A 144179-nucleotide genomic window follows, 5' to 3' on the forward strand; every position below is an offset into this window, starting at 1 on the left:
TTCATGATAAACATTTTCTAGTTAAAAAATACAATTAAACTAAATAAATGTATTGAGTTGGCCCTCAAAAAAATCTCACTCGGGTTTTTCTGTAAGATGTTATGGGAAAACCTGAATGAACTTTTTGGCTAATCTATAGCAAACTGGGGATTACAAAGCCTTCAGGTTGTAGAAATAGACCAGTAGGAACAAATAAATAAATTCTTATTTTTATTTATGAAGTATTTATTTCCTTATAAGCTCAGTTGATCATTTTTGAACTATATCTTGTTGGTTGAAGAAAGGCTTTATTTAATACAATTATCTCTGGGGAAAAAATGCCCTAACTTTTTATTCTAGGTAGGATCCTGCCAGTTTGTACTTTCTTCCACACTGAATTTAGGAATGAAATGGTTCATTTTAAACTCTAATATTTTATTATGCTAAACAAGTAGACTTTTCAGGCCTCACAAATTCTTGCTAGATCAAATATAAATGGACTAGAACTGACCTGTACTAAATAAGGAAAGGTTTAGAATTTAACCAAAAATCTTAGACATGTCTATCAGTACAAATACAACTTAATATTTAGATGAATATGCAAAAAAATCTTATTTTATTTGCAACATATTAGTTATATCTTCTGGACTTTTGAATATGTTAGATACCTCCATTTAAGAATAAGGTATTTTAAGAGGGAGGGGATATATGTATACCTATGGCTGATTCATGTTGAAGTTTAACAGAAAAACAAAATTTTGTAAAGCAATTACCCTTCAATTAAAAAATAAATAAATTTTTTAAAAGAATAAAATATTTTAAACATAATAGATGTGCTGTGCTTAGCTGCTCAGTCGTTTCTGACTCTTTGTGACCCCATGGATTGTAGCTCTCAACTTTTCTGTCCATGAGGATTCTCTAGGCAAGAGTACTGGAGTGGGTTGCTATGCCCTTCTCCAGGGGATCTTCCCAACCCAGGGATTGAACCCAGGTCTCCTCCACTGCAGGCGGATTCTTTACCATCTGAGCCACCAGGGAAGCCCAAACATAATAGATACCAGTGCAAAAACTGTATAATTATGCTTTTTCTTTAAAAAAACAAACAAACAAACGTAGTTACAGTTTGAGAAATGGAAAGAAATGAGGAGTCTTTGTTTCCACAAAAGGATATATTTTTAAACAAAGCAGTGTATAAGAATTTGAGCTACCTGTGAATAGTTTTAGAAGTTTCATATTTGTTGTTTTCTTTTAGTAAATGATTTGTCCTAACTTTTTCATGGATATATCAATTATCAGACTTGCATCAGTAAATCATTGTTTTTATGAAAATCACAGCAGCCAAAATAACTTCACAGTCAAGTTAACTTCAAAGTGGAAAATATTCTCATATAGCACATAGTAACTCTGTTAAATAGATGGCTAAAAAAAATCAGCCATAATCATATTTTTTAGTTAATATGTATTGCATTAAAATTCTTTTCCTATCACTACCCATCTAAAATCTGTTATATGTAGGGTATGGTAAGCTTTCTTATGTATCTATAGTTAAATAAATGAAGATACGCATGTGATGAAAGTAGAAATATACAGAGTACTTATCCTCAGAGAATGCTAAATTGAAATTTATATTAAAAAATAAATATAATATGCAATAAAATTTCTGTGATTGACTGATAGGCATTCCTCAAGAGTTACATGAATAAATTTGAACCCCAGAGTCAAGGCAGTATTTTTGCACTGGCTTATTTCCTATGATAAAATAGGCTTCCTGAGATTAAACTTGAGAATAAATGAAATTTCTAGCAGCTTCATTACAGCAATAAGACAACTTTAAGACAGTGCTTCTTGAAATTATAATCATGATTGTGAATTTCAAACAAAGCTCAAGTTTGAAATGCCTCAAGGTCATGACTATATCTTTTCCTTTAAAATACTTTTTAAAAGAATGGATAAAAACCTGACAGTCTTGTTTTGGTGCCATAGTGTATATTTTAAAATATAGCATTGAGTAGGACCAATGTAAAGTTTTCAAATATTTTATAATATCAACTTATACTGTATCAATAGCTGTAAGAAATATACAGTTATTGGCCCCCTATTACTTGCTTGAAAAGTACAGAATAACTAATGATGTGAAGTGCTTATTACAGACTTGATAGCTGTACAGATTTATCTTAAGGTCTGGCACAAAAATGATAAACTGAACCATAGAAAAGAGATTTTGAAGCAATTACTAATCAGGAAAAGATTCTAATAAATCAATCAGCATCGAGGTTGCTCTTCATCAGCTAGATTCATGGTATTGCAAATTATTTACATTTTTAAATGGCTCACCTGACTTAGCAATGATATTCAAATAATTTCCATAATGTCACCTGACAAGGACATCTTAGAAAATTGCTTATTTAACTCTGAGAATCTATTGCAACAAGAGAGGTGGGGGAAGAGGGGATGGAATAAAGGAGGAGAGGGCAGGAAAAAAAAAACAAAACAGTAAACCAGATAGACAAAAATTTTTTAATGGAATACAATTTTAACAAACATCAACAAATATAGATTCAGCCTATTTACATACAGTGCATGTGTAAATGGAGAATTGTGTAACTCTATGATAGTATATTTATAACTAATTTGTATTATTGCAGAATAGTCACTGATTGTCTAAGCCCTTTTACATATGTTTGGTGAAAAACCATACAGTACATTGATCACTGAAGAAGGCTTTCTGCCCTTTATTGTACTCATCTTTCCATGAAATGCTCCCTTGGTATCTCTGATTTTCTTGAAGAGATCTCTAGTCTTTCTCATTCTATTGTTTTCCTCTATTTCTTTGCATTTATTAGAGGAAAACAGTAGAATGGGAAAGACTAGAGATCTCTTCAAGAAAATTAGAGATACCAAGGGAGCATTTCATGCAAAGATGGGCTCAATAAAGGACACAAATGGTATGGATCTAATGCAAGCAGAAGATATTAAGAAGAGGTGGCAAGAATACACAGAAGAACCATACAAAAAAGATCTTCAAGACCCAGATAACCATGATCGTGTGATCACTCACCTAGAGCCAGACATCCTGGAATGTGAAGTCAAGTGGGCCTTATGAAGCCTCACCACAAATAAAGCTAGTGGAGGTGATGGAATTCCTGTTGAGCTATTACAAATCCTAAAAGATGATGTTGTTGAAGTGCTGTGCTCAATAGCCAGCAAATATGGGAAACTTGGCAGTGGCCACAGGACTGGAAAAGGTCAGTTTTCATTCCAATCCCAAAGAAAGGCAATGCCAAAGAATGTTCAAATACTGTACAATTGCACTCATTTCACATGCAAGCAAAGTAATGTTCAAAATTCTCCAGGCTAGGCTTCAACAGTACCTGAACCATGACTTCCAGATGTTCAAGCTGGATTTAGAAAAGGCAGAGGAGCCAGAGATCAAATTGCCGACATCTGCTGGATCATACAAAAAGCAAGAGAATTCCAGAAAAACATCTACTTCTGCTTTATTGACTACGCTAAAGCCTTTGACTGTTGGATCACAGCAAACTGGAAAATTCTTAGACATGGGAATACCAGATCATCTTACCTCCTCCTGAGAAATCTGTATGTAGGTCAAGAAGCAACAGTTAGAACTGGACATGGAACAACAAACTGGTTCCAAATTGGGAAAGAAGTATGTCAAGGCTGTATCTTGTCAGCCTGCTCATTTAATTTATATGTAGAGTACATCATGCAAAATGCTGGGCTGGATGAAGCACAAGCTTGGAATCAAGAATGCAGGAAGAAATATCAATAACCTCAGATATGCAGATGACACCACCCTTATGGCAGAAAGCAAAGAACAAAGAGCCTCTTGGTGAAAATGAAAGAAGAGAGTGAAAAAACTGGCTTAAAACTCAACATTCAAAAATCTAAGACCATGGCTTCTGCTCCCATCACTTCCTGGCAGGTAGATGTGAAAACAGTGACAGACTATTTTCTTGGGTTCCAGAATCACTGCAGATGGTGATTGCAGCTATGAAATTAAAAGATGCTTGCTCCTTGGAAGAAAAGCTATGACCAACCTAGACAGCATATGAAAAAGCAGAGACCTTACTTTGCTGACAAAAGTCCAACTAGTCAAAGCTATGGTTTTTCCAACTGTCGTGTATGGATGTGAGAGTTGGACCATAAAGAAAGCTGAAGTGAAGTGAAGTCGCTCAGTCATGTCTGACTCTTTGGGACCCCATGGACTGTACCCTACCAAGCTCCTCTGTCCATGGGATTTTCCAGGCAATAGTACTGGAGTGGATTTCCATTTCCCTTCTCCAGGGGATCTTCCTGACCCAGGGATCGAACCCGGGTTTCCCGCATTGTAGACAGATGCTTTACCATCTGAACCACCAGGGAAAGAAAGCTGAACACTAAAGAATTGATGCTTTAAAAACTGTGGTGTTGGAGAAGACTCTTGAGAGTTCCTTGGTCTGCAAGGAGATCAAACTAGTCAATCCTAAAGGATATCAGTCCTGAATATTCATTGGAAGGGCTGATGCTGAAGCTGAAGCTCCAATGCTTTGAGTGCCTGCTGTGAAGAACTGACTCATTGGAAAAGACCCTATGCTGGGAAAGATTGAAGGCAGGAGGAGAAGGGGACGACAGAGTATGAGATGGTTGGATGGCATCACCAACTCGATGGACATGAGTTTGAGCAAGCTCCAGGAGTTAGTGATGGTCAGGGAAGCCTTGAGTGCTGCAGTCCGTGGAGTCACAAAGAGTGGGACATAACTGAGTGACTGAACTGACTGACTGACTGATACAGTGCATAGGCCTATTTGTATGTTATATCCTTTCTGATTATCATATATTTAAACTTCAACGGAGAACAATAGAAGTAACAATACATCATTAGCATTTCCAAAAACAATAACTTTTATATATTTTTGAAAAGTCTCTAAAGTGAAAGTGTGTCTGGAGATATATGGTAAGTTCCACCACTGAACAAGAACATTGAAAATTTTCCCTATAATGGTATTTCATAATTTTATATTCTTTGCCATAAATTACTTTCCAAATTACTCTCTGTGCTGAATTGAACAGACAGCATAAGCAAAGCTAAGTGCTTTAGAGAGAAAAAAGCAAAGAGGGGGAAAACTGTTCTTTAGCAAATACTCATTCCTCTTGGAAAGTATCATTTTCTTGTGCTGGGTTCTTAGAAGTATCTGAAATTTGAATCAATACTAGCCCTCAGAGAGCACACAATTTATTTGGGCAAGGTGGATTGATAGAATACGAAACAGATAAAAATAATCTTTGGTGGTGGTTTAGTCACTAAGTTGAGTAGCCTGCCAAGCTGCTCTGTCCATGGGATTTCCCAGCCAAGAATACTGGAATGGATTGCCATTTCCTCTTCCAGGGGATCTTCCCAACCGATGGGTAGAACTTGGTCTCCTGCATCACAGGCATCTCTACCCACTCCTACTGCTTAAACTATGATTTATATGTTATGGCCAAAATACTCCCTGGATATTATCTCCACTCCCATCTCTCTTACAACCTGATCAAGTGCTCTGACAAGTCCTTTCAGTTCAGTTCAGTTCAGTCGCTCAGTCGTGTCCGACTCTTTGCGACCCCATGAATCACGGCACACCAGGCCTCCCTGTCCATCACCAACTCCTGGAGTTCACTCAGACTCATGTCCATCGAGTCCATGATGCCATCCAGTCATCTCATCCTCTGTCGTCCCCTCCTCCTCCTGCCCCCAATCCCTCCCAGCATCAGAGTCTTTTCCAATGAGTCAACTCTTCACATCAGGTGGCCAAAGTACTGGAGTTTCAGCTTTAGCATCATTCCTTTCAAAGAAATCCCAGGGTTGATCTCCTTCAGAATGGACTGGTTGGATCTCCATGCAGTCCAAGGGACTCTCAAAAGTCTTCTCCAACACCACAGTTCAAAAGCATCAATTCTTTGGTGCTCAGCTTTCTTCATAGTCCAACTCTCACATCCATACATGACTACTGGAAAAACCATAGTCTTGACTAGACGGACCTTAGTCAGCAAAGTAATGTCTCTGCTTTTGAATATGCTATCTAGGTTGGTCATAATTTTTCTTCCAAGGAGTAAGCGTCTTTTAATTTCATGGCTGCAGTCACCATCTGCAGTGATTTTGGACCTCCAAAAAATAAAGTCTGACACTGTTTCCACTGTTTCCCCATCTATTTTTCATGAAGTGATGGGACCGGATGCCATGATCTTCGTTTTCTGAATGTTGAGCTGTAAGCCAACTTTTTCACTCTCCTCTTTCACTTTCATCAAGAGGCTTTTTAGTTCCTCTTCAATTTCTGTCCTTTACTGATGCTATAAAACTAAATTGCAAGAGCTACGTTTTTTTTCCTACCTTAAGAAGTTCATAGAACTCAATATCAGAAAAACAAACAGCCCAATCGAAAAATGGACAGAAGACCTAAACAGACATTTCTCCAAAGACAAACAGATGGCCAATAAACACATGAAAAGATGCTCAACATCACTAATTATCAGAGAAATGCAAATCAAAACTACAGTGAGGTATTACTTCACATCAGTCAGAATGGCCATCATCAAAAAATCTACAAACAATAAATGCTGGAGAGGATGTGGAGAAAAGGGAACCCTCCTGAACTGTTGGTGAGAATGTAAACTGATAGAGCCATTATGGAAAACAGTATGGAGATTCCTTTAAAAACTAGGAATAAAGCTACCATATGACCCAGTAATCCCACTATTGGGTATATATACTGAGAAAACCACAATTTTAAAAGACACATACCCCAGTGTTTATTGCAGCAATATTTACAATAGCCAGGACATGGAAACAACCTAGATGTCCTTCAACGGGTGAACTTTGGATAAAGACGATGTGGTGCATATATACAGTAGAATATTGCATAGCCATAAAAGGAATGAATGAGTTGTAATGAGGTGGATGGACCTAGATACAGAGTAAAATAAATCAGAAAGAGAAAGACAAGTATTATATATTAATGCATATATATGGAATCCAGAAAAATAGTGCTGATGCACCTAGTAGAGAATGAATGGACTTGTGGACACAGCGAGGGAAAGTGAGGATGGGATGAACTGAGGAAGTAACATTAACATAAATACTCAATCCTGTGCAAAATAGTTCGTGGAAAGTTGCTATATAACACAAGGAGCCCAGCCTGGTGCTCTGTGATGACCTAGAGGGGTGGGATGGGAATAAATGAAAAACAGCAGGGAGGGGAGGGAAGCTCATGAGGGAGGATATATATATATATACGTGTGTGTGTGTGTGTGTGTGTGTGTATGTATGCATGTGTGTATATATATACATATGTATACATACACATAATTATGACGGATTCACATTGTTGTATGGCAGAAACCAATACAACATTGTAAGGCAATTTTACACCAATTAAACAATTGAAATAATAGTGTAACCTTCTGGTCATTAATTCTTCCTTTTCCTTCACATCCTCTCATTGAATTAATTCCCCAGTCTGTCTCTGAAAAAGTTATTAAATTCTCTTCCTTTCTATTGCCTGAGTTCATATCATCATTCTTGGCTTGCACCATTTCCAAGAGCTATTCCAGGGTCTCTTCATGCAATCCATCCTCATCTTTCCTACTAGTTATCTAATATAAATCTGATTATATAGAGCCTTTATTTAAATACTCACAATTTCTATCTATAAAGAAGACTAAACTCCTGAGCATGACAGACAAGACTTACCTTTTCTAGTCTTATCTCCCTACTCCCATACTATATTCCATCAATATTGAACTATTCATATGAGTGGAAAATAATGGAAAGTCTTTCCCATTACTCTGAGCCTCTGCACACATATCTTTTATTGCATTAAGATGCCTTCCTTATCCCATTATTCCTTCTGGAAAATGCTTACTTACTTTTAGTACTCTAGTCAAATGTCACTTCCTTTGTAGCATTAGTTTATCCTTCCCACATGCTCTCACAGCACAGTTATAGATACATCTCAATTAGAACCATGGCAATATGGGTGGCCTATGTTTTCTTCACTAGATTGTTGGTCCTATTTGCAATTTTTGTTAGAATTGAACAGATTTGGCAAATGCAGTGACTCAGATAAACAGTTTGTTAGGAGACAATTTACCAAGTCTAGGCTGAGAAATCAGGGAAGGATTCCAGTAACACAATTCAGTCTCAAGAATAAGTAAAAACCAGCAGGCCAGGAAAGAGAAGTAAGAATATTATAGGAAGAAGGACAAACATGCACAAAAAGCAATGTTATGTACATTGATCCTTAAGTACTATTTACTAGTGGTAAAGTTGGAAATATGTATATATAGGCTAAGGGAAATACAAAAAGGGATTAAAAAAATAATTTTAAGATGTTGCAAAATACTTGAATGAGCTGAGCTATCTGTGAGGATGTATTAAGATTTTTTTCAACTGTGCTTACTAATTATAGCAAAAAAATACTGATCCGAGTTGGAATTTGCTGGTCAGATATGGCATTAGTAGACAGGTAAAAGGGAGGTGAATTTGAGTGAGAGTGGAACAGAAGACAGTTCTTAGTCCCAGACTATGTAGAAGAACTGACAAGAATCAAGGAACATAGGCTCTGTTTTCAGAAAACCACATAAACTGTGATTGAAAAATTGAAAGTAGTAATTCGTAGAATGACTACATCTTCATTAAGCACTTCAATTCTGTTCACTCAGTCAGTTGTATCTGACTCTTTGCAAACCCATGGACTGCAGCACGCCAGGCTTTCCCGCCTGTCCATCACCAACTCTCAGAGCTTGCTCAAACTTATGTCCATTGAATTGGTGATGTCATCCAACCATCTCATCCTCTGTTGTTCCCTTTTCCTCCTGCCTTCAATCTTTCCCTGCATCAGGGTTTTTTTTTTCCCAATGAATCAGTTCTTTGCATCAGGTGGCCAAATTAATGGAGCTTCAGCTTCACCATCAGCCATTCTAATGAATATGCAGGACTGATTTCCTTTAGGATTGACTGGTTTGATCTCCTTGCAGTCAAAGGCACTCTCAAGAGTCTTCTCCAACACACAGTTCAAAAGCATCAATTGTTCACTGTTCAGCATTTTTTATGGTCCAACTCTCACATCCATACACAACAGCTGGAAAAACCATAGCTTTGACTAGTTGGACTTTTGTCAGCAAAGTAATGTCTCTGCTTTTTCATATGCTGTCTAGGTTGGTCATAGCTTTTCTTCCAAGGAGCAAGCATCTTTTAATTTCATAGCTGCAATCACCATCTGCAGTGATTCTGGAACCCAAGAAAATAAAGTCTGTCACTGTTTTCACATCTACCTGCCAGGAAGTGATGGGACCGGAAGCCATGGTCTTAGATTTTTGAATGTTGAGTTTTAAGCCAGTTTTTTCACTCTCTTCTTTCACTTTCACCAAGAGGCTCTTTGTTCTTTGCTTTCTGCCATAAGGGTGGTGTCATCTGCATATCTGAGGTTATTGATATTTCTCCCTGCATTCTTGATTCCAAGCTTGTGCTTCATCCAGCCCAGCATTTTGCATGATGTACTCTACATATAAATTAAATGAGCAGGCTGACAAGGTACAGCCTTGACATACTTCCTTCCCAATTTGGAACCAGTTTGTTGTTCCATGTCCAGTTCTAACTGTTGCTTCTTGACCTACATACAGATTTCTCAGGAGGAGGTAAGATGGTCTGGTATTTCCATGTCTAAGAATTTTCCACAGTTTGCTGTGATCCACACAGTCAAAGGCTTTAGCGTAGTCAATAAAGCAGAAGTAGATGTTTTTCTGGAATTCTCTTGCTTTTTGTATGATCCAGCAGATGTCGGCAATTTGATATCTGGTTCCTCTGCCTTTTCTAAATCCAGCTTGAACATCTGGAAGTTATGGTTCAGGTACTGTTGAAGCCTAGCCTGGAGAATTTTGAACATTACTTTGCTTGCATGTGAAATGAGTGCAATTGTACAGTATTTGAACATTCTTTGGCATTGCCTTTCTTTGGGATTGGAATGAAAACTGACCTTTTCCAGTCCTGTGGCCACTGCCAAGTTTCCCATATTTGCTGGCTATTGAGCACAGCACTTCAACAGCATCATCTTTTAGGATTTGTAATAGTGCAACTGAAATTCCATCACCTCCACTAGCTTTATTTGTGGTGAGGCTTCATAAGGCCCACTTGACTTCACATTCCAGGATGTCTGGCTCTAGGTGAGTGACCACACCATCGTGGTTATCTGGGTCTTGAAGATCTTTTTTGTATGGTTCTTCTGTGTATTCTTGCCACCTCTTCTTAATATCTTCTGCTTGCATTAGATCCATACCATTTGTGTCCTTTATTGAGCCCATCTTTGCATGAAATATTCCCTTGGTATCTCTAATTTTCTTGAAGAGATCTCTAGTCTTTCCTATTCTATTGTTTTCCTCTATTTCTTTGTATTGATCACTAATGAAGCCTTTCTTATCTCTCCTTGTTATTCTTTGGAGCTCTGCATTCAGATGGATATATCTTTCCTTTTCTCCTTTGCCTTTAGTTTTTCTTCTTTTGGAACTTCTCTTCATTAAGCACTTGCTATGTGCCAAATACTGTCTTAAGCACTCGGGATAGACCAGAAAAAAAAAAAAAAAAAGACAAAAAAACCCCCATGATGTTTGTTGAAGTTCAAATTTTCAGAGGTAAAAGAAAGCGCATATATTGCCATGGGTATGGATGACTGAAGTATTGTGAAGATATGGGAGTTTAGGTAACATGAAACTGTAAGGAGAATGTATTCCTCAAGTCATAAACATGGGTAGGCAATTAGTCAAGGCATTTGTTACCGCTTGGGTGGTAAGACAAAAAGCCAGGTCCAAGTCTTCAATCAATGTGAAGGAGTGAATAGGAGGTTGGTATGTTGTAGAGATGAAAATGGGCAAAGGAAGGTGGGATCAGATGCAACCGTTTCACTGGAGTAGGAATGTTTTTTAGAGGTGGAGAGAAGCTGTAGCTGAGAGGGGAAAAAAAAACAGCATGCCCTACACTCTATCCCAGTGGGATATACATAAAATGAGAAGCATTAGGTTTCAGTTAAGGCAGTGGGAAAGGTATATGAATGCATTAAGGACTGTGTTTACCATGGAATGAGTGTTCCACAGTCCTGGTAAAAAGGGCAAGGAGGAAGATTAGCAGTTGGAAGTTGGCTCAGAAAAGAGAAAGCACAGAAAAGTATGAGGATGAATATATGATAAATGATAAATGATTTGAGGAAATTACATTTTGGGCAGCAATCAAGAAGTGGAGTTGGGTGACTCGATGTTACAAAAAAGTATAGGTGCATCAGGTTGAGTCCAGATTCTAGAGAGACCTCTTAAGTTAGAGGCTCTACGACTTTGGAATTTATATAAATTACTTCATGTAGAGCTTGCACATACCAGTTCTAAGCTGAGAGTCCCTTGGACTGCAAGGAGATCCAACCAGTCCATCCTAAAGGAACTCAGTCCTGAATATTCTTGGAAAGACTGATATTGAAGCTGAAACTCCAATACTTTGGCCACCTGATGCGGACAGCTGACTCATTTGAAAAGACCCTGATGCTGGGGAAGATTGAGGGCAGGAAGACAAGGGGATGACAGAGGATGAGATGGTTGGATGGCATCACCAATTCAATGGACATGCGTTTGGGTGGACTCTGGGAGTTGGTGATGGTCAGGGAGGCCTGTCGTGCTGTGGTTCATGGGGTCGCAAAGGGTTGGACATGACTGAGCGACTGAACTGAACTGAAAGTCCAGGGGAGTGCTGCCAAGTTGAATGGAGCCAGTTACCAATTATAGGCTGATGCCCTGGGAGATCTGATCTGTGGATATTGAAGCCAGGGCAAGAGTAGGTCCCTGGTGGAAATGGAGGCCAATGTACTGAGAAACTCAGAGTAGATTGAGGTCTCAGTGCATTAATGTCAATAAAAACAGAAACGCCCAACTTAAAAGACTCAGTAGCAAAGAATACCCTCATCTGGTGTCTGATAACACACCTCCAACAGAAAGTGAGGCTAGTTTTGTTTGTCTCATCACTTGGTTCTAAAGGCCAGAGTCTGAGGTAGGCAGGAAGACAGGATAAAGAACATTCCAGTCAAAAGAAAACTCTGCATATTTATGGAGGTATCTGATAAAATGTTATCTCTAAAGGTCTGTGGGCTGAAATGATAGTAGGATTAGTTTTTAAAACATGGGCTCAGGCTTTGCTGTGTACCATGCGACTTTGGTAGTAACACCTCCTGAGCCTCATTCTCTAGTATGGAAATAACATGTGCCTCACACTGTTGCTAGGCTTCCTGGGTAGTGCTAGTGATGAACAACCCACCTACAGATTCAGGAGACATAAAAGACAAGGTTTGATCCCTGGGTCAGGAAGATCCCCTGGAGGAAAGCATGGCAACCTACTCCAGTATTCTTGCCTGGAGAATTCCATGGACAGAGGAGCCTGGCAGGCTGTGGTCCATAAGGTCACAAAGAGTTGGATACAACTGAAGTGACTGAGTCTGCACGCACTCTGTTGCCAAAGGAATTAAATATGTAACTGTATACAAGATTCAGCATTGTGTTACTAGCAAATGCTCTTCAAGTTCTAGCTATTATAATACATAATACAGACAACTGTAACTCCAGACCCACAGGACATCAGATTTGTGTTTCCTGTTGTCATTGCTCCAACATGTGTTATTTCCTAAAGCTTTATTAAACCCACACCAGGCCAATATCACTGATGAACATAGATGCAAAAATCCTCAACAAAATTCTAGCAATCAGAATCCAACAACATATTAAAAAGATCATACACCATGACCAAGTGGGCTTTATCCCAGGGATGCAAGGATTCTTCAATATCCGCAAATCAATCAATGTAATTCACCACATTAACAAATTGAAAAATAAAAACCATATGATTATCTCAATAGATGCAGAGAAGGCCTTTGACAAAATTCAACATCCATTTATGATAAAAACTCTCCAGAAAGCAGGAATAGAAGGAACATACCTCAACATAATAAAAGCTATATATGACAAACCCACAGCAAACATTATCCTTAATGGTGAAAAATTGAAAGCATTTCCCCTAAAGTCAGGAACAAGACAAGGGTGTCCACTTTCACTGCTACTATTCAACATAGTTCTGGAAGTTTTGGCCACAGCAATCAGAGCAGAAAAAGAAATAAAAGGAATCCAAATTGGAAAAGAAGAAGTAAAACTCTCACTGTTTGCAGATGACATGATCCTCTACATGGAAAACCCTAAAGACTCCACCAGAAAATTACTAGAGCTCATCAATGAATATAGTAAAGTTGCAGGATATAAAATCAACACACAGAAATCCCTTGCATTCCTATACACTAATAATGAGAAAGTAGGAAAAGAAATTAAGGAAACAATTCCATTCACCATTGCAACAAAAAGAATAAAATACTTAGGAATATATCTACCCAAAGAAACTAAAGACCTATATATAGAAAACTATAAAACACTGATGAAAGAAATCAAAGAGGACACTAATAGATGGAGAAATATACCATGTTCATGGATTGGAAGAATCAATATAGTGAAAATGAGTATACTACCCAAAGCAATTTACAAATTCAACGCAATCCCTATCAAGCTACCAGCCATATGTTTCACAGAACTAGAACAAATAATTTCAAGATTTGTATGGAAATACAAAAAACCTCGAATAGCCAAAGCAATCTTGAGAAAGAAGAATGGAACTGGAGGAATCAACTTGCCTGACTTCAGGCTCTACTACAAAGCCACAGTCATCAAAACAGTATGGTACTGGCACAAAGACAGACATATAGATCAATGGAACAAAATAGAAAGCCCAGAGATAAATCCACACACATATGGACACCTTATCTTTGACAAAGGAGGCAAGAATATACAATGGAGTAAAGACAATCTCTTTAACAAGTGGTGCTGGGAAAACTGGTCAACCACTTGTAAGAGAATGAAACTAGATCACTTTCTAACACCGCACACGAAAATAAACTCAAAATGGATTAAAGATCTAAATGTAAGACCAGAAACTATAAAACTCCTAGAGGAGAATATAGGCAAAACACTCTCAGACATAAATCACAGCAGGATCCTCTATGATCCACCTCCCAGAATTCTGGAAATAAAAGCAAAAATAAACAAATGGGATCTAATTAAAATTAAAAGCTTCTGCACAACAAAGGAAAATATACGCAAGGTGAAAAGACAGCCTTCTGAATGGGAGAAAATAATAGCAAATGAAGCAACTGACAAACAACTAATCTCAAAAATATACAAGCAACTTATGCAGCTCAATTCCAGAAAAATAAACGACCCAATCAAAAAATGGGCCAAAGAACTAAATAGACATTTCTCCAAAGAAGACATACGGATGGCTAACAAACACATGAAAAGATGCTCAACATCACTCATTATCAGAGAAATGCAAATCAAAACCACAATGAGGTACCACTTCACACCAGTCAGAATGGCTGCGATCCAAAAATCTGCAAGCAATAAATGCTGGAGAGGGTGTGGAGAAAAGGGAACCCTCCTACACTGTTGGTGGGAATGCAAACTAGTACAGCCACTATGGAGAACAGTGTGGAGATTCCTTAAAAAATTGCAAATAGAACTACCTTATGACCCAGCAATCCCACTGCTGGGTATACACACCGAGGAAACCAGAATTGAAAGAGACACATGTACCCCAATGTTCATCGCAGCACTGTTTATAATAGCCAGGACATGGAAACAACCTAGATGTCCATCAGCAGATGAATGGATAAGAAAGCTTTGGTACATGTACACAATGGAGTATTACTCAGCCGTTAAAAAGAATTCATTTGAATCAGTTCTGATGAGATGGATGAAACTGGAGCCAATTATACAGAGTGAAGTAAGCCAGAAAGAAAAACACCAATACAGTATACTAACACATATATATGGAATTTAGAAAGATGGCAATGACGACCCTGTATGCAAGACAGGAAAAAAGACACAGCTGTGTATAACGGACTTTTGGACTCAGAGAGAGAGGGAGAGGGTGGGATGATTTGGGAGAATGGCATTCTATCATGTATACTATCATGTAAGAATTGAATCGCCAGTCTATGTCTGACGCAGGATACAGCATGCTTGGGGCTGGTGCATGGGGATCACCCACAGAGATGTTATGGGGAGGGAGGTGGGAGGGGGTTTCATGTTTGGGAACACATGTAAGAATTAAAGATTTTAAAATTTAATAAAAAAATAAATAAATTAAAAAAAATAAATAAATAAACCCACACCCCCCCCCACCCCACCCCCACTATATGAAAAAGGAGACAAGATGTTTTCACGATCATCCTTCCCTTAGGAGAAAGATGGAATACAGCAGAAAGTTCTGGCTCTCCTGTGTAAAAATGCACTAAAAAGATCTTATGATAAAAATGTACAAGATTTACATTGAAAGGACAGAAGAAATGTTACATATGTAAAATTGTCAGGGATAACAGGTATATAGAGAAGCAACCAGGACCAAGAATTAAAAAAAAAAAAAAGATCTTTTTTCCATCTTCCTTTGACTGAAGGGCATGGACAGTTTGCTTTTAGTACTGGTTGTATAGACAAATTAAAGGAATGTGTCTCCTTCAAGCACTACAAATCTAACAAAGCTAGATTAGGTCCATGATTGATTTTGATCATGTCTTTATCTGTCAGGAAGCATTTAACAGGAGGCTTCCTGTGTGCTGTTTTGGATTTGTCAGCAATCCTCTGTTCCTTATTAATTCCTGAATATTCAGGATTTAAGAGGAGAGGCAAGCCTCTCCCAGGGCTGAGGAATCCAGGCATTTCCTTTGTTAGTTTTTCAATACCATAAATACCCTCTTCCTTCTTGTGAACCATACCATAAAAGTGATTGTTTACAACTCTCTCTAACATGGATCGCCTATGTTTATAAGTCTGGAATTCTAATCTTTATTTTTGCTGAGAATATCTCTTGTAAGACAGTATATATGCCCACACCATGTTGATTAAAACACCTTTGTTCCATCAGAGGTTTGGTCCCCATGTCTTCTCTCTCTCTCTCTCTCTCTCTCTCTCAGGTTATTTCTTTGGAGCTCAGAGGCCCTCTGGGTTCACTTTCCTGCCCGGGCTTCTAAGACCCTCTCGAGAAGGTGTTCTGTGCCTTCACCCCATCGAGAGGGCACCTGAGGCCTTCGTGAACAGAGCAAGTCCCGTGTCAGGGACTTTATTGGTTTTCTGCATAAAACAAGGAATTTCAGCCTCTTCTCTCTCCTATACTTTCTTATCATTGACTCTGGACCACCAGGTTCTGGTCCATTAAAGGACCTCAACATTTATCATAGCAAATAAAACTATAAATTTACGTTCTTAGAGAACACATAATACTTTCCCCCCGCTCGGACAGGGAAAGAAAAGAGTACACCATGACTCCAGACTTCTATATTCAACAAGTGTTGAGTATAAATACAAAGAAGAAAAGGACGCACCTAACCTCGTGTTCTTTCAAAAATCCTGTTACAATATTGTATGACTGCTGCTTTCTGTGTCTTGTTCAAATCATCTGAATTGTCTCTTATCTCTTGCTTCAACAAATCTACAAGGAACCACATACTTAAGCTCTCCTTCCCTAATAGAAAAAAACTTTTTTTTACTGGTATACTAGTACTTGGGTACACATGTTCAGATTAAGAATTCAGTAAAAATAGATGGCAAATGGAAACAAAATTTGGATTAATTTTGCCAATTATTTTGCATTTATTACACCATGAGTTAGACCAAGATGGCATGGAGTTTATGAAGTAAATATATTAAATATAGATGAATAAGTCCTTTGATCTCCTTAGGCCAAACACTATTAAACTAATTAAAATGTGTCAACAAAATTGACAGCCTTTAGAATTTTTAAAGTGGGATTTGACCTAAAAACAAAGATGAGAGACACAGAAAGAAAATATAGAGGGAGACAATATATTGGTAAAGAACTTCTAGAGTTCTAGTGATTTAGTGATCAGACAGAAAGCAAATGCCCATAAATATTGTTGGCAATTCTATTTATTGTAAAAACTCAATATTCTCAAAGACATCTTATTTGACTTCGTGTCAGTAATTCTCATTAAAACTCAAATATATCTGGCTTTTGTGTACAGAATGATAAGCTGAGGTAAATTTAGAATCTCAGATGGTGAAGAAAACTATGTTGAATTTTCAGTCAAGCTGGTTTTGAGTGTGGCTGTAAACTCAAGAATACATTGCATGTGTAATTCTGCACATGAATCAAACTAAAAATATGGTTATTTCTTATTTGGCAGGTAACATTTAAACTTATGGTGGGACTTGAAGCTATTTTTAAAGGTTAAAACATTTTTATGGAGAGGGTCTTTGCTCTTTTACATTGATCTTTTGACTCAACAAAACTAGTTATTTCAGATTTAAAATTTCTGTGTTATGTAAGAACAGTGATTCTATTGTAGAATTCTCAGCCAAAAGAGCACCATGAACAGCTTAGGAGGGTGAACCAATATTCCTAGGGAAATCTGAGGCAGTCTAAAATGGTTCTAAAATACAGTGACTAAAATGGGTCTGAAATTTCTTTCTTTTTTTTTTTGTAATTGCTTTGTTTCCCATTCTTCTCATATGTCTATGTTTTAGTGGGAAAATATTCTTAAATTACAATATAAAAAGACAATCCAAAATCATGTATCATGTTTGTTTCATGAATTTCTCTAATCCTTTTCATATAATTAGAATAGGATGGCCATGGCATTTAAATCATCAGAGGATAATCCAGCCTTAGAGTAAGGGTCTTCCTTTTAATGACACCCAACATGGTATTTTTAGACATCTTAATTTTATTATGTTAAAAGAATTTAAAATCAAGTTTTATTTGAGTTTCTTGTAACGACAGGTTTAAATAAATTTAATATGTGTTTGATTTTTTACAATTAGGAACAAAGAGCTTTACATTTAAAAGAGATATTTTAATAACCAGGATAAATTGATCAGTTTTGTCACCCCAACTCAGACCCTTCTCTTAAACCCATTTTACTCATAATTGTTTGAAAACACTGATCTTGAGTCCAAATGCTTTAGCCTGGCCCATAATTTGAACTTTTCATACCAAAATACATTTCTCTTGTGTCATCGCTATATGACCTAGCAATGTTGAACTTCTAGTTGCTCCAGGGTGCCATAATCTTGACTCGGTACTATTTTTTTTTAAACAAACTATTCAGTCTTCAACACTTTCCTTCCTCACCCTTCCCTCTAACTCAGCTTTCAACTATAACTAGTTTACCCTTGGACAACACAGCTTTGGCCTACATGGGTCCACTTAAACATGGGCTTTTTCCAATAAATACATATTGTGGTACTACAGGATCCTCAGTTGAATCCCCACATGTGGAACCAAGGGTACAGAGGAAGGACTAGAAAACTTTATAAGCAGCTGACCACCACGTGGTTCAAGTTTCAAATGTACCTCCAGGAATCCTAACAGATAAAAGTTGAATGTATTCTAATAGCACCCCACTGTGGTTTAACTGTTAAGTTGTGTCCAACTACTTTGCAACCCCATAAACTGTAGCCCACCAGGCTCCTCTGCCCAGGATGTCCAAAAAGAATACTGGAGTAGACTGCCATCTCTCAGGGGATCTTCCCTACCCAGGGATCGAACCCAGGTCTCCTGCAGTGGCTGTCAGATTCTTTACCACAGAGCCACCTGGGAAGCCAATAGCACCCAGTAATTTCTCCATAAAACTTACACAACTGCTATTATTTCAAACCACACTGAAAGCCCCTTGATAAGAAGGAACTGTGTTTCATGCTTATTTACAGCATCTACTTACCATGTAGTATTAATAGTATTTGTCCAAGCAGATGTTAACAGGTCAGTATGGTTTATGTTTCTGGCTAGAAATTCAGGTTTAGAAGTTAGTGGTTCATCCATAATACTGGATGTTTTATACTGACAATGTTTTAAAACTGAATACTACTTCTTCAGGTGCTCTCCTATATTTTATAAATGTGGACAAATAATTAAACTCAATTACTATCTAACAAAACAAATAGAAAAGGAAAAAACTAACAATAAATAATTTATATCATTGTGGTGGACAGAGAAAACAGCCATGGACTTTGAGGTTAAAAGAAACCTCCATTTGTTCAGAAAAATATTACAACCATCTCACCCTAAAATAGATTCAAAAGGTGATTTTTAAAAATATTACTAGGTGTTTCCAAAGCTGTGTTTCTACAGCAGTTGATATTTTAAAAAAGTGCTTGTATGAATTATTTTGAAAATATTTTTAACATTTGCCATGTTTTATTGCTGGTGCTGTTAATCTATATATTGGTTTAGCAATAAATATACCACTGTTACATAGAGTGTAATATTTTTAGTATTCATGACTGGTTGAAATTAATGCTGCTATTATTTCAAGAAAGAGAAATACCATGCCAAAATTCAAAACTAATGCTCAAGAGAATATGATTAACAAAAACTATAAAATAAACTATTGGGCATTATCTTCTTAAGCATGATTCCTTTGAAACTCCATGGACTGTAGTTTGAAACTCCATGGACTGTAGTCTGCCAGGCTCCACTGCCCATGGGATTTCCCAGATAAGAATACTGGAGTGGGTTGCCATTTCCTTTTTCAGAGGATCTTTCTATATGAGGCAGATATTATCTCTATTTTACAGATGAGAAAATCAAGACTTTGAAAGGTCTCATAACTACTGGGTGGCAGAAAAAGGTCTTTGAATAGTTTAGTCTAATGTCAATGCCTATGCTTTTTCCAGAAGAAAAAAGTTATAATTTAGTGCATTTATAATTATAAAACGCCAAACTTAGGCAAGAGACAACTACTGCAATGTAACTATGCTCTTCAAGGGGCCGTTTACATCTTTAAGAAACAACAGTAATTATTCCTTTGAACATATGCACTTTTAATTCTATGAATCGTGATTGAGTGAATTGGAACCCTTTTAGAACTTCACAAGTGTCCTTATAGGGAGCTCTTTAACCCCAATTCTTTGACAAATTCTCCTCCACTAGCACTGAACACACTAGTGATAAATACATTAATACTTCAGATTTCTGGATAATTTGGTGGTTTCTATCACCTGGAATTGTTATAATACCACAAGTTAAAAAACAAAATTTTAAAAAGGGAAGGATTTTAAGCTGAACTAGACAAAAACAGAACCGAATATTACATATAATGCACTGTCATTTATCAGTTCATTAACCAGTTGAAAAGCCTTTATCTAATGGGTTATGGTTATAAAAACGTAAGTCACAGGAGCAAGAAATTAGCTGCAAGGAAGAGACAGATGAAAGGTGAAGAGAAAGATAAATATAAGTGATAGCTAAAGCCATAGCTGGGGTGGTGGCCGGGAAGAGCAACCCACGTCCAAGGAGCAGTGGCTGCGGTGGCGCAGGAGGGCCTAGAGGAGCTTTCCCAAGTTGAAGGTCAGGAAGGGCGGCGGTGAGGAGACACCCTTTGTCCAAGGTAAGGAGCAGCCGTGAAGAGATACCCCACGCCCCAGGTAAGAGAAACCCAGGTAAGATGGTAGATGTTGCAAGAGGGCATCAGAGAACACACACACTGAAACCATACTCACAGAAAACTAGTCAATCTAATCACACTAGGACCACAGCCTTGTCTAACTCAATGAAACCAAGCCATGCACACGGGGCAACCCAAGATGGGCGGGTCATGGTGGAGAAGTCTGACAGAATGTGGTCCACTGGAGAAGGGAATGGCAAACCACTTCAGTATTCTTGTCTTGAGAACCCCATGAACAGTATGAAAAGGCAAAATGATAGGACACTGAAAGAGGAACTCCCAGGTCAGTAGGTGCCCAACACATTACTGGAGATCAGTGGAGAAATAACTCCAGAACGAATGAAGGGATGGAGACAAAGCAAAAACAATACACAGCTGTGGATGTGACTGGTGATAGAAGGTCCGATGCTGTAAAGAGCAATATTGCATAGGAACCTGGAATGTCAGATCTATGAATCAAGGCAAATTGGAAGAGGTCAAACAAGAGATGGCAAGAGTGAACGTCGACATTCTAGGCATCAGTGAACTAAAATGGACTGGAATGGGTGAATTTAACTCAGATGATCATTATATTTACTACTGTGGGCAGGAATCCCTCAGAAAAAATGGAGTAGCCATCATGGTCAACAAGAGTCCAAAATGCAGTACTTGGATGCAATCTCAAAAATGACAGAATGATCTCTGTTCGTCTCCAAGACAAACCATTCAATATCACCGTAATCCAAGCCTATGCCACAACCAGTAATGCTGAAGAAGCTGAAGTTCAACGGTTTCATGAAGACCGACAAGACCTTGTAGAACTAACACCCAAAAAAGATGTTCTTTTCATTATAGGGGAATGGAATGCAAAAGTAGGAAGTCAAGAAACACCTGGAGTAACAGGCAAATTTGCCTTGGAATGCCAAATGAAGCAGGGCAAAGACTAATAGAGTTTTGCCAGAAAATGCACTGGTCATAGCAAACACCCTCTTCCAACAACACAAGAGAAGACTCTACACATGGACATCACCAGAGGGTCAACACCAAAATCAGACTGATTATATTCTTTGCAGCCAAAGATGGAGAAGCTCTATACAGTCAACAAAAACAAGACCAGGAGCTGACTGTGGCTCAGATCATGAACTCCGTATTGCCAAATTCAGACTGAAATTGAAGAAAGTAGGGAAAACCACTAGACCATTCAGGTATGACCTAAATCAAATCCCTTATGATTTTACAGTGGAAGTGAGAAATAGATTTAAGGACCTAGATCTAATAAATAAAGTGCCTGATGAACTATGGAATGAGGTTCGTGACACTGTACAGGAGACGGGGATCAAGATCATCCCCATGGAAAAGAAATGCAAGAAAGCAAAATGGCTGTGAAAAGAAGAGAAGTGAAAAGCAAAGGAGAAAAGGAAAGATATAAGCATCTGAATGCAGAGTTCCAAAGAATAGCAAGAAGAGATGAGAGCCTTCTTCAGCGATCAATGCAAAGAAATAGAGGAAAACAACAGAATGGGAAATACTAGAGATCTCTTCAAGAAAATTAGAGATACCAAGGGAACATTTCATGCAAAGATGGGCTCGATAAAGGACAGAAATGATCTGGACCTAACAGAAGCAGAAGTTATTAAGAAGAGGTGGCAAGAATACACAGAACTGTACAAAAAAGATCTTCACGACCTGGATAACCATGATAGTGTGATCACTCATCTAGAGCCACACATCCTGGAATGTGAAGTCCAGTAAGCTCTGGAAGGCATCACTACGAACAAAGCTAGTGGAGGTGATGGAATTCCAGTTGAGCTATTTCAAATCAGGAAAGATGATGCTGTGAAAGTGCTGCACTCATGCCAGCAAACTTGGAAAACTCAGCAGTGGCCACAGGACTGGAAAAGGTCAGTTTTCATTCCAATCCCAAAGAAAGGCAATGCCAAAGAATGCTCAAACTACCGCACAATCGCACTCATTTCACATGCTAGTAAAGTAATGCTCAAAATTCTCCAAGCCAGGCTTCAACAATACATGAACCATGAACTTCCTGATGTTCAAGCTGGTTTTGGGAATACCGGACCACCTAACCTGCCTCTTGAGAAATCTGTATGCAGGTCAAGAAGCAACAGTTATAACTGGACATTGAACAACAGACTGGTTCCAAACAGGAAAAGGAGTACGTCAAGGCAGTATATTGTCACCCTGTTTATTTAACTTATATGCAGAGTACATCATGAGAAACGCTGGACTGGAAGAAACACAAGCTGGAATCAAGATTACAAGGAGAAATATCAATAACCTCAGATTGCAGATGACACCACCCTTATGGCAGAAAGTGAAGAGCTAAAAAGCCTCTTGATGAAAGTGAAAGAGGAGAGTGAAAAACTTGGCTGAAAGCTCAACATTCAGAAAACGAAGATCATGGCATCTGGTCCCATCACTTCATGGGAAATAGATGGCAACAGTGGAAACAGTGTCAGACTTTATTATTGGGGACTCCAAAATCACTGCAGATGGTGACTGCAGCCATGAAATTAAAAGACGCTTACTCCTTGGAAGAAAAGTTTTGACCAACCTAGATAGTATATTCAAAAGCAGAGACATTACTTTGCAGACTAAGGTCCGTTTAGTCAAGGCTATGGTTTTTCCTGTGGTCATGTATGGATGTGACAGCTGGACTGTGAAGAAGGCTCTTGAGAGTCCCTTGGACTGCAAGGAGATCCAACCAGTCCATTCTGAAGGAGATCAGCCCTGGGATTTCTTTGGAAGGAATGATGCTAAAGCTGAAACTCCAGTACTTTGGCCACCTCATGCGAAGAATTGACTCATTGGAAAAGACTCTGATGCTGGGAGGGATTGGGGGCAGGAGAAGGGGACGACAGAGGATGAGACGGCTGGATGGCATCACGGACTTGATGGATGTGGGTCTGGGTGAACTCCGGGAGATGGTGATGGACAGGGAGGCCTGGCGTGCTGAGATTCATGGGGTCGCAAAGAGTAGGACACGACTGAGTGACTGACTGAACTGAAACTGGTTTTAGAAAAGGCAGAGGAACCAGAGATCAAATTGCCAACATCCGCTGGATCATGAAAAAAAGCAAGAGTTCCAGAAAAACATCTATTTCTGCTTTATTGACTATGCCAAAGCCTTTGACTGTGTGGATCAAAATAAACTGTGGAAAATTCTGAGATGGGAATACCAGACCACCTGACCTGCCTCTTGAGAAATCTGTATGCAGGCCAGGAAGCAACGGTTAGAACTGGACATGGAACAACAGACTGACTGGTTCCAAATAGGAAAAGGAGTACGTCAAGGCTGTATATTGTCACCCTGCTTATTTAACACATGCAGAGTACATCATGAGAAACACTGGACTGGAAGAAACACAAGCTGGAATCAAGATTGCCAGGAGAAATATCAATAACCTCAGATATGCAGATGACACCACCCTTATGGCAGAAAGTGAACAGGAACTAAAAAGCCTCTTGATGAAAGTGAAAGAGGAGAGAGAAAAAGTTGGCTTAAAGCTCAATATTCAGAAAACGAAGATCATGGCATCTGGTTCCATCACTTCGTGGGATATAGACAGGGAAACAGTGTAAACAGTGTCAAGACTTTTAATTTTTGGGCTCCAAAATCACTGCAGATGGTGATTGCAGCCATGAAATTAAAAGACGCTTATCCTTGGAAGAAAAGTTATGACCAACCTAATAGCATATTCAAAAGCAGAGACATTACTTTGCTGACTAAGGTCCGTCTAGTCAAGGCTATGGTTTTCCAGTGGTCATGTATGGATGTGACAGTTGGACTGTGAAGAAGGCTGAGCGCTGAAGAATTGATGCTTTTCAACTGTAGTGTTGGAGAAGACTCTTGAGAGTCCCTTGGACTCCAAGAAGATCCAACCAGTCCATCCTAAAGGAGATCAGTCCTGGGTGTTCATTGGAAGGACTGATGTTGAAGCTGAAACTCCAATACCTTGGCCACCTGATGCGAAGAGCTGACTCATTTGCAAAGACCCTCATGCTGAGAAAGAGTAAAGTCAGGAGAAGGGGACACTAGAGGATGAGATGGTTGGATGGCATCACCGACTCAGTGGGCATAGGTTTGCATAGACTCCAGCAGTTGGTGATGGACAGGAAGGCCTGGTGTGCTGCAGTTCATGGGGTCACAAAGAGTTGGACAAAGCTGAGTGACTGAACTGAACTCAATGAAGTAATAGGGGCTTTCCACATGGATCAGTGGTAAAGAATCTGCTGGCCCATGCAGGAGATAAAGACTCAGCTTGGATCCCTGGGTCAGGAAGATCCCCTGGAGAAGGAAATGGCAACCAGCTCCAGTACATTTGCCTGGGAAATCCCATGGATAGAGAAGCCTGGCAGGCTGTAGTCCACGGGGTCACACACATGACTGAGTGAGCACACACATATGCAAGCATGATGTAATACAGACAAGGCTTAAGAGTGTTAATTTCAATTCATTCAACAAAATCAATTCATGTGGAAGATCTTCCATGAACTTGGTATTTATTACTAAATAAAAAAGTCATTACTATTATTAGCTATTTACCTATTAACTTGCACACTTAATACCAGTAGTTTTAATTTATGAGTAACAGCAGGTCTCTATTTGCATTAATATAACACATTATAGGACTGAATTGGAAACCCAGGGACCTGTATTATAACTACAGATAAGTCAATACAAACGTGTTGCTAAACTAGTCATTTGACCTACCTCAACTACAGGTTAAAACCATATACCCTTTTAGCTCTACAGTTATTCCTTAGTGTTACTAACAGTACAGATCTTTGAAATAACTTGTTACATTTTCTTGGTAATTTTTTCACAAGAAGGAAAAAAGCTGGTTTTCACTGAACTGAAAAGAATGTTCTACTCAGTTCACTTCAGTCCAGTCGTGTCTCTTTGTGACCCCATGAATTGCAGCATGCCAGGCCTCCCTGTCCATCACCAACTGCTGGAGTCTACGCAAACCCATGTCCATTGAGTTGGTGATGCTATCCAACCATCTCATCCTCTGTAAATCGAGTCGGTGATGCCATCCAGCCATCTCATCCTCTGTCGACCCCTTCTCCTGCCCCCAATCCCTCCCAGCATCAGAGTCTTTTCCAATGAGTCAACTCCTTGCATGGGGTGGCCGAAGTACTGGAGTTTCAGCTTTAGTATCATTCCTTCCAAAGAACACCCAGGGCTGATCTCCTTTAGAATGGACTGGTTGGATCTCCTTGCAGTCCAAGGGACTCTCAAGAGTCTTCTCCAACACCACAGGTCAAAAGCATCAGTTCTTCTGCCCTCAGCTTTCTTCACAGTCCAACTCTCACATCCATACATGACTACTGGAAAAACCACAGCCTTGACTAGCATAGAACTTTATGTCCAGATGGGTCACACCTGCCAATCTTGCAAAAATGAAGATTTGAGTAAGTCACAGACAAGGCTAGAGAGTCTGAGTTTCTAATAAGCTCCCAGATGATACTAATTGCCCTCGGTACAGGGACAACATTTTGAGTAGCAAAGTTCTAATATCAGAAGAAATTGCAATGCTGACAAGCTTGGCTAGCCCTGATATTCTTACACAATTGCAACTATGAGCAGGAGTAAAACATGACATGGAAAATATCCCAGAAAGTCTGATGATGTAATATGTCTGGGATTTGTGCTAATATGGGTGGTGAGTGGACAGAAGAACAAGAAAGATTAAGTTGGTAACTGAAGCTGAATGATGGAGGTTTGTTACTATTTTCTAAGCATTAACACCTATTAAAGGGAATACTCTCTCAGTCCATTGAAATGAGAGGGAGGCATTAAGTTGCACCAAGGGCGGCTATAATCTAAAGCTAGAAAGGGTATATCTGTATTTGAGGATCTCCCACATAAAAATTTCTTGTTTACTTTTCACAACTTTGCCTTAGAAGAAAACTGAGACTCAAAAAACGTAAACAATATTTACTGAAAAGGAATTGATTTAAAAACCTTAAAACTGGTTAAATGTCATGAGATTTGGTAAGGAGCCATTAATGTTCAGACATCCTAATTTTAAAAAAATTATAAAGTGTGTTGAACAAAATACTGTACCATTTAAACAAATTTTGCAGTATTTTTTTTAAAGCCATAGACTACAGAACAAATTCCTGGTGTAAATAAACCAACTCAACCATGCTGAGTTTAAAACATACTAAATTCAAGGTAATGATTACCTATAGAAGGGGGTATATGGGGGTTCAGATTAGGGAGAGTACAAAAATGTCAGTTCAATCTGTTTTAAGTCATATATTAAAATTACAGAAAGTATGGAAAGTATTAGGCAGTGAGAATAAATGTGCACAGGTGTTTATTATATGCTCTTCATATTTTTCTGCATATTTGAATACTTCATTTTGTCTTTAATGTGGGGCAATCTCTTTTTGTAACATTTATACTTTATTTGTAAAATATAAAACAAAACAAAAAGATAAAGGGAACAAGTGTATTTAGGAAAATAAAGAGTAACTCCACAATTAAAGGTTTTGATAACTGGTACACATACTCTAATCCTGTGGCTTAAAATTGAGATTTTTCTCCTGAATATGTCTTGAAACAGATTTTAGCCAAAAGAGAAACCCATGTATGTTCAATTTCCCTAAACAGTTCCATATCCTTCTGTCTGAATGAAAAACATTTTCAGATTTATGCTATTTAAAAATATTAAGGCAGTGAGGAAATCTTGACATCCCAAGCTATTCATGAGGCAGTCTTTTCTTTTCATAGCATTCCAGGACTTTTAAGTGTTAGAATTATCTCCAAGTTGCACAGCAACCTTTAAAGGTATGTACACAGAAAATCGAATTTTTAATTAAGTTCATAATTATGTATCTGTTTTATTACTGGGCTATCAAATAATTCAAACAGAAAATATAAGGCTAAATCCAGTCTCCTTTCATTCGGCTTTGGGATGCATTATAGACTTGCTTTCTACATCTTTTTGCTTTACCAGATGCAATACTTTTTAAAAACATGAAAAGAAAATATTCCTCTGTGGCAAAAAGAAAGACATTAGGGTGTTATTTATTGCTGATAACTAAGATCTGGCAGACATGAAACTGGCATTGGAACTATTCCTCGTACACAGCAATTTATCAATTGCACAGCATTTCTTCATTCGTACTATTTGAGCTTCACAGTACCTTGTGAGGTGGAAGAGAATTTATTGCCTACATTTTGTATAAATACGTAAGGGATCCTGGGGCTTAGAAAAGTAACTTGTCCTTTCCCTTCAAACTGTATGGTGATCCAAAATAGAACTAACGAACCAATTAACCACCACATAATAAATAAGGTTAATATTAAAATTATATTTTGAAGTTAAAATACCTCTAAAATATTAATGTATCTCTAATGTTAACTAAATATGGTGATTTCTTATTATCCCTTGTTAAGCTAGGGTGTTCTTAGCTGCTTTCAAATACTAAATTAGATTTCTAACATTAAATATATGTGAATCCATTCCTTAAGTAGGTATTTTTAAAAATCTTGATGTAAAAAGAAATCAGTTTTTCTCTGTTGTAGAAAAAAAATCAAGTTATCTCTTAGTATTCAAGGTAAGGCCTCTAGGAACAAGCAGCTGTGTCTTAAGAACAGTGTTAGCTAGTTTACTCCTCTTAGAGATATCTAAGAGATAAGACAGAGGCATCTAGGTGGTAATAATGACAAGGACAAAGCTATTTTCACATTAACACTTAAAAACAATTTACTATATGCTAAGGACTGAGTTAATGTATGAAAATATTCTAGAATGTCAAAACTCCCACTTCAAGGGCTTGAAGTTTGGAAGGAAGGTTGCACTGGAGTGCACTGTAGAAAACTGAGGAATCTGTTACTCCTAGGCAGGAAAAACTTGGGTTTCTGGTCACTCCCCCATCAAAAACCCTGGGAACTCTTCCCAGCTTAGTAACGAAGCAACTCAGTTCCTACACACATTTCAGGACCTCTGTCTTCTTACAAGCCAATCCCTGCCGTAAGGGACTATCTGAAAAGGGATAGCACCTACTTGATTCCCTGGTGGCTCAGATGGTAGAGAATCTGTCTGCAATGCAGGAGACGGGGGTTTGACCCCTGGGTTGGGAAGATTCCCTAGAGAAGGCAATGGCAGCCTATTCCACTATTTTTTGCCTGGAAAATTCCATGGACAGAGAAGCCTGGAGAGGTACAGTCCAGGGGGTCACAAAGAGTTGGGCACAACAGATCGACTTTCACTTCACTTCAGATATTTCAACTACTGCCCAATCATCCTGAGAAAAACTTCACTTGAAGAAACTGCTCAATTACTAGTCATTCATGGTACAGGTTTTTTTGTTTTGTTTTTTTTTTTTAAGATATTAGGCACATCTGCTGTTGCTAGAGTTCTTCTGTACTACAATGACACTTGAAAAAAAAATTGAGATTACTTAGCTTTCAAATCATCCTCATGTTAATTCAAACGTACACAATTATTTTTATTTACTAGACTCTTTTTTTGGAGATGACTAATTATTGCATTAATATAGCACACTGAAAGGTATTGCATACTCCTTCATTTGTTTTTAATTTCCCTAATGTGTGAGTTCTGCATACTTGTCAGTTAGAACAAACTTAAGGAACTTGAGTAACTGCAAAGTTATCTGACACCAATATGCCTAACTGCTGACAAAAGTGAACCCCCAACAAAAAATATTTTAATACAAACAGTACCCTAACTGAAACCATTTAAAAAGTGAAAACTGTAATTACCCTTAAGTTTTTAAATACCCTAATGTGCATCTTCCCTCCCACCCAAAGCAAAAGCAGATGGTGTGATTCTGTTTCTTCCCAGTAACATCAAGTATCCTTTGTTAAAACTCACAAAGTAGGAAATCTTTAGCAGACACAAAAGATGAAAGATGAAACTGCAGCAAGAGAGCATGGCAAATCCAAAAGATCTATTAGTGCAGAAGTCTACTGGAAAAAAAACAACAACAACAAAAGAGATAGAAAGAATTAACAAGATACAATAAAAGTTATGTCTTTAAAGCAGTAGATTGTAACAGGGTGGGAAATGTTTAATATGTGTCCTCCTGAAAAGCAGTTACCATCTTTCAAATTAAAAAAAAAAAAAAACAGCTGGTATATTTTCACAGCATCTAGATTTATTTATGGTATAAAGTCATAGAATTGTATTATTATTATTCCTTTCCCACCCTGGCAGAGAATAAACATGAATTCAGAAGCACAGTGGAGTGAAAACAAAGAAGAGAGAGAAAAGGCAGCAGAGAAAGACAGAAAAGGTGAATACAGAGCTACAGAAGTGTTTATTGAGCATGCTACAGAGGTAAGCAGAGTACACACAAAAGGAAATTAAACAACCATCAAACCTCCCGACTTTGTTAGAAAATTAATTTTTAATTGTGCCGCTTTCAAACTATACTGAATTTTACATTTCTAAAGATGTAAAAACTCAACTAATAGAAAATATACATGACCATTCTGTCTACATAGATAACAGAATCTATGAATCTTGAAACTAAGTACATCAATTTCAAAAAAGTATTGGTCATTTAAACAGAATCAACAATTCAGATTGACAAGAACTGTTCAAATTAATTTGACCTGTAGATTCTGAGCCATGTTTTTATTAAAGTCAGATCTATTCCTAAATACAAAATATTTTGAAGATTTATTAAAACTGAATATTACAATGCAAGGTAAATTAAGACTAAAGGCACATAAACTTTGGTCCCACCTGGTTGTCAGTTTTAGAAAACTGCCACAAAATTAATCTTCCTGCATATTTTCGCAGTACACTTTCTTTTATCTTTGAAAAATACATGCACCAGTTCCTGAACTAGCTAGACCGGTCTGCACATGCTCAGAAATCCACAACCATATTCCAAATCTTAATTACAAACTAAGGATGGCAATATATATTTAAATGCACATAAGTCATGTCAACTTCAAAACATCTACGAAAAATATTCAGCCACAAACAAGACATTACTTAGTGCTGACATTTATATGATACGTCCCACAAGAGTGTGTACAAAAAGGTTAAGATTCCACAATGCTTTTCCACATAGGGCTCAAACTTACAGAAATCACTTTGTTGTCTTAAGAAAGTAATACTCTGCATCTTGTTAATTTTAACTAATGCCTACATTCATAACTGAATCTAGACCAGAATTGTGAGATACAAAAGGCCAATGTTTTTTTAAAGCAATAAAGCCTAAGGTAGTAAAAACTGAAAAAATAAAAAATGCTGCTTTATTCTTTCAATATCATGTATCTTATTTGATTAAATAAAGAAATATGACAAGCCGATAATTCAAAATAAGTTCCAAGCAGGAGGGAAAAAAAACTTAACCTTTTTACACACCCCTGCCTAAACATATTGTTAATTCCCATTTAACAATGTGCCCTAGACAACCAATTCCTTTTTTCTAGTAAATGCACAACAGCAACACTAGTTTCCTTTTTAAGGCACGTATGTCAACTAAGTTGAAAAAGGAAAGTAAAATTAAACTAAAATTTCAAACAGACAAAAATGGCTTCCCTACAGAACAGATGAAAGAGAGCAGTTAATAACTCTGCCTTTACATACGCCATTTCATTTTATAACCAAGGAATGATAACAGCATGGGAAAAAAAAAGAAAACAACAAAATCAAACTCTGGTCCCCACTTTTCTGAACAGTCAATAGGTGATGACACCAAACAATGTGATTCACCCTCAATCTTCATCTCCCCCCTTTTTTAAATTGTTGACTTGGAGAAAGACACTCTCAGATGATGGTTTTCACCAAGGTTATAATTATGAAGATCAATCAAGGCCTGAATAGCTTCTTCCACTGTTGCCATCTGAAGAAGAGCCATTTTGTGATCTCTTCTGAAACAAAATTATGAAATTAGATACTTCATAAAAATCAGAACGGCTTAAATACTTTTGCTCATTTCAGGATCAAAAGATATCTAGAAATGAAAACAACTACTTGAAGAAAACTTTTACTTCTATCAAGTCACTAATTTAAAGACAAGAAAGCTTGCTTACTGAAAAAACTTAAATGCTTTCACAGTGCCCCCAGTGTTAGCAAACAGTGTTCGGAGATCTTCTTCTGCTACTGAAGGACTGGGAAAATCAGATGGAAAAAAAAGAGTAAAAACATTATTAAAAAAATTTTACATTTTATTCCTAAAATGTATATCCTTAATAAACTACTCCGTCTTTAATACTTACGGGATATTGGATAGGTGAAGGGTTGCAGAAGGAGGGAAAATATTCTGAAAATTTTTGGATCCAGGTTTCTTAAAACGATGCAATGGGGAATTACCAAAATCTTTTGTTAGCCCTTGATCATCAAGTCCCTCTCGAGGTAGTTGTACAGTCTGATGTTTAGACAGAGTAACACGAATAATTTTTCCATACATCTTCTGTCCATTAAGATGATTCATGGCTATAAAGAGGAAGAATGCCTATTAATAAACAATATCAATATTCAAAGCAAAAATATTACAATAGTTCTTAGAATAGTTGAAATACCTAATTTTGCTATGGTTTTATTTTATTTATTTATTTATTTTGCTATGGTTTTAAAATAAATCATGAATTTACAATAGCCACTGGTGACAAAACAAATTCATTTGCACTCAACAAGGCACTGAGGCAAAGAAGCCAGCTTCTTTCATGGAATGAAAATCCAGAATGAGTATCTTTCTTGACAGTCCTGTTCATAATGCCCAAGAAACTTTAACTTTTTCTCCCTTCTGCTCCATATCCTAATTGCCAAGTCCTATGAAACCCTTTCTCCTACTTATCCCTCAAATTCATCTATTTCTACACTTTACACTGCCATTACTTTTTATCTTTATAACTCCAATCAGTCTTCCGATCTGTCTTGTTGGATTTTTCTCTATGTTCCTCCATTTTATACAAATCTATGTCACTACCTGCTTAAAATCCTTAGGGATGAAGCCTCAACTTATTCTTCAACATGTCTTCTCCATTTCTCAGTCTGACCCTAACATCTTTATTAAGCCTCCCTGAATAAATATTTTATTGATGATTTATAATACTAGTAACTTTGTTAGTGTTGAGAATCAAAGGATAAGATAAAAACCATCCTGACCCTCACGGAACTTACAGTATCTTAGTACTATCTTCCTTATACTTAAGTTTTCAGGTGTACAAAACATTTTTTTTAAACAAATACTAGTATTTTGCCTTTAGCCTGGTGCATGCTTTTCTATTTATAACAATTTCCTATCTCCTACACTAACTTTCCTAAGCTATTTGTCAGTGTTACTTCCTAGGACCCTTTCTTCACTCTTCAGAAAAGGTTCAGAACCTTACTAGATAGTTCCCATACAGTTCTATTTCTTTTTATAAATTCATCACGTTTTAATTATTATCCTCCTTCAGACTGTAAGATACATGAAAGCGGGAACAAGTGTCTCTACCCCAGCACACAGCACAGTGCCTAAACACAGAACACCACATGCCTACTTCTTGAGGCAGCAGTTGGGTTACTTTCGAACTAAATGAACTGGTCTGAGATTAGAGAACAGTTATACGTTTTATGTTTTATTCAAGTAGTCACAACTGAAGAAAACCATGTCATAAGTCATATAGTTTAGCTAAACTGAACGTCTATTTGACTACTCAAATCAAAGTATTAGCGTATTAACAACAGAGAGGTAAAGACAATATGGAAGAGCAGGGAACTGAGAACAAAATCCCTACTCTCAAATGTTTTTAATTTGATTAGTACACTACAGTACACAGTCTGACACAGGAGATACCCAGAACTTGTTAAATCCATGCATCTTGTCATACTTACTTGTATAGAATAAACCAGTTAAATATAAAACAGGTCTGAAAAGGAAAATGCTATAAAAGTATAAGGTACCATTCTGAAAAATCTTTTTCATTTATAGCATCCCTAATTTGTAAAGACAAATTTACTCTTCCAGTTACAAGATAAAGAGGTACTAAGGATGTAATGTACAACATGACAAATATATTTAACACTGCTGCATGTTATAAATACTCCCTCTAGAGCACATTTTGCTAGAGAGTAGGTAAAGATCTATTATGAAAAACGAAGTATACTTTAGAGATGGCAGCTACACATGAACTAAAAACAGTTGAGGCTCTTTTGTAAGTAGTTCTTGAAAATATGAATTGGAGAAATAAGATAATTATTTTAACAAAGAACTACTCTTTGATACTTTCTGAGAATTCATTTAATCACTGAAGATCAGTACACTATTTCAAACATAATTTACAAATTCTATTATTCCTAGACTACCTAATTTATAAAAATTCTAGTATATTAATTAAATAGGCTATCATAGAAATGGAAACACCTTTAATGTCTGCACATTTTAAAATTCTGGTCTAAAATGATTTAACATGGCCTCTAAGATTTGCAATAATTCCATTCACACTTGAATACTACTGACTATACCTTGCCATTTCTCCCTCCCATACTACTTTCTGAACATAAAAATATTTGCTTATATTATAAAACAACTGAGTATTTCCCAAATAGAGTCCCATGAAAACCAAAAAGAAAAGAGTCCATAAACAAAGTATATTATATTAAGAAAAGTTTCACTGATTTTTTTTTTTCAATAGCACATACTAGTTTTGCATAGGATTTGTGTGTGTTTTAAAGGCATTAATGGTGTGAGTCCATATTTTTATGGACATATACTTCAAGAAAGCAAAATCTAACCTAGCAGCAATGAGAAATTTGCCACTACATATAGTCCCAAAACTACATCATGCTATTAGTAAGCAAAGCTTTAGTGAAAAGATAAAAATTTTATCTTTTATAATTTATAAAAATTAGGGATAAAAGACTTTAAAATAAATACTGTTAGGCAGTGAATTGCATTATCCCAAACTTCATATACTGAAGCTTTAACCCCTCAATGTGACTATTTGGAGGCAGGGCCTTTACTGAGGGAATTTAGGTTAAAAGAGGTCATAAGGGTGAGGCCCTAATCCAGTAAGACTGATGTCCTTGTACAGGAAAAGATATCAGCACCTTAGAGGCTGAGGAAGGTTCCCAGGAAAGGCCATGTGAGGACATATGGAGAAGGGAGCTGGTCTGCAAGCCAGGAAGAAAGTCCTCTCCAGAAACCACATCTATTCTCATCTAACTACTAGTCTCCAGAACTTAAGAATAAATTTCTGTTGTTTTAGTCACTCAGTTTGTTGTATTTTGTTATGGCAGCCCAAGCAGACTAATACAAGTATAGTAAAAATTAAAGCATCACTTATTTAAACAGTCCTTATATAAGAAACCAAAAAGTATCCAGAAGAATTTGATTGAACAGGTACTTGTATCCCTTATTTATAAGGGTAATGTGGAAAGACTGAAAGCAAAAGGAGAAGGGGGTGGCAGATGATGAGATCGTTAGATAGCATTACTGATTTAAAGGACATGAATTTGACCAAACTCTGGTAGATAGTGGAAGACAGAGGAGCCTGGTGTGCAGAGAATCGAACACCACTTAGCGTATGAACAACCACCACCACCACCCACATCTCACACAATGAGAAAAAAGAAATCAAACATTTGAGAATGCTTTGTCAACTATGAAACACTGTAAAAGGCTTCTTATAAAGCACATAACAATAATGGCAATGACTATCCCTAACCAGAATACAGAAGTGTACATAAGCAGATAAAAAAGAAAGGAATAATGAGCATCTATGACATGATCAAGGAGCTTCCCTGGTGGCTCACATAGTAAAAAATCTGCCTGCAATGCAGGAGGAGACCTGCTCTTGATCCCCGGGTCAGAAATATCACTGGAGAAGGGAATGGCAACCCACTCTAGTATTCTTGCCTGGAACATTTCATGGACAGAGGAGCCTGGCAGGCTATAGTCCATGGAGTCGCAGAGAGTCATACAGGATTGAATAACTAACACACACACACACACAATGACACAATCAGCACATATAACTTCCACTAAAGACAGACATCTCCATTTTTTAAAATGGAAAGCCAGATATATAAAATTTTATACATTGCCTGCTGCTGCTAAGTCACTTCAGTCATGTCCGACTGTGCGACACCATAGACGGCAGCCCACCAGGCTCCTCCGTCCCTGGGATTCTCCAGGCAAGAATACTGGAGTGGGTTGCCATTTCCTTCTCTAATGCGTTAAAGTGAAAAGTGAAAATGAAGTCGCTCAGTCATGTCTGACTCTTAGCGACACCAAGGACTATAGCCTACCAGGTTCCTCCGTCCATGGGATTTCCCAGGCAAGAGTACTGGTGTGGGTTGCCAGCAATACATTGCCTGGGCTACCCTAATAGCTGGTAAGAAACTGAATTTCAAACTTCTATCTGATGCCAAAGGCTAAAAGGTCTGGTTTATCATGCTGTTAGTCTGTGAATCTCACTGGATATAATAGCAAAAATACACTAGTTTCTACACCAAAAATGGCCAATTTCAAAATTAATAATGTGAGTACACACGATCTGAAGTACCATCATCCCCGAATCTTAATGAACAGAATTATAAGCTAACATCATACTGACATTTACAGTCAATCACACTGTGAATATGCAACTACCTTCTGGATTTATCTGATTTGACTTTGTGCATGAAATTGAATGAGATGCTAATTAAGTGATCAATTATTTATCTAATAATATAAGTGCGACTTGTTGAAGTACATTTTAAGGTTCCAAAAAGGATTAAAGTGGGGCATCTGGTTTAAGTTTTTCATTTTATAGTAACCTACAATCTCTAAATTACACTTCATGTCACTCTTTACCAAGTTCTGTCAAATACTTTCAAATGACCTTAGAAGAATTAAATTAACATGGTGTTAATCAGGATTCCATGGACTGTATTAACAGTTAACTTCAATTATAGGGAGTAACCAGAAATGAAAAATGCTAAGAATCTTTTAATACGTATATCATAATTCTTAGGTGAAACTGTTATTTCAATCTTGAAACCAAAACCTTTTTCCATTAAACTCCAAGCAAGAAATGGTAAGAGAATAGCAAAAATACAAATATGTTCATCATATACAACTATTCATGTTAAAATATGAAAATTAACATGACACTGTGAACCCTGGCTATTAATAAATGGTTTCTTCCTGATATAAAGGAGTTTGTTTTTATTCACAGGTTTACATTATACATTTGAAATCAGACTGAAGCCGTATAGATGACACATAGTTTAATCTTACCCAGCTGTGACTGGTTTCCATCAGCCATCTGTATTAGAGCACTGTCTTTCTTATTGTACAAAATCTTCACACGCTGCACATCTCCATAAACACCTTTTTTGGAGCCACAGAGAGGTAATCCAAAAATGGAATTAATTTTTACATGCAAGTCAGCTAAAGATTATTTTTCTGACATATTAATGAAACATTCAGACATCAACATGATCACTCATTCAAACTCATCATTCTCACAAATGAATAAAGAAGATCAAGATTTTGAACAGTGAATTTTGAAAAGAATAATTTCTGATAAACCCTCAAAGCTATGTGAATGATATTAAATTAAAGACCATGCAAAATAAATCAGCATGCATTAAAACAAATTTTGTGTCTATGGAAAGTTTTAAATAGCAAAGAAAAATAGCAAAAGATTTACTATTCAACTTTAAGCCAAAGTGCTAGCTACAAATAAGAATTAAGGTGAAACAAAAATCAAATCAATAATAAAAGTATAGTGCTAACAATAACATACCGAAGAGGGTAAACAGACTTTGGGGCGTAACCATCTTTAGAAGGAGAGAAGAGCAAGCAGCGTAAGACAAGAAGAGAGAAGAGTCGAGGAAGAGCGGAGATGAACAGATCATCCATAACGAAGGGTGGTTCCCGCAGAATGGTGAGGTGGTCATGGATCATGGTTCAAGGCGGTTAATTGGGGCAAGTTGGTCCGAGGAACATTTGTTCAAGCACAGAAGCATGAACATAGGGAATGGAGACAGGGAATGAAGACAAGGACAAGGAAAATAAAGGATAAGACAGGGAAGGGAATGGGCATTTGGGAAAAGACAAGGAAAGGGAAGGTGAACACACAGGGAAAAGGATGAAATGGGGAAGGGAAACAGCAATGCAGAAGAAAAAAATAAGGAATTGGGGAACAAAAAAAAAAATAAAATATAGGTCAGTACATAGGAAATGCAGGATTTGGTCAGAAAATGGTTGGTTTATGTACTGTACAAGAAAAACTGAGTAAAATGTAGTCATCCAAGACAAATATGGGTAAAGTACATCTATATCAAAGAGTAAATTACAGCATTTCATCTCAACATAGGGAAGGAAAGCATGCATAGGAATTTTAAACTTTGAACTTTTAACTGCATAAGCATGGCTGGTTATGAAATGCAGGCAAAATTCTTAAAAAGAAAAACAAAGGCACTCTGATTCAAACATTTTAGCATGCACAACTGTGAATGACTATAGTATTAAATGATAAAATAGCTTAACGTTCATATTAACAGAGGCCAATTAAAAATGAAATATTCAAATTAAACATCATAAACTAATACATTGAGCTTCCCGCATTTCATACCAGCTTCCATAGCAATCAAAATAAAATATACCAGACATAAGATGTACAACTAAAGAAAATAACTCAGCAATACATTTTATTTAACAGGGTGGGAGGGGTTTGGGGAGAGGTAAAGTTGAAAAATATTTTTAGAAGACAATGACTAATAACTGCAAAGAAAAAATTACTAAGAAAGACTGGAAGAGTGCCTCGTCAAGATCTTTGGAAGAACCTTCAAAGAAAAATGTATTAGAGTAGTTCACATAAAATAAGATTTAAAAAAATGCAATGACACATAAGCATGAAATGAACAAGCAAATAATTAGAAAAGGCAAAGAGCAAAATTGTTTTACAGTTACATCTGCAAATTAGGTATTTGCCTTTGAGAACAACAAAAAGATAAAAAGCCAAACTACAGTACTTCACCATATTTTTCTTAGGAAAAATAGGTAGTTAGTTTAAAAAATATATATATATATAAAAAGAGATATGACTAGCTACAGAAATAAAGTATTACCTAAACAAGTACATAGATTTTATTTGGAAGTAGAAACACACAGAAAATACTTTGACTAATGAATGTACATAAAAAGAAAGGCAAGTGCAAAATGAAATAAACATGAAAAACTTTCACAAATGAAATGGAGTTAAAAAATAGACATTAGAAAATTATTTTACTAACCTCTTCATTTAAATTGCTAACCAACAGGACTGTATTGCCACCAGCTGAGACTCCAGGCATACCCACTCGGCCAGCAGCAGCTGCAGCAGCTGCTGCAGCAGCGTTTGGAATAGCCAAAGGACTCAGAGCTCCTGGAACAGCTGCAACAGGAAGCCCTAATTTTAAAATAAAGCATATTTTACGAAACACACACAAGTCGTTTACAAAAACCAATTTAAGCACGATGGCTGATGGCTTGGGGCTGACCGTTCCAAATGGTTCCTGAAAGTTAATTTTTATAACATTTAGAAAAATTGGTTGTTGTAAGTAGCAGAGAAAATTCACTGGTTTCAATGAAATCATTAAGTATTAGAACCAAGGTACATACCTGTATTATGTCACAAATTAAATATATAACATTCCATTTCCTATGGAAAAGCAAACAAAGCAAAAAGAATGTACTTCCAAGTCAGAGACTTGTAAAATTCACTTCCATGGTTCACAGAGTGAGGAGTCAAATCTAAAAAAAATAACAAGTGCTATCTTCTTCATAAACTTACTTGAAATCAGACAATTATAGCTCACAAAACATATACAGCAAATCCTTCATTCTTAGAAACAAATCACCCTGAACATACATTATATAATGAATTCAACTGACCTAAAGAAAATCTTAGCAAAATTTGTCTTCCTTAATTCCATACTCAGGTAGGTATAAGTTTTTTAAACACAACACTTGCCCCACAGAAAGAATAAGAAGTCAATATAGCGCACCAGCATTTTCCTATGCTTTACCTACCAGTGTGAACATTTCCTTATTTCTAGCGTTCTACTTTCCAGTCTTTCTTGCTCTGTCATCTTCAGGATTCTTCATTTATGCCAAAGAATTCCCTTTGTCTCAGCATCTTTAATCTACTTTTCAACAATTAATAAACTTTGATTCCTTTCATTCCTTACATTCTTACACACTAGCTTATTTCTTAATAAATATTAGTTCACTAAAGAAACAAATTACATGTTTTTTTTTCTTCCCATGATAAAGGAGATAAACATTCAACCTATATAAAATTAATTTATGACATACCTGGGTAGAACTGGCCCTTAGTACTGTTGTCCCATAAGTTCATGTTTTATTTCTTCTTTTCAGCTTTCTTGTACATGTCATAAGGATGTACTGTTAACTCTGGTGTCAGATCTTACTCTCTTAGCCAAGTTTGTTTATGTGTTTACTTTACAGAAACTACTAAGACCTTTTATTGGCAGGCTGAAGCTTCTTCAGGATTGACAATTCTTAGCCTCTTTCGTTTTCAACTTGGAAAAATTTTCTCTCTGATTTGCTTCGATCTTTACTGAGTACCTTTCATCAGTGGAATGGTGTTTCTCATATATATTCAAGCTTTGGGTGAGTTTACAGTTTTTCTTCCCCAATACAATATTTTGGGAGTCCCCCCTTTTTATTATTTCTTCACTTTTATTTTTTAGACTTTTCACTCTCTGTTTCGGAAAATTTCCAACATATACACAAGTACAGAGACTAGAATAATGAGCCCCATGTATCCATCATAACTGTTTAACAATTACTAACTCAAGGCCAATCTTGTTTCATTTACTCATCAATTTTATTTTTAAAGTAAATGCAGAAATAAGGATCTAATTTTAACACAGAAACTCCTCATGTCTAATAATTACTATACATACTAAGTAACCTTTAGCACCTTTTAGTATCTACCACTTATTCTATGGTATTACCAACCTCCATGTCAAATACCATAGATCCCATTATACTTCATAGGTTGTTTCCATTTAACATTCAATGGATATCTTAAAATGCTGCCAATGTAACGATACATTCCAAATTCCTATGTACTCACAGTCATTTAGTTCCTGCATACTCTGAGATATGTAGGTTCCCAAATTTATAGTTCTAAGTAAGTTTTCTTTGTTGTTAATTCAAGAAAAACTATTAATTAATGAAACACGTATAAAACATCAATACATTCGATATATCAGTCTACAGACAACAGTCCAGGTAAACAAACACTTCATTTCTATAGAAAATGGTTTCTTCTAAAATATATCTCTACCATGCCAACACACAATTAAACAATCATAAAACTTCACCAAAATATTCAAAGACAATGGAAATTTTGTTCAAAGAAACTTTTAAGTCTAGGATTTGTAATGGAGATACCTTGGTAGTAGAATATTACTTAAATCATCAAGCCTTATCATGAAAAATAATCAGAGAATTAAAAGAATAAGTAAAATTAATTTAAAATAGTAATTAAGAATTAAAGTCTAGGCTAAAGCCCCTTTTTAAGTGTGAAAAACCCGATTTAAAAAAAAGCCAGAATGCCAGATTTTAATAAATGTTACACTTTAGTAAAAACGAGACTATTAATTTCCTCATGAAATTTTGTGACTCAAAGCAGAAACAATTTACTTCCTTCTAGTAAAGTAGCAATGGAAAGCTTAGCAAAAAGTGGAATGTAAGCTGTGACGTCCCCAATGTTGTTGCTACTGCCCAAATGCTACTTCACAGTCTCCATATTTCTCCATTTATTCTTACCATGCTACTAAGCCAGATGATCTATCATCTTGCCAAATGATGTTCCTTCATTTTAGGCAGTCCAGAGCATGGTGCAAAATACTTTCAGAGATGAGGCGAGTCACTGTGCTCAGTGCCACTAGCGTTTACTTCTCCTTCACTATTCCTTCTCCCAGGCTGGTAACTTAGAAAAACTATTTCAGTCATCTTTTGCAGTTCTAAGTCACTAGAATAGTCTTGCAGTTTTTACTGGACCTTTAAAAGCCTCTGAATATAGATCCCACAATTTCTTTCAGTATATTCTTCTCTAAAAATTCTGTCAACCAGGTAAATCTCAACATCTGCTACATAAAAACAAAAACCTACAAAGTATTTCATGATGCACTATTTATACTGTAATAATAAACTCTGGAAACAAATTCTGTATTTTTCATAGTAATGTTAACTTCTAGCCGTGAGAGAAAACAATATACTTACTATCTTCCTTTTGTAAAAAAACACATAGAACATGTTATACACATTGCCTCTAATGGATTACTTTTAGCTGTAAAAATAATTTTAACGATTAACATCTTTAAGGTAGCAAATATGCTGTAAAAAACACTATCTATGCATACTGATGATGGGGGATTAAAAACACCTGTTTTACTTCTAGGACTGCTATTGTTTTAAGAATCAAGTAACATCAAAGAGCTTCATATACTGCCAGATGCTAAAGAAAAGGAAGGTGTCACAGGGATCCTTTCTATGTGAAATGATTTTCATTAGCTGGGCCACCCAGCATTTTGAGTGATTCAGCCATTTTATAAATTTCCTGTAATAGTTCTGACGTGTTACCAGCCATGCCTCCACTGAAACTGATGGCCACACTGCCGTATATCTATCTGATAGAGACTCAAAGTCCATGGGGATGAAGTGATTTTAAGTTATACATCTAGCCCTCTATCCCCTCAGGTCACATTCTGCTGAGGCACACAGACATTCCTTGTCCATCACAACAGAAGAAAGAATTAAACTGTTTTTGATAACTTCTCTTAAACCACTTGCCAATTTCATCTATAATTTTTAATAAGCTTATTTTAGAACAGTTAGATTTGTAGAAAAATTAAACATTCTCCAAAGTTCCTATAACCCGGGCACCCCTTTCCCCCCATTAACATCTTGCAGTAGTATGATATACTTGCTACAATTCATCAGCCAGTATTAATATGTTGTTATTAAAGTTCATAAAGTATTCAGACTTCCTTAATTTGTATCTAATGTCCTCTTTTCCTGGCTTCCCAGGTGGCGCAGTGGTAAAGAATCTGCCTGCCAAAGCAGGAGACACGGGTTTGATCTCTGGGTTGGGAAGATCCCCTGGAGAAAGAAATGGCAAACCCACTCCAGTATTCTTGCCTGGAAAACTCCATGGACAAAGGAGCTTGGTGGGCTACACTCCATGGGGTTGTAAAGAGTCGGACATGACTGAGCACAGAATGCATTCATATCTTTTATTTCAGGATGCTATGATTAAATTTAGTCATGTCTCCTTAAGGCTCCTCTTGACTATGGCAGTTTTGTCTATGCTTTTTAAAGATACATAATTTGTTTTATCCTTTCATTTCCTATTCTAAAACTTCCATCCAATGTCAATTATACCATCATCTTTTGATCTTATACTTCTTTGCCCTGTTCAAGATATCTATCTGTTGACTGTTATTCTCACATATGACTCAACAGAGGACTGGGTGGTAGGACCTTTGAGGTTTATCCTAATTCATATAGTATAGGGTCCTGGGTGGGGAGGGCAGTTTTTACAATATATTTCCTGATTTGAAAATAAAAATTTTACCTTTGACAAGAATGACAACTGCTATTCTTTCCTCAAACAACCCATTCCTCCTCTCCCACCAACTTTCCCTTCAATTTCTATTTTACCCTCTAGAACCCATTTTTCTTTTCTGTCATTAACAATTTCACTTTTATTCAATATGTTCCTCAGAGAAAACATTTAACTAAAAGTTTGCTTGATCCTAATGAAACTTCTCTTATAACCCTCATTTTTATCTCCCTAAACTCTTCTCCAAGGGAAATAAGGGATGCATTATTCATCCTACTATCCCACCATCCAATATTACTTTCCAGTGCTGTTCTACTACCACCAATTAGAATGCCTTTGATGTTAATATCATGTAAACATCTCTCATCAAAACAGTCAGTCACTGGGATATTGTTTCTCATGACATAAAGACTTTCACACCTTATTTCCTTCTCCTCGCTCAGCTCTTGTCATCCTGCAATCTGACATGCTGGTCCCATGATTCCTTCTACCTTGATTTTACTATATCAATCTATTTTATCAGCTTCTTCTGCTACATCTTTGACTTTCTTCTTTCACCATTCATTGCTAACATTTAAATCCTCTTTCCTGACTTCATTCTTCCATCTTCTTGATTCTACTTCTATACCAACCACTTAAGCCATTTTTAGACTATATGATAAATCCACTTCCCTTTCTATTCTCCCTTGATTAGACTTTACTATGTAGCTGGAGCATTTTGGCTTACTTGCTACTAATCTGTTAATGCTCTACTATGCCAGGCTTGGATAAATTAAATCTTATATTGTGGACATGCCTTCAGCCGGGTTTGTAAAATATTAAAGTGAAAACACACACACACTCAAAAAGCAACTGAGTCCACATTTTGTTATTCAACATTAGCTGATTTACTAGTCTGTTTTCAAGAATTCCCTAAAAATCCACTAGACTCCTGTACCTGACCCTCATTCTTATGTTCAGCAAATATCTTGGAAGACTGAGATGAGAATTCCCTCAAAATGTTCAACCAATTCACAACTTCTCCCTTCTTTCATCTGTTCCCCTTTCTTTATAAAGATACAAATGGTGAGAAGAAAGAATACAGACTGTAAAAAACTGACAACTTCAGTTCTGGCTCCAACTCTGCTCCTAAATTTCTATGTGAGCTTGACAGAAGTTCCTTTTAGTTCTTACAATGGTCCTAAAAATTTTCTATATATTTTGCCCCAACACTTCCACTATTCTCAATCCATTCTACTACCATCAATTCTAGGATTTAAGCTAGCCTTCAAAACAAATACTAGCTAATATGAAATTAGCACTCATTATATGTCAGGTATTGTGAAAAGTTCTCTGTATGCATTAACACATTTAATCCTCACAACACTAGCCTTAGAATATGATATTACTATCATATCCATGACTAATGCAAAATCTAAGACAGCAAAGCTGAGCCAGATTTTGAATCGAGGATGTCTGGATTTTGAGCCTACCCTCGAAATGATTATGCATACTTCCTTGCTTTTCAACTACCATCCCATTTCTCCTTCCTTCCAAGAGTGTGTTACTTCAAAGAGTAAATATTTTATCATATTTATATTCCTAATTCATTATAATTTGATTTATACCCATTCTTATGAATAAGAATAAACTTTATGGTCACTGCTAAACTGAAAAAGCACTTCTAATTTTAATCTTATTTTATCCTTTGATCTCTTGCTTCTTTACTTTTCCCACAACATAAATGTACCCTGCTTTAAGTTTTAAGACTTTAGCCCTCCTGCTCTTTTACACTTGGGAATCTTAGACTAAAGTTGTTTTCTTTTTTTTTTTTTTTTTTTCAGTTTTATCGAGAGATAATGGACACATAGCACTGTATAAATTTAAGGTGTACCGACAGCATAATGATTTGACTCATACACCATGAGATGATCACCACAGTTAAGTATAGTGAACATCATCATCTCACAAATAAAAACAACAGGAAAAAAATCTTTCTCCTGTAATGAGAACTCTTAGGATTTACTCTAACTTTCATATATAACATATAGCAATGTAAATTATATTTATCATGTAATACTTTATAACCCTAGTACTTATTTATCCTATAACCAGACGTTTGTATTGTTTGGTCCACCTTTATCCAATTTCTCCCCATCCTCAAGCCCTCTGTCTGATCCAATCTCTTTAAACCAAAGTTTCAAGTATCAATCCTCTGGCCTTTTAAATTCTCAACAGCAAAGAACTCTTTCCTAAGTCCTAGGAATGAATTTCCTACTGTCTAGGTACTTCTCAAGTTTAACTCCTAGTGAGCCATCATATCATAAATTCTAAGTCTTACTACTTTTATGTTTAATTTTCCTCATGTTTCTTTCTTTCCACTCTCATTTCTATCCCTAGTATAGATTCACAATTTTATCTTACTTAGACTAATAGTCTCCAGTATACTCCTTAGGATAGATCCTGTCCCAAACTTAATGCTTTTTCTCCTCACTGCCTTTCATGTTTTCCTATGCCTCTATGCCTCATTCACAAGTGAATACTTGTCACTTCCTAAATATGCAAGATATATTCTTCATCACATCTGCTCATGTAGTGTTTTCAAAATCCTTTCTTCTGGACTTCCCTGGTGGTCCAGTGGTTAAGAATCTGCCTGCCAATGCAGGGGACACGGGTTCAATATCTGGTCTGGGAAGATCCCACATGTTGCAGAGCAACTAAGTCTGTGAACCCCAACTACTGAGCCTGAACTTTAGAGCCCATGCGCCACAACAAGAGAAGCCACCCTAAGGAGAAGTCGCACACTACGATGAAGAGTAGCCCTCACTCACTGCAACTGGAGAAAGCCCTCACACAGCAATGAAGACTTGGCATAGCTGAGAAAAAAAAAAAAAACAAGTAAAAATAAATAAATCCTGTCTTTTTATCCCAATCAAATGGCTTTTGGCCTACAATGTGCTTCAACTCTCTCCTTTGGATGATAAAGTACCCATTTGATTATACTCTAATACTATAATAACTATTACATATTTCAGTTTGCCTCATAATAGATATATAGTCAGATACTTGCTGCCAGATTATAAGCACAGCAATTGTGCAATTTTTCTGAGACCCTATAGTACCCAGCACAGTGCTAAAACCATCAAAAATGCAACAAATGAATTAAGCAGGATGCTACTGAGTTGAGGCAGAATCCTTCTAGGAATGTGAAAAGCTCAGTGCAATTACTTAAGAAGGGTAAGAAAAATTCACAAGGGGGCAAAAAAGGAAAGGAAGACTAGGAGATAAAATACCATTTTAAAATTAACAGGAAAAAGAAATATTGACAAATGAAAAGAGAAATATGAAGCTAGGAAGAACTCACACAAAAAATCTAAATGAAATTTCCTATATATATCTATTGTTTTCTTGGTGCATCTTTAGAGAGTCAAAACCTTCTGCATAATATTTACCTCCTTCAGATAAGAGGCGCATTTCATACTTGGTCACAAATACATACTTTTTCTTCTACTAACTGCAGAGATAGCAGTAATATACTTCAGAAGGCTTTTCTTTTAGTCGTACCACATATACATAATTGTCAACTCTTAAAAGCAAAAATTTTTTAAGATTAAATTTACCATCTGATTTAATTTAGAATTATCTTCTACATCCAAAGGCCTTCGAAGTTGATTACCACTGAACTCAGGCTGTTTAGTTTTAAAAATATTGAGCCAGAATAAATAGGAAAAATGTTTTCAAATATGTGACAGGCTATCACGGAAAAGGAGAAGGTAAACACGGGATTAATAAAAGAAATTCCTTAAAGCTACAGCTGAGAACAACATAATCAATGACCATAACAAAATCAGTTAAGCAAAGACTATATTATCACCCATTAGGAACATGGGAATGAAAATTTGCATCCAAGATAGTTAAAAAGCAGCCTATGAATTAACATTTTAGTCCTATAGTTAGGAGTTTATTCCATTTGAGAGTGCTGGTGCATAAGTAAATGCCAACTGATGCATTAATGTTTTTCTCCTAATGTTTACAGCCCATTGTATCTTCAAAGTATGCTATTACCATTTCATTTGCTCAGAAGACAAAAAAAAAAAAAACTTCAAGATTTAAAACGTTAATTCAAGCATTATTTAAAATATACTAAAAGAATTAAACTCTTTAAAGGTCACTGCTTCAAGTTAATTTGTGATTCACAAGTGAAAATTTTATCCAAATTTAAAAATGAACAATTCAACTTCAGCTCTTGCAACTTCCTTTTTAGAAGAGGTATTTTAAAAACTGAAAAAACAAAAATTTTTTTTTAAATTCAGCCATAGAAAAATAGAGGATAGTTTAATAATCTAAAGAACTCAACGTTTTCTAAAAATGCACACATGAAAAAGTAGGCAAGCTCAACTACGGTTTCTAAACTCTTAGATGTTAAAACAGAAATAAAATGAGAAAATCAAAGTTATTGGATAGGTATTTTCATGAACTTTGGATGAAAAAATTCTGATTTATGTTGAAAATTATAAAATACTGGCTTTTAAATTATGTAGTTTCTAAAAACTTTTGTTAGTTTGAGATTCAGTGATATACTTTAAAATGGGTGTGGTTCAGTACTTCCAGGAAATATTTCTAGGATGTTTTATTTGTGAGTAATTATTTTGGTCTCTTGGAGCTTTCAAATGTGACTGCAGTAAATCAATTATTTGGTGTGATTTTCTGGCCATAACTGTCTTTGCTATAATTAGTCTTATAATGGAATATTATAGATTAGGATTTTGCTAAGTTTAAGATTTTGGTATGTAAATTTTAATGTATATTTTGTGAAAAAATGAAAATATAAATTCAGTTTACTATCATATAATATACACATGTATATGAATGACCATATATATAGGTTTACATATATCGTATGTATATGAATGATCCCATATATATAAATACACAGGCACACAGCTCCTATTCTGGATCCAATTATAGAGTAGGTATATGAGTAATACTCATATTTGGTTTTGTAATCATGAAATAACCAGGTTAAACACTGGATGGACTTGGCAACAAAAAATCTGTCATGGCAACAGAAAATATCTCACTATATATAAAAAGAAGGAAATTAAAACTACAGGCTTACCAATTTACTATATGCATGACATTATTCTACATGAACTCCATAGGGGGAAAAAAGGCAGGCTAAAAGGCTTAGCTAATCTGTAGCGCATTTCATTTAAATGTTTATTAGAAGTACAGATTGTTGGAGCCACACTGCCTGGCTGGCTCAGGCCCTCACTAATGATGGGAATTGGAGCAAACTGCTAATCAATTTGTGCTCCAGTCTCTAAATCTATAAAATGCGGGCAATAACGATAAATTCATTTAGGAATGGTGAGGATTAACTCACAAGAGGGTTAAGAATGATGCACTGGCGTATACTCAATAAATGATAGGCTATTATCAATATCCATATGCATCAACCTTTTGGTTCCTGAGATTGGGACAATTCCATTCTAAAGCACAATATTTTAAATGCTTTTGCCTCAAAACATATGAAATGAAGAATTGTAAGCAACAAAGGTGGAATTTAAATAATTACTTTTAAACTACTTTTCTGAAAAGATATTCCTGTGGTAGGAACTATCCCCAAAAGGATCTCCCTAAGGCACTTTGATAGTGGAGCCAAACTTTTATAGAGAGAGAAAACAGTGGTAGGAAAAAAGCTAACCCCTTCTTATCAATACCAATCATCCAAAAAACATCACTCCGTAGAAACTGGTATATGTGTATTTTTAAGACTCCTTTTTCACCAGCATTTCTTTCTAGAAAGTGTGAGTCCTTCAGTCGTGTCAGACTGTTTGAGACCCTGTGGGCTACAGCCCGCCAGGCTCCTCTGTCCATGGAATTCTCCAGGCAAGAATACTGGAGTGGATTGCCATTTCCTTCTCAAAAGTATTTATTTACCTATATCACAAAGATGAACTGTAAGTGGCCTTACAATATACCAAGTGGCAATTTTATTCTTTCTAAGCTCTGGTGCTATTGAATGGTTCGGTAAAAACACTGAAACAAACAAGAATTTCCAAATAACATTCACCTTTGGAGGATACTGAAACCATAAACAACTTAAATTTATTACAAAGTATCTACAAACAACACTAAATATATTTTATTTTGTAAAACACGTACACAAAAGGAAAATCACAGGCAGCACTTAAATATATTTGTTAAGACAATATTCAATTACTGCTCTATTAGCTCAATACTAATCTCCAATTTTGTAGTTCCCTGCCCCCATCACTCTATTGTAATGGGATACATGAGAGAGTAATGTTTTCACAGAAGATGTTTTTTACTGCATGTCTACGGAATCATATTACAAAAGGAATAAAAAGACACAGAGCAAACATACATATGGATACAAGGAAAAAGATGCTAACTTTTTGACTGAATTAGTAACACACTGGTGGAGGGCTCCCCCCCGCCCCTCCACCACCACAGTTAGTTTTAAGAGAGAAGTGATTTTAGTCCATTAGGTTTCACGAAAAAAGTTTTTATGCTTCCTGGTTATTTTATGGGATGAATTCTTGTTTGAGATAAATATACCTAAATTTGAATAGCTCTCTTTAGTCCTTTAACTCTTTAGTCCTCTTCCATTTTGGGGCCATTAAGACCAAATAATAATAATATAAATAAATTTAAAAACACTCACTTCTAGGGTAAGGTCACCATCTCAAACCACTCTAGGGCTATCAAAATCTGGAAGTAATCAAGAGTTTCAAGTTTAAAGCAGAAGTAGGGAAGAATCTAGTCTGTACCCACTCATACATAATAAACTAAAAACAAAAGCTGGACATAACTTCTTCCACTAAAAATTAGTAAATAAATTCAAGAACTTACTAACTGTCCTGCACAAACCATAAAGAGCCCTAAGTTGACAAAGGAACAATAAACACTTTCAACAAATTATTATAGAAGAAATGTTTAAATCAGAAGAAAAATCCAAAATTTGCAACCTCCAAATGAAATAAAGGCAGCAGCCATTAGTCGATACTAAAACCATTAGTAGAAAAATAAAATGGAATGAACAGAATGTCACCACCTGAAACCACAATCTTAAAGCATCACTAAAATCACTAAAAGTGACCCAACCATATATTTTATGCTTCCAACTGAGATCACAAGGAACATGTAAGTAACAGAATCTGAATCTCATCAAGCTTTTGGAGCTAGTTTCTTACTTATACAAAAGATGCAGTGGACTGAAGAACAAGCTAATGCTACTATAAAAGGGAATAACCCGACCAATCCAGACTGTGGCATTTTCTAAAAGGATATAACTAGGTTTCTATAATAAATAAGTCAATGAAACTGAGGGTTGGGTGGAAGGAGAGGACTTTAATTACCTCTATATAAAAATAATCTCTATATTAATAATCTTCAGAATAACAGACACTCAGGAGACATAGCTAACAAATGCCATATGTGGCTCTTGAAAAGATCCTATTCTGAACAAATCAACCCTTAAAAAACATTTTTGGAGACAATTGGGGAAATTCAAGATGAACTGGGTATTCAACATTAAGAGACCATTCTCAATTTTGGTAAGTTTTATGATCAGATTTTAATTGATTTCCATCCAGGTATGGTTGGTAAGAAAATGTCATTAATTTAGAGAAATTATGGAAATGTTTGAGATGACATAATGTTGAGGATTTGCTTTAAAATGTAACAGAAAAAATGAACAGATATAACAAGTGTGGAAACTAGTGAATTGAGATGATGAATATATAGGGTTTATTACATCAGTATATGATAAAACTTTAATAAAAGCTTTTTTAAAAAATCACCATGTAAATAACCCATTCAAAAAAAAGCATTCACAGGTCATTTAAAGTTTTAAAATATTAAGTTTCAAAAAAATACTTTAAAAACAAGTTCGCTTGTTAATTTTATATATCATAAACATGTAGAAAAGAAAAGAAAAGTAAATTCAATTTAACAGTTAAACTGAACATCTATCAGTGGAACTCTATCAAAGCAGAGTTACAAGGCATGAATAAAAGAAAAGTATTAAAATAGTGGGTCAATAGCTATGAAGAATGTTTTTATAAGAACACTAATAACTGTGCTAAAAAGCTAAAATAAAGCATCTAAAATATTACATACTTTCTCTATAGCAGTAATGCTCAACACCCACTACACAGAAAAACCATCTTGGAATCTTAAACAATTACAAATGCATGGAACCCCACTTGTAGTGATTTTCAGTCTAGGGTAGGGCCTGGTGACTTTGATGTGAAGGAAAACAGAGAAGCACAGATCTATAAGGGTTACAGATTTACCTAGATGGTTGTTATATCTATTCTCAATCATCAATTATCTTAACATCAAAATATCTTATACAAAGTTTGCTTTTCTTTTAAAACTATATGATGAGAATGGCTGCTCACAGAAGGCTCTAAAGTATTCTTGGAACGTATTAACTGCATTAATTTTTAAAATGTAGATAGCATGATCATGAAAAATTATTTTTAGCAATTTTCTAACAGTGATCCACCCCTTAATAAATTAACTACACTTCTTAAACATGACAAAATGATCATTATAACAACATCTCAATTTATAATCTCAAGGATTTTTGGTCACCTGGTTCTTTGATGTAGAATATGAATAACTAATAGTCTGCCAGGTTTGTGATTATGTATTTAAACATCAGATTTCTAACTAATTACAAAGCACTCATCTCCATTCTTAAACTGCGTTTGTGACGACACAGTGATTCCTAACTGAAAGAAAGAAGCAGAGAAGCCACACATAAATACTAGTTTTCAAAACTTACTGTGTAAAATAAACCAATTAAAATTTATAATATTGATTTCAAAATGACTAAACTCAGTCAACTGCTTAGATACAAAAATGATACAAAATAAAGTGAATCCCCTTAAATATTTAGCAGAAAAGAATTATCACCTACTTATCTGTTTCCCTGGTGGCTCAGGCGGTAAAGCAGCTGCCTACAATGTGAGAGACTCAGGTTCGATCTCTGGGTTGGGAAGATTCCCCTGGAGAAGGAAATGGCAACCCACTACAGTACTCTAGCCTGGAAAATCCTATGGACGGAGGAGCCTGGTGGGCTACAGTCCATGGGGTCGCAAAGAGTTGGATACGACTGAGTGACTTCACTCACTTTCTTTTCTATCTGTGTTCTTACAGAATTTTTTAAATATAGGGATACCTATAAATTATTTCACTTTGAACAAGTACTGCTTAAGAAAGACTCAAGCTGAAAATGGATCCTATCAATATTAGTTTGTTGTAATCTGAAGTCACCTGACTGATACCAATCAAAGCAAATAAACAGAGAAAAAAATTTAGTCACCATTCCAGAAGGTATGACCTTACTAAAGCAATATTGCATGTCACTAGTCACTACAGTGTCTGCTGACTACTTTACAAAGTAAAATAGTAAGTAATTCTTCATAAAGATTATGCTATCCACCAAAGGTGAGTGAAGGGGGCGGGGGTACAAAAAAAGTTACCTTAATGTCCTATAAATGGAAATGTTTGGATTATGATGAATTATTTTAAAACATCTTTTTCCATAACCGGCCAATCTACAGCAACAGAATAAAGCTGAATGCTTATCTCATAAAATATGATCAAAATATCCTTAATATACATTTAACATGTGTTGTATATTCCGAAAGAAAGAATCCACACAACCAATTCAGACTTGTAAATATCTCATGAACATTTAGAAATTATAAACTAGTTCATAAAATGGTAAAAATTAAAATAATCTGACATCCTTATTAATACCCTAGCAAATAAAAGTATTAATACTCAATGCTGAACAGGAAAAAGTCGAATAGCCAGCCTCATATACCATGTATGTTAAATTAATTATCACCATTCTGGAAAGAAATTTGACACAAGAATCACAAGGCTTTAACATTTCTTTGACACAATGATTCTAGTTCTATAATCTAGTCTAAGTAAATAAAGGACAAAAACGTTACATACAGGTATTGGTGGTCACAATGCCATTTATATTAATGAAAAGTATGAAGGGAAACTAAATGTCCAACATAAATCCAAAAGTATTATATATCCATTAGCAGGCTATCTTGCTATTGTAATTACTGTTTTTCAAAAAAAAAAAAAAAACAAACACCTCAATAAAATGACAAACACAAAACTGCAAATAGTGTGATTTTAGTTTTTTACAAATATGTATTTACATAACAAGAAAAAATATATCAAAATATATGTAGTTATCTCTTATGAATTATAAATAAATTCCTTTATTTGATTTTTAGAATTTATAACTCACCTTTCAAAAACTATTTGAGGATATTTAAAATTTAAAAAATCCCAGTGAAAACCATTAAAACATGTAAACAATGAAGTCATTTAATAAAGGAAGATGAATTCACATATTTTCACCCCAAAATATTTTTCTATGTTGACACTATATGGTAGTTTAAGTGTGCAAAAGGTATTATGTTTTAAAAAAGTATATACCATTATTACAAAATACTTTATTGCTAAAAAAATGCTATCATCTGACAATGCTGGGCTGCCACAAACCTTCAATCTGTAAAAGAACACAGTATCTGTGAAGCACACTGAAACAAGGTATGCCAGAATATTATATTGAAATCTTCAAGACAGAGCAGCAAGAAGACACCAAATTAATTTACTAAAAACTGAGCAACTTTACTCACATTCTTTTAATGCAAAAATGTAGAACACTTGAGAAATGATATAAGCACTGAATAAGACAAAAGTTAGTTATGCCAAGACTGTCTAATCTTTTATGAGAAAGATTTCTTATTTCTTATTACTTTAAAAAAGAATTCCATGAAGGTCATTACAAGAAAAATGATAAATTCCATAGACAAATCCATGACTCTACCCAGAATCCAAAAAACATACATGAATTCATCAACTACCCCTTCCAATGGGCAAATACACATAGCTCTTAGGGTCCAAGGAAGTATGTCTCAGAAAGTCCTATGTTTGAAACTAGCTGAAATTTCTCAGTCTTTTACCATTGTTTCTTTAATGAGTTGAACATAAAATTTTAAACTTCTTAGGAACACGATAATATCTTCACATCATCTTCTACTTTGGTTATTTTAAGAATTACATAATGTATCTGCCAAGTACCTTGCAGAACCCCTGGGATCTAGAAGCTATTCAATAAATGCTGATTTTTGTCTTTTCTATAAGTTCTATCAGTAAAAAAATTAAGAATTCATAGTAACAATTATAAGCAAAGGCCATGTATCATTCATTACTGTTTCATTCTAGACTTTAAAAAAATGGTACACCATAAAATAGTTAGTATTATTTACTTACAAGCCAAGTTGAGGAAATAAAGCTTTAAACTAAGCCCACATACTGATAGAGATTCTCTCAGGAAAGAATGTTATCAACCTAAAGAATTCATTATGATGATAAACTGCTATAACTTCTGCAAGTTGTATTAGACAATCAGAATAAGGGGTCAGTTTTGTCTAGTATTATCAGAATTAATTTCAAATAGCAAATGCTTCTCTTGTGCATTAGTGTCTCTCTGTTCATAGATGATGTATCACTTATATAACATATTTATAAATGGATAACACATGTTATATATCCACACTAAATAAGTATTTCTAAAAATTATTTTATTTTAATGCTTTTTCTTTTTAAATTAATGAATATAATCTCAGCTTATATTCATCAAACTCTGGGAGACAGTGGAGGACAGAGGAGCCTGGCATGCTACAGTCCATGGGATCACAAAGAGTTGGACAATACTTAGCAAATGAGTAACAGCAATAAGATAAACAGTAAGAACAAGTTTGCGATTCATCAATCTTAGGTTCCATATGTCCAGAAACATTCATTTAATGATAATCTTACAAACTTCAGAAACCAAGAATTTCCTGAATACATCAAAAAGAAACTAAAATTTCACCTGAAGTTATAAATCACTTATTTTACTTACAAAACATTTTCTGTTATTTTTTCTTCATCCTGACTCTGTCAACTATTAGTTGCAAATATTTGTGGTTTTTTATTAGGTGGGTCAAACCCATTGCTGAATGAGGTGAAATATAATAACTAAGACAAAATGGAAATAAACACCAAAATAAATTTTTTATAAAATTCTAGTTAAAACTGTGTTTTAAGACTACAATATGCTTTGAAAAATCCATACACCTACTCCCATTATATGCTTCCTCTGTTAACTTTCTGGGTTTTTTGTGCAGGGCTAAACTGAAACAATCAGACTGGTTTACCAATCTATCTGAAACAATTAAGACTGAATATGCACAATGGCCTCTAGATAGCATGACTTTAAAGTGTAAATGTTTTATTAAGAACTCAACAGTATTTTTTCATTAGAGCTTTTCCTCTTCTATTTTGGGAGAGAAGATAAGATAGGTGAAAGGAATGGTGACACAACTTTAATTATACTTATGAATTTATGTTTTTCTTCCAACAGTATTCATATACATTCTTACCTGAGGGGGGGGGGGGAAATCTAACATAATTTCTTAAATTTCAAAATGGGAGATTCATTATACTTACTGGAGTTTGGGGCACTTGCCCATTTGGCGGAAGTGGTACAGACAATAAAAATCATACCTAAGAGAGATGTCTCCTTGGCAAATGCTGCAGCTATAGCTGGGTCCAATGCAGGCTGTCCATCCCCAGATGGAAGATCAGGTCGAGTATAATCCCTACTTTTATCATTGTTGTATTTTACATTCAAATTCACAAGTTTGGAAAAATCAATCCTTAGAGTACAGCAAGCATTATAAATATTCTGACCATCTAGGGCCTGTAAAAGTGAATAAAGTGTATCAGCAATTTTAAGAGATAAAAATTAGAAAAAGTACAAACTCAACAATGAAAAGCTGCACATAATAAAAGTTGCCAGAAAAGGGATCAAATTAGATACTCTTCTTTGCTACACTAGCTGTATGTATATTGTTTCCCACAAATACTACTGTCTTTAAATAGAAAGTGCTACTTAAATATAAAATATAACCAGTTAAATATATATGCTAATATACTTTTAATTTCAAAAACCTGCAAATATTTTAATTAAAAAAAACGAAGTTCACAAATATAGTTCATCCTGCCAAAGTAGCACTGTAATATCAATACTTTGCACAATAGTTTAAAGTTTATTACACACATATTTGTTGCTGGATGGTAATACTTATGCTCTAGAATTGAAAGACCACTCAATTAGGTCACCTTGAACAAGTTATTTAATCTTTTCTAATCTCAGAATCTGGAAGACAGACGACAATGGCTGCCATGCTTCCTTGCAGGATTATTGTAAGGATTAGATAAAAGACCACATGTGTGCAAGTGTATCATGAATTATAAAGCATAGAAAAAGGCATATCAAGCATATTAAAAAAATATGCTGCTGTTATGTTTTTTTCTCTTCCTATATAATTGCCATTTATACTCCAGCTAGACAGAAGCCTGGAACAAACTAGAGAACAGGGGAATATATTGTTGATTTTTTATTAGAAAAATAAACATTTTCTGTATAAAGTAACAATTCAGAAATGAAGAACATGTTTAGCTCTAATTCACTTCAAAAATAAAACAAAAATTCTTCGGGTAACAATACATAAACAGATCAAGCCTGATACGATGTAGACCAAGACCTACTAGGTGTATAAATATAGAACTATATTAATAGTAGACAAACACATTTTTCACACTTGATGTTTGAAAGAGAATTTTTATATTACTTCAATATGACTATTGTAATGGCTGTATTATTGGAGAAGGAACGTAACTGAAACAGACTTAAGAATGGTCAAGAGTGTTCCGCTATGGAAAAAGGAAACCTCAATAGCTGCTTTGTATATAAAGTTTATAGTTAAAATATTATATTTAAAATATTCCCACTCAGTGAAAAGAGGAAAACCCTTTCCTTTAACATACAAAATTAAGATTTAAGTGAATATATTTACCAAGCTAAGAGCTAACTTAAAAACACAATTCAACACAAGTTTACCCATTTCTATATTCACATAAAGGAACTACATACACATCAGGATTTGAATTCTATTTGAATCAGGGAAAGCACCTATCATCACGTGAGAATGGGAAGTATCAACACTCTCAGGCAGAGTAATGTAAGTATTAATTCAATACTTCATAAGTAATTAATTCTTATTCAATACTTAATAAGTAATTAATTCAGTACTCTGCTGTAAAAGCAAACAAAGCACTGAAAACAGGTCTTCATTTACTCATTCCTATAGGGGAAATGGTGAGCCACGTAATAGATCTGTCTCTACCTTATATATGAACGTCAAAATTCACTCTTAGGTGACTATTTCAATAATATATAAAAAATCTGATATACTGGAAGAACAGACCTGGCTTTGGATCACAGTACCTCAATTAACCCAAGAAGTAAGATACTGATGCAAAATGACTAATTTTAAAACAAGCAGAGTTTCTTTGGGGCCAAGTTCTATCAAAGAGGTTGACTGCCAAATATCTACAAAGAATATGCTAACTGCTTGAAAGCCATCTAGAAACCTTTAACCGAAAAAAAAAAAAACCCTTTATGTAGGTATTATACACAGATATACCTAAGATACATACAAGGAATACACACAAGGCATACACAAAACTGTACCTTAGATACAAGAGCTAGAGAAATCAGGAAACAATATGTGTATTAGCAACAGGGGAGAGGAAAAAGAGCTAAGGATACATGATAATAGAAATCCAGGCATTTTCAATAGTTGGCTGAGGTAAAGTGACAACAAGTGAAGTAAGAAGAAAAATCAAATTAAACTACATATGCAAGCTCACTTTAAGCTCATTGTTATTTGCCAACTTCCAGGAAATAACAGTAGCACACAAGTCAGTCAGTGTTCAGCAATCAAGATTGTAGTGATCTTGCTGGAGCAAAGATTTCTGACAGCAAAAGCCCAAGTTAATTTGCAAAAAAGCCTCCCAAATGTATCTATGCAAAGGGAAAGTTTGGAAAGTACATGAAAACAATCAGGAAAAAATATCTTCATAGTAAATATAACATTTATGTCAAAAACATGATAAACTCAGTAAAGATGTTAAATACAGAATGCATAATTAACAACACAATGAAACACTGCATATGGATTAAAAATAGGAAAAGCCACTAATGAAATTTAATGAAATATACTCTTCTGGAAGGAATCATTAATGATAGGATTTCCAAAAGACACAGTGTCACTGTGCAGTGTCAACTGCACATATTCCTAATAAAAGTAGATTTCAGGGTTGTATAAAAAAATAATTTTTAAAGATACAGATGAAAAGGAGTCTACTTCTATACCTTGAGGGCTTCCCTGGTGGCTTAGAGGTTAAAGCGCCTGCCTGCAATGTGGTAGACCTGGGTTTGATCCCTGGGTCGGGAAGATCCCCTGGAGAAGGAAATGGCAACCCACTCCAGTACTCTTGCCTGCAGAATCCCACGGAGGGAGGAGCCTGGTAGGCTATAGTCCACGGGGTAATAAAGAGTAGGACACAACTGAGCAACTTCACTTTCTATACCTTGAAAATACAGAAACTGAACTAGAAAGCCACAGTAAGGGAATGATATTTTTGTTTGCCAATACACTGAAAAAGATTTCTGAAAAAGGCATTAGGGCCTTTTCATTAATAAATGTGAGGATCATTTAAAATAGTTTACTTTTTATTTGATAATTATTATTTTTACAACGATTGGTGATTACTGGTGGAGACTACCTCCCTAAATGCCAACCTCAATATACGTAACATTACCTTTTCGGTTGACTTAAGAGGGTTGTTTTTTCTAAAATTAACTAATTGGAGGATCATTACTTTACAATATTGTGATTTTTTTGCCATACATAAACATGAATTAGCCATGGGTGTACATGTGTCCCCCTGACTTCAGAGATTTTTAAACAGACTGGACTGCAATATACATGAACCTCAGAACAAATTCAGGAGACGGTTAAAATTTTCCCCTCCAACCCTCACTAATAAAACTCCATTTTTAAGATGCTTTTTTCCTGAGTTACTATTCTCTTATAAAATAAAATGCTAGGGGGAAATAATTCCAATTAACTGAAAGTAATTGCCAAAGATCGTAACTAATACATGGCACGAGTCTGGTTGGCAATGTCACTCAAGCTCCCTTTACATGGCAGTGATTCCCAGGGCTTGAAAAACTAAACAGAGCAGTGGGCTCCAACCCCAAAGATTATAACTGTTAGCTCAGAGGAGCCTGAGAGTCCCATTTTTTATAAGCAATCTATACGAAAAGAAGGTTCTGAACCATACTTTAAAAGAACACTCTAAGTTCTCTTCCCCTCCAAACCTAAAGAAACACTATGCCTGCTAAATGAATTCCCAAGGCATAGGTGATATTTATTCATTCTCTCAATCATGTGAACAACTATCACTATAGACGTAGAGAAGCAGGCTTGAAATTCTCTTCCCAAACTATTATTCCTTACCTGTAAATTTTACATGATTTCTACTGTTTTAACAAGCATAAAAATGTAGCAACTGAATTACAAAGTTTAGATCTGACTCATTTTATCATACACTGAGATGTACATGGATGGTTGAAAGGTAGGAAGAGATCTACAGCACACCAGCTGCCGGGTAAGTTGTGTCATGTTGAAAAAAATGCCCTCATACCTATAATGTGCTGGGTTCTAAGAATACAGCAGAGAACAAAGCAGACATGACAACCACTCTTATACAGCTTATAGTCCAACACATAACACAGACACTTTTTTGTTTAGTTGCTCAGTCATGCCCAACTCTTTCGCAACCCCATGGACTACAGCCCACCAGGCTCTTCTGTCCATGGGATTTCCCAGGCAAGAATACTGGAGTTGGCTGCCATTTCCTTCTCCAGAATTCAGACACTTAATAAGTAATTATAAATGTGATCTGTGGTGGTGAGAACTAAGAAAAGAAGGGATCAAATCTAGCTGAAAGGTTATAGAAGACCTCTCTGGAGAAGAGACTTCTAAACTGAAACTTGAAAGAGGGAAATGAGGAGTTGGTCATAAAGAGATGAAGAGAAAAGTATTTCTGTACATAGAATATAGCAAGTTGTAAGCCTATGAGATCAAAGAACATACAGCATACACAAGAATTTAAAGAAGTCCAATACACATTAGGTGCAGACAAATACTGTTTGATTCCATTTATGAGATACCTAGAATACTCCAATTCATAGTCAGAAAGTACACTAGTAGATGCCAGGGGACTGGGGAGTGGAAGTTGGGAAGAGGGACTGGGGAGTTAGTGTTTAATGGAGACAGAGTTTCAGTTTAGGAAGGTGGAAAATTCAGGGCATGGATGATGGTGAAAGTTGAACAACAATGTGAATGTGCTTAGTGCCACTGAACTGTACAGTTAAATATGGTTAAAATAGTATTTTTTATATTATGTGATTTTTACCACAATAAAAAAAATTAAAAAAAAAAAAAAAAAGCCCAATATGGTTACAGAGATATAAGATGAGACTGGAGAGGCAAGATTTAGAGTTTTTATAGGCTCTGTTAAAGAAAGAGAATTTTTATACCAAGGACAAAAATCAGTCATTGAAGGGTACAGAGAAAGGAAGAAATATGACTTTTAAGTTGAGATCATTCTTAAAACAAACAGTGTTGGATTTAGACTAGAAGGCCAATGAGGCACAGATTTAAGAGATGGCTTGATGGTTTAGATCAGCGCTATTCAAACTGTGGTTATGGACTAGCAGCCCAGTTCACCTTGCATGAAGAGAAGTTTGCATCAGAATTTACGATCAATATTGACACTAAACACACTATAGCTAAAAGTAAGCTAATCTGCATGTTGGCACAAGCTTCTTATAGCATTAGAGACTAGCACTTTGAAAAACACTAACTTAGACTACGGTGATGACAAGAAGAGTTGGAGACAAAAGGATAGACTGAACAGAAATTTAGGATCTAAAATTAGTTTAAGATTTGGTGATAGGCTGAAAGGAGGAAGAAAGGAAGATTCAATGTTTTCTGTCTTGTTTCTTGGATTGATGATACTTTGACCTGATCAATACCTAGAGAATGGTATACGAAATGCAGATTTTAGTATTTTTGGTGGTGGTGGTGGTGGGGTTGACAGGAGTTTAATTGAACACACTAAGTCTGAAGGTGCTCCACAGTCCCAGCCTGGGTCTCTTAGAAGATGTGTGACCTAGAAATAAAGGTATGTGAGTACTGTCAGAATCACAAAGTGTAACTAAGCTGTGTATAACAGGTGAGGTCCCCCTAGAAGAAGGGGCGGGATATAACAAATAATGAACAGAGAGGTGGGATATATCTAGGTGAGAAGTGTTAAAGACCAGGGGAAAAAAAGGATTTTAAGAAAGGGAAAGACAGATTCAGTGTGAAAGGTTACCTAGAGGTTAGGTAAGAGAGGACTGAACAATTCTGTTGAGATTTAGCTACTCCAGTGATCCCTGGTGACACTGGGGAGAATCTGTTGAGCAAATGGGTGCTGAAACCAAATTACAATAAGTAGGGAAAGGGGAGATAACAGTACAAAGACTCCTAAGAGGCACAAGAGGGTGGTATCTGGTGTTTATTGGTCTTAGAAATATCTATGCCTTATATCTAGAAGAAAGAAATGTGTGGGTATTAAGTATATTTTGTGAGAAAACCTGATAAGAGTTTCCATCTGACAGTTTCTAATTTTTTTCTGAGAAGCAGTAGGCAAGGTCGTTAAGAGTGAAAAGCGACTTGGTAGAAAGACAAATTTCTATCTGATACAGACAATTGTGGAAAACGGGAGAACATGCTGACTAAAGAAACGTGGTAAGACTTTGCAAGCAGAGTAGAGGGCCTATTTGTAGTTAATGCTGATGAGTTTAAACTGGTATCAACTGGTTAGATTATGTGATATTCTCTGGCTATACTCAATAGTCCAGATAAGGTATGAAGAAAAAATACTGGAGTCATCACAAGTATAGGTTTTAAAAGGAGTCTGGATTACAAGATAATGGGACAAGCGAGATTAGAAAATAGATTCCTTTTTCTCTTCACCAATGAGTGAAATATAGTGAGCTCAGATATCAGAATAAAAGCTTAACAAAGTAATTCTCTCTTTGTAGATTTTTGTAGAGAAGACCTGAGTGTATATAAACATTCACAAATGCCGGTAGTTTAATGCTTATTTTCTATGCAGAAGATTGGTTAAATGAAAACCTATTAAATACTGAAAAGTATATATAAACTACTTTCCCCATCACATAGCCCAAATGAGATACAATTTTGAAACAAATTCCATTTCACTGGTCCTTTACTAAACAGTCTTCCTCTGGATCAGAAGGGAATGACAGAAAATATTTCACATTAAGAAAAATGTGCGCTATATTTAAATTTGTTTGAAGTTGTGAAAATTGCCATCAAGAACATGGCTTCTAGACTGTCTGCTATTAAGCAAACCTCATAACCACAATTATTTTGGTATCTCTTTAAATATAAAGTATCTCCAAAGTTGGAGGGCTGAAGCATGTTAGGAAAGATAATTATTTTTGAAAAAATAACCCTATAATTGCTAACTTATTCCTGAAAAGGGAAATATGATTAGATCATGCAATTGGGAACCACTGAGTAGAAATATACTGGAGAAGAGTAGACTGAAAAAATGTCTACTTTACAGATGTGTACATTATAAATCATTTACCTCTTTGAATCTTAGCATCTGCTAACAGGAAAAATTCCTGTTCAGTTTACAATACAGACTAGTCAGAAAAAGAATGAGATAATAGCACTTGGTAAATCATTTCAATTATGCTATTATTACTAGTAAAGTCTTTCTGCTACCTGAAGCTACTTCTGCTCCCCAAATGAGATTCTAAGAACAGAAATGAAACAGTAGTTAAAAATGGCCTGGTTTCAAACAAGCTATCTTGATCTGGAGGAAGCACTGAAGTAATGCACCATAATCAATCTGAAAGTAAAAGAGTGAAAGAGAAAAAAGAGGTAGTAAGACAATTTTAAGCGGAGACCACTAATTTAAAGGTTTAACCACTCCAGTATTCTTGCCAGGAGAATTCCATGGACAGAAAAGCCTGGGGCAGGCTATTATAGTCCACGGAGTTGCAAACAGTCGGACATGACTAAGTGACTAACACTTTACACACACTTAATAAATATTTAATTTTGTAATAGTGGAATAAAAATAACAATATTATACTACAGCACATGAAGTTAAAGAGACAAAGGAAGATTTAAGTAAGACAAAGACTGGTATGCAGTTTTCAAAGGTATCTATGACATGAGTAAATTTTACTGCTTTGAATAGTTTCTTACCCTCCATATGTAAGAACAAAAACGTTAAGTGATTGGAATAAAAAGTAGACCAAGAGCGTACTGGAATAAAAAGGAGACCAAGAGTGTACTGAAAAAACCTATCTTTAAAAATAATACTTAAAAAGAATACTGGAAATCAACTGTGAGCTTATCACAGCATCTGAGCCACATGAGTACGGATATATTTCAGCCAAAGTACCTTACAGCTAATAAGTAACTCCCACTGGAAAATGTAAAATCTTATATAGGTATGCATGTGTAATATAATCCTGCTATATCCTCAAGAGCACAAAGCATTTGGACCTAAATAAAACAAAAATGCAGAATATAAGCCTATATTACACATAACTACAAATATGACAACTGTTAAAAATAAGCATTTCTTTTTATCACAAATACTAAACTTTCTAATACTATCTCTATGACACTAATCTGTGTCATCTAAAATGCTATATGGTACCGCTAAGTTATGTCAGTATTAGTTACTGACATAATATTAATATATAAAATAATAAATCATATTGATATTAATTACATACATATGTGTGTGTATATATATCTGCCACTGAAAATTATTCTCTCAAAAAAACCTAGACTTACTAGTTTTGCTTGTTGAGCGTTTACTGGATCGCCATACTGGAGAAGAGCTTGAAACTGGTTATTTTTTGTAAATGTGATTATCTTCAATACAGCACCAAACTTAGAAAATATCTGTTAAAATATTAAAATCAAAACAAATTATATCTACTGTATTATTATTTCTCCATTTTATAGATAAAATGGAAATTAAATTAAACTTACTTGGTGAAGAACATCAAGTGTTACAGGATAATACATATTGTCAATAATTATTCTAAGCACTGGACTCTGGGCTGGAGTCACGGCACTCTCACTAACTGTGGTGCCACTAAGAGGAGTACTTGCTGTCTGGACCGCAGTCACAGCTTGAAGAACCGCTTGAGCACGCTAAAAATCAAAACATAAGCACTTTAGAAACATTCCTGGTATATTCACTTATACTTTGCTACATGCTACAGTATTAAATTCTTTTCTAGAACATATACAGATTTAAAAAAATTTAACACTCACTCAGTGAATACACTTTTAAGCACCTGCCATAAGCCACATATTGTTTGTTTACAATTCAAGTATCATACTAGTATTTACCTCAAAACAGCTATTGAGGGTTTGGGACCAATGCTGAACAAGATAGATATGCCACATAATTTATTCTCAAAACAACATGATGTAATCTGACAGATTCAGAAAATGTTTTAAACAGAAACTTTCAGAGAACAATGAAACTTTAACATTATTCATTCCATAAAAAAGGCAAACGGCAAACCTTAAAAGGAAATTACTAGATTATCCAAAAGAACTCCTATAAAGCTTATTATTTCTAATAAATCCTAAAAGACAAACATTCAGATACAAATTTTTTTTTTGATACTAGTGTAACTTTTGAAACCAAAATTTTTACAACAGAAACTGATGTATACCACAGTACACAGCCATAAAATTTTCAGGAATACTTCAAGATAAATATAAATAATCTTTCCCATCCATGTTATTATTTCTAATGTATCATTAATGGTAAAATGCACTATCCTTTTATGTAGAACTAATAAGATATTGCTAATTGAACCATGACAGATCAACTTATAAGACACATCTTGTGAGATTTTAAAAAGTGAAAAAAATATACATGAATTGAGAAAATACAGTATTTTTAGGAAATATATCAACTAAATCTATGTTAAATGCTCCAAAAAGACTGCCTTTATTACCATTATGTCTTTTCTATTATTTCTCTGACAGATTCACTGATAAGGAAATAACTGTTTTCTACCTTATCTGGGGGTCAAAAAACCTTTATAAAGGCAAATAACTGTTAAATATAATGGTAACTAACACCTCTATGCTGCGTTATCATTTGAAGAAGTTGTACTGGCAGATGAACAGGCATATATATAAAAAAGCACAGTGATAAATGAAAAGGAAGACAAACACAAAGAAATAAGAACACTTATGTATAAGGAAGGATCACTGCTCCCTTTAGCAGCACACATACCAATATTGAAACAATACAGAGTTTAGCATGGTCCTATGCAAATATGACCCCCAAATTCATGAAGTCACATTTTTTTCTGGACCTGTTAGCTAAAGTGGTGTTGGTAATCATTTTACAAAACATAAATAAATCAAATAAGTAAGTTGTGTATCTTAAAACTTACACAATGTATATGTCTATTATATCTCAACAAAGGTGAGGGGATGCTCATTTCACTGAAATAATATATACTATAGCTAGGAAATCACATAGTATAATCTCAAAGAGATCACACACTCACCTAGTCAAACTTCATCATCTAAATGGTAATTAAATAAAACATGACCTATAAATTTATGTTAGCTAAAGTGACTAAAATCCAACATTTTGAAATATATGATAAATATTTAATACCATGGACACATTTACACGACTATTATAGCTATTATAAAAGAGGGATGAAAGTATTTCTAGAACAATGTTTGTTAAATATTTGAACATATTTAGTCCAATACAAATTTAAATAAAGTATTTTAAGTAGCTCATTGCAATATCACTTTATTCATTAGTGAACATGTCTGCTGCTGCTGCTGCTGCTAAGTCACGTCAGTTGTGTCTAACTCTATGTGACCCCATAGATGGCAGCCCACCAGGCTCCTGTCCCTGGGATTCTCCAGGCAAGAATACTAGAATGGGTTGCCATTTCCTTCTCCAGTGCATGAAAGTGAAAAGAGAAAGTGAAGTCACTCAGTCGTGTCTGACTCTTCGCGACCCCATGGACTAGCCTACCAGGCTCCTCCGTCCATGGGATTTCCCAGACAAGAGTACTGGAGTGGGGTGCCATTGCCTTCTCCGAGTGAACATGTCTACATACATTTATTATAATAAGCATGGAAATATCACAACTTAGAACAACTCTGCTGCTGCTATTTCAAATAATCGAATCAAATAATTGAATACCTTTCTAAACAGGAATCACATGATCATGGTATGCTATCCAAACAGGATAAAAAGTTAACTTTCCTCTGCAACTCACTCATCCTGTATGCTTTCCCCTACAAACCCTCACAATAATCTTGGGTATTCTTCCAGAGACAGCACCTACATATTCAAGCATGTATGTACATATATACTCCATACAAGCATATAAGCACTTATCTACTGCATATTTTTCTTTCCAATACTATATTCACTCTCTACATCTTCCTTTTTTTTTTAACAATTATGTTCTCTATTATCATTAACAAATAACTTCATTCATGTTTCATACATGTTTTAACAATATTCATGGAGCAGAAGTGACCTGCCAATTTAAATTTTAATTAAACTTTGTATTGAAACAATCATACACATAAAAGGACACAAATCATGAGTATACAAAGCTCAATAAAATATCAAATAAACCGTATTGAGATAAAGAACAGAACATTACCAACACTCCAAAAGCCACACACATGTTTTCTCCCAGTTATATAAATGGTTTAAATATACCATACTCATTCTACTGCTGCTCAACATTTAGATCATTTCCAGCCTTGGGTAATTACATATAGTGTGTGATGAACTTTCCCATACATATCTTTTGATGCACATATATATAAATTTTCTCAGATATGTGACTAGTAAAGTTACTAAGTCAAAGAACAAGAATATGCTCAGCTTTAGCAGATAAATGAAGATTTTAAAAACTATTCTACCAACTTACATTCCTATCACCTATTTATAAGAGTTCAAGCTTTTCTACATTTGTTTCAACACTTGGAATTACCTCATTGTATCCAATACGGTAGCACATGGCAATATCTCACAGTGATTTTAAATTGCATTAAAGGTTCTTAACCCAAACCTAATCCACTTTGTAGATCAGAGGATGGCTTTCAAGGAAACTGGCTTACGGAAACTTGAAGATGTCTAACAACTGGTCATATGAAGTGTGGGATGGAAACTTGGCACAAACATAGGCAGGCCACAATATTTCAGGCAAAAGTTACATCACAGAAACAGTGGCCTCCAAAGACAAAATAAGAGAAGGTATGCCAAGTTATAGGATCTATCATTACTACTGAGATAGAAGCACAGGAAAATGGAGGGGGGAGCAGCCACAGACAGAAACAGTAGTCATCTCAGACAGGGCCTTTATCCTGAGCATGAAACGAAATTGCTGCAGGGGAGCAAGTTAGATCTGTGCATTTTAGAAAGAGAGACACATATTTGTACTAGGGAGAAAGTATTCAAGACAAAAATTAAAGATCGGTAAGAGAGTTACTAACTTCCCTAGTGGCTCAGACGGTAAAGCGTCTGCCTACAATGCAAGAGACCTGGGTTTGATCCCTGGGTTGGGAAGATCCCCTGGAGAAGGAAATGGCAACCACTCCAGTAATCTTGCTTGGAAAATCCCATGGACAGAGGAGCCTGGTAGGTTAAAGTCCATGGGGTCGCCAAAGAGTCGGACAAAATGAGCAACTTCACTTCACTTCAAGAGAGTTATTAGGTAAGATTATTATATAGCTAAGAAATGGCTGTGTCTAAGCAACTGAAGTAGAAAAAAAGAAATGAAAACTGGGCAGATATTGAGAAGAGTGAATTCATAGGACTTGCGACTTGACGAAAGGTTGTGGAAGAATTCATCGTTGACGTACACATTCGTCTCTCTGTTGTTATAAAACACTATTAAAATGCCAGTAAATAAATACAAAATGGAAAATGCAGACACTGAAGAGAGGTCATCACTGGCCAAGAATAATTTTATCATATTCCTGGAACACAGAGATTGCATGGACTGAAGACACAGTGAACATATATCAAACAGCGTTTGCACTGGTAGCAGCCATAGTAATCAAATTAGAAACTGGCAGGTACACAGAAGGAGGTGAAATGGAATGTGAAAATAAAAGGATTAACAGAAAGCCTGGCTAACAAACAGCTAAACTCTTCTTCCTTCTCACCATCAACCAACTTAATAAAAACAAAATCAACAATTAAACACCCCCTTAAAAGAACAGAAAACTCTAAAGAGGGTTTTAAAGGCCAAAGTAAAGACCTCTTTGGCATTTGGGGGGATCCCAGCTCAGTATCCAACTCATCATTTTACTCTAGAGGAAAGCATGTAAAGTCCAATAAAACCTAACTGTCCATTCTGAAATATAAAACAGGCAATGAGAGTGGGTGGGATGAAGAAAGAGGAAGATAAACATACAGCTAATACTAAGGAAAGTAAAAGATAGCGGAGTGTTTAAAAATACCATTAATTAGTATTCATAAACAATGACCAGTTGTAATACAAAAAAGGCTATCAAAGAAGAACTTTTGTAAGTCAAAAATATGGCTGTAACCTTTTTTTCAACAGAAGGAACGCTGGAACGTTGCACTGATTATTTCCTATGTCAAAAATAACCAAAACTGTAATAAGTGTTTTACTCTTGAATCTCTGAGGTTTGTTACTCAAATGTCACTTGTCAATCAGGCTTCCACTGGTTATCTATTTGAAATTACAAGCCCCCCTCCATGCCCCACCACAGACATCTATCTACAGATGCCTTATCTTTGTCCTTTCCCATCCTTTTCATTTGAATCTTTTAAAATGAGAATGTATTCACTAATTACTTTACTGAAAACATTAGTATGTTAAACCCAACTGGGATATTAAATGCCACTTTAAGTAAAAAGAATAGAGAATAGGTATTTTCTTTTGATAAACTGTAAGAAATACAACTTCTGGTTCAAAAGTAACGAAAATTACCAAACTTAAAAAAAAACACTGAAATCTTAGCCTTATCTTTTAGGCAAAAAGTTTTACAAGCTTATTGTTCATATATTATCAAAATGATCTTAAGTTATTTCTTACAAAGGTTAAATTTTGTGACGATTATTTTCCACTTGCTAAGGCAAGAGCCAGACAGTTTTATATTTTACTAAAACAGATATAATTAGCTAAAAGCTACATTAAAAGAGCCATCTATATCACTGTTTACTGCAATCCTGTTTATATCTAAATCCACTCTTCTATGATACTTTTCTAAAGAAACATTAATTTTATATAACTAGAAAATTCTACCTTGCATATTTAAAAGATCAACACATTCATATATTCTCAATTCTTATATTTCCCTCCAGGAAAATCATTAATTCATCTTTAATAGGAATTTATCCATAAGAAATTCAAACCTATAAAAAGTCAAATAACCAAAGGTACTGAATTTCACACATTAAATCTAATCAAAGTTGTATAAACAGTTTATAGCTCAGTCCTACCTCAGACAGTTTCTATACAAGTTTTAATTTGTACAAAGAAAAAGAACTTTGACCAGAACCTTAAAAAAACTGAAAAAATATTAATTTATCTACTACTAATTTAAAATATGAAGATAAAAGACTGCACATATGTTCTGTAAAGTAACATAATGTTTAATACTTAGAGACATACTGCAAGAAAATATAGCAACAACAAAAAATTAATAAGATCATACAAAAATCTTCTCAATGGTTAAAATTTTTCTCCTAATATGAGTCTTAATATGCTCTAGGACATTTTGTTTATAAACCTACACATACTCACTTGGTTTAATGTATTATCTGTTTTTAGTTCCTTGTGATTGGAGTACTGGATATAAATCGGTTGGTTACGAAGGTGAGGTGTCACAGCAGAATAGTAATTAACCATGGTAATAGCTGCTTCCTCTGTTGCTAGTTCCAAAAATGCCTGAAAATTTAAATAGCAAAAATTATAATACTATGAATTAAATTCAAATAAACTTCAATATCTGTGTAATCTATTGGGCTCATTAAAAAAATCACTATTGAGAATTGCCCTAATCGGTAGAATCAGAAATCCTTAGTGAAGCTTAGAAATACAACTAAAGCTAACCTCAGTAGAAAGCTCTTAGCGTACACAGTATTTCTGCCTTCCACCTCTGATTTCCATACATTACAAACGTTAACTCCTCCAAAAAAGGCTAGAGAAAATAAAATCCAAACATTTTCTAGAACCAGAATTTTACTATGCCTAACGTAGAAAACATGAGATCTCCAAGTCATTTTTAAAGCATTTATAATCTAGTAGAAGAAAAAAATTAAATGCCATCTTATTAGCGATATTAACTATATTTAAGAGAGCATTAAATTTCTCTAAATTCTTCTAAATGGTATTAGGAACTTTAAAACAAAATTTGATTTTTAATACACCTGGGCCCTACTGCTACAGATCTATCTATTCAGTATAGAATATCTGGGACTAATAACTATTTTTTTCTAATGCTATCAGATAAATATTTTCCTGGGATAAGCTTAAAAGGTAAGATGATACTAATGTCCCTACTGATTTCTGATATTACAAAGAGCAAAGCCACAACACAAAAAATATTTCATCTGTATTTCCCACAATCTCCTTGAACAACAGTCTAGCTACAGTCCTAAAGTGAATTTACGAAGCAAAATTTGAAAACTCTAGTGACTTACTCATTTTAATTCCCTAGCATTAATTTCTTATACACAGCTACCAGGAAAAGTCAGAGTAAAACTTCTGTCATGTTCCTTAAGAAAAATAACCTACTATGTATAATAATATAAACTATCATTTCATCAGGCCACAGCTAAATCACACTTGCTGGATAGTTTGGAGCTTAACATTTTCTAAGTCCAAAAATAAGAATACCTGATTTTTTCCTTTCAGCATAAGGATGTTGGTCACCTTACCAAAAGGTAAGCCTAAAGCAATAACTTCAGTTTCTGTCACTTCACCAGGCAATTTTCGAATATGAAGTACACGAGAAGGAGCACCATCCATTTTATCTTCTCCTTTGAATTTTTTACTATCATTACCATTGGCTGAAAGAAAGTAAAGAGACAGTTTTGTTTATCTTACGTGCGTTTAAAAAAAAATCACAAAACAAACTTCAATCGAGAACTTAAAAACATAGCTGAGCATACTTGTGATACTTCCTAAAAATTTAAAAACATGGTTTTCAGAGTAATGGAAAAAACTCACATCCACCAATTACTACCAAATGATCTCATCAATTAAGATTATTATCGGGTAGAGACATTTCTGGATAGCATATGTAGAATAACAAGTGACAATCAAAAACATTAAAATGAAATTTCATAAAGAAATGGTCAGTGGCTATACAAAACAATTATTTTACAATTCAATCATCTTAACAGACTAAGGAATATACAAAAACAGTGAAAATTTTGACTTAGCAAAAATTAGGGACACTATATTTTACCTGAAAATTCCAAATTGCTCAAATTGGAAAATGTACTAAAGAATGGAGCCAGACAATGCTTTAAAACCTATTATGCAGTCAACCCACAGTATGGTTTAGATTCCTCTACCTAAATATTTTATCACTATCAACATCTACCTACTATATTATCACTCATGGACTTGATTATCTTTTCTGTTACTCTGAGCTTCAGAGTGATATATTTGAACAACAAATTAGTTGCCTACCTTTATTCTAAAACTATACCAAAACACAAAAAAACAAAAAAACAAACACAAAACTTATGAAAGATGCAATAAACAGAACATCACCTGACTCAAGGATAGTTCTAAGAATCTATTAAAATGAAAAACTCTTACACAGAGAGATATATACATGTATACTCATTTTTGTATACAAATTTTGGTACTTCACAGTACATACCCCCAACACTCAATACAATAGAACTAAGACCATCTTGATCTTCTAAAAGTGTCCTTAAAATTTTTTCAAACAACAACTCTTTAAACAGTTACTGAGTGTCAATAAAATGTCTGACATTTTAGATTCTGGAGTACATCAATGACAGCAAGCAGTAAGAGTCCTGATGTTCTAGTGAGACAGATGGCCTACCTAGTACATGAACTAGATAACTTCTAGAGTGGTAGTGCTATGGAGAAAGTAAAGCACAGTAATGAGATTAAAAGTAACATAACAGAGGATTGGAAGGGGGTGATATTGTAGTGATTTTACTGGATGATCAGAGATATGTGAACTCATCTGATATATCATACAACTTGAAGTGTCAATTAAGTCACAGTTTAAGAGCTGCATTCAAGTTTATACAGCCAATGCATTTAAAAATTGCGTAGGATGACTCTGAACTGAAAACTAGGAAGTTCTGCTTCAGTCAGTTCAGTTCAGTTGCTCAGTCGTGTCCGACTCTTTGCGACCCCATTAATCACAGCACGCCAGGCCTCCCTGTCCATCACCAACTCCCAGAGTTCATTCAAACTCACGTCCATTGAGTCAGTGATGCCATCCAGCCATCTCATTCTCTGTCGTCCCCTTCTCCTCCTGCCCCCAATCCCTCCCAGCATCAGAGTCTTTTCCAATGAGTCAACTCTTTGCATGAGGTGGCCAAAGTACTGGAGCTTCAGCTTTAGCATCAGTCCTTCCAAAGAAATCCCAGGACTGATCTCCTTTAGAATGGACTGGTTGGATCTCCTTGCAGTCCAAGGGACTCTCAAAGAGTCTTCTCCAACAGCACAGTTCAAAAGCATCATTCTTCGGTGCTCAGCTTTCTTCACAGTCCAACTCTCACATCCATACATGACCACTGGAGAAACCATAGCCTTGACTAGATGGACCTTTGTTGGCAAAGTAATGTCTCTGCTTTTCAATATGCTATCTAGGTTGGTCATAACCCTCCTTCCAAGGAGTAAGCGTCTTTTAATTTCATGGCTGCAATCACCATCTGCAGTGATTTTAGAGCCCCCAAAATAAAGTCTGACACAGTTTCTACTGTTTCCCCATCTACTTCCCATGAAGTGATGGGGCCAGATGCCATGATCTTCGTTTTCTGAGTGTTGAGCTTTAAGCCAACTTTTTCACTCTCCACTTTCACTTTCATCAAGAGGCTTTTTCGTTCCTCTTCACTTTCTGCCATAGGGGTGGTGTCATCTGCATATCTAAGGTTATTGATATTTCTCCCAGCAATCTTGATTCCAGCTTGTGCTTCTTCCAGCCCAGCATTTCTCATGATGTACTCTGCATGTAAGTTAAATAAGCAGGGTGACAATATACAGCCTTGATGGACTCCTTCTCCTATTGGGAACCAGTCTGTTGTTCCGTGTCCAGTTTTAAGTGTTGCTTCCTGACCTGCATATAGGTTTCTCAAGAGGCAGGTCAGGTGGTCTGGTATTTCCATCTCTTTCAGAATTTTCCACAGTTTATTGTGATCCACACAGTCAAAGGCTTTGGCATAGTCAATAAAGCAGAAATAGATATTTTTCCAGATACTTACTACTATATATAACCAGAAATATCTTGCTGGCTAGCTCTTCATCACTCCAGAAATAGGAAAAACTACAAAAAGCTCTCCACACCTCCTTTCGTAAATAAGGAAGACTTGTTCCTGCACAAGCACCTGAACTTATCAGGAACAGGCTGAATTTATTTTGTAGCATCTCACAATATCATAGGGTCTGTTTAACTGATAATATAAGTTAAATCAGGGAATCAAAAAATACACATACACCATAAAACATACAACTGACATAACAAATGCGTATTCTTCTAGAGATTCTGTTCTTGTACATTCATTTGAATAACAAGAATGAATACTTCATAGGCCAACCTACAGTCACATGAGTTATACGTTATAGTATCAGGAAACTCAAACAGCAACTTTCTATTTCTCTTAATTTAGCCTTTTTTTCCTTCAGGAAAAAGCAAAGGAAAAAAATCAGAATAAAAATACTACCCATCACTACACACACAGAGAGAGAAAAACTCTTCCTTTATCAAACAATTCTTTGAATATAATTTCTAAAAGGCAAAAGCCTGCCTAAACCTATTATTAAAAGAATAGAAGAGTTTACTGTTTGATTTTGTGTTGCATGATTTCTGGACAGTAGAGAGTAAGTAAAACAACTGAAAAATAAAGTTTAGTAGATGGGACAGCTTTCACAGTCAAAGAAGAGGACAACTTCGTTTTGTTTTTTTTTTTTTCTTTTTTTTTAAGATTTATAAAAAATTTGCACTTATATTTAACATTCACTGAAAGCAATGTACAGGCCAGGTACTTCATAATTCTAAGATTGCTTTTATGACCTATCAATTCCATTTATAAACAAGAGCTTCTGAAGTTGCTCAAGGCCAGGAAGTTACAAAGTGGTAAAGACAGGAAATGGCAGAAAAAGAATTAAAACTCAAGAGTGTAACTCTGAAGTCTGTGCTTTCAACCCACTATACCACTGGAAGACTCTAAAGACAAACTTTATGTGACATATAATGGCTAGAGAATATTTGTTCTTTTCTTCCAAATGCCATGTAACTAACAACACTTAGACTCTCTGCATTACCTGAAACTCCTCTTAGCTAATAACTTCATAAAGGGTGACTTTCACACATTCATATTTTAGTGCAAAGTATCATGAAAATCTTAATTACTATGAGAATGCAAAACTGAGAAATGAAAATTTCTTTAAAAATAACTAAGCTAACTTTCATATATAAAAGTACTCCAACCCTGGAAAAAGAAAAAGGCACAACTGAGTGGTCCCCAGTTTAATTTGGACTTCTTTCCACAATCCTTTTCCTTGATAATCCCATATAAATCCCAAAACTTTTGGTTTGGGTATGTAAAAACAATAATAATTAAAACAAATTTTAAGAATTTATGCAAAACAGATATAGATAAGCTGCATATAAACTGTAGAAGTCTTGAATTATACTAGTTCCCATATATGCCATTTTAAAAAGCAAAAGCTTAGTGAGGATGTTCTTCTACTCACAAATTAAAAACAAGACATAGACAGTGTTTCTAACTGAACATTCCAAAATAAACTACAACGTTTTCTGTTCTAGTGAACGTCTTCACTTTTGATCAGTCCCAGCCCATCTTTTTTTCTCTTTGACTGATTTTTGTTTCCTCAGTTCAGTTCAGTCACTCAGTTGTGTCCGACTCTTTGCGACACCATGGACTGCAGTATGCTAACCTTCCTGTCCATCACCAACTCCCGGAGTTTACTCAAACTATGTCCATTACTTGGTGATGCCATCCAATCATCTCATCCTCTGTCATCCCCTTCTCGTCCCGCCTTTGATTTTTCCCAGCACCAGGGTCTTTTCCAATGAGTCAGTTCTTCCCATCACGTGGCCAAAGTATTGGAGTTTCAGTCTTAACATCAGTCCTTCCAATGAATATTCAGGACTGATTTCCTTCAGGATGGACTAGTTGGATCTCCTTGCAGTCCAAGGGACTCTCAAGAGTCTTCTCCAACACCACAGTTCAAAAGATTAAATTCTTCTGTGCTCAGCTTTCTTTATGGTCCAACTCTCACATCCATACGTGACTAATGGAAAAAAACGTATCTTTGACTAGACAGACCTTTGCTGGCAAAGTAATGTCTCTGCTTCTTAATATGCTGTCTAGGTTGGTTGTAACTTGTCTTCCAAGGAGTAAGCATCTTTTAATTTCACGGCTGCAGTCACCATCTGCATTGATTTTGGAGCCCAGAAAAATAAAGTCAGCCACTGTTTCTCCATCTCATTCCCATGAAGTGATGGGACTGGATGCCACGATCTTAGTTTTCTGAATGTTGAGATTTAAGCCAACTTTTTCACTCTCCTCTTTCACTTTCATCAAGAGGCTCTTTAGTTCTTCTTTGCTTTCTGCCATAAGGGTGGAGTCTGCATATCTGAGGTTATTGATATTTCTCCCAGCAATCTTGATTCCAACTTTGCTTCATCCAGCCCAGCATTTCTCATGAAGTACTCTGCATATAAGTTAAATAAGCAGAGTGACAATATACAGCCTTGATGTACTCCTTTTCCTATTTGGAACCAGTCTGTTGTTCCATGTCCAGTTCTAACTGTTGCTTCTTCACCTGCATACAGATTTCTCAAGAGGCAGGTCAAGTGGTCTGGTATTTCCAACTCTCTCAGAATTTTCCACGGTTTATTTTCTAGTGGCTTTTATACTTGTAGTTTTAACACAAAAGGTCTCACCAAGATTCTGGGTTATTTGTTAAATCCATATGTGGTCAAAGAGCCATGGACCCTCTCATCTTACCCAATCTCTTTTCTCACAGCACCCCAATACTCATGTCCAGTTTCCTTAATTCCTGATTCATTTGATACCTGTGTGGACCTCTCTGCTACTTCCCAGATGCTGCAGTGGTACAGAATCTGCCTGCCAATATAGGAGATGTGAAAGACTGGGTTTGATACCAGGGTCCAGATGATCCCCTGGAGTAGGAAATGGCAATCCATTCCAGTATTCTTGCCTGGAAAATTCTGTGGATAGAGGAGCCTGGCGGGCTACAGTCCATGGGGTCTCAAAAGTTGGACAGAACTGAGTGCACACAACAAGCAAGCATACACACACACACACACACACACTGACCCGTCTGCTAACTCATTTATGTCTCAAAATGGTTAGAGTGCCCCAAGTTGTTCTGGTCTCCATGTTCTTTCTATCCTTACTTGCTCATATAAACACTCCAGAAAAAGGTTTTCTATATGCCCATTATTTTAATTTCACTCATTGACCAATATTCTAATTGTATACTTCCAAATGTATATACCACCTTGAAGTGCAAAATCTCAAAATATACTTCATCTGTTCAGTGAAAATTACTTAACAAAACTTAAGTATACTCTCCTTAGTTTCATTTTCCAAGTCTTTCAGATACAAGAACTTATAAAAAAAGCACTACTAACTTCATTTATCAAATATGATAAGTGAAAGGCAATGCAGTTTTAATCCTAAAAATAGTTTGAAATTTATTTTCCCAAATAGTTTTATTTTTTAAATTAATTTTTATTGAAGGATAATTGCTTTACAGAATTTTGCTATTTCCTGTCAAATCTCAACATGAATCAGCCATAGGTGTATACACATCTATCCTCTCCCTCTGTAACTTCCTTCCATATCCCTCTGCACCCCACCCCTCTAGGTTGGTGCAGAGCCCATCTGAGTTTCCTAAGCCATACAGCAAATTCCCATTGGCTATCTATCTTACAATTGGTAGTGTAAGTTTCCATGTTAACTCTTTCCAAACATCTCACCCTCCACTCCCCTCTCCCCATGTCTGTAAGTTTATTCTCTATGTTTACTTCTCCACTGTTGCCCTGTACATAAATTCTTCAGTATCACTTTTCTAGATTCTGTATATATGCATTACAATAAGATATTTATCTCTCTTCGACTTACTTTGTGCTGTATAATAGTTTCTAGGTTCATCCCACCTCATTAGAACTGACTCAAATGTGTTCCTTGTCATGGCCGAGTAGTATTCCATTGTGTATATGTACCACAACTTCTTTATATTCATTCATCTCTTGATGAACATCTAGGTTACTTCCATGTTCTAGCTATTGGAAATAGTGCTGCAATCAACAATGGGGTACATGTGTCACTTTCAATTTTTGTTTCCTCATGGTATATGCCTAGGAGTGCGATTGTGGGTCATATGGTGCTTTTATTCCTAGTGTTTTCCATACCGTATTCCATAGTGGCTGAATCAATTTACATTACCACCAATAGTGCAGGAGCGTTCCCTTTTCTCCACACCCTCTCCAGCATTTATTTTTTGTAGATTTTTTGATGACAGCCATTCTGACTGGTGTGAGGTGATATCTCATTGTAGTTTCGATTTGCATTTCTCTAATAATGAGCAATGTTGAGCAACTTTTCAAGTCTTTGTTAGCCATCTGTATGTCTTTTCTGGAGAAATGTCTGTTTAGGTCTTTTTCCCACTTTTCATTGGGTTGTTTATTTCTCTGGTATTGAGTTGTATGACTAAAAGTTTTAGTTAGACTTCAAGGCAAAGCATAGTGTTACACAAGCTGCTAGCTTTAAAAAAACAAAGACTCTGAGCTAAAGAAAATAAATGATCATACTTATCTTTCTTATCTTTCCAACCCTACATGGGAAAATAAATTTCAAAGAACAGTTAACCAGAAATGTAGGTATATACTGATAGAGAATACTTTTTAGCTGTTAGTTAATTCCAAAAGATGTCAAAAAAAATCTTACTAGGTTTATTGTAAAACCTGCCTGTAACTCTATTTCTGTGTAGCTGCACAGCCTAGCTGCCAAATGTAACTTATGCATGACTTGGAAAATAAGAGGTGGCTAGGGGCTTCCCCAAGGAAAAGAAATGCAAAAAGGCAAAATGTTTATCTGAAGAGGCCTTACAAATAGCTGAAAAAAGAAGAGAAGTGAAAGGCAAAGGAAAAAAGGGAAGATATATCTATGTAAATGCAAAGTACCAAAGAATAGCAAGGAGAGATAAGAAAGCCTTTCTAAGTGAACAATGCAAAGAAATAGAGGAAAACAACAGAAGGGGAAAGACTATTAAATAATTCTGATCTCTGCAAGAAAATTAGATATACCAAGAGAATATTTCATGGAAAGATGGGTACAATAAAGGACCTTACAGAAGCAGAAGATATTAAGAGGAGATGGCAAGAATACACAGAACTATACAAAAAAAGATTTTCATGACCCAGATAACCACGATGGTGGGACCACTCACCTAGAGCCAGACAACCTGGAGTGCGAAGTCAAGTGGGCCTTAGGAAGCATTACTACAAACAAAGCTAGTGGAGGTGATGGAATACCAGCTGAGCTATTTCACATCCTAAAAGATGATGCTGTGCAAGTGCTGCACTCAATGTGCCAACAAATTTGGAAAACTCAGCAACAGCCACAGGACCAGAAAAGATCAGTTTTCATTCCAATCCCAAAGAAAGGCAGTGCCAAACAATGTTGAAACTACCACACAATTGCACTCATTTCACATGCAAGCTAAGTAATGCTCAAAATTCTCCAAGCTAGGCTTCAACAGTACGTGAACCCAGAACTTCCAGATGTTCAAGTTGAATTTAGAAAAGCAAGAGGAACCAGAGATCAAACTGCCAACATTCTTTGGATCACAGACAAAGCAAGAGAATTCTAGAAAAACATCTGCTTCATTGACTACACTAAAGGCTTTGGCTGTGTGGATGACAACAAACTGTGGAAAATTCTTAAAGAGACTGAAATACCAGACTACTTTATCTGCCTCTGCAAACCCTGTATGCAGGTCAAGAAGCAACAGTTAGAACCAGACATGGAACAACGGACTGGTTCAAAATTGGGCAAAGGAGTATGTCAATGCTGTATACTGTCACCCTGTTTATTTAACTTATATGCAGAATACATCATGAGAAATGCTGGGCTGGATGGAGCACAAGCTAGAATCAAGATTGCAGGCAGAAATATCAATAACCTCAGATAGGCAGATGACACCACCCATATGGCAGAAAATGAGGAGGAACAAAAGAGCCTCTTGATGAAGAGTAAAAAAGCTGGCTTAAAACTCAACATTCAAAATCAAAGATCATGGCATCCGGTCCTATCACTTCATGGCAAATAAATGGGGAAACAATGAAAACAGTGACAGACTTTATCTTTTGGGCTCCAACATCAATGCAGGTGGTGCCTGGAGCAATGAAATTAAAAGATGCTTGTTCCTTGGAAGAAAAGCAATGACAAGCTTAGTGTATTAAAAAGCAGAGACATTACTTTGCTGACAAAGGTCATTACTGTCAAGGCTATGGATGTGATTTTTTCCAGGAGTCACGTACGGATGTGAGTTGGACCATAAAGAAGGCTGGGCACCAAAGAATTCATGCTTTTGAATTGTGATGTTGGAGAAGGCTCCTGGGAGTCCCCTGGACTACAAGGAGATAAAACCAGTCAATGCTAAAGGAAATCAATCCTGAATATTCATTGGAAGGACTGATTCTGAAGCTCCAGTACTGTGGCTTCAGAATCAGTCCTTCCAATGAATATTCCTGATGTGAGGAGCCAACTTATTAGAAAAGACCCTAATGCTGGCAAAGAAGAAGGGGATGACAGAGGATGAGAAGCTTGGATGATATCACCAACTCAATGGGCATGAGTTTGAGCAAACTCTGCAAGTCGGTGAAGGACAGGGAAGCCTGGCATGCTGCAAACAGTTGGACATGACTGAGTGAGTGGACAACAAAGGGGATTCCCAGGTGGCTCAGCTGTAAAGAATCCACCTGCCAATACAGGAGAAATGTGGGTTCAACCCTGGGTCAGGAGGATACCCTGGAGGAGCAAATGGCAACCCACTCCGGTATTCTTGACTGTAGAATCCCAAGGACAGAGAAGCCTGGCAGGCTACATTCCATAGGGTCACGAATAGTCAGACATGACTGACGACTGATCGACTAAGCATGCAGACTATATTAGAGGAAGGCTCTCATCACCTCTATGCAGGAGGACATGTTGTTAGGACCCTCATAGAAATTCAAACCGAAACAATGTGCTGGAATATTTTTAAAACATTACAATATAAAATGACATCATATCAAAAACGTCTGTATATAGAAGTTAAAACAGACACATCTCAAACAGTTTTGAGTAACATGTAACAGAATCTGTAAAATGATTCACATAATGTAATGAAACAAAAAGTCATACTTTCAGAAATAATAAATCCTGATACTATAGATTAACAGCAGCACTGGCAGAAACATACCTAACTTAAAAAGGTATCTCATTTCCATACCTATATAAAATGGACTCAAGACAGACCCTATCTTACCACTGTCAAGCTTCCTCCCCACTTTCAAATAATTACACATTCCTTCCAATAAAATCCAATTCCAATCCATTAGAGCTGTGTCTTTGAAATGTTTAACTTCTGAAGGAACTAGTTTAACACAAAATAGTTTTGAGTAAGATTATTTCCCAAAGACTAAGTTTCTAATAACATTAACTTCCCCCACTTCTAAAATTCTTTTTTCTTTGACAGAAATATAGCTGTAGAGGAACACAGTCTAGACAGGCAAAGGTTGCTGAGACATGCTACTGGAAACGAATTCTATATAGTAAAGTCAATCAGAACAGACATGGAAAAAGCTGAAACATAAAAATGAAATACTATTTTGCATCTGACAATCATAAAAATGTCCTAGTAATATTTGTCTGTAAAGTCTGTTTTTGAGACATTTGGATGACAACTGTGTATTTTTCTAGCTAAATACAGCTACTGGTTTTCAAAGGTCTTAATGATTCAAATTGGCATCTGTCTGCATATACATAGACCCTACCCTCATCTATGTTAGGAAAAACACAAAAATTTAAAACTCAATGTTTCCTCTGTTCAGAAAAGGTAAAATAAACTGAATGCATATAAATTTCTTATGTTAAAACAGGCTTTAAGAAACTTTATTCCATCATAACAGAAAGACTTGATTCATTCTTTAGTCATGAAGTATTGTTATTCTAAATATACTTTAAAAAAAGAAAGACAATTGACAGATTGTTCTTTCTTTTCAACAAAATCAAATCACTTTCTCTACTTTGTTCCTTTTGTTAATGGAACTACTGTACTATCCATTACCCAGTGATTCCAGGCCAAAACCTTAATACTTCTATCAAAGTCTACTTCCCAACTCAGAAATTCTTCTAATTTCTTGATACATCATTTTCTCCATATTCTACTTCTCAGACTCTAAAATTAAGGACCTTGATATCTCCAATTTGCCTCTGCCTCCTAAAAAAAAAAAACAAAAAAAAACACCCAAACAGAACAAACATCCTTTCTAAAGTGCAAATCTTTTCTAAAAAAGTTCAGTCTCCTTAGTATAACACATGCAACTTTTTGTTAAATTTCTTCTTTGATATTTTTTCTTTCTAAAGTTTCTGTAAATGGATTTTTAAAACGTTCATTTTCCAAAAATTTGCTAAGACTATCACAAAAAAACTATCTCTGTATGTTGAATTGTATCCTGTATCTGTTTTACTTCTTCCCTTCTAAACTTTATGCTTTTTATTTATTTTACTTGCCTGAAAGAAAGTAAAAGCTAGAAATAGTCTGGGAAGACACATCCTTACTTCATTCCTGATTTTAAGAAGAAAATATTCAGTCTTCCATTATCATGAATGAAATTTGTTGTAGGTTCTTAGTAGATCCCTCTGTGTATCTTGTAGAAGTTCCCTTTTCTTGTTAGCTTTCTGAGAACTTTTTATCATGAGCAAATGCTGTATTTTTTGTCAAATGCTTTTTCTGCTTCTATTAACCTGATGATTTTTTTCCCTCTGTTATTCTAATACTGTGATTATGTAGTTAATTTGCCACTGGTAAACCATACAATCAAGGGGTAAATCTCAATTAGTCATCATGAATTATCTTTTACATACTGCTGAATGTGATTTGCTAATATCTTGTGAAGAATGTCCACATTTATGTAAATGAAAAGTGTTAGTGTGAAATCTGTATTTCTTATATTATCTTTGTTAGATTTTGATTTCAGTAGCTTCTGAATTAAGGAGCATTCTTCTCTTTGTCTAAAAGGTTAAAAGATGGCTATTATTTTTCTTTGAGATTTCATACAATTCAACAGTGAAACCACCTATACCCGAGTAAAATCACCTTCAAGAGAAAACCACTGACCAGTGAAATCACCTATGCCTGAGTAATCTTTGTGAAGAATAGCTCAGGGCTTCCCTGGTGGCTCAGACAGTAAAGAATCTGCCTTCAACGCAGGAAACCCAGGTTTGATCCCTGGGCTGGGAAGATCCCATGGAGAAGGGAACAGCTACCCACTCCAGTACTCTTGCCTGGAGAATCCAAGGACAGAGGAGGCTGGCAGGCTATATTCCACAGGGTCACAAAGCAAAGACTCAGAGACGACTGAGTGACTAACACTTTAATTAAAAATTCAATTTTGATAATAGATATAAAGATAACCTATATCTATAATAATATATGAGGTAATCTATTATATCAGTTTTTTAAACTAGATTTATAAGGGAATCTGTCTAGTTCATTTGTTGAATTTATTGGCATTACTGATGCCTATAATACTATCTATTAATATATAGAGAGGTAATCTAAAATATCAGTTCTTTAAACTAGATTTATAAAGGAAATTCTCTATTTCATTTGTTGAATTTATTGGCATTACTGATGCCTGTAATACTCTTATTTTCCTGTAACAAGGATCTACAGATCACTGTATAGGGTCTATAGTAATACCTCCACTTCCACTACCGCTACCAGTAATTTATGTTTTTTCTTTCTCGAAAGGAATTTTAAACCGTTATTTTTTTAATATAGAGCCAACAAAGGTAGATAAGAGATAAGTATCTAATATAGGTACAAAACTATTTTCCCCCAGGCACTTCTTGGAGGTGGTGTGGGGAATATTTCTATATTTTCTTCTATATTCCAAGAAAATACAATGTTGTTGTGTTTTCATTTGTACTCAATCAGAAATATCCTATGATTCATGTGCTGTACAGAATTATGGAAATTTCTAAATATTTATAGATTTCTTACTGTTTTTTATTTCTAGTTAAATCCCAGGATAATCAGATACAACTTTCTATCATTTGAAATTTACTGTAAGTTAAAGTTACTGTAAAGTTACTGTAAGTTACTGTAAGTTATTTTAAAATTATGTTGAATATCCTATATTGGCTTAAAAAGTTATTCTGCAGTTACTGCATGTTTTATTAAGTTAAGCTGAGCCGACAGCATTGTTCAAATCTTCTATGTATTTTTTTAAGATTGATTTGTCTTATTGATTACTATGAACAATATTAAAATGCCCAGTTTTAAATTTAAAATTGTAGATTTCTCTTTTTGTCATTTTTAAAATGTACTTTGAAACTGTTATTACTAATATACAGATTAAGGACCTTAAAGTTTTCCAATATATTGACCCTTTTGACACTAAGAAATATGTCTTTTTACATCAATACAACTGATACTCCTTGTCTTGAATTCTAATTCATCTGATGTCAATACAATTACACAAACGTTCCTCTGTTTACTATTTGCATGAAATATTTTCCAACCTGTGTCTCTGTACTTTAACCTGACTTCAGCAGTAGACAGTGTAGTTAGGTAGTACTTTTTAATCCAGTATGACTTTGTCTTTTAACTGAACTTCTCAGACCACTAATATCCAAAAGCAACACACAAGTCACATACTTTGAAGTTTCTAGTAACCATACTCAGAAGTTAAAGAAAGTGAAATTAACTTTAATATATATTTTTACCCAATATATCTGAAATATTACCATGGAAGTGAAGTGTTAATCACTTAGTCATGTTTGACTCTTTGCAACCCCATGGACTATATAGCCCACCAGGCTTCTCTCCTCTGTCCATGGAATTCTCCAGGCAAGAACACTGGATTGGTTTGCCATTTCCTTCTCCAGGGGATCTTGCCGACCCAGGGATCAAACCTGGGTCTCTTGCACTGCAGGCAGATTCTTTACAATCTGAGCCACCACATCAACATATACTCAGTACTTTTACAATTTTTTGAGATGTTTTACATCCTTATTTTTTCAGTACTAAGTCTGAAGCACACACCCATTCACTTATCAATTAAGAGCAGTCACATTCTGCATGCTCTACAGCCTTATATAACCAATGGTTACTACGAGACTGTTAGTTTAGCCTATTTACATTTAGAGATTTATGACTGGGTTTAATATCTAGCCATTAATTTTCTAACTGTCCAGTGTTCTGTTGTTCTTCTCTTGCAATATTTGACAGTATTCCATTTTAATTCCTCTATGAGTTTTTCATTTTAAACAGTGTTTCTGAGGTATGATTCACATAAAATAAGCTTCAATCGTCTGACTAGTTTTGACATATGTTTACATCTATGAAACCTTCAGCATAAAAGAATATACATATCCATCATCTCTAAATTCCTTATGTCCTTTACAAACCCTACCCCCCCACCATGCCCTTTGCTTTGTTGTTGTTTACTTGCTAAGTTGGGTCTGACTCTCTTGCAACACCAAAGACTGTAGCCCATCAGACTCCTCTGTCCATGGGATTTCCCAAGCAAGAATACTGAAGTAGGTCACCACTTCATTCTCCAGGGGATCTTCTCAAGCCAGGAACGGAACCCACACCTCCTGTATTGGCAGGCGGGTTCTTTACCACTGAGCCACCAGGGAAGCTCATAGAACAATAGGTCACTCTACATGGCTGAGCAGCATTTCACTTTATGTATGAAACTCAATGCCAAAAGAGTCATTTATTTATCCATTCATCATTGATGGACCCTTGGATTGTTCTAGGCTTTAGATATTACAAATAAAGCTACTATAAACATTTACATAAGTGATGAGTATATGCTATCATTTTTCTTGGGTTAAGTACCTTAGAAACAAAGTTGGATCATACAGTAAATGTTTAACGTTTTTAAGAAACTGCCAAATTGTTTTCCAAAACAGTCCTAAATTTTACATTCCCAACAACAGTATATGAGTGTTACAGTACCCTCACATCCTTTTCAACACTTACTATGGTCACTCTTTTAAATATTAGCTGTTGTAGAGATAGGCAATGTTGTCTCACTTTAGCTTTAATTTTTATTCTGGATAAAAATCCTTTATCAACTGCATGCTTTGTAAAGATGTCTGCCACTCTATGGCTTGTCTTTTCATTCTCTTAACTGTATTTTGAATAACGTTAAGTTTTTAAAACTGATCAAATCCCATTTGTTCTCTCATAGACCATGCTTTTGGAGTCAAATTAACAACTAAACAACAAAACGTAGATCCAACAAGTTTGCTGCTCCTGCTGTTGTTGGCAGCATATGGATATCCTATTGTTACACAACTCTCTGCTGAAAAATCTATTTTTTCCCCTCTACTGAATTGCCTTTGTACCTTTGTCAAAAACCAGCTGTCCATAATTGTGTGGCTTTTTTCTTGGACTCTCTATTCTGTTCTACTCATCTATGTACCTTTACCTTAATATGATATTGTTTTGATTACTTTAGGGTTTACAATAACTTGAAAACAGGAGTCAGTCCTCCGAATTTCTACTAGCTTTTAACTATCCATCTTTGTTGAAGCTCCAATATGCTGGTCACCTGATGTCTAGAATCTACTGATTGGAAAAGATTCTGATGCTGGGAAAGATTGGGGGCAGAAGAAGGGGGCGACAGAGGATGAGACAGTTGGATGGCATCACCAACTCAATGGAGATGAGTTTGAGCAAACTCTGGGAGATGGTGAAGGACAGGGATGCCTGGAGTAATGCAGTCCATGGGGTCGCAAAGAGGCTGACATGACTTAGTGACTGAACAACAAAATGTTTCTTTTTTCTTATCCTACCTGGCGTTTTTCTACAGATTTTAGAGATTTTCAGTTATTACTGCTTCAATTACATACATATTTCGCAACATTCTCTTTACTCCCTCTCTGAAAACTCCAAGGACACATATGTTAGGCTGCCTGATCATCCAAAGACATACTTTCATTCTCTCTGGAAACTGAATAATTTCTATCAATCTGTACTCAAGTTCACTAACCTTTCTTCAGTTGTCTCCAAACTTCTGTTGGTCTCAATCAGTGAATTTTTCCATTCCAAATACAGTGTGAATATTGTATTTTTCAGTTACAGCATTTCTATATGCTTTCTGTATAGCTTTCTCAACACATCTTCCATGTTCATTCTTTCAGTATTTTCTTTTACAGCTTTAAAAATACTTATAGTCTCTGTCTTCAAATTCCAATATTTAGGTCATTTTGAGGTCTATTCTTATTGAATGCTTCTTTACATGATTGTAACATCTGATGTAGGTAGGATATTGTAGATAATTGTCGGAAGACTGAATCATGTTGTCCCCCATAGGGGATACTATTTAGGCAGGCAATTAAATTACTGGTGAATTCTTCACGTCTTGTCAGACTGGACTATCACAGTCACTTACTATTAGTATTAGTGTATGATCCTTTCTCTGAAAGCCTGAGCATTCTGCAGCCTAAACAGAATGTTTGAGGTAATCCACAAGACGTACGCACTCTAACTTCCCACAACTCCAATGTCTCAGAGCACTGTACAATCTATGGAATCACCATTCTAACTCTCAGCCCCACAGTAGGTCATTCCTGACAGACCATGAGTGTGTTAACCTGCACATATGCAGTCCAGTCATTATTCAAAATTCTGATTTAAGAATCCCTACACCAAATTCTGCCCTCTGACCTATGCCCAATCCCTTGGACGAGTTCCTTTTTCAGGATCCTCCTCCGTAAATTCCAAATGTCTCAGAAGCTCTGAATACCAATCTTACTCTCTTCAGCACAGTGAAACCTTCATGCTCTGCTTGGGTTCTACCTCCATGTGCTACAACAGTAGGGTACCTCAAAGTAGAAAAGCCAAACTATGAGATTAATTTCACATGTTTCCTTTATCTCAAGAATCACCATCTTATACTATTTACTCATCAATTCCAGACAACAGGTGTCCTACATATTTTACTCTATTTTATAGTTTTTCATTTTGAGGGAAGATGGAAAGAAGGAAAGGCTGCTACCAATAGTCTGCCACAGCCCTACAAATCAGTTTTTAAAACATTTCCATTGAGGTGAGGTGAAGTCACTCAGTCATGTCCGACTCTTTGCGACCCCGTGGACTGTAGCCCACCAAGCTCCTCTGGTCCATCGGATTCTTCAGGCAACAGTACTGGAGTGGGTTGCCATTTCATTTCAATTATCAATCATTAAATGTAGTTTTAAAAAAATGAAACTGGCAGAGAGACATAGACATCTGAGCTTGTTTGTTCAATTATTTGCACATGGTACCCTGACTTTCAAAATCATGGCCTAGTAATTTTGCTTTGTAATTGTGACATGGAAAACTCAGTAATGACAATATGAAGAAAAATTTATCTTATCATTATTATAAATATATTTGGAGAATACTTCATTATAATTTTTATTTAACTTGCAGGGTCTGTATGTGTGCACTGAGGTGTACATATACATGGGCGTGGTTATCTAAAGAAAACCAAAATGCTTTCCTTCTTTCACAATCTTTATATTGCCCAATGTAATTGATTCCTCAAACAAGTAATTCAGGGAAGAGTTTAGTAAAAAGAAACCTTGGTTAAGGTAAGTAACATAAAATTTACAGTTATAAAGCAAACTAACTCATTCATCATCAGATTCAAATTTGGTCCACTGGCCAAAAATCGAAGGTCTAAATATTGGTCCACATATTTACAGACAGACAATACAAACAGCCAGTTATTTCAAATATATAAAGTTTAAATACCCTGTGAAGATTAAACAAATCTTACGTTTTCAAGTAAATAAAGGAAATCAATTCAAAAAATTAAAATACTGTTACAGCAAAGAAACATATTGAAACCACATAAAAAAGACAACTATGCAACTGAATCTTGTATTTGGGGCTGTAGGATTTCTGGGACTGAGAATACTTACCGTAAAAATATTTTATGACATACAAACATGAAAGTTAAACACACGAAAGTACAAAAGAAGTGAGAGTGAGGAAACTTGTAAATAAAAGAAAAAAAATGTTACATTTGTCATTAAAAAAAAATCTATCAGAATTAATTACTTGACCACAAGACACCCACTTCAGGTTTTTTTTCCACTTGATACATATATACTGTAGCAAAATTTCCTCTAAAATGTTTCAACACAAAGCATTTAAAAATAAAGGCTATTCTGGTAAAGCACACCAAACTTGTAACATTCTGCCCTGCAAAATGGCAAATAATGAGACCGTTAGGAGAGTAACACTTACCTGTAACCACCATGCTGGTCATGTTAGAGTTTGGACTACTGAGAACACTGCCTGAGAGTAGTTCGTCAGATCCTCTCTATAAAAACAAGAACAAATTGGCATAAAACCCCTTTAAATTTAAAAATGTTAATCTGAAAGTCACTTCTCTGTAACTTTTCAAATAGTGTCACTGAAAAATGTCAGGTGTTACACTACTGGGAATAAAAAAAATTTAATTCCTGAAATAATAAGTTAACTCCACTCTCCTATTCGTAAGTTCCTTTCTCACAAAGCCAACAGTAGGTCCTTCCTTCCATTCACCCGAGTCCAAAAGGCAATAAATAGGAAAAATGACTAGGTTTCATAATCAAAAGCTTTGGAAAACTACATCATTTTTTTAATAAGCAAATACCAAAGCAGTTGAACTTTCTCACAGACACTCCGAATCCTTCAACCTCATATCCTTTACTCATCCAGATAACTCAGGTCTTTAGAAAATGAGAACTTCACACTAATGATCTGGACAACTCATCTTCATAATCATTGAAATTAAACAGGTATATGTTTCAATGGCTAGAACACTGTAAGTAAAGGCAAAATCTATGCAATGAGAAATTTCTGCCAATATAAGAAGAGACAATCATGTCTTCAAATCCTTTAAAGAAAAATCATATGAATCATTATGTTCATATGTTCTTAGAACTACACAGTTTGTTCAAACCAAGCAATGTCGTTTCAGCTGCTTTTAAAATGTGCATACTTACAAAAGTACATATGAGCACACTAATTTTAAAATAGCTAATCAACTGTTTTGCCTATTTGAAGTATGTGTATACTTACATACATTGGTAAGCAATATTTAAAATAACTAAATTAATACTAGCTGATTTAGACAAACAGTACAAAGCTGAATGCAACCACCAAAATGGAAAAAAAATACACAAAGGAGATAATTTATCAGAGTATTTCAGAAAGTCCAAAACAATTCTAATTAACCATAAGCTTCATGCTAATCTGTGTTAAACTCATTCTTTAATAACCTGTATCACAACAAATATAAAAGTGATAAATATTCATATGTCATTGTCCTCATTGTTTTAAAAGTGAACTTTTTATTAACATCAAGCTCAGAGAAATACAAGAAGAAAAATTAAAACACAGTATCAAGTCACATTAATGCCACATTTACATCATCTTTAATTTTTTAGTCAAGGTATGGAAGATACAGCACGGCAATGTTCTATAAGGACATGACATACAGAATTAGATACTTAAAGAGATCTTTAAATTGTGGTCCCTAGAGCAACATTAAAAACCTGGAAATTTCCTTAGTGAACTATGTTCTCAGATCCATCCTAGACCTACTGAAGAAAACAATGGAGACAGGATCCAACAACCTGAGTTCATTAACAAGCCCTCCAGGTGCTTCTATTGAATGCTAAAGTTTAAGAACAACTAATAAACATTACTGGTTAACTATCAACAACAAAAATGTTTCCTAGTTTGTTTTCTTTTTAATTTTTTTAGAACACTGTTAGATTTAGAATAAAATTGGGAAGAAGGGACAGATTTCTCATATATACCCTGCCACTACACACGCACAGCCTCCTCCATTATCAGCATCCTCCACCAGACTGGTACATTTATTACCAAAGATTATTAATGTATCATATCTACCCAAAGTCCAGTTTAATAAATTAAGGTTTAATACTGTACATTCAATGTGTTTGGACAAATGTGTAGTGACATATATCCATCTTTTAACTTTTTTTTTTAAACATTATTTTCACTACTCCCAACATCCTCTGTGTTCTGGCTATTATTCATCCAGACTCCTTCCAACCCCTTAATTTTGTTGTCTCCATAGTTTTGCCTTTTTCAGAATACAGGTGGAATCTTACAGTATGAAACATTCTCAATTGGCTTCTTCCATTTAGTAATCTGCGTTATGCTACCAGGTACCCCCCATGCCTTTTCATCGCTTGAAAATTCATTTTGTTTTACTGCTGATAAATACTACATTGTTATGTACCACAGTTTACTAATCCATTCACCTACTGAAGGACATCTTAATTGACTTCATGTTTTGGCAATTATGAATAAAGCTGCTGTTAAGATCCATGTGCAGGTTTCTCTGTATATGTAACTTTTCAACATCTCTGAATAAAAATCAAGGAATTGCTGGATCATATAGTACAAGTATGTTCAGCTTTGTAAAAACAGCTTATTTGTTTTCCAAAGTGGCTATATAATTCTGCATTCCCAACAGGAAGCTATGAGATTTCCTGACACTCCATATCCTCCCCGGCCTTTATGGGTGCCAGGGTTTCAGATTTTGGCTATTCTGATAGTGTAGCAGTACCTCACTGTTGTTTCCGTTTGCATTTACTTAATGACATATGATGCGGAGCATCTTTTCATATGTGTATCTGCCATCTGCATATCTTCTTTGGTGAGGTGTTTGGTCCACTTTCTAATCAGGTTGCTTTCTTACTGCTGAGTTCGAAAGTTCTGGGTATTTTAGATAATAGCCCTTTGCCCCATGTATTATTTGCAAGTATTTTCTTCAAGTCTGTGGCTTGTCTTCTAGTTATCTTTCACAGAGAAAAAATTACTGATTTTAATCAAGTCCAGCTAATCAATTATTTCTTTCTTAGGTTATGTCTTTGGTGTTGTACCTTTATACGTAAGTTATCGAGATTTTTCTCCCACATTATTTTCTAAGAGTTTTATAGTTTAGCATTTTACATTTAGGTCAATGATCCACCTTGAGTTAATTTTTGTGAAAAGTTTAACGTTTGTCTCAATTCATTCTTTTGCACATGGATTTCAGTTGTTTCACTAGCACTTGTCAGAAAGACTATCTTTGCTCCACTGTTTTGCCTTTGCCTCTTTGTCAAAAATAGGTTTGACAATATTTATAGGGGGCTCTATGCTGGTCTCTCTATTCTGTTTCACTGATCAACTTGTCTATTCTTTCTCGAAAACAAGGCTGCCTTGATCACTGTGAAGTGAAGTGAAGTGAAGTGACTCAGTTGTGTCCGACTCTTTGCGACCCCATGGACTAGCCTACCATGCTTCTCCATCCGTGGGATTCTCCAGGCAAGAGTACTAGAGTGGGTTGCCATTTCCTTCTCCAGGAGATCTTCCCAACCCAGGGATCGAACCCGGGTCTCCCGCACTGCAGGCAGACGCTTTACCATCTGAGCCACCAGAGAAGCTCTCTTGATCACTGCAGCTTCATATTAAATCTTGAAGTTGAGTAGTATCAGTCCTCCAACTTTGTTATTCTTCAATACTGTGTTGGCTATTCTGGGGTTTTTGCTTCTCCATATAAACTTCACAATCAATTTGTTGATACCCATATAACAACTTGCAGAAATTTTGACTGGGATTGACTCTATAGATCATTTTGGGAAGAACTGACATCCTGACTATACTGAGTATTTCTATACATGAATATGGACTTCCCAGGTGATGCAAGTGGTAAAGAATCTACCTGCCAATATAGGAGATGTAAGAGATCCAGGTTCAATCCCTGGGTTGGGAAGATCCCCTGGAGAAGGAAATGGCAACCCACTCCAGTATTTGTCACTTGGAAGATTCCATGGAGAGAGGAATCTACTTGCTAAACACCATGAGAGCACAAACTCACACAATCAATAAAAATACAAAATAAATTTAACAATGACACACCAAAAAGGATCAATAAAATCAAGCTTTTGATTTTTTGAAAACAACAAAAGAGACAAAACAAAAAAAGATAGCTAATTATACCTCATTAATCCATGCACATAAGAATAAAAGCTCAGGGAAAAAACTGAAGCAACCAGATGAAAACAACTTAGCTCAGTGAATAACCTCATGGTGCATAATGATACCATTTTCTTACAGCTGCAGGACTTTTAAGAAAAATAAACTTCTAGGCTATTTATGCCACTATATTCTGCATTTGCATTTTGTTGGCACCCCACTCCAGCACTCTTGCCTGGAAAATTCCACAGATGGGGGAGCCTGGTAGGCTGCAGTCCATGGGGTTGCTAAGGGTCGGACACGACTGACTGAGCAACTTCTCTTTCACTTTTCACATTTATGCACTGGAGAAGGAAATGGCAACCCACTCCAGTGTTCTTGCCTGGAGAATCCCAGGACGGGGGAGCCTGGTGGGCTGCCGTCTATGGGGTCACACAGAGTAGGACACGACTGAAGTGACTTAGCAGCAGCACAGTACTAACATATACATACCCCTGTAATGTGAAAAATAAAAAAAAGACACTGCATATTTCAATTAGCTAGCTCTATATGAGCAAAAAGAAATAAAATTGGATCCCCACCTAATATAGTGTAGTAACTTTTTTTTTGATGAATTAGAGACAAACAGAATAGATAAGACTTTAAAATTTTTCAGAAGAAAATATCTTTTTATCTATGAGTGTAAGTCACAGAAGTGGATTACATACTATGTAATGAATACCTCAATAAGTTTCAAAAATAAGAAATTGTACAGATTGTAATATCTGATCAAACATGGTTTTTTAATGAAAATAAGAGAAAAGAAAAACAGAACAAAATCTAATTGCTGTAGTTTATTCAGGTAAGATTTTGAAAGTTTCTAAAAATTTGAGCCAAAAAATGACCCTAAACTTCACAGAGTAATAACTTTAAAAGACAAGTTACTCATAAAATAAGTAGCAAGAGATTAGTTTTCAGTACATGAAATGAAAATTACCCTTAATCTTACTCACAGTAAAAAAATAAGAAAGAAAGAAAGAAAAATCAATACTAGACTTATATGCCATCTCACTTCTCAGACTGGCAAAATCCCAAGCATTTCAATATGCTGGGCAGGCTATGGAGAACTGAGGAACCTGCATTTCTAACCAGCAGTATAAAGAAATGAGAAGATTTTCCATATTTAGCCATTGAGTGATTTCCAGGGCATATTTACCTTCCAGGGCATGTTTATCATTACATTAAAAAGTCAAGATATTAAACCCTGTGTATTCTGTGCTATCTTTTCTCTAAGATGCTAGGAGGGAGCATGCAGAAAAAACTCACATTTGCTTCTATTAAATAAAAGAATACACCAAAAATTAATGAAAGTAGAAACCCTTTGTAAGGGGATAGAATAGGCAAAGTAGAATGAACAGGAGTAGAAGACATCTACGAATGTACCTTGTTTTGCAACTTTGGAAAATTTATTCAAAGTGAAAAACTATTCCCTAAAGATGAAAATCAAACTGTAACAAACAAATCTAACTATTAGGGTGATGGTAGAACCACACAGAAAATTATCTCAATAAACTTTAAAATCCTGTAATTGAATTGGGCTAACCAAAAAATTTGTTTTTAAATAAAAATAAAAGACATGTTTTTCATTTTTACCAAGAACTTTACTGAACAACACATTCACTATTTTGTTCCACTACTTTCTGCCATTTTTCAGGTATAACTTCATAATTCTATCATCTAAAAACTTTTTTTGAGTAAAGAACTATTTCAGGTGCTTTTTACAGTCTTCTAGGGAATTGAAATCTTTTCCATTAAGTGAATATTGTGAAGACCAAAATAAATGGAAATGCAAAGGTGCAATATCTGGTGAATACAGCTGATGAATCAGAACTTCCCAGATAAGTTCTAATAGTTTTTTTTTTTTGGCCTGGTCATCAAATAAACATGTGGTATTGCATTATCCTGATAGAAGATAATGCATTTTCTGTTGAATAAATCCATACACTTTTTATTGGGTGCTGCTTTCAGTTGGTCTAATTGGTAACAATATTTATTAAAATTAATCATTTGGTTCCCCAGAGGGAGCTCTTATTAGAGAACTGCTTTCCAATCCCACCGTATACACAACATCACTTTCTTTGGATGAAGACTGGTGTTTGGCTGGTGGTACTTCAACTCTCTTGTCCCACAATCTCTTCCATTCCACCTGATTGTACAATATCCGCTTTTCACTGCTTGTCACAGTTTGTTTTAAAAACAGAACGTTTTTGCTATGTTCAAGTAGAGAACAGCATCGAGAAGGTTTTTTTCACTTATGTGGAACCCAGACATCAAAACAATTAACATGACCAAGCTGGTGCCAACGATTTTCAAGGCTTGATGTGACTATTTTGAGTATGTCAGCTATCTCCCACATAGTGTAACATCAACTGTTCTCAATGAATGTCTCACTTTGATCACTATGGACTTCAACTGGTCTACCCAACCTTGAAGAATCATCCAGCAAAAAATCTCCAGCATGAAAACTTCGATTAACCACTTCTGACGCGTTTGACCAGTCACGGCACCTTCTCCATATACTACACAAGTCCTTTTTTGTGTTTCAGTTGCACTTTACCTTTCTCGAAATAATAAATATGCTGAAAATGTTGCTTTCCCCTCCATCCTCAATTGTAAAATGGCTGCACAAAAATTCACCAATTTTAGTAAGTTTTTTTTAAAATGCATGCTGATATGATAGCTGCCACAATACGATCTAACAAAATTGTTTCAAGTGAACAAAGTTAAAAAAAAACTAACAGAATTGTTTCGACTGAAGTTAATACAAAGATAACTAAGCAATACTAGAGTCATCTTACGGAAAAAAACAAACCTGTTGGCAAACCCAATACTATACATTTTTCATGAAATACACTGAGAACAAAAATAATTGCAAAACAAATCTTAAAATTATATTATATTGCAAAAAATATACTACAATGTTAACACTGATGTTGCTTTTTAAAGAAATATATATGCAATTATGTTAACATTAGCAAGCATTTTCAACCTACAAGAGATACCAACAAAAAAATTGGAAAGGGAAACATAGTAAAATTATTTACGAATTGGAAATGAACACAAATATATATGTCTTATTTTATTAGCTTTGTCAAGTGAAAAAATTTGGAAACAATAACAAACCTAAAAGACATTGGCACCTTTGCATCCGTATTATTACTGTCTCTAAGGACCAGGTCCCACAAAAGGACCCATGATTTCCAGCTAACTAAAATTTTGGAGAAAAAAATAATACTTTAGGTAAGTAGCAAAATTAGTGATATTATGAGCTGCTGATGGCCCAAGATGAGAAAATTTAAACATTTTTAAAGAAATGATCACTGTAGTAAGGCTAAATGTAAAAATCTTTGCTTTCACAATAACACTTTGATCAACAATAAAAAATTCACATTACATTGGAGTTTAGGCTAGAGTTAGCAGCAGCTCATAAGGAAAATTTTTAGCAAAAATCGCTCCTGTTTTTCTTTTAATAAAGGTGTTTTGGTATAACCAAATATTTGAGAGGAAAAGTTCTTCTGAATAGAAAAATACTAAGTAACATATGCAGGAAAAGAGTATTACCATTTTTGCAATACCCTGTGGAATTATGCAATTATTAGCTACTAAAACTCACTAGTACAGAAAGATGATGGAGCACTCTATACTGGATGCATCAAGCAGAGAACACCGGAACCTACTGGCAAATGTCAACAGCACAAAAACATAAGTAGACATGTTCCTTCTAGGGTGATACATTAGAAACTACACAGTACATTTACAAAGTATTCTTGCTGAAAATTAAACCTGAATCTGATCAAGTCTTATTACCTAACTACAAGTACACGAGAGATTAAAGGATATGAGAAACAGAAAAAATGACAACATAGAGGTAAAGTCAAAAAAGCATAATTTTCAAATAATTGTATGGAATAGATGACCCAGTTTCTCTAATAGAAAATCAAGAAAGGGGAAGGGAGGAAAAAAAAAAAAAAACACAACTGTCCTATTAATAGACTTGCTTATATGCACGCTATGTCGCTTCAGTTGTGTCTGACTCTTTTCCACCCTATGGACTGTAGCCCGCCAGGCTCCTCTGTCCATGGGGATTCTCCAAGCAAGAATACTGGAGTGGGTTGTCATGCCCTCCGGCAGGGATACAAACCTAAAAATACCAAATCAGTAAGCTGACTTTCCTTGATCCCTGATTTAAAAAGAAAATATACAAGATTTCTTTAAAGTGATCAGGAAATTCTGATTACTACTGTTGGAGATTACATGGCATTAAGAAATTATTTTAGGGACTTTCCTAGTTGCACAGTGGATAAGACTCCACCTGCTAATGCAGGGCACATGGATTTGATCCCTGGTCCAGGAAGATCCCACATGCAGAAGAGCAACTGAGTTTATGCACCAGAACAACTGAGCCCACACTCTTATAGAGTCCCTGCTCCACAATGAGAGGTCACCATAATGAGAAGCCCGTGCACCGCAACTAGAGAAAGCCTAAGTTAGCAATGAAAACCCAGCACAACCAAAAAGAAGTTAACAAAAATTATTTTAGTGGTGGGGTGGGATGGGCAAAATAAGTGAAGGTAATTAAGTGATACAAACTTCCAGTTATAAGTCAGTTACTGGGATTATGCACAGCATGGGAAATGTAATAATAATATTGTAATAATTTTATATGGTCACAAATGGTTACTAGACTTACAGTGACCAATGTGTAATGTGTATATATGTTGAATCATTATGTTGTGCTCCTAAATCATAATATAGTGTCCGACTCTTGGCGACCCCATGAATCGCAGCATGCCAGGCCTCCCTGTCCATCACCAACTCCCAGAGTTCACCCAAACCCACGTCCATCGAGTCGGTGATGCCATCCAGCCATCTCATCCTCTGTCGTCCCCTTCTCCTGCCCCCAATCCCTCCCAGCATCAGAGTCTTTTCCAATGAGTCAACTCTTCGCATGAGGTGGCCAAAGTACTGGAGTTTCAGCTTCAGCATCATTCCTTCCAAAGAAATCCCAGGGCTGATCTCCTTCATAATGGACTCGTTGGATCTCCTTACAGTCCAAGGGACTCTCAAGAGTCTTCTCCAACACCACAGTTCAAAAGCATCAATTCTTTGGCGCTCAGCTTTCTTCACAGTCCAACTGTCACATCCATACATGACCACTGGAAAAATCACAGCCTTGACTAGACGGACCTTTGTTGGCAAAGTAATGTCTCTGCTTTTCAACACAACAAAAAAATTCTTTAAAATTTTATTAAATATGAAAATATGTTCAAGAGGATTGACATAAAATTATCGCTAAGATTTGCTTTAATATTCTTCCAAAGGAAGGCAAAAGAAGTGTACTATTATACCACTCACCCCACTTTTGTACATTTTTGACGCTTTCACAAAGCTTAAAAAAGTGAAAAAGGTAAAAGACACTGATGGAAGAAACTGAAGAAGATGCAAATGGAAAGATTTCCATTTGTGCTCATGGATGCTCATGGATTGGAAGTATACTGTTAAAATTCCCATACTACTCAGAGCAATCTACAGATTCAATGCAATCATCAAAATTCCAATAACATTTTTCATAAAATAGAAAATATCCTAAAGTCTGTATGAAACAACAAAAAATCCTTAGGAACCAAAGCAATCTTGAGAAAGAACAAAAGGGGACGCAGCAAACCTCTTGGTCTTAAACTATAATATAAAGAGTAACTCAAAACAGTATAATATGGGCATAAAAGCAGACTATTACAGATTAATTGTACAGAGTTCAGAAATAATCCATGGTCAATCAGCTTAAACAGAAGGAGCCAACATACACAGTGGAGAAAAACAGTCTCTCTAAAATGATGCTGAGAAACCTGGACAATCTCATGCAGAAGAAAGAAACTGGACCACCATCTTTCACCACACATAAAAATTAACTCAAAATATATTAAAAATTTGAACATAATGGCTGAAACGATAAAACTCCCAGAAGAAAACTTAAGTAGTAAGCTCCTTGAAATCAATCTTAGCAGTGACTTTTTGGATTTGACACCAAAAGCAAAGGCAACAAAAGCAAAAGTAATTAGACTATGGCAAACTTTAGCTTCTGTAGGGTGAAGAAAACCATCAACAAGATGGGGATGGAAGGAAAAATGTGCATATCATACATGAAATGTTAATATCAAAAATATATAAGCAACTCATAGAACTCAGAAAAAGTAAACAGTGATTAAAGAATGGGCAGAGGACATAAACTGACATACAAATGACCAATAGGTACACGAAAAGGTACTCAATCATGAATCAGTGAAATGCCAATCAAAATTACAATAAAGTATCACCTCACACCTGATAGGGGGATAGATGCTATTGAAAAGAAGTAACAAGCATTGGCAGGGATTTGGAGAAATGGAACACTTGCACAATGATGATGGGAATGTAAACTGATGTACCCACTAAGGAAAACACTATGCAAGTTTCTCAAAAAATTTTACAAAGTATAACTGCATGATCCAGTAATCCCATTTCTGGATATTTATTTAAAGGAAATAAAATCACTATCTAGACATTAGCACCCCCATGTTCACTGTAGCACTATCTACAACAGTCAAGACAGGGAAACAACTTAGGTCTCCATCAATGGATGAAGGAAATGTGGTTAATCTACACATTCATAACAGCCATAAACAGAAGAATTCACCATTTGCAACAACATGCAAATGAGGCAATAGGGCTAAGTGAAATAAGTCAGAGAGAGAGAGAGAGACAAACACTGTATGATCTCATTTACCTGTAAACTCTTAAAAAACAAAAACCCAAAACACTGAATTCCAGAAGCACAGTCTGGGGCAGTAGGAGGTGGGGGGAGGCAGTAAAGATGGTGGCCAAAAGGTACAAACTTGGAATTCTGACATAAAGTAAAAAAGTGACAGTGGAAGTCACTCAGTAGTGTCCAACTCTTTGTGACCCCATGGACTGTAGCCTGCCAGAACCCTCTGTCCATGGAATTTCCCAGGCCAGAATACTGGATTGGGTAGCTATTCCCTCATCCAGGGGATCTTGCCAAGCAAGGGAACAAACCCAGGTCTCCCTCATTGCAGACGGATTGTTTACCAGCTGAGCTACCAAGGAAGCCCATAAATTAGCCCTGACCATGTAACACATGCTAATATAGTTAACAATATTTGAAAGTTGCCTGAAGTAAATCTTAAAAGTTCTCAGCACAAGGAAAAAAATTTAACTATGTGTGACAATGGATGTTAACTAAACTTATTCTGGTAATTTGTTTCACAATTTATACATACATCAAATCATGTTGTATACCTGAAAATAATACAATGTTATATGTCAATTATATCACAATCTCAAAAAAAAAAGGAAAAAGAGAACTCTACAAATCAAAGCTTACTGCCAAACGTATCAACTGATTTTTCTTAATCTTAAATGCATTTTTAAATAAGAAAATAAACATGTTCAGCATGTAAAGTGACAAAAAATAATAAAACAAATCTAGCTGAGTAGGAGATGCAAACAGAAATTAGTGAAATATGAAACAAAAAAATTACAGAAGCTGGTACTTCGAAAAAACCAGTAAAATAAGGCCTCTGACAAGAAAAATAAAGGATAAAATATGAATATGTGCTTTTAACAAAAATAGAAAAGGGGAGAATTAAAAAATGCTATAAAATTCTGAGAATAGCAAAGTACTGAATAACTGAATAGATCAGTAAACTTTGACGAGAGTGGGAGCATGGATCAAGAGGGAGGGGACATATGTATACCTATGGCTGATTCATGTTGTTGTATGCAGAAGCCAATACTATATTGAGAGGCAATTATCCTCCAATTAAAAAGAAATAAATCTGAAAAATAACTTTGGAAGAAATCAAACTATTTGTCAAAAAAAAGGCTCTCTCTTCCCTCATGCCTTACATATAGGCTGTTTAAAATCCTTGCAACATGTAGGACAAATGATGGGAAGTACAATGCATTCGCTTTGGTAAAATTGCCAGTGACTTATTTTCCTTTTTGCCTAAAGCATTAAGTTTCTGCATTGAGCATGTCTTTTACAAATAAAGAAAATATCTTGGAGAAGAAATATGCTCTCCAACTAATTTATAAATTTAGTACAACTATAATCAAAAAACCAAAGTCTTCATGGAACCCAGCCATCTTATCTTGTATACACACACACATATATATAAATATATATATTAATGAAAAAAAAAATACCAAGGACAGTTTTTAAGAAAAGTTGTGAAATTTACTCACCAAAATTCCAAGACTTATCATGATGTTACATTAAATTAAGACATGTATTGATAGCAACAGGATAGTCACAAACAATGAAACAGAAGAGATGGCCCAGGGAAGTTTCTCACATATATGGCAACACGACAACTAATACTGCAGATCAGTAGGAAAAACATGAATCAATGAAGTTTGTAGCAAATTTGTTAGCCATAAGGGAAAAAAAATCATATAACCATTATAACACACTAAAATTAAATTTCAAGCAGACTGAAAATAAAAATTTTTTAACGTTTAAAATAAAATCTGAAAGACTATATAAAAGACCAATTTAAAACAAATTTCTTAAAGCTAAAACAAATTTAATGTTAGTATTTCCAAATCTAACCATCAATTTTTTTAAAAATAGCTACGGACAGGAAGTTTATCTGTACCTTGTACAACAAAGCTTTAGTGCCCAAAATACATAAAAACTGCTAAGAATCAATAAAAGGAAAAGCTCCTTAAATCAACATATAAAACTCCCAAGAAAATAAATGAAAACTTTGAAGCTGACTTCTAGTAAAGTGCTCCTTCCTAGGATTTACACATTTACAGGACCTCCCCCCGGCTCAGACAGTAAAGCGTCAGCCTACAATGCAGGAGACAATGGGTTCAATCCCTGGGTCGGGAAGATCTTCTGGAGAAGAAAATGGCAATCCATTCCAGTATTCTTGCCTGGAAAATCCCATGGACAGAGGAGCCTGGTAGGCTACAGTCCATGGGGTCTCAAAGAGTTGGACATGACTGAGCGACTTCACTCACTCGCTCACTTTCAGATTAAAGAACTATAATAAAAAGCATCACCATCATTTGAGTAGTTATGTGCCATTCTGTGCTAATTCTTTTACGTATTGTCCAATCAAGACAACTTTTGAAATAGGTCCCGTTAAACCCATTTTAAACGTTGTAAAACTGAAACTCAAAGGTTACCTTGTTCAATGTTAACTGGTCTGTTAATTCTAAATCATGTGTTCTTAATTTGACAAGACCTACACTGACAAAACATTTCTTTTTCATCATCAATAATTCCAACCTATATTTTAATATTGCATCTTTATTATAAAAATTTTATTTGGACTTTTATATATCCTTTAATACTGATGAATAGATATTTATCGAGAAGACTATGCTGAGCATAAACAGGTTTAACAAAGTTATTTAAATGAATGTTCTTGAAAAAAGTATCACACAGACGTATGCAAAAAAAAAAATCAGCTATCATGTATCTATTAATGGAAAAATATTCCACCACTTACAAAATATTACTAAAAATCAAGAGAACTTGATGGCGTCTAGATCCATCCACCAACTGACACATATGGAAAACATAATAATTGTAACATCAGAATACAATCAGTAGATGCAGACTATGGATAACTCTGTATGACCAACAACCAGTTTTCTTCAAAAATAAAACGTAATTATAAAAGCCTCACAAGGATAAAAGGATAATTTGCAGATTGAAAGAAATTTATTTACTGAATGTGTTGATCTCATTTGATTCTGAACCTTCTGTACCACTAAAAATAAAGCCAGTAAACATACTACAACTTTTACAAGACAAACAGAAATCTTAACACAAATTTGGCACTTGAGAACATTAAGCAATTGCTGCTTTTTTTTTTTTTCTTTTGGAGGGAGTGCACTGTGGTTGTATTTCTTTAAATGGGGGGGGGGGTTGGGGGTAGAGAGAGAGAGATCTTTAAAAGAAACACAACAAAGCATTTACGAATGAAAACAAATACCCAGAATTTTTCTCAAAATAACAGGAGGAGAAAAGTAGAGTGTGGATAGCCTAAATTTTAGCAATGGGTTGTTTGTTGATGATTGTTTGGACTGAGTGACAAATAAATAACCGTTTATGATACTACTATGTCTTTTTTCTATGTTCAAAATTCACAATAGCTATAATAAGAATCATTTCTCAAAAACACATTTCTTCCATAATTTTTTTTGTTATATTTTATTACTTTTCAAGTAAAAAAATTACCTAGCCACCTTAGCCCTTCATGAATAGCTAAACCTAAATTAGGAAAGGTATTTAGCTTTCAATTTAGCAACACAAATAAACCAAATAAGATACCTGAACAGTTAACTACAGAGGCTCATGATTCTAAATCATATTGCTCCATATAATACCAAAGCTAAGGACTTTGCAGCTCAGCCGAGACATTCTAAAAATAGAATAATGAGCTACTTTCATATATGGAAGCTTACAGGTACATGGTTTTGCCAGTAGTCATGTATGGATGTGAGAGTTGGACTATAAAGAAAGCTGAGCACTGAAGAATTGATGCTTTTGAACTGTGGTGTTGGAGAAGACTCTTGAGAGTCCCTTGGACTGCAAGGAAATCCAACCAGTCCATCCTAAAGGAAATCAGTCCACAGTGTTCACTGGAAGTACTGATGTTGAAGCTGAAACTCCAATACTTTGGCCACCTGATGAGAAGAGCTGACTCATTTGAAAAGACCCTGATGCTGGGAAAGATTGAAGGTAGGAGAAGGGGACAACAGGGGATGAGATGGTTGGATGGCAACACTGACTCAATGGACATGAGTTTGAGCAGACTCCCGGAGTTGGCAATGGATAGGGAAGCCTGGCGTGCTGCAGTCCATGGGGTCGCAAAGAGCCGGACACGACTGAGCAAACGAACTGAACTGAACTGAACAGGTATATGGAATACTGCCTACCACATGAAGTACAATCCTTCTGCCTACCTATCTGACATCCTGTATTTCCTCTCCCTCCCACTTACAAACGCTGCAGTAAAATTCAAATGATTCAGCTGATTGTTCAATGGTTATGAATCTGTGCCAGCCTACTGGCACAACTTTAGACATGTCTTTCCCTCAACATATATTGCTCAGTTCTGCTCCCAAACATTTACATGCACTGGTCACAATCCACTAATTTCATGAAATCTATTCTGATTCTACCAATTAATGTTCCCTGCTGTAGCCTTAGGGCATTTTAGCAAACCTTGTATTAGTATATTTATGTCTTTAACTAGATGACGTCCTAGAAGATATAGCTCTTTTGGATCTCCAGGGAAAAGGAACAAGGTTAAGCAATAAAATTGGCATTGACCTTTTTACTGATAAGTAGCTCATGAGATCATGAGCATATTGAAGCCAGAGACCTTTCAAGAGTCACTAAGTATACTGAGCATGTACTATGTAATATGTACCACCAATGATGGAAAATCAACAAAACAAGTAAAGTCTCTGCCCTCAAGACACATATATTCTATTCTTAGTGTCTCTGAATCACCAGTTTTTAACATAGTGCTGTCATTTAGTAGACACACTATAAATGTCTTTCATTTGAAATTCTAATATAAATACCCTAGCAAGAATTATGTAACATTTTAAGAAAACTCAAAACCTAAAAACCCGAATAACAATTTTTGGTTAAAATACTGGTCATCAATCAGTTATATTCAACTACTATTAAAAAGGTTATGTTGAGTACTATTTTATTGCAATTATCTAGGAAAGCCAATGATGCTGAATAAAATACCCATATTACAACTTAAAACTGTCTTTGCATTCAGCAGTTTACAACTGGTGCTTTCAAAATTCTAGCAAAATTTAACCTAAAAAGAGCTAACTACTTGGGCCCATCATTCTGCAAGAATTTCACAGAGGCAAAATGGTTAAGAGTATAGAAATAAACCTCTGAAACAAATTACAAAGAATTTTAAAAAATTTTTTAAAGAAATGCAATGAACTTTGTATTAAAAATCTACCAATTTCCTTTCTATTTCACAGTCTCACTGACCTAACCAAATAAAAAGGGGTCTATAAAGAAAGCTAAGTGCTGAAGAATTTATACTTTTGAACTGTGGTGGTGGAGAAGACTCTTGAGAGTCCCTTGGACTGCAAGGAGATCCAACCAGTCCATCCTAAAGGAGAACAGTCCTGGATGTTCATTGGAAGGACTGATGCTAAAGCTGAAACTCCAATACTTTAGCCACCTGATGAGAAGAGTTGACTCATCTGAAAAGACCTTGATGCTGGGAAAGATTGAAGGTGGGAGGAGAAGGGCTAGGCAGAGGATGAGATGGTTAGATGGAATCACCAACTCAATGGACATGAGTTTGAGTAAACCCCAAGAGTTGGTGATGGACAGGGAGGCCTGGTGTGCTGCAGTCCGTGGGGGTCGCAAAGAGTCGAACACAACTGAGGGACTGAACTAACTGAACTAAAATCAATGAAAGCATTCATAGGGATAATGAAAAATGAGATTTCAACATACCCCAGAGCTACAAAAACTGGATATTCTATGTGTAGTATAAATTGGTTAACATTAATAAAGGACTTAGTTCATGGAAAATACTTTTTATGTACAATCACATTTAATACTCAAAGTTTGTAATCTCCATTCTAAAGAAACTTAAGTTTAAAATGTTTAAGTATCAAACAGAAAAAAAAGCTGAATTACACTACTTAATAATTCAAATGGGCTTCCCTGGTGGCTCAGATGGTAAAGAATCTGCCTGCAATGCAGGAGACACGGATTTGATTCCTGGGTTGGGAGAATCCCCCAGAGAAGGGAATGACTACCCACTCCAGTATCCTGGAGAACCCCATGGACCAGGGAGCCTGGTGGGCAACAACATCTAAATGCCCAAAACTGTATCAAAAAAGTAACAAAACTATAGGAAAAAGTACCTATAATGCATATGAATCAATTATCTTTTTATATAGAGTTGGACAAACAAGATAATCATTAAAATAGATCATATATTCAAAGAGGCAGTTCACAGAAACAGAAAGCCAAAGTCTTAAAATCTCAGCTATTTCAAAATATAAATTACAAAGCTTTTTTTACCCTAAAATTAGCTAATATTCTAAATTTTCTTTAAAACTCAGAATTGGTAAGGGTGCAGAAAAACAAGCACTCTCATACACAATTGTGGAAAACAAATGAGTAAGAATCCTCTTGGCATTGTGGTTTTAATAAACTCTTCAGCTGTAATTTAATTTGACACAGTATTTTTACTTTTAATATGCTCACTTGTTAACTGCAAAAATAATTAAATCAAAATGTTAGTCGATGTGGAACTAAACTGTGATGTGTAAAGCAACTGCACTGTGATGCACCCATGTAACAAAGAAGACAAAACTATAACTGCAGAGACCATATTAAGTAAATTTTTTAAGTGAACTTCTACTTCTGGCCAAGAAGGTGTAACAATGCACCAATCTCTGCCCTACTTAGGAAAACAAAAAAGTCACACATAATATATACAACACTGTTTTTCAAGACCACTGGACATTAGACAATGATGGACCATGGGATAGGCCATGATAGTCCCAGCTTACTGGCTTGAGAAAGTCCAGGTCAAGGCCCAGCTCCAATAAGGAAACCGGGTTGAACTTCAAAAATTCCCTGAGAGTTAAAAGTCAAAAATCCAAGATCAAAGCAGCTCAAGTTTGTTTGGGAGAGTTCAAGAGAGAGCTGCACAGAGAACTCGGGAAATTCTGCAGAGAATCCTCCCTGAGTATTCAATGCACGTGCATAACTATGTAAAGTAAAAGGTTATTTCTCTTGTTGTTTAAGTCTTTTAAAAAGATAAATGGCTACTTAAAGAATGCACTATAGAATTTATAACATGTAAAAATAAAATGTTATAATAACAATAGTACACAGGCCAAAAGGGGAGAAGTATTCTAATACTTTAATGGCAGAGAGCCAAGAGGAACTATAAACACCTCATGATGAGGGTGAAAATGGAAAGTGAAAAAGTTGGCTTGAAACTCAAAATTAAAAAAAACTAAGATCATATCATCTGGTCGCACCACTTAATGGCAAATAGAAGGGGAAAAAGTGGAAACAAGTGACAGATTTGTATCTTCCTGGGCTCCAAAATAACTGCAGACAATGACTGCAGCCATGAAATTAAAAGACATTCGCTCCTTGGAAGAAAAGCTATGACAAAACTAGACAGCACATTAAAAAGCAGAGACATCAGTTTGTCAACAAAGGTTCATATAGTCAAAGCTATGGTTTTTCCAATAATCATGTACAGATGTGAGAGTTGGACTGTGAAGAAGGCTGAGCGCTTAAAAAATGATACTTTGAACTGTGGTGCTAGAGAAAACTCTTCAGAGTTCCCTGGAAAGCAAGGAGATCAAACCAGTCAATCCTAAAGAAAATGAACCCTGAATATTCACTGGAAGGACTGATGCTGAAGCTCCAATACTCTGACCACCTGTAGCCTACAAGAACTACACTTTAAACTGAAGGATATAAATAGTCTGAAAGTAACACAATGGAAAAAGATATACGTACTTTTGTGAACTCTACTCAAATCCAAGATGACTGTATTAATATTAGAAAAAGTATACCTTAAAGCAAAGAACATTACCACGAAAAATGGTCACTGTATAATATTACAGAGGTGAATATATCAAGAGGACATAGTAATCTTAAATATTTATGCACTAATTGTAATTTCAAAAATAAAGTGAAAATGATAGAAACGCAAGGCAAAACAAATGAATGCACAATATAGGAGATTTCAATATCATTTTTTCAGTGAGTGACAGCAATAGAAAGACATCATTTGAACAACATTACCAATAAGCATGACCTAATTGACATGTACAGAACACATCGCCCAACAACAGAATATATCTCTCTATAAAGCACTTAAAACTAACAAGATATATGATATCTAAACTATAAAATAAAAAATTACAAAGATTCAAGTCTTCCAAAATATGCTCTCCAGGCACAATGAATTAAATTAGAAACAAACAGAAAGTATATGGAAAAATTCCAAAAACCTGGAAATTACATAACATACCTCTCAATAACCCTCTCAGAGTACATGGTAGATGTACTCTGAACTGAATGAAAAGATGCTTACATGTCGAAACTTGAGGGATGCCATGAAAGCAATATTTGTATGAAAATACATAACATTAATCCTCTGTATTAGAAAAGATACCATGTCAACTACATCAACTTTAATGTTAAATATGAAAAAAAGCAAACTAAATACAAAGCAGAACATTAAAACAGCAGAAATCAATAAAATGAGAAATGGAAAACACATGAAGCCAAAAACTGATTATTTAAATTAATAAAATCAATGTATTTCTAGCCAGACTGGTAAGGGAAAAGAGAAGACACTAATTATCAATATCAGGAATGAGAGAGATGACATCACTATAGATGCTAGTTATTAAAAATATAAAAATGTAATACAACAAACAACCCTAGAAGTAAGTTTAGCAACTTGGATGCAAAAGTTTAGCAACTTTGACGCAAAAGTTTAGCAACTGTGATGAAACAGACTAATTCTATGAAAACAAAATTGCCAAAGTTCACTCAAAAGGGTAATCTGAATAGTCCTGTATCTATTCAATAAATTGAATGTGTAGTTTAAACCCTTCCCACAAAAACAGCAAACCCATATAGCTTCACTGGTGAACTGTACCAGAACATTTAGGAAAAAAATAATGTTGTTTAAGGTAATTAATTTCAGCAACAAAGTAAGGATGCTTGCTCTCCTTACTTAAATATTCCACTAGATGCCTTTTCATACTTAGTGACTGAACAACTACATGTCATAGGTAAGAAAAAGAAAAGACATTCACATAGAAAATATGACAAACAGTATACACAGAAAATCTGATGGCATCTACCAAAAAGCTGTACACTGTAATAAAAATGTCTGGCAAATGTGCTAAATACAAAAGCAATAGGCAAAAATAATCTTTATTTCTATATATTAATAACAAATGGACATTTGTTTTAAATATTACTTAGAAGAGCACCAAAAAAGCTGAAAAATAAGGATAAATCTGAGTAAAAAAACAAAAAAACAAAAAATCTGCATAGTAAAAACTAAAAACTGCTCCAGAAAGTAAAAGACTGAATTAAATGTTAAGATAATTTGTGTTCATGGGTGAAAAAACTCAACATTAAGATGTTAATTTTTTTCAAAATTGCTCTACTGATTCAAGTTAATTTCAATTAAATTCCAGCAGGCCTTTCTGTAGAGACTGACTCATAGGAAAACGTAAAGGACTCAGAAGAGCCAAGACAACTTTGCAAATGAACGAAGTTCTACTTTATTTCAAGATTTGATATAAAACTACAGTAATTAAGACAGTACATTTTTGGCTACTAAATAGACAAAAATGGGTCAATGGAAAAGAATACAGTACAAAGAATCATATGTAGATACATAATTGTTTTTAACCAAGATGCACAGCCAATTCAATAGAAAAAGTCTTTTCAACAAATCATGCTAAAAAAAGTGAATGTCCATATCCAAATCCAAAAAATCTTGATTCATACATTGCATCATATTAAAAAAAGTTAAAAAGAACTTAAATGTAAAGCTAAAAACTATAAAATCTATCAGAAAACAAAGGAGAAATCTTTGTGACCCTGGGTTTCACAAAAATGACCTGTTTTTGTACTTAGTTGCTAAGTCACTTCAGACTCTTTTGTGACTCCATGGACTGCAACCCACCAGGCTCCTCTGTCCATGGTATTTACCAGGGAAAAATACTACAGTGGGTTGCCATTTCCTTCTCCAGGGAATCTTCCTAACCCAGGGATCAAACCCGTATCTTCTGCATTGCAGGTGGTTTCTCTACCCCTGATCCACTGGGAAGCACTCACTGGGCCACCAGGGAAACCCTAAAGATGACTCAGATATAACCAAAAGCATGAGCCACACTAACAAACACCTGTTAAACTTAAATTCATCAGAATTTAAAAATGCTATTTTTCAAAACACCAATGAGAAAATCAAAACAAAAAAGGCAGAAAATACTGTAAACCATATATCTGATACAGAACCTGTAACCAGAATGTAGACTTCTCAAAACTTAAATAAATAAATCAATTCGAAAAGTGGACATTTAAATAGACTTAACCAATGACATACAGCTTGCAAAAAAGTCCATGAAAAGTTGTTCAACACCAAAGACACTAGAAAAATGAAAAATAAAACCACAAAGAGATTACCAGTTCACATCCATGAGACTGTCTATAATTAAAAAACAGTAACAAGCACTAGAGAGGAAGCAGATGGAAGACGCCACCAGCAGTAAACCGGTAGCAATGTAAAAATTAAACCACTTTGGAAAACTGCAATTTGTTAAAAAGTTAAACGTTGGCCTAACTATATCATCTAGCCATTCTAAGTATTTCCCCAAGAGAAATGAAAGCACTTGTTTACAAAAAGACCTGCACAGGAATGTTCACAGAAACTTTATTTATAATAGACTGAAACTGGAAACAATCCAAATGTCCATCAAGAGCTGTGTGGATAAACAAACTGCTGTATGTCTGTACAATGTAGTACTACTAAGCAATAAAAAGGAATGAACTATTGATACACAACATGGCTGAAATTCCAACAAAATAATGCTGAGTGAAATGATCCAGGGAAAAAGAGGATGCATACTGTATGACTCTTTGTTGAAAATTCTAAAAACTGCAAACTAACCTACAGTGACAGAAAGCAGATCAGTGGTTGGTTGGGGAAAGAAAGGCAGAAGGGAGGAATTACAAAGGGGCAAAATGATACTCCTGGGGTTCATTATCCCCAGGATAATAGTAGTGGTTCATAGGTGTGTATATGTCAAAACACTGTATACCTTAAATATAGGTGGTTTATCTCAAATTATAGCTCAATAAAGCTTTTTTTTTTTTAAGGCACAATACAGGTCAGTACACACGGCATAAATCCATTTGTGTAACTAGACAAGGATGTTTATATGTGTGGTAATATGGAAACTATTAAGTTCAGGGGAAAAAAAAGCACCAAAAAAATTTTAACATAATTACCTACACCTAAGAAAAAGGACTGGAAATCAGGGAGAAATATTTTTCACTTGAATTTTTTTTAACTACACACATGTATTACTTTTTTAAATTTCATGAAAGCTTAATTACTTGGCACATAAATCTGATGCCAAAGGAAAAATTCTTAACCATTATCCTAGCAGATTATAAAACTACAACTTCAGTTATCAAAACTTTTACATTAAACAATAGACCAAAAAAAGGTTAGCAACCACTTTAACATCATTTTCTAACATTCCCTCTTTAAACTACTAATGTATAAAACTGTCAGTAAACCACATCTGAACACCCTCGTCTAAGCATCTTCATTTCTTTCTGCTTGTTCTAGGTTTTGTGAATTCCTTTTCTCCTTATCCAGTAATTGACAAGTCAGACTTGCATCATTTATATTCTTTTTAAAAATTCACTACCAGAAGATATGCTTGGATGGTAACTACATCTGACCCTCTTAACTTAGAAAATAGCACTGCTGAATAAAAATAAATACACCTTCCCACAAAAAGCTCATTACTTCTCCCTCAATCTACACAATATGAACTTAAGAGATAAGGCAAAGTAGTACAGAGTGGACGAGCGTTTAATTAATTTACTAGATAGAGGACAGAAAATAAGCAAGAAAACACAAAATATCTCCAAGTGTTCTAAAGAATATCACATCATTTTTGATAAAATTTTAAGAATGCCAAAAATTATTTAGAATGGTCAGAAATAACTGGACTTTCAAGAGCAAACTGCAGATTATGACCACTCACACTTGAAGGAGGTGAATGTCTTGCATCCAACAAGTATTTGAGATCTAGGCTTGAAAGACATTTTGCCAGGTTTGGAAAATTAAAGATTTAAGAATCATGCCCTAACAGGGCAGAAAGGTTTACAAACAAAAATTTGTAATACATCCCAATGTTAAAATGTACAAAGATTCAAGGAAATGAAAGGCCGAAGCACTAGATCTAAGGTTTAAAGTATGAATAATTTTTCTGGCCAAAGTGAGTGAGGAAAGATTCTAAACAATCTCTACTGTAAAGACTAACTTTCTTTAATAGACACACAAACCAACTCTATAACTTCTGACTCAAATTTGAAGCTAACTGCCTGAACAAGTTTCTTTATTCTCTTTAAAAATCAGGGTAAACTGATTTCTAATGAAGCTTATTACTGGTGAAAATCTCTCAGACTTCATAACAGAAAAGCAGAGTGAAAAAAATTTTACATTACTATAATTATATCATTTAGGTCAAAGCACTTATCTGTCCATTTAAAACAATAAGTTCCTCTCAGAAAATTGGGTTATCATTTTATATTTACAAGAAGCCATGTCTGAAAGCTTTTTCAATTCTTTGAACACCATTCATACTTTGAAATGTTATTCTCAGAGACTGCTTTTCTAGAAAAATGTATGGTTGTCTATTTAGGTTAAAACTATTTATATAAACCAATTTTAAAAATTCAACAAGTACTTTCCACTGGAATTTTTATAAGCTATATTATAGTTTTCAAAAGTCAACAGAAAGTTTCCATTAATGATGATAATACACTCAGTAGACCGAGGAACCCAGTTTTCATCAGTTTTAAACACTGTTTTCCTACCTTTACGCCAACTGCAACCTCAGTGACAATTCTGTAAAACAAACAAACAAAAAGCTTCAACCTCTAGTTATTCAAATGGTCATTGTTTGACTGAAACTTTTTAGGGTATTTCATCATTCATAAATCTTCCACTCAAAATACAGATGGAAAACACACACAAAGATGGTCAGTGGAACATTATCAACTTGGCTTTCTAGAAATGACTTTCAAACGTGTGAGGAAACACAGTTTCAGGTGTTGTTGTTTTTTTTTTAATTTCAAATAGCAAAAAGAACAAAATCCTAAAGCCTACATAATGTCCCGCTACACTTAGGTTAGTAACTTAAAACTTAATTCAACTCTTTAGTAATCTTAATAGGATGAGGAAACATGAAATTCAGTACAAATTTTGCCATCTATTTCCATGTTGATCTGGGGAAAACAGTGAAATCTGGATTTGTTTCATCTAGAAAATAATCTTTAGAGAACCTCTAGGATGACTCAAATTTCGTTAGTCTGTTAACTTTTATTAGATCCGCACTTGGTATCTTTAAAAAACATTAAACTCCAGATGCTTAAAAAAACCTCGTATTCTACTTCTGACCCTTCAAAATACAGTCACTGATTCCAATAAAAGATACTGTTTTCCTATGCTCCCAAACGGGCTGAATACGGCTGTATTTCTCCCTGAAGGGTGCCTCCTTTAACAATGAGTTAAATTATTAGAGTCTTTTCAGGTGTGGAGCGTTAAGTACAAGGGAAATCCTGGTTTCGTATAATTTCCCGAAGCCTTTGCCTCACCTCACTTACTTAGCATTCTATCGCCAGCCTCAAAGATGCAGATGGTTCTGGCTTTTTAAGAGTTGTTTTTGTTTTTTCCAGAAACTGGTCAAAGTAGCTGAAAAGATGGCCCTGTGTTGACTATCTGCTCTGCTTCCTGCCACAGCTCTTAGCCTTTGCCCATGTGACTGATGTCCACCACAAACACTTCGTATTTGAGATGATTTAATTTCTGGGCCCTTCTGCCAAGCCTTCAACGTTCTTAGGCCGCACAGAAAGGCATTTTTCAGCCTCCCGCCCCCGCTAGCAGACTCCAGTGAAAACAAAGGAGTGTGACATCTGCCCTCCCCCTTCCTCCCGCCGCCGCACGCCTCCCCGCCCCCCGTCCCCCGCGGCTCCCACTTAGCTTTCCCCGGAGCTCCCGCCACCGGCATCTCCCCCAGCCAGGGCGGGCCAGGCGGGGCCGAGAAGGCCCGGGACTTCTAGGGAGGGGGTCCGGGGAGGGGGCCCTCTGTTCTCTCGGCGGGGAGCCGCCCCCCTCCCCCCAACGTAGGCCTCGCTCTCCGGCCGCTGCACTCGCTCCCACCAGCACCGCTCGTCCGGGGTCCGGGTCCCCGGTTACGGATAGAAATGGCTCCTAGAGGGGGGGAAGGGCCGGGCGAGACGTTCTGGGGCCCCCACCCATTCCTCGCCGCCCCCCCAAGACCCGCTGCTTCTCGGGGTCGTCGCCCCAGTGCCGGCCAAGCCTACGAGTCCGCTTTCTTCCCGTTTTCTCGACCAGAGCCCGCCGGGGGAAGCCCAGGGAGGGGTGTGTGCGATGGGGCGGGGGTTGGGTAACGGCAGCCCAGCCCTGGGAGGGGCCGCCAGAGGGTTTCTGCCCGACCCCGGACGGGGCCACAGGCGGGCCCCACTCCCCTCTCACACACCACCTCGCCAACCCCGTTACCTACCCGTCCATTGCCGAACCGAACAAAGCTTCGCTCACAAGAACCGAGCCACGCAGCTGGCGAGACACACAAGCGGAGAGAAAATGGCGGCTAGAGCCCGACGGAAATTGCCGAAGGTGCCGGAGCGCACGGGGCAGCGCGTGGCGGCGGCGGCGGCGGAAAGAGCCGAGCGCGCCGGCGCCCGGCTGCGGGCGGCGAGCGGCTGGGCGCGGGGACGACGGGGAGGGGGCGCCGCCGCAGTGGCCTCCTACGCGCCGCCGCGCGCCTGGGGCCCTCCGCCCTTTGCGCTCTGGGCCTCGGCCTGTTGCTGAGCAGAGTGGCTTGCTTGGTTTCTGTTGTACGTTAATCCTCGAAGTCCCTGTTGCCCTCTCAGGGCGGTGTGGGTGGACTAGCACCCAGCCCTCCACACCCACTGCCCTGGACCTCGGGAGGGTGTTCCCTGGACCGCAGGACTGCCCAAAGACCTCCTCCACTTTTCCCTCCAAAGCATGTCCCAACTTGGCTACCGTCGACTTAGATGGGCCAATAAAAAACTATTTCATAGCTTTTTTCTTTTCTTTTTTTTTTTTTTTTTTTTACTATGCCATCTTTTATTAACAGACCCCTCCATCCTCTCAAAACCAAAAACCAAAAGAAACTTTATCCCATTAACCAAGACCACTGCTTAGTGAAAACAGTGCTTCTGAAGCAAGTAGAGATCAGATTGAAACATAGGCTTTTGCTTCCCGACACTTGAAGTTCCAAGTGGAGGAAGACATGATTCTCACGTCACTCAACTGATGATTAGTGTGCACCTGTAGGAAATATTCACAATACCTGGATGGGAAAGAACACAGGTTGAGAGATATATTAAAAAGTTGATAAGAAATCTGCTACCAACAGTAAGATCTACCATTTGGAGGCTTGAAAGAGCACGTGGGGATGGAAGTACTAGCTCCATCTTTACCGTTGGTTAAAGATGGAGGAAACACTACGATGGGCTACTCAAATTGACTCCCTTTTCCATATGTCTCACCGGTCTCCTTTTAAATTTTAAAAGCATATTGAACAATTCCTTTACAGTGTTTTTATCAGAGGCTCAACGTTTGAAAAGGCATCTGTTTTTGAAAAAATTGCTCAGTGGGCGACTTTTCTCTATCCTCCATCCATAACCCGCAACCACAGCACACACATACACATACTTCTAATCCTGGAAATGAAAAATATTCTGTCTCTCCAATTACTCTCAATGACTACTCTGGGTTTTCTGGTATCTCCTTCATGCAAACCTCTTATCCATTTACTATTTGGAATTTCACTGTACTAAATATACTTTATGATTCATAAAAATTACATTGTTTTTAACTTGAACGAAACTTATAGAACATCTGGTCCAAACAGAACTCTTCAGAGCACTCACGTGTTAAGAATTCTTGATTTGCTTCAGGGATTAGAATTTCTTTAAAAAAATAATAATAATAACCATTATTTTCTACAGTGTCTTCCCTTTGCCTTTAACATTAACTTGTGATACATAAAGCACCCATTATCAGTGCCATTAATAATCACTTTTCAAACGTTTGTGGTTTTGAACGTGTATTTTCACTCAGCAATTAAATATGTAAGCTCCCAAAGGCCAGGAACTCTATCATAATTCTCTGTATTCCCCAACAGTGACTCAATCAATGTTGATTCATTAGCTCTTGTTTTATCCTGGCAAAGACAAACTACTCCACCAAAGGAAACTTCTGTCCTTAAGTGGCAAAACAAACAAAAAAAAATTTATCCTGTTAACCAAGACCAAACTATAATATTCACAAACGTGTTTTTCTTTTTTTCTCCCAATAAAATACAAGACTACGGACAGACAATAGTCAGTGTGCTTGCTTATTTAGACCCATCACTTTCTAGAAAAAATTTAAGTTTCTTTACAAGTCAAGACACAAAAAGTAGTAGGTAAAATACATAAAGTGAAATAAAGAAATAAAACAAAAGGATGATGCAACGTAGAACCAGAAGCGAGACTAATGCAACAACTATATCACAAAAGCATTCTGATTAAATACTGGATTCAAATCAGAGCTCTTTTCATTTAGTAGATGTGTGACACTAGACATGTTCATTAGCCTCTCCAGGAAAAAGTTTCATTAACTGTTGTTAATGGGATTTCCTCTACTATAAATAAAAATGGGATTAAAAATAAGGCCTTCATCCCAGATGACTGACCTTAAAAGTCCTAATGTATGTAAAGCAGAACTCTAGCTCACTGATGGGATAGAGTAAATGCTCAATAAAGGAATAAAGGGTGCTATCATCATCCTATTTTGTTGTTGTTGTTACTAAGTATTATTATTCACTAGAGAAGGAACAGGTTGCAATTTTTTAGCCCTTGGATTTTTTAGCACCAATAATATTCATATAAATAAAACTATATAGAGACTTTCACAAAGGTTAAACACATCACTAACATAATTAGATTGGCTGATATCTAGTGGAATAAATCTGGGGAAATGTCATAGATCAATTTCTAAAACCTCATCCAAATCGAGATTTATGTGATTTTATGAGTTAACCATGGTGGAGATTATTAATCTCAACATTAGCAGATGATCAACCTTTGTAATATATGACAGGACTATATTAGTGTTTATGACTTCCTAACAAAATAAGGCAATAAAAATTAAAGTGCTTGTACAGTATTATTTTCATTTCAATATCTTTTTTCAGTATAATGATTTGTTCTTTCTCCTCTGAGTGGTAAATGTTTTGACCTTTTACAGAGATTTACACTTATGTGAACAATGATTAAATCTAAATTTCAGTGTATGTTAAGTCAAAATGAGGTCTAATATTGATGCAATAAAAATAGAAGATAGGCTCTTTTCATAATATTCTGATTTTATTCCTAGCTTTACATCTTTCCTGCCTATATTACTAAAGACTTCTTTGAACTTTTTTATGCTGCTTTTCTTCTTATGAAAAGAGGAAATGATCATAGGATCAATTAGATAATTCCAGGGGAGTATGTATTTTTAGGCTAATGGAAATATTCTAAAAGTAAATTGTGGTGATAGTTATACAATATACTAAATATTAAAAAATTCATTGAATTATACACAATACTGATGATTTTCATAATATGTAAATTGTACATCAATAAATCTGTCAACTGGAAAAAGCACATATCTTTAACTCTAGCTACTGAGGAAACCCATCCTACCAGTTTACTGGTATATTCTTCCATATATATATATTTAATGTATAAATTGATTACATACAGAGTTACATAGGTTTTATTACAAAGTAGTAACCACAGTACACATTGTCCTGTAACATTTTTTAACTTAAAAATATATCTTAGAGATCTATCCTTATCAGTAACTACATTAAGAACTATGTTATTCTTTATATATGTCAATGTGCAGGCTCAGTCACTCAGTCATGTCCGACTCTTTGCAACCCTATGGACTATAGCCCACCAGGTTCTTCTGGCCATGGGATTTCCCAGGCAAGAATACTGAGGTAAGTTGCCATTTCCTTCTCCAGGGGACCTTCGCAACCCAGGGATCAAACACATGTCTCCTGCCTTGGCAGGCAGTTTTTCTTTACCACCGAGCCACCAGTGAAGCCCCCATTCTTTATATATAGCTGCATAATATTCCATCAAATAAGAATCATGATTTCTTTAACTAGAACTCATAGATAATACTTATGTTGCCTCCAATCTTGTTATTTACAAACAATTTTGTGATGAATATTCCTATTTCTAGGTCATTTTTCACATGTATGAATATATCTTCTGGATAGATACTATAAATTTCTGGATAAAATTCACTTTTTATTTTAAAGGATGCTACCAAATTACCCCACAGGTGCTTGAGTCCTTGCAGGAAAATATTACCAATTCTTATCATTAAAAAGGGCTGCTATCTCTAATATACAAGGAGTTCCTAAAAATAAAAAAATCAAAGTCCAACAACCAAATTTTAAAAATGGGAAAGCATATGAATGAAATATTAACAAACATCATAGGAAAGTAAAAGCAAAAATTATAAATCCTCAGCCTCACTTATAATAAGAAACATCCAAAGTAAAACTGTACTAATGTACTAATTTCACCTGTTCAATGCCCACCTCCCTCCTCCACCTCAGGCAAATATCACACAAAGCTCAGTACTGAAAGGATTCCTTTCCAAAGTATCAATTGTGAAAGTAGAATAAAGATACCTCTAGATATCAGTTCAGTTCAGTTCAGTCGCTCAGTCCGACTCTGCAACCCATAGACTACAGCATGCCAGGCTTCCCTGTTCATCACCAACTCCCAAAGCTTGCTTAAACTCATGTCCATCAATTCAATGATGCCATCCAACCATCTCATCCTCTGTCGTCCCCTTTTCTTCCTGCCTTCAATCTTTCCCAGCATCAGGGTCTTTCCAATGAGTCATTTCTTTACATCAGGTGGCCAAAGTATTGGAGTTTCAGCTTCAGCATCAGTTCTTACAATGAATACTCGGGACTGATTTCCTTTAGGATTGACTGGTTGGATCTCCTTTCAGTCCAAGGGACTCTCAAGAGTCTTCTCCAACACCACAGTTCAAAAGCATCAATTCTTCAGTGCTCAGCTTTCTTTATAGTCCAACTCTCACATCCATACATGACTACTGGAAAAACCATAGCTTTGACTAGATGGACCTCTGTTGGCAAAGTAATGTCTGTGCTTTTTAATATGTTGTCGAGGTTGGTCATAGCTTCTCTTTCAAGGAGCAAGCATCTTTTAATTTCATGGTTGCAGTCACCATCTGCAGTGATTTTGGAGCTCAAGAAAATAAAGTCTGACACTGTTTCCATTGTTTCCCCTTCTGTTTGCCATGAAATGATGAGACTGGATGCCATGATCTTCATTTCTTGAATGTTGAGTTTTAAGTCAGCTTTTCACTCTCCTCTTTCACTTTCATCAAGAGGCTTTTTAGTTCTTCTTCATTTTCTGCCATAAGGGTGGTGTCATCTGCATATCTGAGGTTATTGATATTTCTTCTGGCAATTTTGATTCCAGCTTATGCTTCATCCAGCCTGGCATTTCTCATGATGTACTCTGCATGTAAGTTAAAAAGCAGGATGACAATATACAGCCTTGACGTACTCCTTTCCCAATTTGGAACCCGTCTGGTGTTCCATGTCCAGTTCTAACTCTTTCTTCTTGACCTGCAGCCTTTCCCTTCTCCAGTGGATCTTCCCAACCCAGGGATCAAACCCAGGTCTCCAAAATTGCAGGTGGATTCTTTACCAGCTGAGCCACCAGGGAAACCCACCTCTGGATATACTGAATGTCAAAAAGTCTATTCCCTATGCATTTTTTATTTGTCGGTCTCCTGGAAGATATATTTCCCAATGAAGCAATGTATCAGTAAAGAAGACTTGGTACCCAGGAAACCAGAGAGCCAACGAGTAAGAGAAGAAAATTAGGTATCAATGAAAGAAGGCCTAGGCGAACAGCTATACAGCCATATAGCAGTCATAGGGTTCCAGAGACCAGAGAGCTCCAGGAAACATTTCTCCAAGGAAAAACATGGAACTTACAGACTGAAAATGTCTGAATATATTGAGCAGAGTTTTATAGCACTGTTGGCAAGCTTAAGGGAAAAATTAATAAAAGATACATGGAAATTTTTTAAAAGTTAGCTTCAAGATAAACAAAAAGTTGTAAGGAGATATGATCAGGTACACTGTGGATCAGTTATAAAAATAGTTACATCTCCATAAAAATGTAAGCATTGAATATTAATAAAATTAAGAGTGTGAAGCAATTTCATGGGAGGATGGAAGAGAAGCATAGATGTATGCATATATATATGTGATGGGAATGCAAATTCTCATATTCCAAAGTAGGAAGCCAATAGATAATGTCTAGCATTGATAGATGAGAAAATGGCAGATGAACATACTGTTCAGAAGCATGGAGATAAATACCAGGAAAATCAGGAAGAAGAGTTGAATGCAGTTGTTTCTGGGGTATAATACTTGGGGATAAGAAAAGGGGGAGACAAAAGAGTATAGTTTGGATTTTGTTTATTTCATGATAAATCTTCTAAAACTATTTACTTTTTAAGTTTTGTGCATGTGTTACTTTGGTAAAAATAAATTTTACATTAAAAAAAGAAAGGATTAGATGGCAGCTAGGAAAGGACTGTCTTAGCACAAACATTGCCTCTTTTGTATTCTGCAAAAATGACTGCTTATCTACATGTTCACTGAAAAAAGCTCAGCATAGCTGGCTGTCCTTCCTATATTGTGCATATAATAAAGATTATTCTTGGAAGAGAACACAATAGTTTAAGCGGATCAGCAGTTTTTAGAATGATCATGCATAAAGAACTAAACTAGGGGCGCGAATGTGAAAAATAAAGAAAAATGCACAGAAAAGTAAAAGATGAAAAATATGCTAAATATAAAAGAAACAATATCATTTTGCTTTATAATATCATAAACTATGAAATAGTATAAATGTATTATAAAATCCACATTATAATTTACTTACCTTTATGCAAATAACCACACAAATGATGACTGACAAGTGGTCTGCAAATAAAACTACAGCTTTGAAGCTCATTCCTGGAATGAGTAACTCTCCCAAACCAACTTTCTTTGTTAACTTCACACAGAAAGGGACCAAATAACAAATGAAACCTTCGGCCTTTTCAAAATCTATTTTAATAATCTAGAGTGTTCAAAGTAATTTGAATACATTTGCTCCTTAACACTGGCAATGAAAAGCTGAGAAATGAGAGCTGAAAATTGTTCAGATTTGGTTAAATCTCTTAATTATCTTGCAACGGATATTTCTGTTGGAGCATTGTTACTTCAAGTCTGATCTCTTACCCTCTACACCCATTTTCTATTAGAGAAAATAATGTATGTTTTTAAGGAAGAAGAAACGAATATGATTTTGTCCTTATTTAATGTATTTAATATTTATGGTGAAGTATTTTTTCCAAATTTGCAAGTGACAGGTACTTTATATTAGGAAGATAAAATCAGTATTCAAAATGATATTGGTAGGAATTCAATAGGAATATAAATGTAAATTCTCCTATTTAGGTTTTAAAAAATCAACTGTATAAGGTTCTGCATATTCAGGGGTATGTGGCTTGATGATACATTCTATACAGAAAATATGAAGCATTGACCCAAAGCAATTAGGATTCTTAATAAAATAAAAGTATTCAATTAAGAAGGTAATAGTTCCATTATATTCAACTCAAATTTTTCCCATGGACTTTGTTTAGTTGGAATGTGTTTAAAAAAAAAAAAAGTTGTACCAGGATAATTGTAGAGAACAATATTGTTGGCAGCCCCATTCTCTTTATGGATAGCCATGCAATTTGGTGAGGGGTAAGCCAATCAAAGTAATCATCCCTCTCCTTCCAGAGTGATAATTTCAGGTCATCCAGACCTAAGGCTAATCAGAGCATGGCATTCCATTGAAAACAGAGGTTGGGTCAAGGACGGGTCAGTCAGCATGAAATCCCATAGACACAAACATGGAAGCACGTAGTTCTGACCAGTGCTGGTAACCACACTAGAATCACAACTGAAGACTGCCTAAACATAAACCTTACAGAAAGACAGAAAGGAACTCTTGCCTTCCAAAAATCTATTTTTCATAGGAGCCAGGGAGTTTCTTTTGTAAGCAAAATCTTGTCACTACTCTGCCCAGAAGCTGGAAATGGAGCTTGATTTCACTTTGAGTAAAAGGCAAAGTCCTTACAAAGGTTTATAAATCTGACATGATCTGGTCCCCTGTCCTCTCTCTGTCCTCATCTGTAGTGCTGCTACTGCTAAGTCACTTCAGTTGTGTCCAACTCTGTGTGACCCCATAGACGGCAGCCCACCAGGCTCCATCCCTGGGATTCTCCAGGCAGGAACACTGGAGTGGGTTGCCGTTTCCTTCTCCAATGCATGAAAGTGAAAAGTGAAAGTGAAGTCGCTCAGTCATGTCCGACTCTTACTGACCCCATGAACTGCAGCCTACAAGGCTCCTCCATCCATGGGATTTCCCAGGCAAGAGTACTGGAGTGCGGTGCTGTTGCCTTCTCCGCATCTGTAGTGACTCTCCTTTTTTATACTCATTCCTTACTGATGTACTGGCCTTTGCTGTTAGAATATTCCAGGTACTGTCTCACCTTAGTATCTTCTCTAAATCTCTTTCTCTGCTCTTCCTTCAAATATCCCCTGACCACCTCCTATGTACACCTGCAATAAAGTCTTCAAGTCTTCATTCAAATCTCAAAGAAAATTACCCTAATATAGCCTTTGTACTCCACTCTCAACAATCTCAGCCCCCTTTCCTTGTTCTACTTTTTCATTTTACTAAAAGCACCTACCACATTCTAACTTACTGTTCAATTGTTTATATTTTTATATTTATTGTTTACCATCAGTCTTTCTCCACTAGAATATAAGCTCTAGAATGGTGGTTTATTTGTGGCCTGACATACCTCGAGTGCCTATTACAAATGCCTGGCACATAGTAGGTGCTCCTCAATCCTTTGTTAAAGGATGAATGAGCAACCTAGCTGCTGGATCACCCACTTGCAGAAAACTGACTGTGGACTTGCCAATGATGTGAGCCAAGGTGATTCCTTCAGGGCTTTATACACTTGAAACAAAAATATCCTTTTTAGGCAACTGAAAGCAAACTAATTATTAAAGTACTGAAGGATAAGAGATTCATACCAGAGAAAAAGAATGAAGGAGTTGGAGATGTTTTTACCCTGGGGAACATCAGTGAAGAACGTGTTAGTTATCTTCTAATAAATAAGGGGCTGCCAGGAAGAATTTAGGCATATATTGTTCCACAAAGCAGAACGGATTGAAGTTATAGAGATCTCAGCTCTGTGTACAAATGGACTTTCTAACAATGAAACTGCCTCACTCTGGAATGAGCTGCCTCAGGCTTTAGCCAGCTTTCTGCTATCCAAGCAGATACTGAATACATCCATGGGTCAGAGAGAGGATAGCAGAGGTCACTGCATTTGGCAGTAGATTGAACTCTGATTTTTAGAGGAGTCATTGCTACTCTAGAATCAGATCTGAAGTATTTTGATGTGAGCACTTTTAGGGTATTTGCTTTACCCATAAAACGTCTACCTCTTTCTTCATTCCTTGACTCTTTTTACTTGGATGGGCTTCCAGCAGTCAGATTTGTATTGTGAGAGCCCAGCTCCTTTGGACATAGGTAATTAGACTAGGGATGGGCAGCTTAGGAAACTGAATCAGTCAGATTCTTCCACCTAGAAATTTAGAGATAGGAGAAAAATCTTTCAACTGGTCTTCTTATGTGATTAGAAAGGTAACATCTGAATATGAATTCTACCATATGTGCTAATGAGTAAAGATAACTGGTCTGTAGAAGGATTAAAAGAATGTAGCTGATGCAAAGAAATAAAACTGAATAAGTGTTTATGTTGCTTGACTATCAGGGTTTTCAGTTCCTATTTCAGTCCTTCCTAAGGCCCAGTGGTTTTCCTGTTCTTGAGTCTCTCTCTTTCTCATTTTCACTTTCGCTCTAGTAAGCTAGTCAAATTCTTCTATTACTTGCATTTAATAAATATTTTATTTCACTTTTAACCCCTGTTTATCTGCATTTTTAGGTTCTGGATTAATAAATGAAATCTACCATTTATATATAAAGGGTAAAGGTAATATTCTGTCTGCACATTAATTGGGATGCATACTCTGCCAATTGAAAAAAGTAAATGTAGTGCGGGGAAATTGTAAGGATACATAATAAAACAAGCATAAGCTTTTGGCCAGATCTCCACCATGTGAACCGGTCTCATGGAAGTCAGATCTGCCCCCTGAAATAATCTCACCACCACTACTGTCCTCTCCCTCAGTGCATGGGAACATAGGCAGAACATGGGAAAATGTTTCACAACTGGGAGAAAAGCTCTGATTGGTCATGTGTGCTGATTTGCATGTGGTTCAGATGGTAAAGCGTCTGCCTACAATGCAGGAGACCCGGGTTCAATCCCTGGGTCGAGAAGATCTCCTGGAGAGGGAAATGCCAACCCACTCCAGTGTTCATGCCGGGAAAATCCCATGGACAGAGGAGCCTGGTGGGTTATAGTCCATGGGGTCGCAAAGAGTCGGACACGACTGAGCGACTTCACTTTCTTTCACTTTCACTTTCAAATACTTCCTCCATGGTTGATTTCAAGGCACAAACATGAATTTGGGAAGATGTGAGCCTAGTTGGTTCTCAAGCCTGTGTACAAGCCAGTCCCAGCATACCACTGATACAGGCCACCTTACTGAATCCAGAATCTACTTCCAAGCACGTCAGCCTCAGGCTGGGCTCTTCTGTCTTGAATGCTTTTCTCCCTTTGCATGTTTTTCTGCCTTCTTTCTAGTCTTGTTCAGAAGTGACCCCACCTCAGAGAGGCCTTCCCAAACAGTTCTGCTTAAAATAACAACTCTCTTCCATTATTCTCTGCCTTACTTCTTTTTTTCTCCTTAAGAATTAATAGCCTAAGAGTATACTGTATGTCTAAATGTTTAATTGATTATTATTTGTCTCATCGCCCAAAATGCAAACTACAGGAGAGTAATAAATTTGCATTTTTTGTCCTTTTCTACTCTTCAAACACTTAGAACAATGCCTGGCACAAAGCAAACAGTCAATAAATCATTATGAAATGAATTAATGAATAGACTTCGCTAAATCAAGTGGTAATCATCTCTCTATTGTACGTGCTTAGCACAGTGCCTGGACCAGAATTGACACTCAATAAAAATGTTTGAATATATGAATAAGTGATTAGATATATAAGACAAATGAGCTAAAGTGGAAAGTTAGAAGAAAGTTTACTTAGAAATTATTTCTAGTGATCTGCCTGGACAGTAGATGGCATATCTTTTCCTCCTTATCCTGCTTCATTGTTTGGAAGACTGAAATATAGAAAAACAAATGACTTTACCTATTGATATAAAGTGTGTTGCATTTATATAAGGCTAGTAATTTGATTCAGAAAAGACTATCTGAATTAGAAATGGAAAGAGCAAAGGATAAGTAGTTCAGGAGAGTTGGCTCGTGTGTCAGTTGCCTAAACTGGGTGGCACTAAATGATTTTTTGCTAAAAGAAATATTGTGAAATGGCATGATTAGAGGTTTCCTTCCAACTCAAAGAGTCTATGATCAGGTTATTTTACTTGAAAACATAAATTTTTCAATTCCTTTTTATGTGAGGCAAAATATCCAGTTCAAACAAAAATAAGTTTCTGTTTTATAAGTTACCATTCATGTTGTTGGTGGTGAGCCAAAGTTATTTAACTAATGCAAGTTTAAATATGTATAAAATAGTTGACCACTTGCAATAAGAGATATTCATTCATTCATTAGACAAGTATGTATTCACACAATACATATTTGTATAATCAATAAATGTTTATTTATTCATAGATATTTATTTGACCATCCTATTTAATTGTGTAAATTGTCCCTGTAGCAAATCTGATCCTCTTCACCCTACTCTCACTTCTTCATAACATCTTTCAATATAGTAAGCAATTTCCTTTTATATTAAATTTAATTTTTGTTTTCTTTCTTTCCTTCAACAGTCTCTCACCATGGACACTCACAAGGGAAAGCTCTTTGCTCGTCAATGTACCCCAAGCCTTTATCTATAGCCTATATCTATGAGCATGGATCTATAAAACATTAATCTTATTAACAATAAATATTTGTTAAATGAAAGAATTTACACTTTCTATGTTTCAGACTCTATTTTAGGGACTAGGAATATAATCACACTATATGTGTGTGTGTATATATATATTCATGTATGTATACACACACATATATCCATATATATGTCAGGAGATGATAACTGCTAGATAGAAAAATAGCAAGGCAGGGTAGAAAAAAAGGCAATAAATGAGAATTGAGTGATGTGTTTTAACAGGGAGATTAGCGAAGCCAATTCTGATAAAGCAATATTTAAGCAGAAACTTAAAAGAAGATAAAACAGTATGAGACTGCACTTTTAACACTCTCTGTGTGAGTATGGAAATATATTGACTGTGGCTGTTCAAAATTTTTTAAAATTAAGTTATTTAACATATAATTTATTGGAAATGTACCATATTTTAAATCTCTGTGTGAGGTACTGCAGCCACAAGGATGAAAACAAGCAAAGAAACAAAACAGTCCAACAGTCCTCAGCCTCATGTAATTTGACTTCTGGTAGAAGGAGGAGCCATTCCCTTCTCCAGTGGACCATGTTTTGTCAGAACTCTCCACCATAACCCATCCGTCTTGGGTGGTCCTACACAGCATGGCTCATAGGTTCATTGAGTTAGACAAGGCTGTGGTCCATGTGACAAGATTAGTTAGTTTTCTGTGATTGTGGGTTTCAGTCTTATCTGGCCTCTGACAGAAAAGGATAAAAGGCTTATGGAAGCTTCTTGACAGAGAGACTGACTGAGGGGGAAACTGGGTTTTGTTCTGATGGGCAGGGCTTTGCTCAGTAAAACTTTAATCCAATTTTCTGTTGATGGGTAGGGCTGTGTACCCTCCCTGTTATTTACCTGGGGCCAAACTATAGTGGAGGTTATAAAGATAATGATGACCTCCTTCAAAAGGTCCCATGCACTGCCACACTCAGTGCCTCCAACCCTGCAGCAGGCCACCGTCCAAACACGCCTCCACTGGAGACTCCTGGACACTCATAGGCAAGTCTGGGTCAGTCTCTTGTGGGGACGCTGCCCCTTTCTCCTGGGTCCTGGTGCACAAAAGTTTCTGTCTGTGCCCTCCAAGAGGCACAAACATGGTCCACTGGAGAAGGGAATGGCAAACCACTTCAGTAATCTTGCCTTGAGAACCCTATGAACAGTATGAAAAGACAAAAAGATAGGACACTGAAAGATGAAGTCCCCAGCTCAGTAGATGCCCAATATGCTATCAGTGGAGAAATAACTCCAGAAAGAATGAAGGGATGGAGCCAGAAGAAAAAACAACAACCAGCTGTGGAAGTGATGGATAATAGAAGTAAAGTGCAATGCTATTAAAAAGCAATATGGCATAGGAACTTGGAATGGTATGTTCATGAATCAAGGCAAATTGGAAGTGGTCAAACAGGAGATGGCAAGATTGAACATCAAAATTTTAGGAATCAGTGGACTAAAATGGACAGCGATGGGTGAATTTAACTCAGATGACCATTATATCTACTACTGTGGGCAGGAATCCCTTAGAAGAAATGGAGTAGCCATCATGGTCAACCAAAGGGTCCAAAATGCAGTACTTCAATACATTCTCAACAACGACAGAATGATCTCTGTTCGTTTCCAAGGCAAACCATTCAATATCATGATAATCCAAGACTATGCCTTGACCAGTAATGCTGAAGAAGCTGAAGTTGAATGATTCTATGAAGACCTACAAGACCTTCTAGAACTAACACCAAAAAAAGATGTCCTTTGCATTATAGGGGACTAGAATGCAAAAGTAGGAAGTCAAGAAACACCTAGAGTAACAGGCAAATTTGGCCTTGGAGTACAGAATGAAGTAGGGAAAGGGCTAATAGAGTTTACCAAGAGAATGCACTGGTCATAGCAAACACCCTCTTCCAACAACACAAGAGAAGACTCTACACATGGACATCACAAGATAGTCAACACTGAAATCAGATTGATTATATTCTTCGTAGCCAAAGATGGAGAAGTTCTACACAGTCAGCAAAAACAAGACCAGGAGCTGACTGTGGCTCAGATCATGAACACTTTATTACCAAATTCAGACTTAAATTGAAGAAAGCAGGGAAAATGAAATCCCTTATGATTATAGAGTAGAAGTGACAAATAGATTGAAGTGATTATATCTGATAGAGAGCCTGAGGAACTATGGACAGAGTTTGTGACATTGTATAGGAGGCAGGGATCAAGATCATCCCCAAGAAAAAGAAATGCAAAAAAGGCAAAATGTTTGTCTGAGGAAGCCTTACAAATAGCTGTGAAAAGAGAAATGAAACAAACGAGAAAAGGAAAGATATACTCATTTGAACGCAGAGTTCCAAAGAATAGCAAGGAGAGATAAGAAAGCCTTCCTCAGTGATTAATGCAAAGAAATAGAGGAAAACAACAGAATGGGAAAGACTAGAGATCTCTTCAAGAAAATTAGAGATACCAAGGGAACATTTCATGTGAAGATGGGCACAATAAAGGACAGAAATGGTATGGACCTAAGAGAGCAGAAGATATTTAGAAGAGGTAGCAAGCATATACAGAAGAACTATACAAAAAAGATCTTCATGACTCTGATAATCATGATGGTGTGATCACTCATCTAGAGCCATACATCCTGGAATGCAAAGTCAAGTGGACCTTAGGAAGCAACACTATGAACAAAGCTAATGGAGGTGATAGAATTCCAGTTGAGTTATTTCAAATCGTAAAAGATGATGCTGTGAAAGTGCTGCACTCAATATGCCAGCAAATTTGGAAAGCTCAGTGGCCACAGGACTGGAAAATGTCAGTTTTCATTCCAATCCCAAGAAAGGCAATGCCAAAAAATGCTCAAACTACCACACAATTGCACTCATCTCACATGCTAGCAAAGTAATGCTCAAAATTCTCCAAGTCAGGCTTCAATAGTATGTGAACCAAGAATTTCCAGATGTTCAAGCTGGATTCAGAAAAGGCAGAGGAACCAGAGATTCAATTGCCAATATCCATTGGATCATCAAAAAAGCAAGAAAGTTCCAAAAAAACATCTACATCTGCTTTATTGACTATGCCAAAGCCTTTGAGTGTGTGGATCACAACAAACTGGGAAATTCTTAAAGAGATGGTAATACCAGACTACCTGATCTGCCTCCTGAGAAATCTGTATGCAGGTCAGGAAGCAACAGTTAGAACCAGACAAGGAACAACAGATTGGTTCCAAATTGGGACAGGAGTACATTAAAGCTGTATATTGTCACCCTGCTTATTTAACTTATATGCAGAGTACATCAGGCGAAATGTATTTCATTGGGCTGGATGAAGCACAAGGTGGAATTAAGTTTTCCAGGAGAAATATCAATAACCTCAGATACACAGATGACACCACCGTTAGGGCAGAAAGTGAAGAACAACTAGAGAGCCTCTTGATGAAAATGAAAGAGGAGAGTGAAAAAGTTGGCTTAAAACTCAACATTTAGAGAATGAGGATTATGGCATCTGGTCCCACCACTTCATGGTAAATAGATGGGGAAACAATGGAAACAGTGTCAGACTTTATTTTGGGAGGACTCCAAAATCACTGCAGATAGTTACTGCAACCATGAAATTAAAAGACACTTGCTCCTTTGAAGAAACATTATGACCAACCTAGACGGCATATTGAAAAGCAGAGAGAGACATTACTTTGCCAACAGTGGTCCTTCTAGTAAAAGCTATGGTTTTCCAGTAGTCATGTACGGATGTGAGAGTTGGACTATAAAGAAAGGTGAGTGCTGAAGAATTAATGATTTTAAACTGTGATGTTGGAGAAGACTCTTGAGAATCACTTGGATGCAAGGAGATCCAACCAGTCCATCCTAAAGGAAATCAGTCCTGAGTATTCATTGGAAGGACTGATGCTGAAGCTGAAACTCCAGTACTTTGGGCCTCTGATGCAAAGAGCTGCCTCTTTGGAAAAGACCCTGATGCTGGAAACAACTGAAGGCTGGAGAAGAAGGGTACAACAGAGGATGAGATGGTGGGTGGATCACCAACTCAATGGACATGAGTTTGAGTAAACTCCTGGAGTTGGTGATGGAAAGGGAGGCTTGGCTTGCTGCAGTCCATGGGATCACAAAGAGTCGGACATGACTGAGTGACTGAACTGAACTGAACTGTTAAGGAGGAGCTAGGAAAATCAATTATTGAAATTCAGTTAAAAAAAAAAAATTCAGTACAGCTCTAGTAAAACCCGAAGCATAAAGGAGGGCCCACTGTATTGGGGAATATGTGAATTGGAGAGAGCTCTCTGGGTGATTGAAGCTTCAGGCCTCAGGTTGCCAATAAATGAAACAGGCAAGAGTATTTCAGATAAGAGGAAATGGCACGTGCAAAAAAGGGCATCAGGAGAAAGACTGAAGTGCTTAGAACCTGTGGTGGTGGTGGTTTAGTCACTAAGTCATGTCTGACTCTTGAGATCACATGGACTATAGCCCGCCAGGCTCCTCTGTCCATGGGATTCTCCTGGCAAGAATACTGGAGAGGGTTGCCATTTCCTTTCCCATGGAACCTGTACAGAGAGGTAATAATGGTGTTGAAGATTTTGTTGTAAGGAATGGAGTGTGAAGAGAGAACCTGGTAATGAAATGTCTGTATATGCCTACCTATGGAGTTTGACTCTTGAGAGTCCCTTGTACGGCAAGGAGGTCAAACCAGTCAATCCTAAGGGAATTCTACCCTGAATTTTCACTGGAAGGACTGATGCTGAAGCTGAACCTTCAAAATTTTGGTCACCTGATGTAAATTGCTGACTCTTTGGGAAAGACCCTGATGCTGGGAACGATTGAGGGCTGGAGGAGAAGCGGGGCAACAGGGGATGATACGGTTGGATGGCATCATTGACTCAATGGACATAAGTTTGAGCTAACTCTGGAAAATAGTGAAGAACAGGGAATCCTGGTGTGCTGCAGTTCATGGAGTCAAAAAGAGCCAGGCATAACTTAGCAACTGAACAACAAAAATAAAGGATTTTGAACATTATCCTAAAGGCAATGCAACAAGAAGCTGTTGGAAGATTTTAAGCAGCAGAATATATGAAGTTTTGGTAGGTTTGGTAGGAACTCAGAGTAGATGTTTCCACTTTAAAATTTTTGGAGTTACAAGACTGTTTCGTAAAACTGTTACCCATTGGAGACTCTTGATATCTCAGAAGAGGGGGAAAGGCCAGAAGAGAGTTCATAGTTTCCCTATAATACTGAAATACATAAAGCACCAAGATATTTATGTCACTAACTTTTTCATGACACTTAGTATAGCCTGGAGATTGTCTTTGATTTGAAGCTTCTATAAAAGGAGAATTGGATATTTCCCCACTGATATTGAAAGCAGCTTTTTTGCCCCTTTCCTGTTTGCCAATTTCTATTCTCCTCTAACCTTAAAGAATCTAATTATAGGAAAGAGATCACTAAGCTGTCAAAACTAACACCTGACTTATGCCCTCCTGAATGCACAGCAGCCTTGTCTAACTTGTTGATTTTTTTCCTATCTATAAAGAAGAATGAAGACTTAAGTAAAGAATAATTTGCTCTCTACTCCTAACAGTTCCCAGAGGATTCCTCCAGGCAGATCACTCTGAAAATACATCTGAAGAGAGAGTCAGCCAGTAGGCACTCTCAATGGAAAGTGACTAGAACCCATCCTCCTGACCTCATGACTTACTGAGATTCTTCCCCCTTTTAAAACTTTAAAAACTGTCATGACACAACAGAATCTTTGGAGTTGGTCTTTGGGCACATATCCACCATCTTCCCAGATTGCCTGCCTTTCTGAATAAAGCACATTTCCTTTCTACTGACACCTGTCTCAGATTATTGGCTTTTGAGCAGTGAAAGCTGAACCTGATATCAGTAACAATGTTAATGCTAGTAATCTGATGATATTATTTTGATTTTACCTTGATTAAGGTCAGGAGGGGTAGCCATGAGGAGATACCCCTCGTCCAAGGTAAGGAACAGTGGCTGAGCTTTGCTGGAGCAGCCATGAAGAGATACCTCATGTCCAAGGTAAGAGAAACCCAAGTAAGATGGCAGGTGTTATGAGAGGGCATCAGACAGCAGACACACCGAAACCATAATCACAGAAATTAGCCAATCTGATCACATGGACCACAGCCTTGTCTAACTCAATGAAACTAAGCCATGCCCTGTGGAGCCACCCAAGATGGGCGGGTCTGACAGAATGTGGTCCACTGGAGAACAGAATGGCAACCCACATCAGTATTCTTGCCTTGAGAACTCCATGAACAGTAGGAAAAGGCAAAATGATAGGATGCTGAAAGAGGAACTCCCCAGATCGGTAGGTGCCAAAAATGCTCCTGGAGATCAGTGGAGAAATAACTCCAGAAAGAATGAAGGGATGGAGCCAAAGCAAAACCAATACCCAGCTGTGGATGTGACTGGTGATAGAAGCAACGTCTGATGCTGTAAAGAGCAATATTGCATAGGAACCTGGAATGTCAGGTTCATGAATCAAGGCAAATTGGAAGTGGTCAAACAGGAGATGGCAAGAGTGAACGTTGACATTCTAGGAATCAGTGAACTAAAATGGACTGGAAAGGGTGAACTTAAATCAGATGACCATTATATCTACTACTGTGGGCAGGAATCCCTTGGAAGAAATGGAGTAGCCATCATAATCAACAAAAGAGTCTGAAATGCAGTACTTGGATGCAATCTCAAAAATGACAGAAAGATCTCTGTTCATTTCCAAGGCAAACCATTCAACATCACAGTAATCCAAGTCCATGCCCCAACCAGTGATGCTGAAGAAGCTGAAGTTGAATGGTTCTATGAAGACCTACAAGACCTTTTAGAACTAACACCCCAAAAAGATGTCCTATTCATTATAGGGGACTGGAATGTAAAAGTAGGAAGTCAAGAAACACCTGGAGTAACAGGCTAATTTGGCCTTGGAATATGAAATGCAGCAGGGCAAAGGCTAATAGAGTTTTGCCGAGAGAACACACTGGTCATAGAAAACACCCTCTTCCAACAACACAAGAGAAGACTCTACACATGGACATCACCAGATGGTCAACACTGAAATCAGATTGATTATATTCTTTGCAGCCAAAGATGGACAAGCTCTATACAGTCAGCAAAAACGAGACCGGGAGCTGACTGTGGCTCAGATCATGAACTCCTTATTGCCAAATTCAGACTTAAATTGAAGACAGTAGGGAAAACTACTAGACCATTCAGGTATGACCTAAATCAAATCCCTTAAGATTATACAGTGGGAGTGAGAAATAGATTTAAGGGACTAGATCTGACAGACGGAGTGCATGATGAAATATGGATGGAGGTTCATGACATTGTACCGGAGGCAGGGATCAAGATCATCCCCATGGAAAAGAAATGCAAAAACCAAAATGGCTATCTGAGGAGGCCTTACAAATAGCTGTCAAAAGAAGAGAAGTGAAAAGCAAAGGAGAAAATGAAAGATATTCCCATTTGAATGCAGAGTTCCAAAGAATAGAAAGGAGAGATAAGAAAACCTTCTTCAGTGATCAATGCAAAGAAATAGAGGAAAACAACAGAATGGGAAATACTAGAGATCTCTTCAAGAAAATTAGAGATCCAAGTGATCACTTCATGCAAAGATGGGCTCAATAAAGAACAGAAATGGGATGGACCTAACAGAAGCAGAAGATATTAAGAAGAGGTGGCAAGAATACACAGAAGAACTGTACAAAAAAGAGCTTCATGACCCAGATAATCACGATGGTGTGATCACTCACCTAGAGCCAGACATTTTGGAATGTGAAGTCAAGTGGGCCTTAGAAAGCATCACTATGAACAAAGCTAGTGGAGGTGATGGAATTCCAGTTGAGCTGTTTCAAATCCTGAAAGATGATGCTGTTGAAGTGCTGCACTCAATATTGCCAGCAAATTTGGAAAACTCAGCAGTAGCCACAGGACTGGAAAATGTCAGTTTTCATTCCAATCCCTAAGAAAGGCAATGCCAAAGAATGCTTTATCTACCACACAATTGCACTCATCTCACATGCTAGTAAATTAATGCTCAAAATTCTCCAAGCCAGGCTTCAGCAATACATGAACCGTGAATTTCCAGATGTCAAGCTGGTTTTAGAAAAGGCAGAGGAATGAGAGATCAAATTGCCAACATCTGCTGGACCATTGAAAAAGCAAGAGAGTTCCAGAAAAACATCTATTTCTGCTTTATTTACTATGCCATAGCCTTTGACTGTGTGGATCACAATAAACTGTGGAAAATTCTGAAAAAGATGGGAATACCAGACCACCTGACCTGTCTCTTGAGTAACCTAAATGCAGATCAGGAAGCAACAGTTAGAACTGGACACGGAACAACAGACTGGTTCCAAATAGGGAAAGAAGTACGTCAAGGCTGTATATTGTCACCCTGCTTAACTTACATGCAGAGTACATCATGAGAAATGCTGGGCTGGAGGAAGCACAAGCTGGAATCAAGATTGCCGGGAGAAATATCAATAACCTCAGATATGCAGATGACACCGCCCTTATGGCAGAAAGTGAAGAGGAACTAAAAGGCCTCTTGATGAAAGTGAAAGAGGAGAGTGAAAAAGTTGGCTTAAAGCTCAACATTGAGAAAACAAAGATCATGGCATCTGGTCCCATCACTTCATGGGAAATAGATGGGGAAACAGTGGAAACAGTGTCAGATTTTATTTTTGGGAGCTCCAAAATCACTGCAGATGGTGATTGCAGCCAGGAAATTAAAAGACACTTACTCCTTGGAAGGAAAGTTATGACCAACCTAGACAGCATATTAAAAAACAGAGACATTACTTTGCCAACAAAGGTCCATCTCATGAAGGATATGGTTTTTCCAGTGGTCATATATGGATGTGAGAGTTGGACTGTGAAGAAAGCTGAGCGCTGAAGAATTGATGCTTTTGATGTGTTGGAGAAGACTCTGAGAGTCCCTTGGACTGCAAAGAGGTCCAACCAGTCCATTCTAAAGGAGATCAGTCCTGGGTGTTCATTGGAAGGCCTGATGCTAAAGCTGAAACTCCAGTACTTTAGTCACTTCATGTGAAGAGTTGACTCCTTGGAAAATACCCTGTTGCTGGGAAGGATTGGGGGCAGGAAGAGACGGGGATGACAGAGGATGAGAGGGCTGGAAGGCATCACCGACTCGATGGACATGAATTTGAGTGAACTCTGGGAGTTGGTGATGGACATGCAGCCCTGGCGTGCTGCGATTCATGGGGTCGCAAAGAGTCGGACACGACTGAGCAGCTGAACTAAACTGAACTGAATGCAATGGACAAATATTTTCTTTTGTTAGTAACGTGCAGCATAGCTTATTTATGTCTCATCAAAAGCTATCTCTTTTTCATATTGTCTACCAATACAGGGGTTTGCTGAGTTTTAACAGCATCAAACGAATCTTGTCCCTGAGAGTAGAAGAATTTACCACCCCAAATATGCCACTTTGGCATAAGAATGATTTTGAGCTGAAGGCAGTTGAGAAGAAGCAGATGAAAGAAAGTCCTCTGTTCTCTTCCTAATTTGTTTAAATGGAGGACAAACATTTACAAAGATGTCCCCCATTGGAGACAAATTTAGAAATGTAGACCCTTATCAGCTTGGAGACAGCACCAGAGGAATCAGCATAACAAAGTTTACTAACTAGCCTTTACTAGCCATTGGATATACAGATATTTATCTTCTAACAATTTGAGACCTAGAGGCTCCTCTTCCTTTGTCTTGTTACTTCTTTAAAAATTTTTTATTCCTTTGTTTAAATACTGTATGAACGGAAGGTCTAGGCATCCCTTTGAGTTACTAATCCCTGAGTCTCTCCTTTCATACATGGGATATACATGTTAATAAACTTCTGTTTGCTTTTCTCTTGTTAATCTGTCTTTTGTCAGTCTAATTTACAGGCCCAAGTTGGAGAACCTAAAATAGGCAGAGGAAGAGATTATTCCCTCCCTTCATTCCATCGGACACATGAATATAGTTAAATAGAAGATGGCAGACTGGCTACTCTGGCTACTCTGATGTGCTTTGGAATGCAAAGTGACCAATTAGGGTATATTTTAAGCCAAGGTTTTAATAATTTATAAAATATATCTTTGGACCTTTTTTAATACTTGTCAAGTGTAGGGATATCTTCTGGATCTCCTTCCCAAAATCTCTTAAAAAAAAAAAGAAAAAAAGAAGATTTAGAAGCTACAATAAAACCTTTAAAAGAGAAACTCCACAATATTCAGATGTTTGTGGCTTTTAGAACTTCAGAGATTGAGTCAGACTTATATAAAGTTCATCTTTCCCAAAAGAATTCCTTACTTACAAACAACACGACTTAATTGTCTAAGTGTAAGCAGGATATTTAAAATACATTAACTATAAACTATTTCTAAGCACCTTCAACACCCTCAAGTACTTCAGAAGTAATTAATTTACATACAATTGATATGATAACTATGGTTAATTTATGAATAATTCTTATCTATTTGTTCAATCAGTCCCCTAAGGATTTTTATTAGTCAGCATATTATTAACTGGAAGAGTTTGAGTTTCTTCAGACTTGACAGCAAATGAATAAGAGGAAATAGTGAAATAGTTGCTGCCTTTCATCTTTGTCAAGTGAACTTGGACATTTATTTCCCCTTCCTTCAGTGACTATCTCATCTTGTTTGGTATTTTTTTGCTTAGGACCCATCACCATTATGTCTGTTGAAATGTGAAAGTGTTTGTCACTGAGTCGTGACTGACTCTTGCAACCCCAAGGACTGTAGCCTGCCAGGCTTCTCTGTCCATAGAATTCTCCAGGCAAGAATACTTGAGTGGGTATCCACTCCCTTCTACAGGGGATCTTCCTGACTTAGGGATTGAAACTGGGTCTCCTGTATTGCAGGCGGATTCTTTACCCTCTGAGCCACCAACTGAAAATATCCACCAGATATTTTATAAGCCAGAGTGGTTTTTTGAAGACATAATTAGGTACAAAATTAAAGTTTCCATCATATGGGGTCTGGACTCACTAAAATAGGTAACCTTAGTACAGTTAATATCTTATTTTTTGAAAAGGGCAGAAGCAGGAAGGTCACTCTGACCTCCCATCACCGTCCCCCCCCCCACAACCCACACACACACACACCCTTCTTATCTGAAGAAGAAGAAAAATATGTGAAAGATTCACCCCCTGTACCAGAACGAAAGACAACATTCTTATTACCAGAGGTGGGGGAATCTGCACAAACAAACCTTGTTAAACTCACCCTTACCTTCCTAGTTATTTCTTCACCACCCATGCCCCACACTGCTTTGGTCAGTTCTTCACAAACTTACTACTTCTTTTTCTAAGAGGAATAAAATAACAGCTTCCTGTTCTAGTCACTTCTTCAGGTCTTTGTTCTCTTGTGAAGACTCCCCGTACATGTAAAAATTCAATAAAATTTGTATGCTTTTCTCATATTAATCTTTGTCATTTTGATTATCAGACCTATCCAGGGACTCTAAAGAGGCCTAAGAAAACTCCCCCTCCCCCCAAATCTCTGCAGCTCACAATTTAATCCAAACTTTAGGGCGGGGAAAAATTCCTAAACCTTGCCCACATTTTCCTCTAGTGACTATTGGAAGCCTTCATTGAAAAAAAAATGTGGCGCTCCTATCTTGCTAGAATCCTAAGCATGAATTTAGCTTGATTATCGGTTAAACTGGTATTAGGCACTTTAGTGGCCAACATGATAAGTTTTTGGCAGATAATGTCCTGAACCAGACAGAGGAGATTAGAGAGCTAGCATTTAACCTTTAGAAATAGATACCTATGGCTTTGGGTACAGGTTGCTATAAGGGTGGCTTTACCTGCAGCCCAGCCACATAAATTTACAGTGGATACTGAATACAAGCAAGTGTGTTTCTGTTAGTCCAGTCTCTCTTAGAAAATTTACCTGTGCTTTCCTAGTACTCCAGCGTTTGAAAATGTTGTGCCCTTGTTATATGAAAATGACAATGCTGAACTGTGCTTTGAGTTGTTTATTTGAAGGCAGTGAAAGGTTACAGATCCAGTCACTCTTTTCTTTCCTGTTCCTCTTATAAAAGGTAGCATGAATCCTTGAGACAGATGACTCAGAATGGAGTTTATCAATTGAATGCTCCCCATGTGTAAGGCATATGCCAGGCAGTCAGGAGATATGGAGGGACTGGTTTGAATTCTGCCCCTGAGAAGCTATTGTGGAGGCTTTCCTGCCATGAAAGATAAAGTTGGTGTGAATCACCAATGTCCACTCCTGGGAGCTTAGATTCTCATGATCTACTTTGCCTCTAGCTCCTGTGTCTATATTTTCTACATTCTAACACCTTACACTAACATGTATGTGAAATGCAATCCCTTGTTTAGTTTACACAATAAATCAGCTTCCACCAAGTGTCCAGGAGATTGATCCTGTATATTTGGAGGTGAAAATGAAGTTATATTGTGCTAAGGTTAGACTTCTACAACAACTTTCTTTTTCTTCTCTCTTCCTGATTTTGTACTCTTCTCTCCTTTGAAGCAAAACAAAATGTCCTTCTTCTCTCATGGGTATAGTTTTAGTGACTATCATCTATTGCTTCAACTTGTCTTAGAGAGTCTCATTCAAAACATCAAGAAATAATTCTTCCTTGTAATACTGTTCTTCCCTAGAGGAATTCTGATGACTACATTTCTCTCCCCTTCATTATAGGAGTATGAGAGAGAAATTTTAAAAGAATTTAAAATTTAGAAATTTTAAAAAGATTTAAAATTTAGAAATTTTAAAAAGATTTAAAATTTAGAAATTTTAAAAAGATTTAAAATTTAGATTTGATTATTTAGAGAAAACTTTTAACTACTGCTCAAAAAACAAAAACAAAACTCCCAAGTACTATACTCCCAACTCCTCCTAGTAGCATTCCCATCAAGGCTCTAATTTATCACCTTCTCTTTCCTCCACCTGAACAGTTAAGTGCCACTTGTGAAACATCTCCCAATCTTACACATGTTGTCTCCATAAAATCACATTTTCAAAACTCAATTGGATCCTCAGCTTCTCCTATTAATCCCTTGAGTTGTACTCAGCCTCCTCTCCCTCAACTATGAATCCAAATTGGCACAAATCTTATCAAACCCTCCATTCAGTTTCAGGCCACTTCCACTGAGAAAACTGAGGATGATATATAATTTTCTTAACTGGACATCTCTCACCTACGAGATAATTTAGATAAACCAGTCACACTTAGTCTTTTTCTCTAATTTTGAGGATGAAGGGTACCTCTTGTAGTTCTTGGATATTATATCATCCAGGTCTTTAATCTTTCAATGACTCCCACTATCACTTAATTTTGTTCAGGGACAAGCATCTTCTCTTAACTCAATTACTATAATAACTTTTGACTCTTCTAACCACTATTCTTATTCATATTAACTCTACACTCCACAGGATCTCTGTAAAACCAAATCTGAATATGGAATCATCCTTCTCAAAAATTTTTAATGACTCCCTTTCACTGTAAATAAAGTCCAAGCTTATTTACATGGTATGCAAACTCTTCATGGTGTTGAATCTCACTTTTGGACACTCCCAGTCTCCCACTTTATGCCCCAAACAAATAGGACACCAATAGTTCCTGCACCTAGCATGTCATTCTTGTCTCAATGTCCTTGTTTACACCTGTTTATGACCTTGCCATCTTTCCCACAGTACGCTACACTGAATAACACATTTCCTTTGCCTAATTAATTTCTGCTTACTTTACTGGAGTCATTTAATATGTCACACTAAAACTTTTTCTTTTTTTGCTGTAGTAATATCCCGTGGCTCTCCATCACTTATTTTTATCTGTTATTTTCTAATTCCTTCTCTAAGTCTGAGCTCCACATACCTTATAGGTCCTTGAGGGTAGAAACTACATTCTTTTTCAACCTTGATCTACCAAATCCTTTATTGTATTGCAATGTGAAACTCTGAATTTTTACTGTGAAATATTTTATCCATACCAGACACAAGTGCTCATAAACAAAGAATATTAATGGAATTAATACCACCTGGGTTAAGAAATAAGTAGCCAAGACCTGAGTGAATCCCTGGTAGCAATAAAGTTCACCAATCTGGGCATCTGGCCCAGCTGCAATGTGGAAAAGGTCCTTGCCCTTAAGCAGAAATTATGTCCACAGGGAGTAGGCCACTCTATATACTTTTTCTTCTAAGATTGCTATGTTCTATCTCCAGCTTTCAGGAGTAATCAACCTGAACATATTTCTATATAGTGAGATCAGAGTTCTTGGATAATACAGCAGGGAAAAATGGAAACTTTGTTTGTAAATAGCCAAGACAAGTCAATCACAGATAATAATCTGGGCTAGGCTCATTAGTATCCTTGGCCATAAAAAGTAATTGGGACCTGACATATCCTCCTACCATTAAAATGATAAGAAACACTATAAAACTTGAAAAATGTAAACAAATGTTTTCATACACTGGACAACAAATAGTGCAAGACTGAGAAAAGGTAAAAAATGAAGTGAGCCCTATGATCTCTCCAACTTGTCCCTGAAGGCACTTTCTGAAATACGGTGAGGAGAGAATTAAACAAAGCACAATATGACAGTCTCACTAAGTTGAGGTGACAGATATCAGATTTAGAAGAGGCTAAATCACTTGAAGTTTGAACTGATGAGAAACTGAAACAGAAGGAAAGCAGAGGAATTGCTCCAGAAATCTGTAAGAGTTACCCTAGAGTCTACTGGCAAATACTGAGCTACACATGCATAGAATAAACCTTGGTAAATCTGGTCAAAGAATGACTGATGATCTGTAAGCTGAGTAATGATCATTGCTCTCACAGGGCCAGGAGATATTTGAGCTCCAGTATCTTTGTCTGGGTACAGCCTTGGTGGCTCAGATGGTAAAGAATCTGCCTGCAATGCAAGAGAACCGGGTTTGATCCCTGGGTCGGGAAGATTCCCTGGAGAAGGAAACGGCATGCCACTCCAGTATTTTTGCCTGGAGAATCCCATGGACAGAGAGCTACAGTCCATGGAGTCACACAGAATCAGACACAACTGAGCGACTAAGCACACATACAAATCATGGAAGAGAGTCTTCATCGAAAGTCCCGTGTTTTCAATGGAGACCCCAGAAATGTCATGCTTTAATAGTGGAGCTAAACAACCCTTAGTGGTGTTAAGATTACTCTTTACCTTCCCTGACCAAGCACCTACCCACCCCCGCCCCCCGCCTGGCCAAAAAATGAGTTAAATTGATCTGAAAGTAGCTAAATTGATCTGAAAGTCAGTATTAGTTAGTATTAGTCACTCAGTCTTGTCCAACTCATTGCAACCTCATGGATTGTACCCCACTGGACTCCTCTGTCCATGGAGTTCTCCAGGCAAGAATACTGAAGTGGGTTGTCATTTCTTTCTCCAGGGGATTTTCCTGATCCAGGGCTCAAACCAGGGTCTCCTGCATTGCGGTCAGATTCTTTATCACCATCTGAGTTGTCAGGGAAGCCCCAAACTAACTTAAATGTCTACCAAAATAATTCAACTCTTTTTAAAAGACAGTGAAACATAACACAGAACAAAGTAAACTTTGCTATGTCCATAACTCAATACAAGTTTACATGACATGTATGCCAGCAGAAAAAGAGACTCATGCAAGAAAGATGTCAATTAATAGAAATATACCTTGAAATTATAGGGATGATGGGTTTTAGCAGAAGTGTTAGGGGAAGCACACTAATTGAAACTGCCCACCCTGGCCAGGCACCATAGTAACCGTTTGCATCAATCGTTTTATGACAGGAGATCCTGATAAGGAATACGGAACCAATAAGCCACCACCAACCGGAAGAGTTCGGGAAAGGTCTAAAGAAGACACCGCATGTCCATCCACTTCCCAGAATCCCTCTCACTAGCATCTATCTTGGCTGAGGGATGCATGTGCTACCAGGAAAGACTCTGAATTAGAATGATTGGCCAAAGACCACCCGGAAACTAATCCCATCATCATAAAACCCAACATTGTGGCGAGCCACGCGGCAGAGCAGTTCTCCTGGGTTTCCTTACCCTACTGCTCTCCACCTGGGTGCCCTTTCCCAATAAAATCTCTTGCTTTGTCAGCATATGTGTCTCCTCGAATAACTCATGTCTGAGTGTTGGACAAGAGCCCAGTTTCAGGCCCTGGAAGGGGTCTGCCTTCCTGCAACAGAAGTTTTAAAAGTGATTATACATATGCTTATAAATATGACAAATATAAATATTATGACAGAAATAAAAGATGGTTAAAAGATTGTTTCATATAACATATATAACTAAGAAATTAAAAGATCACATGGAACTTCTAGAGCTGAAAAATATAATAGTTGAAATAAAATATTTTGTGGATAGGTTTAACGGAGCTTTTAAACACTGCTGAAGAAAAAATCAATGAATTTGAAGACATAAAAATCGATAGAAACTATCCAAACTGATATATAAGAAGGAAGAAAAGACTGAAAAAAAATGAACAGAATTTCAATGAACCAGGGTACAACAGTAAATAGTCTAAAACATGGATAATTGAAGTTCTGAGTAGGGAAGGGAAGACTGGAAATACTTGAAAAGTTAATGAATGAAAAATTTCCAAATTTGATAAAACTACTAACTCACAGATTCAAGAATTCAAGAAACACCAAGCCTGATAAGCACACAACCCCCCCCCCCATATACGCCACATCATAACCACACTGCTGCAAATCAGTGACAAAGAGAAAATCTTAAAACCAGACAAGGAAATAAAATATGATTGTAGATCTCTTTCCAGAAAAAGTTGCAATCCAGGTGATGTGCAATGACATCCTTAAAGTGTTGAAAAATTTTCCTTTCAAACTAGAATTCTATATTCAGAGGAAATATCTTTCAGAAGTTAAGGAAAATGAAATCTTATTCCAGACAGATAAAGCTGAGAAAATTATCAGCATATGGGCACTATAGTTTCCTCTATAAAAGGAAAATTATACGAGAGAGGGAGTTGAATCCTAATGAAGGAATGAAAATGCTGGAAAATGTGAATATGTGGTATATTTGAAGTATTTTTTTTCTTCATTTTAAAAATTTCTTCAAAACATAATTGATTTCTTAAAGCAAAAAATAAATAGCAATTTATTAGACCCAGGGAACTGAGGAGGGTACACAAGACAGCTTTCACACAGCATAATTCTTAGTTCAAAGGAGGGTGTTAATCACCGTAAGATGGGATGAGGGTCATGATAGACAAGCACAGGCGTCATGGTTGATCCATCTTGTGCAGAAACAAAAGGAGACTTCAGAATATCTCTGCGTTTTCAAGGTGGGGACAAAAAAAAAAAAAAAGAAAACCACTATTGTCTTCCAATGCTCTCTAAAATTTAGCCCTTTGCCCTTTGAACCCCAAACCTGAATTACTTGATATTTACATTGAATAGTTCCTTAGCAACCATCTCATATATATGGAGAATGGTACAAAATTGCTTTAATAGAGCTGAAAATTAAACAAATCTCAGCTATATCAAAATATTAGTATACAAACATATCTCAAAGATTTTTAAAAATTAAGTTTATAGTCACCACACATCGTTTCAAAATGGCCAATGATGTATTAGTGATTGTAAATTTTTCAAAACAATAAAAAAGAATACAACTTACACTAACAAAGATTTGCTATGGTTGCTTACTGAACATATTGTAACAGGTTATTGTGCCAGTAAAGAGTAGCAGTTGGGAAGAAGACTTTGTTAGGGATCCATGGTCAGGCAATGTGTCAGGGGTTTAGGGTTCCAGTTATGCTGTTGTTGTTGTTGTTAAGCCACTAAGTAATGTTGAACTCCTTTGTGACCCCATGGACTGTAGCCCTCTAGGCTCCTCCATCCAGGGAATTCCCCACGCAAGAATAATGCAGTGGGTTGCCATTTCTTTCTCTAGGGGATCTTCCTGACACAGGGATTGAATCCGTGTTTCCTATATTGTAGGCAGATTCTATACCTCTGAGCAACCAGGGAAGCCCACTCCAATTATATGAGCGACTTTAAATAGACAAATTCATAGAGACAAAAGGTAGAATAGTGTGTGTATGGATGCAGAGTTTCAGTCTGGGATGGTGAAAAATCTGGAGGTTGATCATAGTGGTGGTAGCACAACAACATGAATGTACTAAATGCCCCTGAATTGTGCACTTAAAGTGGTTAAAATTATACATTTTATATTATGTCTATTTTGCCACAGTAAAAAAAAAATGTAAGCATTCATTTTTAAATTTAATATTAATGAATATTAATGAATA

At 36.3% G+C, this 144179-nt stretch overlaps 1 protein-coding gene across 3 annotated transcripts; it reads right to left on the minus strand.

Annotated features, from left to right (window-relative positions):
• Positions 1–29953: 29953 nt before the first annotated feature.
• PTBP2 (polypyrimidine tract binding protein 2) lies at positions 29954–89072 on the minus strand. 3 transcript variants are annotated; one of them, XM_068966670.1, is made up of 12 exons: positions 89003–89072; positions 71105–71277; positions 70010–70153; positions 64206–64370; positions 64005–64115; positions 55699–55894; positions 38750–38889; positions 37258–37291; positions 36747–36839; positions 31759–31975; positions 31573–31650; positions 29954–31407 (listed from the first exon to the last, which is right to left on the minus strand). In XM_068966670.1, exons 1-12 carry the CDS (start codon positions 89022–89024, stop codon positions 31278–31280), a joined length of 1503 nt encoding a protein of 500 aa, XP_068822771.1. In that variant the 5' UTR covers positions 89025–89072; the 3' UTR covers positions 29954–31277. The 3 variants fall into 3 exon arrangements, with proteins under 3 accessions (XP_068822771.1, XP_068822770.1, XP_068822769.1); XM_068966669.1 differs by having other exon boundaries at positions 29954–31410; XM_068966668.1 differs by having other exon boundaries at positions 29954–31410; positions 38750–38904; positions 89003–89070.
• Positions 89073–144179: the final 55107 nt, after the last annotated feature.

This window comes from Capricornis sumatraensis, chromosome 2 (genome assembly GCF_032405125.1).
Source record: "Capricornis sumatraensis isolate serow.1 chromosome 2, serow.2, whole genome shotgun sequence".
Classification (NCBI taxonomy): Eukaryota; Metazoa; Chordata; class Mammalia; order Artiodactyla; family Bovidae; genus Capricornis; species Capricornis sumatraensis.

Bases quoted from the DNA above. Each gene is read 5' to 3' on its own strand.
- PTBP2 (XM_068966668.1), bottom strand. From the start codon at position 89,024: ATGACCAGCATGGTGGTTACAG. The intron at 70,154-71,104 runs GTATTCTTATTT...TTAAATTTTCAG, and splicing joins TGCTGAAAGGAAAAAATCAG to GCATTTTTGGAACTAGCAAC. The intron at 31,976-36,746 runs GTAAGATTAAAC...TCCTCTTTATAG, and splicing joins TGGAAACCAGTCACAGCTGG to CCATGAATCATCTTAATGGA.